The sequence below is a fragment of the Rattus rattus genome, chromosome 7 (genome assembly GCF_011064425.1).
Source record: "Rattus rattus isolate New Zealand chromosome 7, Rrattus_CSIRO_v1, whole genome shotgun sequence".
Taxonomy (NCBI): domain Eukaryota; kingdom Metazoa; phylum Chordata; class Mammalia; order Rodentia; family Muridae; genus Rattus; species Rattus rattus.
Window position 1 is genome coordinate 19,166,449 of NC_046160.1, and position 144,179 is coordinate 19,310,627.

Below are 144,179 nucleotides of genomic sequence, written 5' to 3' on the forward strand. Positions count from 1 at the left end.
GATGGGGGCAATTGTAGAAGACGCTTGAAGACAAAAATCCTTAGTGAGGTCCAAGCTCTAATGGCGGAAAAGGAGAGAGGTCACCGAGATCCAGAGTCTAAAGAGATTGAGAGGAATTGCGGAGCGGTAAGACATACTTTATTTGCTCTGGGCAAAGGCTGCTTCTTGTACAGTGGCCAGGCGGTGCCCAGCTACATGATGGCATATGCTGGCACATGCTGGCACACCCTGGTACACACGGGCTCCATACAGACACAGGCTTCATAGTAAAATGGAACACACAGGAGGCTAACAAAGATGAAGGCTCAGGCCTCTGACCTCAAGGCTGTATTTACACAGAGTCAAATAAAAGTGGCAGTCTGTCAGAAGTAGTTATATAATAGATTACAGCATTGCTTATCTTTTGGGCTCCCTGGACATCTGCTGTCAGCTATTTTGTACTGACTCATGGCCCTCCAGTGTTAGCCGCCTTATTCCATGCCAGATATCGATATCAGTTGAAATGTTTAACTTTTCTACAGTTAGTATAATGTTATCTATAGGTTTGAGAATATAGGTTGTGTAAGCATAGGTGGTTCCTTATGGCCTCTCACACTCATGGATTGGCAGGATTAATATTAGGTAAATAGCTTTATTATGAAAACCGAGATGTGTATGTAGGGGTGTGTGGTGGTTTGAATATGCTTGGTCCCTGGGAGGAGGCACTATTAGGAGGTGTGGCCTTGTTGGAGAAGGCGTGGCCTTGTTGAAGGAAGTGCATCTTTGTGGGGGTGGGCTTTGAGGTCCTGTGCTTAGGCTCCACTCATGGTGGAAGGGACCCTCCTCCTGGCTGCCTCTGGGCTCCTTCAGCACCATGTCTGCCTAGATGCTGCCCGCTTCCCAACATGGTGATTGTAGACTGAACCTCTCTACTGAGCAGCAGGCCAAGAAGTTACCTGGCTGCTGAATCCCCAGGGCTGCCCGCCAACTCAGCACCCCCGAGGCCACGGGCACAGGTGAGTACATTGCCTCAACAGAGAGACCCGATGGGACACGGCACAAGTAGCGGAGGGTCAAAGAAGGATACGTGCCCCAAGAATCCCAGTCTATGAAAACAAGTATGTGAAGTTTTTCAAGAGTAAACCAGAACTTTCCTCAGGGCTGAGCCCTGAGGCCACCACACAGGTCGCCTCATCCAGACCTGACAGTGGTGAAGCAGGCTTCTCCAAGACAGCCAAATGCAACCTGAAGTGGAAGGAGAAGAGGAGGCAGCAGCAGGAGAAAGATGCAGAGGCCTTGAGCAGGACTCTTGATAAGGTGTCTCTGGGAGACTCAGCCCAGACGCCCAGTGCTCTCCATGGCCCCCAAGTCAATCCTCTAGCTGTTTCTGATTCATCCGACTCTGCTGCCACCACAGAGAAGCCAAGAAGATCAAGAATCTAAGGAAGAAGCTGCGACAGGTGGAGCAGCTGCAGCAGCGCATCCGGGCCCGGGAGGTCAGCCAGCCCAGCAGAGAGCAGCTGGAGAAGCTGGCACAGCGGAGGGTGCTGGAGGACTTGGAGTTGGGCCTGTGAGGCCTCAGGCGTAGGGGAGTGGACTGCAGAACAAACCATGGGGTGCTCTGGGGTCCAGGGAGCGTGGGCCGCAGCAGTCAGGAGGGGCACCCCCATACTGGCTCACTTCCACCCCCCGTGGCCTGACTCCGTCCTCCAGAGCCGAGGCTCTCTCTCCTTCATCCCTTCCCCTTCTTCTCAGCTCCCGTTTTTTGAACTTTCCCCTTCCATCCCAGTGTTCACAGTCTGGGTGCGGACCCGAGGTACCTCTGCTGCTGATCTGGGTGTCTTGTTGAAAAGAAAACCGGGGAGGGTGGGAGTCTGTCAGAGATCTGAGACGAGGGTACAAGGAGTACCCACGTTTTGGAGTCTTGGTTCCTGTTCACAGTGTTTATGAATTACTTCCCTGGCCATCCCAAGCCCCCTCCCCCCTTTTTTTTAAAAGTAAGAATAAATTCAAGTAGATGACAAAAAAAATAGATTGAACCTCTGAAATTGTAAGCCAGCTCTAATTAAATGTTTTCCTTTGTAAGAATGGCTTTGGTCATGTGTTCTTCATAGTAATGAAACCCTAACTAAGAGAGAGTAGTCTCAGGGAAGACATAAAACTCTTCTTACGTTAATGTCAAGAAACTTCTAGAAACAGGGCAAATTCTTGGTTCTCATGGAATTGGACCTTGCCCGGGAAACCAGGGCAGAGACTGGAGAGGATGCTGATAGGCATGCAATGTCAATGCTGTTTCATGGTCCTACTGCTTAAAAGTGGGTTCCTTGCAGTCTCCCGATGAGGATGGGGTTAGAATCAGAGCTCTGAATGAAACGGAACAGTGTTCAGGTGGGGAAGGCATGATGCTGGGATCAGTGGCGGTTACTACCGAAGTCGGGGAAGGTTCTGTAGTCACCTGACTGGGTTGCTGTGAGCTATACAAGATCTTCAAGGAGGTCATGTGGGAGGGACACTGGGTAGGCTCTGTCAGGGGACATGTGTACTTCATGACAACTGCCAGCCTGAAGTTTGTATTTTGTGGGGCAGGACAGGCATGCAGACATTTTTCAGAGTGGCGAGTGTCCTAGCCTTGCAGCAGCTCTGTGACCAGAGGAGCATAAAGGTGCCATGTTGCAGATGTTGAGAATCCCTGGGAATGACACTACAGGGCAATGTGGTCATCCGATATTGATGGCTCTCTTTAGAACTCTGAATTTCTTTTCAAACCTACCTTCAACCTAAGCTGTTACAAACAGGAAAACTGCCATGTTCAGACTTGTCCTGGGCTTGACATGAACTCTAAGCTGAACTTTAAGTGGCCAAAAGTCTCTTAAGTAGGGGAAGGAATAGTCAGGCTTCTCATAATGCAGGTGCAATAAGGACAGTCCTCCAACATACAGGGCTGCCCGAGGAGTAATACAATTGATGGAGGGACAAATTCCAGGTAGCACATGGATGTCTGGGCAGGTGCTTCCCGCAGCTGCAGGAAGTGGGTGGTTGGGGGAGGGAGGCTGGAAGTTCTGGAGAGCAAAGTTTCCTTTGCTTATGTGCTTCTGTTGGGCAATTGCTAGGGGGCCAGAAGGATGCCCTACGCATTCAGATTGACAAGTCTCTTCCTAGATTTGCCCTTTGTGATTTTTCAGATAATGGCTGTGGTGGTTTGAATGAGAAATGGCACCCTGAGGCTCCCGTGTTCGAATATTTTGGTCCCCAGATGCCGAAACTGTTTGATTAGGAGGCGTGGCCTTGTTGGAAGAGATGTGACACTGGGCTTTGAGGTTTAAAGTAAGCTCTCTGCCTCCTGCTTGGGGATCAGGATGTGACTTCTTAGTGGCTGCTCCAGCCACCTGTCACCATGCCTTAGCTCTGCCACCATAGATTTGAATCTTCTGGAATCATAAGCCCAATTAAACTTGTTATTTTAGAAGTTGCCTTGGTCATGGTGTCTTATCACAGTAATAGAAACTCAACTAAGACATGGCTCTCGGGTGTGGGCATGTGTTTAAAAACTTCTTTCTTCTTTATATGTATCAGTGTTTCTCTTGCATGTATTTCTGTGCACCATATGAGACTGACCTGCTTGTGGAAGCCGGAAGACGGCTTGAGATCCCCTGGAACTGGAATTACAAAGGCTGTGAACCACCGAGGATGTTCTGGTGATTGAACTCAGGTCCCCTGGATGAGTTCTTAACCACTGAGCCACCTCTCCAGCTCCCTCGGGTATTTTTAACTAGGATGTTTAGGATCCTTTGGTACAGTGAAAGTCTTAGCCCCTTAACCTAGTCAATATGGGCTTTCTACTAAGTTTTTTTTTTTCTCTGATTTGCTGGTGATTTCCCTCCTTCCTATAACCTCATTTCTTGTGATATCACACAGAGAAATTATTTTGATGGAAACAAGATGTTGGAACTCAAGGGATCCTTTCAAAGGCCAGACAGGAGCTATCACGTGCCCATTAATTTCTAAATACTCCACTGAGTGTCTGTAGACGCATTGTCCCATTGATCGCTCAGGAGGAGAATGGGGCTTTTGGTGCTTTGAATATGCTTGGCCCAGGGAATATCACTACTGGGAGGTGTGGTCTTATTGGAGGAAGTGTGTCACTGAAGGGGCGGGCTTTGAGACCCCCCCTACTAGCTGCCTGTGAGGTAGTCTTTCTTCTTCTGTTTGCCTTTGGAACAAGATGTAAAACTCCAGCTCTTCTTCCAGCACTGTGTCTGCCTGCATGCTGCCATGCTTCCTGCTGTGATGATAATGGACTGAACCTCTGGACCTGTAGGCCAGCCCCAGTTAAATTTGTCCCTTATAAGCATTGCCTTGGTCACGGTGTCTCTCTGCAGCAATGGAAACCCTAACTTAGACAGGGCTCAAACACGGGTTAAGTAACTTGTCCCAAATCGTGTGCTAAAAGGGAGCATAGTTCAGATTTAATGGACCATATTTTGGTTGACACTGAAGTATCGAATTTTGTATTGGCTTTGAGACCAGTGAAGCATTTTATTTGGGGGGAAGGAGGAGATGGAGGCCCAGAGGCAGGAAGTGACTTTCAGGAAGTTATAGAGAGAGTTGTGGTGGATCACAGATTGAAACCAAGGATGGGATTCCATGTCATCTCCTGGTGCTTCAAGTTATGCTGGCAGTCTCCTGGAGGGGGAGGTTCTGATTCTAAGGTCCTGTTCTCCAATTGGTTCTTGATTGATCAATAAAGATGCTAGCAGCCAATGGGCTAGGTGGACTAGGCAGGACTTCCAGTTTTCCCACAGGCAGGCTAGAAGATGTGGAAGAGGAGAAAGGGCTTTTGTTATGCTTTGGAGGGGACCAGCCAGGTGAGATCACAGGCAGAGCAGCCATCGGCTGCTTCTCCAGGTGGGAGGTTAGAAATACAACCAAGCTGAGGGCAGATTTATGGTGTTGAGCTGAGACTAAAGATAACTGAGCAACTGAAGCTGAGGGCAGATTAAGAGGTGCTGAGCTAAGAGTATTGGGAAGGGCATGCTGGTTCAGGAGATAAGAAGGGCCCCACAATTAAGCCAATAGGGCAGGTTGAAAATAAGTTAACGTGTGTGTGTGTGTGTGTGTGTGTGTGTGTGTGTGTGTGTGTTATCCATGGATCTGAAGGAACCTGGGCAGGGCTGTGCCTGTGTGGTCTGCCTGGAGCTTAAAGCGGAGTAGCAAAAACTACATGCTACGGTAACCTGACTGGGGTTAGAAACCACAGTTCATCAAGCTGCATGCATGAGTCCAGCACAGAGCTCCTCCTGCTGGGAAGCTTCTAGAGGCTGTAGGCTGACCTAGCAATGTGCTCCTTGGTCCACATCACCTGCACAGCTATAGCCTGCGTGTCCTGCCAAGATCTCAGACTTTGGCATTCGCCTCTTGTCTCTGGCTTAGCTTTTCTTGTGTACGAGAGTGACTAAGAAAACAGCATCGAAGCAAATGTTCGTGAGTCAGAGGAACTTGTAGAGGAGTTGGGTTTTGTTTTTCCTTTTCTAGTTGCCCTTTAGATTGTTTTAATACCTTTCTGTGAAGAACTGACCTTGTACCCATTGATACACTAGGCAGAGGCGATAGGAATGTGGTCAGGTAATATCATATGATAAATGACTCAGCTTCAGCCTTGAAGAGTGTCTGAAACTAAATGAAGGCATTGACCCGAAAAGACCTAGATGAGAAACGACAGAGAAATTATTATGGGATAGGTGTAGTACACAGAGGAGAGTCATAAGGAGTCTGTTAAAACAAGATACAGTCCTAGTAAGAGCACCAGCGGAAGGGGAAGCCCTGGGTCTTGCTAAGACTGAACCCCAGTGAACTAGATTGTTGGGGGAGGCGGCAATGGGGGAGGGTTGGGAGGGGAACACCCATAAAGAAGGGGGGGGAGGATTAGGGGAGATGTTTGCCCGGAAACCGGAAAGGAATAACACTCGAAATGTAAATAAGAAATACTCAAGTTAATAAAAAAAAAAAAAAAAAAAAAAAAAAAAAAAAAATAAGATACAGGTTAAATCCAAGGAACCAAGTGACTGAATTTAAAAATTCAAAAAACAAGGCAAGAGGTAAATTGAAGTAAAATGACTCTAGTTGAGATGAATGTGGTTTCTTGCCTTCCCTTGATTTTTTAAACTATTTTTATATTTATTTATTTATATTTCATATGTATAAGTGCTTGCCTGTAGGTGTACCATGGCTTGCCTGTTGCTCGAGAAGGCCAGAAGAGGACACCAGATTCCCTGGAACTGGAGTTACAGACATTTGTGAACCACCACATGGAAGTTGGGAATCGAACCCTGGTTCTCTTGAAGATCATCTTTTAACCACTAAACCATCTCTCCAGGCCCCTCCCAGACTTTTTTTTTTTTTTTTTTTTTTTTTTTTTTTGTAGCAGGCTCTGCAAATGAGTTCGGATTGCTAGTTCCATTAGCAGGTTAAGTTGCTATGCCTTTCCTGCTGGGATAGGTTTTAGTGTGGGACCCTACTGTGCAAGAATTCTCCAGTCTGAGACCTCTAACCTGTAGTGTCTGGCAAAGCCATTTTTTTCCCATGTGGGGCTCTTTGTGAGAGGTTCCTGACAAGGTGTGGAAGCCCTGTCCATGCTTAAGGTCACCTTTGTGGCTAGGTAGCCTCTTCATGGTTGGATTTTGTCTCTGTTACTGCTGATATCACCTAGTTCTTGAGAGAGAATACTCACTCACTCACTGGTAAGACTGGGCCAAGTTCGGTCTGCTCCTCAGTGGCCAATCCAGACGCCTTTTGGGGAGTTTCAGCTTCACAGTCCCAGCCACAGTCTGCTACAGGTTCCACAACCCTGATCTGGCTGTCCCCCCCCACCCCCACGGTGTATCTACTCCCTGGCCACCTGTGTTCCGGTCAGCCTCACTCTCCCCTGCTTAATCATCTTAGGCTGCTTGAATCCAGGAGGAGACAGCGTCCTCCTGTAGCTACTGATGACCCCGTCTTGGAGCAAGTAGCACGGAACACCATGTGCAAGTCAGTGGCTCTCCCGGCTGCTTCTGTACAGAGCGTTTTTTGCACCTCCCTCCGTCTCTGCCCTCCCCCTCCCCTGTTCCTCTATGTGGCCTTGGCTGTCCCGGACTCTTGGTAGCCTATGCGCACCACTACGTCCAGTGCATGTTGCACATCTTAGCTGGACTTTTCCTCAGCTCTTTCTGTAATATAAATATAAGCTGCTCCTCTGTGTCCCATCTCCGACTCACGCAGAGGCAGCCTCCAGCCTTCCACCTTGCTTCGAACTCCACACACGTGTTTTTAAAGTCCCAAACTCCCGTGCAGAGCAAGCATCCAGTGTTATCATCCTCTCAGCGCCACGCGCTCCCTCATTTCTCACACCACTGGATTAAATTCACCGTTACCATGTCTGGGATGTGTTTGCATCTGTATTCTTGAGAGATTGTTGTACAGCCTGCTTCGGGTATATTCAGGAACAGGTATGTTGAAGTTTCTCTTCATAACTTTGGATATGTTTCTTTTCCTTTGTAATTCTGTCCATTTTTATTTCATTGATTTTCAGCTATGTTATTGGCACGTACATATTTGAGATCATGGTATCTTCCTGGAAAGTCATCCTGCTTACCACCACGAACTGTTTCTCTTATGTTCCACCAGTGCTGTCTATTGTGCAGCACATTAGTGTTGGGGATGGATGCTTAAACGGTGCGTCCTTCCCCCTTTGTTCATGTCTGTCTTTCTGCGAGCCTGTAGTTAAGTAGGAGATACACACACACACACACACACACACACACACACACACACACACACACACACATTTAATCCAGTTTGCCTTCCTCTGTTGTCCTCAGTTGAAGACATGCATGGCGTATAGCTACTACTTTCTCATTTGTTTGTCATCTGTGATGCTTGTTTTGTTTTCTTCCAGTACTGATTTGGGTTTTGGCTTTATTTTGGGTTAATACATTGAAAAAAATTATTTTCATGCACTTGTTTGTTAATTATGTACTCTTGCATTATTTTTTGGAAAATAATTGCTAGAGATTTATGACCATACAATAAGGTTCTTTAAAGAAGAGATGAGAGAAAAAGGAACAGGTAGGGAGAGGAGGAGGAGAAGAAGAAGAGAGAGGAGGGGGAGGAGGGGAAAGGAGGAGGGGGAGGAGCGGGAGGAGGGGGGATGGAGAGCAGTGGTATTTTCAGGAGTCACTGTGATGTTAGCGAGGCTGTTCTGGCAGGCTAGAAAACAAGAAAGAGAGCAGCCCCAGTCTGAAGTCAGTCTGGCAGAGTTCTTTCTTCCCTCGGGGAGGTCAGTCTTTGTTCTGTGAGACATCTGACTGATTGAAGGAAGCTCACATTATGTCGGGTAATCTTCTCTACTCAAAGTTCACCAATTTCTTACCCACACACCTACACAGAAACATTCAGATTAATGTTTGACCAAATATCTGGGTACTGTGGACTGGCCGAGTTGGTCCATAAAATCCACTGCTCTGGTATGCCACTTTGACTTGTAAATTATCACTTTTGCTGTTTTTCTAGGCCAAGCTAGAATGCTGGAGTTCTAAATTCTGCTAATCCCTTCTTGCAGGTGTCTTGTTGTCCACTTGCGCCTTATTTGTTGTCCACTGCGCTTCAAGCCTCACAAGTTTAAAACTTGGTAAGGAAGTAGACACCAAAATGTGTCTCCGCCCAGTTCCACCTGAGTTGTACTGGCAGAATCTTGGGCTCCTGTACTCAGACCCTTCTGCTACCCGTGGGTCTGTCTCATGCAAAGATACCACCGTTGTGACTTTCTTTTCTTTTTTTTTTTTTTTTTCTTTCTTTTTTTTTTCGGGGCTGGGGAATCGAACCCAGGACCTTGTGCTTCCTAGGCAAGCGCTCTACCACTGAGCCAAATCCCCAACCCCACGTTGTGACTTTCTAAGACTAAACACGAGATGTGGGTTTCTCAAGGGATAAAGTACAAGAGATTCAGGGAGAAGCTGAAATCACATAGAGAGCAAGAGATTTCAATCAAGGGAGGCAGATGTGATCGGAAGCACACGGGACATGTAGTAGCTAACGACTGGGACTCAACAGGAAGATCTGTGACAGCTTAGGACCTCTTGCCCCATCCTCCACAGCCCATGTCCACTTATGAATCCATGGGTTTTTTTTCTTCCCGTGGTCATAGTGTAGACTTTTTATCTTTTATTGCTCACTTTGGGCACTGTAGGTTTGAATGAGAACGGCCCCCACAGGGTCATTATGTTTAGTCCCAGGCCAATGAGCTGTTTGGAAGGATTAGGAGGTGTGGCCTCATCGGAATAGGCGTGTCCTTGTAGGAGGAGGTGGGCCTTGAAGTTTCACTGCCCAGTGTCTTCCTCTCTTCCTGCTGCCTGAGGATCAGGATGTGGAACTCTCAGTTCCTTCTCCATCATCGTGCCCACTTAAAGGCTGCCGTGCTCCCTGCCATGATGGGAATGGCCCAAGCCTCTGAAGGGGTAAACAAGTCCCTAGTTCAGTGCTTTCTTTGGTAAGAGTCGTCATGGTCATGGTGTCTTTTCCGAGCAACAGAACACTTACTAAGACGGATTTCTTTTTGTCTTGTTGAATTTTTGCTGGTATATTATGTTTTCGGATTTTGTGTTTTTGTGGTGTTTTGTGTGTGTCTTGTTTGTTTGTTTCTTTTAAAGATTAAGAAAGAAAGGATGTGGAGTTGGGTGGGTAGGGAGGTGGGCAGGAATTGAAAGTAGCTGGGGAAAAACGTTTTCCAATAAAATAATAAAATAAATAACACCTATTCAAAACCTTGGTCAATCTAAAAATAAAATGATACAAAGGTCATTATTTGTCCACAGTGCCAAAATAAAAAAAAATTTAAGGGCCTATCTTCCAAGAAATTAAAAAATAAAACTGAAACCTACAGAAAAACTTGGGGCCAATGAGTTTTACAACTCACAATGCTATACATTATATCGTTATTATTTTTAAATGAACAGCACTGAAAATGGTTTAAATGGTTATGAAGAGAGGCTAACTAAATAAACTATAGAATACCCTCATTATGGAGTATGACGTAGCCATGAATAAGACAAAAACTATTCTTAGTTACTGATGAAAGCTGATAGTCTGGTGCATTGTTTTAAAAGGTATATATAGTATGCTTTTTTCTATATAAGGAGGCTGGGAGAATAGCTCAATTGGTAAGGATATTTGCTGTGCAAGCGTGAGAACCTGAGTTCAAATCCTGAGCATCTAGGTAAAACATAAGGTGTGGCTATTCTTCCCTGTAACTCAAGCATTAGTGGCTAGAGAGAGGAGAATCCCAGGCTCAATAGCCAGTCAGACTATCTGAACTGATGAGCTTCTGGTCCAGCGGGAGATTGTGTCTTTAAGATAGTGATTCTCGACCTTCCTAATGCTGCAATCTTTTAATGCTGTTCCTCATGTTGTAGGGCTTCCCAAGCATGCAATTATTTTTGTTGTTACTTGATAACTGTAACTTTGCTACTGTTATGTATCGTAACATAAGTATCCGAGTTTTCCAATGGTCTTAGATGACCACTGTGAAAGGGTCATTTGACCCCCCTCCCAAAGAGTTCACGATCTTCAGGTTGAGAACCACTGTACTAAGGAATAAGACAAACATCACACAAACACACACGTGCACAATGGAGAGGAACCACACACACAAATGTACATATGTTTTATAAGTATGTTGGATGAATAGGTCATAAGTAAGTAGAAATGGTTACCGGTGGGAGTCAAGTGTAGGAGTGTGGGTGTAGTCAAAGGGCAAGGTGAACCTAAGAGTTCTCGTAATATACTTTTTACCTGTAACCTGACATTCGGAACTCTGCAAACATTTTAAGCATTCAAATAAATAAAAATAAAACAAAAGCTCTTCCTCTTAGAAAGAAGAGCTGAAACATAAAATTAAGGAGAATAGTAACAGTTTTGTAATGTTGAATTGGAACCATCTTTCCAACCGCACCCTTTCTGCAAGTGTTTCCTCATTGTATCCATTGAGAGAGTCTTAAAGGAATGCAAACCTATGTGTGGAGAATACGAGGAAACAGATATGGGTTTATAAATCCCATTCTGTAAAGGAGGAGAAGGGCACCTCGGGAGAGGGCCTATGATAAGTCTGAAGGATGTAGCATGCAAAGATAAATGGATCATGGCGACAGACACAGGAGCCAGCCTGAAAGGGCTTCCACTGAGAAATGGTGGGGTAGCTGAGGATCAACAGGGTAAGTAATGGTGATTAACATTCGTTGATCACCCCCTGAGAATGTCCCAAAGCAATCCTAGCTCATTATCATCAGGGTGACTGCTAAAGTGGCATCTCCCTCAGGGTCTCAGTCACTAAAAGGAAATCATCAAAGCCAACAGCTGCCCTTCCTGTCTCTATTAGGAGAAAACTTGCGCTGCTAAAAATGAGAGGAAGGGAACTTGATTCTTTCAATACATCACACAGACCCGGGGCTGGACCCGGGGCAGAATAGTAATTTATAGTGGTGGAATTCCTCAGTCACCACTGCACACTGGCCCTCCTGCAATGCTCCCACCACGGGATCACCAGACAGCATTAAGTGTAGACACATCCTGCACCATCTGTTGCCTGAGTCTTTATCCAGAATCTCATTACATCTTCAGGCTGAGCTTCAGTTTACAGAAAATGCAGAGGATACCAGGGGAAATAAAAAGCAAACTGAGAGGAAACAAACGAATCTGTTATTGGAAACTATTGGTTTGTCTTCTTCAGCAAGAGACAAAAAAGGGACTTTGGGCATATTCATCAGCTATAACGTGGAGTGCCTGATTGGATGGTAGCTTGAATGAGCCAATCAAAAAGCACATTTGGGAGGGATAGACAATGAATTTACATATTGACTGGGTGGGTAGTGACACTAGGAAGTTAGGGAACATTTGATTAGCGATCAATGAATAGTAACAATGCTATTTTGGTTACTAGGAGCAGGCTCTTGTTTTTCAGAGATCACAATGGAATCAACAGGCATGGGATTATAATGTTTGCTATTCACTGGAAAATACACAAGAACATCAAAACCAAAATAAATAAGCACAGCAAAATACTAAGAATTTCAGAATCTAAACGATAGTCACATAAGTGCACACACCATTTCTCTGCCTCCTTTATATGTCTGAGGTTTCAAAGGTTGATCGTAGTGACAATTTTGAAAGTTTGGTTTCTTTAAAAACCATAGAAATATTATAAGAATGTGTTTCCATTTTTAAACCCAGGTGTGGGGTACGGAGTTGCGTCAGATGCTTCACAGCAGCTGGCTCTGAATTTGTCTCAGGTAGGGTGATGATTTTGCAAGCGGCAGGTAGTTTCTATGACTGTGACATTTGGAATTCTGGGGATTTTTCAGAGGGTGTACAACAAATGGTTGTTCGTTGTTGTTTGTTTGATATTGGTTGAGTTTTGTTAAGTAGTCATGTACAAAGAAGAAAGAGGAGGAGGAGGATGAAGAAGAGGAAGAGGAGAAGGAGAAGGAGAAGAGTAAGAAGGAGGAGGAGAGGAGAAGGAGAAGGAGAGGAGGAGGAGGAGGAGGAGGAGGAAGAAGAAGAAGAAGAAGAAGAAGAAGAAGAAGAAGAAGAAGAAGAAGAAGAAGAAGAAGAAGAAGAAGAAGAAGAAGAAATAATTAAATGTGCTGATCAAGCTTGCTCCCATGAACTCGATGCCCTAAATCAGCAGGAAGTAAACTAATGATAACATTGCCCCCTTTTCCCCCTCTATCCATTTTTCTCTCCTATCTAGTGTTAGGGGGTTGAAAGGGTGAAACAAGGGTGGAGAAGGGTGGCAGAGAGAAGAATCTTCAACAGCCACAGTTTATACTTTTAAAAGTATTTTTTTCTGTAAAGATTGACAGCTCAGATGTCTGGCTTATCCAGCATGCTCTCTGCTTCCTCTGGATCGGGAAGAGGGTGCCTGTAGGTCTCACTTGAGTGTTCTGGGTCTCTATCAACAGGCTGGAAAGTGGTCGCTAGGGTAACTGGCCAGACCCAAGTCACAGTATCTCAGTGTGACCAAGGACTTCTTCCTCAGCTCCCTTTGCTTTGAGTTCTTATGGGGGTCAGACTGTCCTGGGCAGAGGTGCAGTGGGGCATCTATTCAAAGGTCTTCAATGGCTGTGGCCTCTCCCAAGCCCTGATGAAGCATGTCATTACCTCTGTCCTTCAGTGTTGCCCAGCCTCAAACACCTGTGTCTCTGAGGTGCTAGAAACATAGCTAAGAAGGAAACATTACAGCTCCTCTTACAGAACTTAACTGATATTTCCCCATGAAGCTACTTATTACATAACAACAGAGACTTTGCTATTTAAATTCTAGTTGAATCATAAGAACAACAATGTCAACCAACCAGAGCTTCCAGGGACTAAGCCACTACCCAAAGACTATACATGGACTGACCCTGGGCTCCAACTGCATAGGTAGCAATGGAAGGAGAAGTCCTTGGACCTGCCAAGGTTGGACCCCCCAGTGTAGGGAATGTCAGGGGGCAGGAAGGGAGGGGTGGATGGGGGAGGGGAACACCCTTATGAGGGAGGGGAAGGGGATAGGGGGGCTTTTCTGGGAAACCAGGAAAGGGAATAACATTTGAAATGTAAATAAGAAAAATATCCAATTAAAACAAAAACAAAAACAAACAAACAAAATTCTAGTTGACACTCTAGTGGGTTTTTTAAAAATTTTTTTGTTTGTTTTTTCTTTTTTTTTCTGGAGCTGGGGACCGAACCCAGGGCCTTGTGCTTGCTAGGCAAGCGCTCTACCACAGAGCTAAATCCCCAACCCCTAAAATTTTATTTATTTATTTATTTATTCTCATCTCATCTCTCTCTCTCTCTCTCTCTCTCTCTCTCTCTCTCTCTCTCTCTCTCTCTCTCTCTGTGTGTGTGTGTGTGTGTGTGTGTATGCCTGTGCATGTGCAGAGGTCAGAAGGGAAATTGTGAATGTTGATTCTGGGCATTGAACTTAGGCTATCATCTCTGGCAGTGAGCATCTCTATTCGCTGAATCATCTTGTGGGCCCCAGATATTCTTATTTTATACCTTGGTGGATCATACATGCAATCACTTAGACCTTCTAGGCGAGCTTCCCTCCCTCCTTGTACATGAAGAGCCCTTTGTGTGGAGGGAGTGGAGTGTTTGTCTAAGGCCCTCTAGTTGGTCAGTGACCAGGATGCAGCTGCCCTGCACCCTGAGCCCACATTCCTCTCAACCTCTTACTCATTTGCCCCAAGTTCTATTTCGGTGCTATGAGACATTTTCTAGATATTTTAGTTCTGTTCTTGCGTACTTTGTAACACACTTGAGTAACACTTAACTCAATATGCTCTTAATAATACCTTGGAAAAATAAGAATTCCACAGATACATACGTGTTTTGATTAGATCTACCTTCCATTCCCTCCCCTCCAGTTCTTCCCTTACCCCTTCCATTGCTTTTCTCTCTCATTTCTTGTGCTCTTAGAAAAACCCCCACTGAGTCCACTTAATGCTCTCTTGAGTAACATGGGGTAGGGCCATCTACAGGAGCCTGGGTAGCTCACCGGGTGACGTGTCTCAGAAGAAGACTGATACCCTTCCCTTCCAGAGGCCATCCACTGCCCATGCTCCTCAGCTAGGGGTGGGAGTTCATGATCCCCTCTTCTACCATGCTGGGATCTTTGTCTGCTGTGGTCTGGGCAGCTCTCGTGCTGTAATCACAGCTGCTGTGAGTTCTTATGAGCAATGGCTCCCTGATGTCCAGCAAATACCATTTCCCCGCAGATGGCCACCACCTCTGGGTCTTACAGTTTTTCTGCCTCCTCTGCCATGATTATCCCTGAACCTCTGGGAGGAGGCATCGTGATACAGATGTGTCGTGCAGTTGGGGACTCCATAGTCTCTTATTGTCTGCATGTTGTCCAGCCGTGAGGCTCCGTCTGCTACCGTCTTCTGCAGAGAGAGGTTTCTTGGATGCAGGTTGAGAAAAAAACGCACTGGTCTGTGCACAGGCTGCAGAATCAGGGTTGCTGTAGGAACACGGAGCTGTGTGGACAGATGGCTTGAGTAGGGTTGAGGTCTTCGGAAGAGAAATGGAGCCAGGCTGGGAAGTGTTCTGGTAGCTTCCCATAGCCTTCCCAAACCCTGGTTAGTTATGTGGGGTGGGGGTGGGGATGGGGAAACTTCTCATTCTGTTATACGTTTCTGGCCTCAATCAGTATAAAGAAATTCTTACTCTTTATGAGCAATAGAAGAGCTATTCTCTCTCTCTCTCTCTCTCTCTCTCTCTCTCTCTCTCTCTCTCTCTCTCTCTCTCTGTGTGTGTGTGTGTGTGTGTGATTTCTTTTTAAAGAAGACTGTCGCCTGCCTGTCCAGAGGCCCAAATATTTTTGTCTGTGTTCAGGACATTCTTCCCCTATGGGACAAGGAGTTGAAACCATCACCAATTTTGCCGGATGCACTGTGAATCAGAGCAGAGGACACCGAGTGGATTCAGACTAGGTTACCTCAGCGAGACCAGGCCCAGTGAGCTACTCTCAGCCCAGCTTCTTCACTGTGCCTACTTTGGCAGACAGAGGTGGGCTTTTTCCTGCCAAACTTGCTCTTTGGTTTCTTTTGTTCATATGCATTAACATCTCCCCACCCTCAAGTTTATTTATTAATAGCTTGATTTGACTCTTAGGTTATTTTTCCTGTTTTGATCAAGCAATGGTTATGAGGGGTGTGTGTGTGTGTGTGTGTGTGTGTGTGTGTGTGTGTGTGTGTATGTGTATGGTGTTTATGTGTTTGTGTGTGTGTGTGTGTGTGTGTGTAATCACTCCTATATGTGTTTGTTCTTGTGTGTTTGTATGTGTGGATGTGTATATGAGTGTAGATACCAGAGAACAACTTTGGTGTTGTTCCTCTAGAGTACTCTAGTGCTCTCCTTCCCTCCAAATCCCTCTGTCCCTCCCTCCCTCTGTCCTCCTTCTCTCTCTCTCTCTCTCTCTCTCTCTCTCTCTCTCTCTCTCCTTTTCTTTTTCCTTTCCCTCCCTCCCTCCTTCTTTCTTTCCTTCCTTCCTCTCTCTCTCTTTCCTTTTTGAGACATGGTCTCCACCAGCCTTGAACTTTTTGAGAAGGCTAAGCTGGCTGGCCACCCAGAACCAAGCATCTGCCTATCCCTGCTTACCTAGAACCAGGATTACAATTGTACACCACTACACATGGCTTCTTCTAAAAACAAAACAAAGAAGCAAACAAAAAACCATGCATTCTAGGACTTGAACTCAGATCCTTATACTTGCAAAGCACACTTTTTACCAGCTGAGCTCTCTCTCTAAGCCACCATACATCTTTAAAAATTACCTTTATTTATTTTTTATTGTGTGGTTGGAGAGAGAGGGCACATGAGGAGGAGGTCATGAGCAGAAACTGCAGAGAGCCAGATTTCTCTTTTCACCTCTGTGTGTGGGGCTTAGGGACAGGGAATTCAGCAGACAGGTTTACCCACTGAGCCTCCTACTAGCCCTTCCTATAACTCTATATGGATTCCATCCATTCTATCAAACGTTCAATGCTTGGTAATTCATGTCAAAGCCATTGTAAATAGTTCCTTGCCAGGCACCGAGCAAATGGAGAAGGCTGTAGGCTAATGTTCTGCAGACAGACAAGCAAGGGCTAGCATAGCAAGAGTGTTCTACTTGGTCAGAAGTTGTTTAGGAAGCTTGGCTTGAAGACAAAGTGGCTGTCATCCGTTTCTCCACAGCAGAGGTCATGCACTGCCTTGGTAGGGTCATCTTTGCTCCACACGACGAAAACTGCCAAAGAGAGTTTAAGAGAGAGTCTCTAACACAATGGACTTTGTGGCTCTTCCTCCCACTTTCACAGCAAGCCAGGGGCACAGGGACAAGCAGGGACCAAAATAGCACAAAGCCATAGCGCTCAATCTCACGTCACCCCTTGATGACATTAGACCTCAGAGGACATGATGGTGTGTTTCCAGTTTCAAATAAGTTCCCAGAGGCTGAATCTGGTCAGGGGATTTCTCATGGCTCATTTGTCTGGGAGGAAAACAAAGGTAGGGTGCCAGCGGACCCAAGTGACAGCCATTAAACAGAGCTCCAGAGAAGTATTTCCTGCAGTCCCACAAATCCCAGTCTCTACACACCCAGAGCCCATCGTGGGTCTCTGGACTCTCAGGGCTGTATGCTAAGAAAGCCTGGCTGTTCTAGAAAAGAGGAAATGCCACTAGTGAGAAAATCACCTCACCTGTGGCTCTCTAGGTACCCTCTAACATATACTCATTACCAAGTCGGAGAGTGCGAGAAATACTGAGATTGTGTCCCTCTATGAGGCAACTTCTGCCTTGAGTTTGTAATGCTCTTCTCCCTGGACCTGAGGCAGGGTCCACCTCAGGGGAGGGGGAGAGCAGTGTGGATTGCTTCCCAGAGAAGACCCACTTGAGTTCTTCTCTGTGTTGGGCGGCTCCCCAGGGTCATGCTCCTTCTGGTCACGTATATTCAGATGAACATCAATGGCCCTTTACTCTGAAGAAGCCATGGAGACCTGGTCTGCTGATTAAGCGGTTCAGTCTCCGATGGGACGTTATGGCCCCGCGCCCTGAGCCCAGCATTTGAACTTGTTCCTAGAGCAGAGGTTCGAGATGTCCACCTCTGAGGCCACGTCCTTTTTGTGGGCCATCGACTATTGGCACCAGACTACCAATTGTTCCTTCTAGAATGGAAAGACTCTTCCTTATTTTCTATTTTGTTTTTCTACTTAAAAAATGTCAAAATATCATTTACTCTATGGAGACATTATAATGGCAAACAATTTTGTTTAAAAATAATATTTGTATCCAACTAGCAAAGCAAAAGTTGGTATCTTTTGGGTCCTCATCATGAAAAAAAATAAATTTAGTTGTGAAATTAAAAAAGTCTATTAACCACTGTTTTTGGTATTGTAGGGGAAAATTATATTTAAATCATGAATAGCTCATGGAGTAGATTTTAATTCGGTAACATGATTTGAAATGTCTGTGTAACCCTCAAATAGTCTTTTTAGAGATATCTGCTACCGGGCTGGAGAGATGGCTCAGCGGTTAAGAGCACTGACTGCTCTGCCAGAGGTCCTGAGTTCAATTCCCAACAACCACATGGTGGCTCACAACCATCTGTAATGAGATCTGATGCCCTCTTCTGGTGTGTCTGAAGACAGCTACAGTGTACTTATATATAATAAATAAATAAATCTTTAAAAAAAAAATCTGCTACCGTGTCCTAAATCCTAACTCATTTTCCAATGCTTCTTCAGAAAATTGGCTTAGGTTAATAGAACCATGTAGCTTTACGGCCATGAAAGAAATTATTTGATTGTCTTCTTATTTCATATAACACATCTTAGGGCCCTGGAGGAATGGGACTGGGCAGGTATATTTTGATGCTGGAGTAGCCATTCTAATATTGAATAAAATCGATTTTCAACCAAAGTCATCAAAAAAGATAAGGAAGGACACCTCATGTTCATCAAAGGAAAACTTCACCAAGATGAGTTCTCAACCCTAAATATCTATGCTCCAAATAACAGGGCACCTACATATATAAAAGAAACCTTATTAAAGTTCAAGGAAAACATTGCACCTCACACAATAATAGTAGGAGATTTCAACACCCACTCTCATTAATGGATAGATCATGGAAACAGAAATTAAACAGAGACATAGACAGATTACAGAAGTTATGAACCAAATGGACTTAACAGATATTTATAGAACATTCTATCATAAAACAAAAGGATATACCTTCTTCTCACCACCTCATTGTACTTTCTCCAAAATTAACCATATAATCGGGCATAAAACAGGCCTCAACATATAAAGAAAAATAGAAATAATTCCATACGTCCTATCAGACCACCATGGGCTAAAGCTGGTCTTCAATAACAATACAGAAGAACGCCCACATATATATGGAAGTTGAACAATGCTCTACTCAATGATAACCAGGTCAAGGAAGAAATAAAGAAAGAAATTAAAGACTTCTTAGAATTTAATGAAAATGAAGGCACAACATACCCAACCTTATGGAAGTAGTCCTAAGAGGAAAACTCATAGCACTGAGTGCCTCCAAAGAGAAACAGGAGAGAGCATATACTTGCAGCTTGACAGCACACCTAAAAGCTCTAAAACAAAAAGAAACAAATACACCCAGGAGGAGTAGAAGGCAGGAAATAATCAAACGCAGAGCTGAAATCAACCAAGTAGAAACAAAAAGGACTATACAAAGAATCAACAGAACCAAAAGCTGGTTCTTTGAGAAAATCAACAAGATAGATAAACCCTTAGCCAGACTAACCAAAGGACACAGAGAGTGCGTCCAAATTAACAAAATCAGAAATGAGATGGGAGACATAAGAGATTCAGAGGAAATTCAAAAAAATCATCAGATCCTACTACAAAAACCTATATTCAACAAAACTTGAAAATCTGCAGGAAATGGACAATTTCCTAGACAGATACCAGGTACCGAAGTTAAATCAGGAACAGACAAACCAGTTAAACAACCCCATAACTCCTAAGGAAATAGAAGCAGTCATTAAAGGTCTCCCAACCAAAAAGAGCCCAGGTCCAGACGGGTTTAGTGCAGAATTCTATCAGACCTTCGTAGAAGACCTCATACCAATATTATCCAAACTATTCCACAAAATTGAAACAGATGGATCACTACCGAATTCCTTCTATGAAGCCACAATTACTCTTATACCTAAACCACACAAAGACCCAACAAAGAAAGAGAACTTCAGACCAATTTCCCTTATGAACATCGACGCAAAAATACTCAACAAAATTCTGGCAAACCGAATCCAAGAGCACATCAAAACAATCATCCACCATGATCAAGTAGGCTTCATCCCAGGCATGCAGGGATGGTTTAATATACGGAAAACCATCAACGTGATCCATTATATAAACAAACTGAAAGAACAAAACCACATGATCATTTCATTAGATGCTGAGAAAGCATTTGACAAAATTAAACACCCCTTCATGATAAAAGTCCTGGAAAGAATAGGAATCCAAGGCCCATACCTAAACATAGTAAAAGCCATATACAGCAAACCAGTGGCTAACATTAAAATAAATGGAGAGAAACTTGAAGCAATCCCACTAAAATCAGGGACTAGACAAGGCTGCCACTCTCTCCCTACTTATTCAATATAGTTCTTGAAGTTCTAGCCAGAGCAATTGGACAACAAAAGGAGATCAAAGGGATACAGATTGGAAAGGAAGAAGTCAAAATATCACTATTTGCACATGATATGATAGCATATTCAAGTGATCCCAAAAGTTCCATCAGTGAACCACTAAAACTGATAAACACCTTCAGCAAAGTGGCTGGGTATAAAATTAACTCACATAAATCAGTAGCCTTCCTCTACACAAAAGAGAAAGAAGCCGAGAAAGAAATTGGGGAAATGACACCCTTCATAATAGTCCCAAATAATATAAAATACCTCGGTGTGACTTTAACGAAGCCAGTGAAAAATCTGTATGGTAAGAACTTCAAGCCTCTGAAGCAAGAAATTGAAGAAGATCTCAGAAGATGGAAAGATCTCCCATGCTCATGGATCGGCAGGATTGATATAGTCAAAATGGCCATTTTAACAAAAGTGATCTACAGATTCAATGCAATCCCCATCAAAATTCCAATCCAATTCTTCATAGAGTTAAACAGAACAATTTGCAAATTCATCTGGAATAACAAAAAACCCAGAATATCTAAAACTATCCTCAACAATAAAAGGACTTCAGGGGGAATCACTATCCCTGAACTCAAGCAGTATTACAGAGCAATAGTGATAAAAACTGCATGGTATTGGAACAGAGACAGACAGATAGACCAATGGAATAGAATTGAAGGCCCAGAAATGAACCCACACACCTATGGTCACTTGATTTTCGACAAAGGAGCCAAAATCATCCAATGGAAAAAGATAGCATTTTCAGCAAATGGTGCTGGTTCAACTGGAGGTCAACACGTAGAAGAATGCAGATCGATCCATTCTTATCATCCTGTGCAAAGCTTAAGTCCAAGTAGATTAAGGACCTCCACATCAAACCAGATACACTCAAACTAACAGAAGAAAAAGTGGGGAAGAATCTCAAACACATGGGCACTAGAGAAAATTTCCTGAACAAAACATCAAGGACTTATGCTCTAAGATCAAGAATTGACAAATGGGATCTCATAAAACTACAAAGCTTCTGTAAGGCTAACTGTTGTTAGGACAAAATAGCAACCAACAAATTGTGCAAAGATCTTTACCAATCCTACAACTGATAGAGGGCTTATATCCAAAATATACAAAAACGTCACAAAGTTAGACTGCAGGGAGACAAATAACCCTATTAAAAATGGGGTTCAGGACTAAACAAAGAATTCACAGCTGAGGAATGCTTAATGGCTGAGAAGCACCTAAAGAAATGTTCAACATCTTTAGTCATAAAGGAAATGCAGATCAAAACAACCCTGAAATTCCACCTCACACCAGTCAGAATGGCTAATATCAAAAACTCTGGCGACAGCAGATGCTGGTGAGGATGTGGAGAAAGAGGAACACTCCTCCATTGTTGGTGGGATTGCAGACTGGTACAACCATTCTGGAAATCAGTCTGGAGGTTCCTCAGGAAATTGGACCTGAGGACCCAGCTATACCTCTCTTGGGCACATACCCAAAAGATGCCCCAACATATAACAAAGACATGTGCTCCACTATGTTCATAGCAGCCTTATTTATAATAGCCAGAAGCTGGAAAGAACCCAGATGCCCTTCAACAGAGGAATGGATACAGAAAATGTGGTACATCTACACAATGGAATATTACTCAGCTATCAAAAACAATGACTTTATGAAATTCATAGGCAAATGGATGGAACTGGAAAATATCATCCTGAGTGAGGTAACCCAATCACAGAAAAACACACATGGTATGCACTCATTGATAAGTGGATATTAGTCCAAATGCTCAAATTACCCTAGATGCACAGAACACATGAAACTCAAGACGGATGACCAAAATGTGAATTCTTTACTCCTTCTTTAAAAGGGGAACAAGAATACCCTTGGGAGGGAATAGGGAGGCAAAGTTTAGAACAGAGGCAGAAGGAACACCCATTCAGAGCCTGCCCACATGTGGCCTATACATATGCAGCCACCAAACTAGATAAGATGGATGAAGCAAAAGTGCAGGCTGACAGGAACGGATGTAGATCTCTACTGTGAGACACAGCCAGAATATGGCAAATACATAGGTGAATGCCAGCAGCAAACCACTGAACTGAGAACAGGACCCCCGTTGAAGGAATCAGAGAAAGGACTGGAAGAGCTTGAAGGGGCTCGAGACCCCATATGAACAACAATGCCAGCCAACCAGAGCTTCCAGGGACTAAGCCACTACCTAAAGACTATATATACATGAACTGACCCTGGGCTCCAACCTCATAGATAGCAATGAATAGCCTAGTAAGAGCACCAGTGGAAGGGGAAGCCCTTGGTCCTGCCAAGGCTGTACCCCCAGTGAAGGGGATTCTTGGCGGGAGGGCGGTAATGGGGGGAGGATGGGGAAGGGAATACCCATATAGAAGGGGAGGTGGAGGGGTTAGGGGAATGTTGGCTTGGAAACCAGGAAATGGAATGACACTCGAAATGTAAATAAGAAATATTCAAGTTAATAATAATAATAATAATAAAAGAAAGTCTTCTAATGGACACTTCTGCAAGGCTAATCAACTGACTTGAAGTTCAGTGACCATGAAGAGTTTGTCATGTTGTAGGTCCAGGGTCTAATTACAGTTTATCTTGGGTTATCTTTAGCTCTCTAAGTAGCCATTCCCTCCCCATATTTGTGTGGACCTAACATTCTGTGCCTAACAGATCAAAGTCTTTGGAATGTAGTAAATCCGTCGTTTCCACCAACTGAGAGGCTGAGTGTTATCAGGTAGTGTCTGAGCCCTGCAGTCAATATTTCCGTGCTTCGCTGTAATCACCTCCTGAGCGTTCTCACTAATGTGCTTGAAAAGTGCTTTGATCTTTTTATTTTCTTTGTTCTGTTACCATAAACTGATGCCATGTTTGAACATGGAATTTGACACCACACCTGTGTTCCCAGGCTCACTCATATTTGGCTCCGGAATAAATTGAACCGAGATGGGTGCTTCGGCGTCGACATTACATTTTGTGGTGATAACCATGACTCAAGGTGCTTCACAGAAGAAGGGTTTATGTTGGCTGGGTGAATCACAACGGTGGGGAGACATGGCAAGGGAGCTGGAGAAAGAAGCTGAGAGATCCCATCTTCAACCACATGCAGAAAGCAGAGAGCAAGGCCTGGAAGTGGGAGCAGGCTATAAACCCCCAAAGCCCACCTGCGGTTCTCCACATGGGTTCCCATCCATTATCTTACCAGATAGTGCTGGCAGCTGGGCACCGGTGTTGAAGTCCATGAGTCAGTGTGGGACATTTCTCATTCAAACCACCACACCATATAAATTTGAGAGACACCAACATTAAATCTATAGCCTAAGGGTTTAAGATGAAGAATATTGCCGAGGATCGTGGCTCGTGCCTGCTATCTTAGCCCTTAGGAAGCAGAGGATCACTGCACATTTGAGATCGCTTGTGTTAACTAGTAAATCCAGGTCAGCTGGATCCACAGACCCTGCCTCAAAAAAGTGTGTGTGTGTCTGTGTGTGTGTGTGTTGTAATTAGACAAATGCATTCTCATGTGTTAGATTTTTCGAAGGCCACATTTTCATTAGACATCCATCATTTAGCCAGAAAAAAAAATTCCTTACTACTTATTTTAATGTAATCAATAATTCTCTTAGAACTTTTTATTGAAAAATATATCGTCTCATTTATTGAGTAATATTTTTATTGAATATAGGAAGAATGACGGGGTGATATTTATTTGATCATTGTAACACTCATTTTTAAAACTTTAAGTGTATTATGTGTACCTTCCCTCATGAGCTCTTGTGAACCGTACTGTGTAAGGGGGCGGCAGAGGGCAGAAGACAGCCTCAGAGCCCTTGGAAGTGGAGTCACAGGCAATTATGGACCACTTAGTGTAGGTGCTGGGAACCAACCCCGGGTCCTCTGCAAAAGTAGCCAGAATTCTAAACACTGAGTCATTTCTCCAGCTTCTCCTTGGGCTTTTTTGAAAGTGTTCTGTTCTTTTTTATGCTGTATATTTTTTGCTGAGAATTTAGTTGTGAATCACACTGTGGATTTCCAAAGAAGATATGTTGCTGTTATGGCTTTTAAATTTGCTGGTTGTTCCCAGGCTCCATAAATTATATATATTTTGTGGGATGACTTGGGTTTTTGTCATTGTTGTTCGTTTGTTTGTTTTCTGCTATCTGATCATTAAGAAGCTTGAATTTATAAAGATGGGTCCTTTGTCAATCTGGTGGATATTTCAGTTATTGCTTTGCTTACTTTTAATGTTTTACCTCTGTTAATACTAATTTTTTTTCTTTTTTCTTCTTTTCTTTTTTCTCTTTTTCGGAGCTGGGGACTGAACCCAGGGCCTTGGGCTTGCTAGGCAAGCGCTCTACCACTGAGCTAAATCCCCAACCCCAATACTAATTTTATATACATTTGATTGTTTGATTTCATCTAGAGCAGTGGCTCTCAACCTTCCTAATGCTGTGACCCTTTAGTATAGTTCCTCATGTTGTGGTGACCCCAACCCTAAAATTATTGTCATTGCTGCTTCATAACTGTAATTTTGCTACTGTTATGAGTCATAATATAAATATTTTTTGGAGATAGATATTGCTAACGCAGTTGCGACTCTTAGGTTGAGAACCTATAATCTAGAAGTTAATTGATGCTAGTTTGTCTTCCACCATTATTATTTTTTTTTTTTGATGGCAGAAACCTATCTTTGGGCTTCAGAGACGGCTTAATGGTTAAGAGGACTGGCTGCCCTTCCAGTGGACCTGGGTTCAAGTCCCAGCATCCACATGGCAGCTCCCACGTCTGCAACTCAAATTCCAGTGGATCCAACTCCCTCACATAGACATTTAGGCCAAGCACCAATGTGTGTAAAAATAGAAGAATAACTTCAAAGAATTAAAAAAAACACATCTATCATTAAGTTAATTTTGCTTTCCTTTAAAAAATGTCTTTTATTGATTCTTTGACAACTTTATAAATATATACAATGTATCTTGATCTTAACCGGCAACTACCTCCACATACACCCAACATATCCCTCTCCCACATCCACGTCTTCTCTCTTTTAAAATATTTTTTATAACCTGCTGAATCCAGCTAGTGCTGCCTGCAGGAACATTGACTGGCCTTGTTGGCTTGTTCCTGTGCAGGAAGCCATGTCTACAGTGAGTTCTTGAGTTTGCAAAATGTCCCTGTCCAGACTACAGCATGTCACAGACAAAAGCCCTCCCATCTTGCAGCTCTTACATTCATTCCCCCCTCCCCCATCTTCTAGGCTGTTCCCTTAATCTTGAGAGGGTTAATACAGATGTTCCATTTAGGACTGAGCCATGGCTAGCCTGGAACTCATTATGTATATCAGGTTGGCTTTGAACTCACAATCATCTGCCTGTCTCTGCCTCCCTAGTATTGTGATTAAAGATATATTGTCATGCTTTTCCAAATTTTAATTATTAATTGAACGTTGTGTTCCATTTTTAGTCTTTTGATTTTTGAATGGTGAGACTGTGATTTTCAGTCGTTTTTAAAACAGAAATGTATTTGTGTTCTGATGTTGCCATGAACCTTATAGGGCGAGGTATGGAAAATTATGATTTGGAGAGGTTTGTGTCAAGTTGAGAAAGGGAAAACTTGTGATTACTTTTCATTGTTAAGGTGATTGGATTTGGAAGCATCTAGGTGACACACTCCTGGGCAAACCTAAGAGGATATTTCAGAGAGATTTACTTGAGGAGGGAAGACCACCCTGGATGTAGTCAGCACCATGGTATGTATGGTTTGGATCCTGGACAAGAAGACAGGAGACTGAAAGTTAAGTACAAGTATTCATTTGTGTTTCCTAACTGCCTTGAAGTGTAACTAGCCAACTCTTGCCACAATGCCTTCCCTTCCCCAGTGGGCTGCACCTCAGACTGGGACTGTGAGTTTAAATAAAGTTTGTTTTATGTTACCTTTTTGTCAGTTGGAAAAAATACTCTCTCTTAACTGAATGTTACACTTTGAGAACTAGCAAATCAGAACTATTTGCAACAATGTACATCACACACACACACACACACACACACACACACACACACACACACAGACACACACCCTACTAACCATATCCTGCTCACAAGGCAGGAATTACCTTTCCCAGAGTAATTCCTGAGAAATTTTAAATGACTCTTGTATACCTTTCTTAAGCAAGCCAAACCATCTTGCATTGTATTTTCAAGTTCTGGCAACTATATGCCAATTTTAACTATCCCAGGGTCAAAAGATAGATAGCCAGAGTCAGCCTCTGTATCACTGAGCCTCGGAATATAAAGTATTCTTTCCTTATTCTGCCTCGCCTGTTTAGTTTTGATGCTTCCTGGTGGGCCCTGCTGTTTCTTGGGTAGTCTTGTGTGGCTTGCCCTGTCTTCAGTTTCTAAGGATCTAAGAATATCAGTGTTTCCCCTCATGGCCATTACTTCTGTGTCTGTGTGTCTGACAGTCACTGAGTAAAACAAATTCCAAGTACCATCAAAACACACACAAAAGCAAATACTGTCTGATCCCATTTAAATGAAGTTCAGAAGCAGGCAAAGATAATTTATGGCACTTGAAGTTAGGGTAGTGGTTCTTCTGTGAGAAGGTGGGAGGGAGGGGAGCCGCCAGAATGTTTAGAGTTTGTCTCTTGACCTAGGTGCAGGTTATGAGAACATATTCTCTTTATGAGAACCAATCAAACTTGACATTTGCAATTTGATCCTCTCTTTTGTGTATCTAATGCATACAGTTACCTTTTTGAATTCAATTCTCTTTTTATATCTCTTTGCCCTTTGCTGTGTAACTTTGCAATAAGTCTTCTCCTACAGGGGGAATGAATCAGTCACGTGATTTTATTTGGCCAATTGAATGACTAGGAAGCAAGAGTGGGCCAAGTCTTGTCATGTTTCTTGTGTTTTTCTAAAAGTTATCATTTCTATCAACACTACATAGAATGGTGGGTCTAGCCCACTCATCCCAGGATGAGAGCCTGGGCTAAGGATCCGGAAGAATCCGAGTCCTGCCTAAAGCTGTGCTCTGAGGTGCTTCACAGAGCAGTGTATCAACAAAGCCAAGATCAGCTAAGTTTGCCTGGACCAGCTAGTGTTGGCCAACCCACGGACACACAGGCTAGAGACGCATGTTTTCGTCATACAGCCCACTTTAAGGGTGGGTTGTTAATTGGCAAGAAGTTGCTATAGGAGTGGGGAATAAAAAGGAAAGTGAACATTCTTATTTGACAGAGCTATACAAAAGGAGAGAGAGGAAGGAATTGAGGTGGACATTTCATTCTTTCAAAGTTATTTCGTTGAGTTGGTTTGGAATGCTACTCCAATGTTCTGATTATGATACCATGACATCCATTGATCTCTGACCCAGCAAGCCAGCCAGCTAAGAAGACTATGGTTGCTGAAGGCAGAGAAGAGGTACCAACCAAAACCCAGAGAGAGAATTTGGATATCGTGTAGGAGAAGATAAATGAGTTAAATTTGAAGGCTTTGGAAGGCGGCTAAGTGGTGTTTGCGAGCAGGGAGAGCGCCACAATTCTGAGACTCAGGTTTTCTGCTGGCAACCTAGATATGAGCATCTTTAAGGAGCAGGTAGGAACTTAGAGGTTAAGGCTGGCCATATAGAAAGCAAGTGTTTAAACGGCAGGGAGCTGCTGAGACATCAACACCTGGCTATTTCCTGGAAAGTGCTCCAGTCAGTCTGGGTGCTTCCTGCAGGATGATCAGTTTCAAACAAATATGGTTGTTATTTTATTTTTAATACAGCAGGGTGATGATTATTACTTCTTCGCTAGCAAAAGGAGGGAGCCCTGGATAGAAAATGAATTCCCATCTGTCAAGTATCCCAGTGCAGAGGACACTTCCCTAATCTGGAGCAGATTGGGGCTGTGCATTCTTTTAATTGGTCCCAGGACTGGTTGGAGTGGATGGGGAAGTGAGAGCGATTGTATCCTACAATCGGTGAGTTGGAATTAAAGGTCAAGAAAGCCCCGAATATGGGGGCAAAGAGGTGGGGAAAGAAAGTGTGGGCTGTGCCCCAAACAGGGACCGGAGGGTAAAACAGGTCCTAAGTAATCAAAGGTGAGACAAGAAGATGGGAGACTGAAGTGAACAGCCGGGTGGGAAGAGATGTGGGGTAAGAAGGTCAGGCCAGAAGGGAGACGGGGAGGAAGGGAACGGGGAGGGGGGAGAAGAAAAAGCAGCTAAGAAGAGCTGGTGCAGAGGCACAGTAGAGATAGGGGGATGGAGGGTTGGGGATTTAGCTCAGTGGTAGAGCGCTTGCCTAGGAAGCGCAAAGCCCTGGGTTCCGTCCCCAGCTCCCGGGGAAAAAAAAAAAAAAGAAAAAAGAAAAAGAGATACGGGGATGGAAGTGGGGTGAGGTGTCTGGAGGTTGAGGGAAGAGTGGGAAAAACATAAGCGGAAAAGAACCTGGTCCGGTGTGGAATGCTGTGTGCCGGACGGTTCAGAGAGCATCAACACCATTCTGTGGAACCCAGCTCAAGCGCTTCAGGACTGGGAAAATGTGTCTCTCTAGAGAATACTGAAACTTTAGGCAGAGTATGAGCCGGCTTCAGAGGAGCCTGGGGATAGGGCGGGATGTGGTACGCAGGATCACTGCCACCGGGCTAACCTGAGCATCTGAGGGACAAACTTTTCTCCAAGGCTGGTGGTCGAGGAATTCTGGCGTTTACCCTCAAAGCTGGCACCTGCCCGAGAGATGGAGGGAGGGTCGTGGTGTGGCGGAACTAGCAGGGATGCAGAGTGACAGAGGAGAGGAGGTCCCACCACAGAGAGAATGGCGGTGTTTCAAAGTACCAGAATGCCAAGCCCAGGGTGGAAGGAAGGATTAGGGTTTGGATAGAAACTGAGGGGAGTGGAGAAGCATGGGCAACTGGGGCAGGTGGGAAGTTCTGCCAGGGCGATCCATGGTGGGCACTGCCTGGCGACAGCGCTGTGGGTGTGCGTAAGGGACGGAGAAGCGTCGGTGCTTTGGTTATGGCTGTTGCTTGGTCCTGGATGTTACAACACTGGAAGTTGGTGAGCGAGGAGCAAGGCATCCTAGGGCCACCTAGGTGGGGGGGGGGGCAAGAGCTGAAATCGATGCAGGCGGCGGGCACAGGTGGAGAAGGAGGACCCTGAACACTTTTTGGCACCGCAGAAGCTTCGGTTCTCTGTCCCAGCTGCAGCCCAAAGAACCAGACGGGCGAAATGGGCATTGCTGCTAGGCAGAGCCAGGGCGGGCTGCGCCAAGGTGGGAGGCACACGGGCTGGGGTGGAGAGAGTGGGGAGGGAACCCTGGTCCGAGGGGCGGACACGGGGTGGCGTCTGGTGCTCCATAAAGAGGCCCGCACTCTCCGCTACGCGGGCGGCAGCTACCAACTGTGACCACAGGCGAGATGCAGATTGTCTGCCATCAGGTCCCGGTGCTGGCAGGTAGCGCCACATTGGCCACTATGGGGACCCTGATCCTGTGCTCAGGGAAACCTGCCAGTTACGGGAAACACACAGAGAGTGTGTCGTCGGGAGTTCCCTTCCTGCCCGCACGCATTGCCTGGTTCCTGCAGGAGTTGCCTTCCTTTGTGGTGTCGGTAGGGATGCTCGCTTGGCAGCCGCGCTCCCTCTTCGGACCGCCGGGGAATGTCCTGCTGGCTCTCTTCTCTGCACATTACTTCCACAGGTTAGCCTTTTCTCCGCAGAGCACAGCTCCCTGTTCCGCTCCAGCTCGTGGACTAACGTCGAGGGGCTGCGCAAAGAGTGGGGAGGAGGGCGGAGTGAGGCGTGTTTGGAGCTCCAGGCGGGGACTTTAGGCTAGAATCCCCAGGGCTGGGAATCACCAGCGGGGCAGGAGACGCCTTCAGGGTCCCTTGGGCGCCCCTCAGATATCCAGGTGGCTGCAAGGGTGGGTGGGTGATGCTGGGGAACTCAGTTCGGGTAGGAGTTATTGGCCAGGGTCCTTCCCTCTCCAACTGTGTACCTTGCAAGTGCCTGCTCTGTCCCTAGATCTCACCTTTCTGGTATAATGCCAGGAGCGGTTGGTTCAGGGACTTGGGGAGGTGATACGCTCTGGAACTTTGAGAAGTTCTTCTGAACAGTTTGGCCTTTGTGTGACTGAGGAAGGAAGTGGTCAGAGTCCACCTCTCATCCATAGATGAGAACAGGATAAGATGGGGATTCTGCTTAGAAACGACCCTAAAGAAGCTGAGCTCACCGACAATTACCCTTTCCAACTCCTTCAGGACTTTGAGTCAGGCAAAGCTGAGCAAACGCTCAAGCGCTCTAGAGGAAAAAAAAATTCTGAGTTCAGAATTTTGCCTTTCTGGTGTGGGAGGAAAAGACAGGAAGGTGATCAAAGACAGTCTGAGGACTGCACAGTCTCCAGGAGACCCCAGGGGAAGTAGGCAGACTCCGCTGAAGCACCTCTCTGATTGGTTAGTCGCTGCCCTCTTGTTTGGCTTCACTGAAAGAGAGATCTGCCCACTGGACAGTCAAAGAAACCAAGGTTGAGAAAGGTTATGTAGTTGAAGGAAAGGTGACACTCCTGGGGCCAGTAGGATTACCAGCCTGTTCCCAAAGGATACCACTGGTTCCAGGCTCCCAGCTCTAGACAGATTCTCTACACAGGTAACTAACAGGGAGCACGGGCAGGGCAGGGCTGCCAGAGGCTTGCTGTGCTATCTGGAGCAGAGATTCCTCAGGTCAGAAGATCAGGTCAATTTAGATAAGAACTTAGATTTAAAAGAAAAAAAGGCCTACGGGGACCCAAGGCAGAATTTTCACATCATTTCTAGGAAAGGAGGGGCCAGAAATACAAATTTTAACATGCCTTTCTTAGCCCTCATCCAGAGGATCTTTACTGGTCAATATTTAGTAATCATGCAGTGTTAATATGAATTTCTCATTTGTTGAAAACGTTAAGTATTGGCAAGTGGTAATACATTTATGCTTATCTAATAAATATTTACAAAAAAGCCTCTTGTGTAAAGTCCCAGGGTAGTTATCATTTTATCTGATACAGCTGCACAGAAGGAAGGATCCTGAGTGCAGGAGATACAAGACAAAGCATTTGACTTTGCTTGTTTGGAAATAGATATTTGACAAGAAAATGTGATTGTGTGGACATCTGTTCTTGTTTCCAAATGTCCTGCTGTCAGCTTTACAGATGTTTTCGTTTTTAGGCAGGGTTTCACTATGTAGCCCTTACTGGCCTGGGATTGACAGAGAAGACACGTCTGTCTCTGCCTCTAGAACTCTGGTATTAAAGGCATATGCTACCACAGCCTGGCTATAAAGTCCTTTTGTAATGAGGCCGTTTCATATAGAAAAAACGATGCATGTTTTCTGAAAATCCTATTAATATAATTTTTAGATTAATAAAACACAAAAGGCAATTCATGCAACAAAAATATGACCAGTGCCCTTTAAAACAAACAAGGAAGCAGATGTCTGTAAAATAAATATGTACGTGCTGTCCTTCATCTTCACAGGAGCTTTAAATGTATTAGTAAAGGGTTTGGGGAATGGTTCTGTCTGAGACACGTTTGCTCCCTGACTTACTTGTCTCCTACTCACCAGGATGTGACATTCGTGGACTTTTCTACCCGAATTTCAGCTCTTCTTCTGAGGCCCCTGAGCACTTCCTAGATGCTGTGGTTCTGAGCACTTCCCAGATGTTAGATTCTGCAGCAAACATTCCAAGTGATGTCAGGGTTAATCCTCATGCCAACCGGTTAGGTAGGGACTGCAGTCACCTCCATTCTGCAGATGGGACTTTGGAACAAGTGACAGGCTATGTCCAAAACTTTTCCCCGCCACATAGTGGTTTGGAGACCCAGAGTTGGCACTTTGGCTCTCATCACGGTGCTAGAAATGTACTTTAATGTGTAAGTATGTTATTCATGTATTGAAACATGCCCACCTTTCTTTATGGGTGTCAACCCTATTTCACACGAGCTTCTTCTGTTGAAATATATAGTTTGCTTGGGACATTTTGGGACTTTCAAAATCAACGGTGTATGTGTTTCTTGTAAGGCACCCCAGGCTGGCTGGGCCAGGAACTTGTAAGCAATTCTGTCCTTACCTTATCTTAAGGCAGGGTTCTGCATTACAGAGACCACTGCATTGGCTTTTTAGGTGGGTTCATAAGATCCAAACTCAGGGTATCATCTTATTCTGCAAGCATTTTTACCTACTGACCCATCTCCAGGGACTTGCTAACATTTATTATATGTATCTTTCTACATTATTACACATCATAGAGCCTATTTCCTAGGACTGTTTTGTATTTAACTTCAGTTTTAAAACCATGATTTACCCTACTCACTGACAGCTATACAACTAACCTGACTCTTTGTAGATAAACTCTTTGCAGATGTAAAGGCCCTGGGTTTTGCACTGAAATTCATTTCAGACGCTAACGTAGTCACTGAGCTCCTGCTTAGAATTAAGTTCTGAATCAAATAAAAGCACTGAAGGGAAAAGAATGACAAAAAAAAAAAAAAAAAAAAAAAAAAAATTCCTGAAGTTAGAACTCTGAAGATTCTGTAGGCTCGTGGTACAAACATTCCCGGAGGATTCGGGATTCAATGGCGTGGAAACAAGAACAAGCTCTTAGGGGGATGAAAGGCTCAGGTTTGGTTCAAATTCCTTTGCAAAGTGTCCCTCCGGGACTGGTCCGTACCACAAGCGATTCTATGGTGTGGATGTTGAAGTTCAGTCCACTTCCCTTGTTATAAGGGCGTCGCATTAGAATGAATCCCACAAGGGCAAGCTCTTATCTTTCTTTTGTATCATTTCTTTGCACGCTGTGCTCCTGGAGCAAAGTGTTGGTACACAGCAGATACTGAGCGGATGAATGAACTCCACTGACTGGCAACAACACGCGGCATTGTGGGAGTGCTGGCAACCGCTTAGGAATCATTATCGCTGAGGTTGCGTGACCAGGTCAGCTGGCACCCCGTTTTTTTCAGTCTATTGTGGTGGGTGTTTAGCCACCTGGAAATGACTGCTGCCTAAGCATTCGGCCTAACCCAACTGATGCAGGCAGAGTTGTCTCACCTCCTGCTGACCTCCATGCCGACCCTGGAATGCCTCTTTGTCTAAATTCCTTTCGGTATTCTCTTTCCCAAGAATATGTGGTCTCCTACACTGTAGCCAGTATATACTATACTTGAGTACCTGTCATGGTTGGCGTCCTTTTGAAGATTTGCAGGTGAGCTCAATAAGAATAAAGCGTCTTAAAAAAAGAGAAAAGATTTCTCTCTCAGAAGGTTAGAAGGAGCTGGGTATGGTTCACGCCTTTAATCTTAGCATTTGGGAGACAGAAGCAGAGACAGGAAGATCTCTTTGTGTTTAAGGCCATTCTGATCCGGTTGAGGGCAGCCAGGGCTTCGGAGTTAGACCTCGTTTCAAAACAAAAAACCAGAACGAAACAACAACAGTAGCAAAGGTTTGAAGCTGCTGGGCTGTGAAATGCACACATTAGTCTTTGGAATTCCAAGTGATACGGAACTAATTCCCAATCAGATGGCAGCTTTAATAAAACCCTTGTTTCTCTCTCCATCGATTATCCAGCAGCACAAATCCGCTCTATTATTTGAGACTCAGGCTGTGCTTTATTTCTTCCGAGAAGCACTGCTTGCCTGTGACCCTACTCTGACTCTTCCAGAAGTCTCTTTGCACATGGATTCAAATCTATCCTAAGAAGACTTAGTCCTCATCTCTCCAACTCCCATACTCCCCGCCTGTCCTTTCTAACGTCTACACCTTACAGCAGCCATGCACCAGGGGTTGAGCTGGTGAGCAGCAAAGTGAGATTCTGACCCAGGTCCTCCTGGCCGTGTCAGTGGGTCACTTATCGCCTGTGAGGTGCAGATGGTTTAGATATTCAAACACAGGCAGCCTAAGGAGGCCATTCACTGCCTGAGAATCAGGGAAGCTCAATGCCTATATCGAAGGTAACAGATACACCTTTGCTCTTCCAGATTGAAGAGATCTAGCATGAGACAAGCATGTGAGACAAGCATGTGTGTGGTTGTGTGCGGAGGACACTCATAACATGTAATATTTCCCAATTAATATTCTTTGAAAGAATGTATAGAATGAGAATCAGCAGACTTATTTTATTTTTATTTTTGTTTAGATAGAATCTTAAGGTGGCTCATACTCCTGCCTCATCCTCTTTTTTTTTTTTTTTAAGATTTATTTATTTACTATATATAAGTACACTGTAGCTGTCTTCAGCCGCACCAGAAAGGGCATCAGATCCCATTACAGATGGTTGTGAACCACCATGTGGTTGCTGGGATTTGAAATCAGGAAATCTGGAAGAGCAGTAAATGCTCTTAACCACTGAGCTACCTCTCCAGCCCCTGCCTCGTCCTCTTGAGTGCTGTGGTAATTGCCATTCCTGACCACAGCAAACTTGAAAGCCAGATCATAGTTGTTTTAGGTTTTGCAACTGTCTGGTTCCTCGGCTGCGACAGATGGCCCCGTTTGGGATGTGTCAAAAAGCAGCCAAGGTAGATATTTTGTGAACAAACGAGTGTGTGTGCTTGGTGTTCCAAAAAAACTTTGCAAAACCAGGTAGTGGTCCAGATTTGGCCCTTGGACAACACTTTAGCAATCCTTAAGTAAACAATGGGTAGTATACAGGTTTACATTCACTCTATAGTAAAGTTTGGTTGAATTCTATATCCAAATGTTGGGTGAATTTAAGAAAGTGCCTGCTACATTTATTTAGAGACTTGGTAGTAAATGTCATTTTCTGAGAATTATTGGGCTCTGGGTTCTTTATGGGAATGCCTGCAGGAGAGAGCATGGCTTCCTGGACTCTTCCTTTTAAAAGGGATGACATCATAACTACATCCGAAGAAATGTACAGCTATGTTTACCAAAATGTAAACAGAGTTCTTGATTCACTTGTACACATGACAGTGAGGACCAGCTCCTTGCTCCTCTTAAATCTAACTTAGGTCACAGAAAAAGAACAAGCAAGGATGGGAAACAGGGACCCAGATGCATGGAGGCGATGGGTACCAAGTTATATGACAAGGGAGGGAAGAATGGGGCTTGAACTCTTGTCCTTAGCAGAGCCTCGAATGTCCCCACGCATGCTATGTCTTAGGATAGTCAGAAAGAACCACAGTGCTGGGTGCTTGCCTCCTGGAGAAAAACAGGTAAGGGATCTCAGTGTGGGTGGAAACTTGGGTGGTAGCCACATCAATATGAAATCAGCATCAGTATGAAAGGGTTTGAGGGGGGGACCTGTCTGTGTTTGAGTAGATTGTGGGTGGTGTTTGAGGGGGTTCCAAACAGCTCCACTCTTCCCTATCAGACAGAATTGGGGGTTGAGCAGTAAGAGACAGTTCCCCATACTTCTTACTGACAAAGCAGGGTTAGGGGAAAGTGAGAAAGTAGGAATCAGGTGCGTTTTCTAACTGTATCTTCAGACTACCAGCATCAACCAGGGCTGGACAACTAGGGCTCTCCTCCAAGTCATATTTTCTCTGTAAAGATGGACTGTGCTTTGAGAGATCCTGATGTTACACTGGCCAATTGAATAATTCACCTGCCCGTCTCTGTGGAGTTACAGGCAAGGACAGTTGGATAGGGGAGCATACACACATTTTGTGTCTTAGGAGTTTTGCCAGGATGTGGCAACTTGCTTCTGTAGATTAAAGGGGGCGGGGTAGGAGGGTGGAGATTCAAGTCCAGACTCAAGATGTTTCAAACATTTCTGTCCTCAACCCAGGAGCCTCTAACGATACTCAGCCCAACACAGGAGCTCTAAAATTTAAAAACTTCTGAATTAGAGCCAACAGTGCAATTTGCCTTCCATTTGGTTATGGGAGCAGGGAGGGGGGCACGGAGAAGCCACTATTTATTGGGCTCTGGGTGTTCCAGGCATTATGTTAATGATTTACACAGGCCATCTCATTTTGTTCTTGCTAATGCTACTCCTCAGGACATGCAGAGCAGTGGACTAGCGGAGGAGCCCTGAGAAGGCAATGCTTGACTTGCTCTCCAGAGGATGTTCTCTGTCCAGATCCGTGGGTGGAATTGTGATATTCTGTCACGAAAGGGCCCCATCTGGTGACCCTGGCTTAGAACCATCCTGCACGCTATACACCCAGTCTTTTCACTTTTTAATTCTAATTTTAACACTGGTACCTATGACCTACTAGCCGGTTCAAGTCTCATGTCAGGCTCTAGGCCATTTAAAAACTCTTCCATTTTCAAAATCGTTCCATTGTATATGATCCACACTGCCCAGGCTGACCCTTTGCTGCAAAACAGGGAACTTTGAAAATGCAGGGTAGCTGGATTTTAGGCAGGAACCACCCACACCTTTTAAACAACAGGTAACTGGGTTTCTATGCTTCCAAACTTGCCTATTCTGTGTGCCCTTCTCTCAGGGAACACCCAAAGTTGCATCTTTAATAAACAAATCTAAATAGTAATACATTCATTTGTTTTCTTGTTAAAGCTTTAAGGTTATTTATATATCCTGAACACAAACATCTTGCCAGGTAGGCACTTAGCAAGTATTTTTTTTTCTCCCAGTTTGTGATTTTCTTTTCTAACTCTTAGGCTATTTTCTGAAAAGCAGGGACATTTCATTTAGCTGCTTGAGTTTTCCCATCTGTCCATGAGCGTTAGCTGTTGTTTCTAAGTTTCAGTAGCAAGGTTCTCTCTTGTACTTCCTCCTAGACGGTGTACGGTTTTGGGTTTGCATGTAGGCCTTTTACTCATTTTGAGTGACCGATTTCCCTAGTGTTGGAAGTATGAGTCAGAATTCCTTCTGCAAAATTACATCTGCAGCAGCCAGATGTTCTAGTGCTGCTTGCTGAAAACACAGTTCCTCCCTAATAATTGACTTCACACCTTACATTTTAGAAAAAGATTTGTTTATTTATTGTATATGAGTACACTGTAGCTGTCTTCAGACCCCAGATGAGGGCATCAGATTCCCATTACAGATGGGATTTGTGGTTGCTGAGATTTGAACTCAGGACCTCTGGAAGAGTAGTCAGTGCTCTTAGCTGCTGAGCCATCTCCCCAGCCCCACCCCTTACATTTTTAAGATGGGAAAATTACACAGATACATATTTTACCCAAGAAAATAGCTGAATGCCAAATAAGAACGCAAAGAAATTCTCACCGTGAAATAGCTAGAAAAATGCAAATTGAATCCTGCCATCATTAGGAACCTACTGAATGGGCTAAAAGAGCAGGTGGTCGTACAACTCACACACTGCTGATTGAAACGTGAAATGACAGGTACGTCTGATGATATTCAGACAGTAAATGCTGAAAAAGCTTACTTCAAAAAGTAAGTGCTTACATGCTCTTGGGTCCATGATATTTCATTTCTAGACATCCTCTGTCCCCAGTAAAAGTACGTACTCATAGAAAGACCTGTGTGGAAATATCTGTGCAGTGTCTCCTTTGGGGGAAGCTCTAATAATTCAAATGTTGGTCAGTAAATGAAAGTAATAAACTGTGGTATAAATGTATAATGAAGCATTACTCAAGAAATAAAATGAATGGAATATTGGCACATGTTACAGTCTGGGAAGGGGGCAAAATAATTCTAGGTGAAAGGAACCAAGCCCAAAGAATGCTTTCTTTATTATCCTATTTTTATAAAGTCCAAATAGCACATGGTGACATGAGAGACACCCAGTAGTTTCCCGAAGATACAGAGAAATGAAGGATCTCTCTGTAGTGATGGGTGTATTGTTGTGATATGATATCATGAATATGTGCACACATAAAACATCGGATTGTGCAGTTTAAGTGAATTCATATTAAATATACCTAAATTGTTACTTAAAAACACTTGAAACCCATGTCACTGAAAGTTATTCAAGTTATCTATGAAAATAATCTGCTTATGTTTGAGAGAGAGAGAGAGAGAGAGAGAGAGAGAGAGAGAGAGAGAGAGAGAGAAAAGAGCCTGAAAACTGAAATGTTAATGGGAGACACCCCCAAAGGTAAAAAAATGTTATGTAGATACAGGACTTAAAAAAAATCATAAAAAAAACTGGTCACTTAACTGCTCTATAATCAAAACCAATTATAATTGTGTTGGTTACTACTACTACTACTACTACTACTACTACTACTACTACTACTACTGTCAATTTGATACCAGCTAGAGTTGCCTGGGAAGAAGCAGCCTCCACTGAGGCATTGTCTCCATCACATTGGTCTGTGGGGCCTTTTCTTGATGCCCACTTAGGGCAGTGCCATCCCTAGGCAGGATGGGCCTGGAGTATAAAAGTAGCTGAGTAAACCAGAGCAAGCAGGCCAGCAAGCACATCCTTTTATGGTTTTCAGTTTCAGGCCCCTGGCTTGGCTTCCCTTGATGGACTGTAATGTATAAGCCAAGTAGACCGTTCCTTCCCAGCTATAGTTTTCATCCATAGAAGTTTGAACTTAAAAAGAAAAGTAACTTTCATGTCCTGGTTTAATTTTAAAAACACAAGGAATGTAGTCGCAATCGTCATTTTCATTTCATTGTCCGCTATTCTAATATTGACATTGTTTATTTTTGAGTTTTCTTTCTTTTTTCCCTTTTTCTGTATGCATATGTGTGTGAAGGTCTGAAGACGGCTTGTGGAGTTGTTTCTTTCCTCCACCATATGGATCCCGGGGATGGGACTCAGGACTCAGGCCATCTGACTTGCTAGCAAGTGTCTTACCTCCCTGAACCACTTACTGACTCTTCCATGTACTATCTGTGTCACTTTTGATTGATTATTATTCCAGTCATGGGCAATGTTTACCTACATTTTTGCATGCATTAGACGCTCAGAAATTGTAGCTCTTTAAAGCCAGATGTAGCTTGCTTTAAAGCTCTTTAAAGTAAGTCACCATCATCCTACCACTTGGGATACTGAGGCAAGAGGATTACGGGTTTAAGTGAACCTTATCTACATAGGAAGATCCAGATCAGGGTGGACAAACCAGCTTCTAAAAAACAAGAGCAAAACAAAACAAAACAAAGCAAAACAAAAAACCCAGTAAAACAACAAGAGAGGAAATTATAGTGTTGAATGTTAGGAATCTTTACATTTCTATAAATATTATTGTTCTTCATTCTAGGTGCAGCTGAGTTATCTGAAAGCAATTCAATCCTTTCAGGCATTTCCAGAGAGAACTGGTCTACCTAGGTTGATTAATCTTCTCTAAAATAAGTCTTTTAGAGCATTCTAGCAGTGTCTCATGGATTATGAGTTTTCTATCAGGCTGGTGAAAATGGACTTTATTCCTGATCAAATATAAGTACTAGGTACTGTTCTTAAATTTGGGGGTGATTCTTTTCTTACACAAATTCACTAATTAGCTGACTACCTGAAAAAGACCCTCTTCAGTACTCTGTGTCTCCCTCTTAAGTACTCTATAATGAGAGTTGTACAATCTTGACCTCCTGACTCAAGAATCTTGTAGTTTTAGTTTAGAATTCCCTTGCTTGTGCTTCAGCCTAGAAATCCTCTCAAAACAGCAATCTGGGTTAGTTATAAAGTTCACATAATGTGTTCTTTGTTTCTCAGAGATCCCTGTATGTGATGGTTAGTATTTACTGTCAGCTAAGAAAAATGTAAAATCGCCTGGGAGGTGGGCCTATGATCATGTCAGTGGGGGGTTATCTTGATTATCTTAACTGAGATGAAAAGACCTGCCCCCTATTGGTGGTACTGTTCCCTAGGCAGTGGACTCTGGACTGTATAAGTCAATGGAGAAAATAATCTGAGCACTAGTATGTGTACATTTATTGCTATCTGTCCCTGTGACTTCCTTGCTCTGGTGCACTATGACCTGGAACCAAGAACTCAACAACTCTGCTCTCCATTAAGGTGCTTTTGAGAGACTACATTATCACAGTACTGGGAAAATAATTGAAGACACTGTCTTTCATTGTCTGATACTTTTTGTTTCAGATAATTTGTCTTGCTTATTTACAGTCTAGAAAATAAATCTAGTTCTCATTACTCCAAATTTACTGGAAGAAGAAGCATCTCCAGTGGGGTTTATAATTCATCTTTGCTAATTTGACCATCTTCACTACTGGCTGATTGGCAGGTTTAAGTGGTTTTTGCTTATACTCCTGTTACTGCTAAGCCCACTGCTTGTATTTCTGAACTGAGCATCAGTTTTCTCGTGGTATCTACTATTTTTCCCTGTATTTCTTCCTTTTATTTCCTTAAAAATTGTTTACTCTGTGTGTGTGTGTGTGTGTGTGTGTGTGTGTGTGTGTGTGTGTATGCATGCACACACTCTCACATGCCCGCGTGCATGCACCAAATGTGTGCAGGCACTCACAGGAGCCAAAAAGGTAGCAAGTCTCCTGGAGCTGGATTATAGGTTGTCATAAGCCACCTGCTGTGAATTCAGGGAACCCATACTGAGTCCTTTGGAAGAGCAGAAATGCTCTGAGAAATCTCTCCAGTTCCTTAATTCTATTTCTGCATCCATTCTCATGCTTGATGTGCAAGGACCTTTGGGTTCCATCTCGTATGCCTCCTTGCTTGTGGAAGTCTACAGGTGATGAAAGACTGATTTCCTTTATGTGAATCCTATTCCTCATGTAGCTGTGGGTGGCAAGGTGACTACAGGGCCATAGAGTAGAGGCTATTGATTAGGGGATACCAGTGATGACTGATGGGTCTGAACTTTCACTCAACAAAGTCTGTCAATAAATTTCAATATGCCTTATTTTATTCTTTTTTAAATTATTATTCAAGTAAACAGTGGAATGGGGATTAGATGTATAAAGGTGTGACGCTGAGGCAGAGGCATCTTTGAAGGCTGTGCCCTTTGATAAGGACAACCGCACCCTACAATAGTATATTTCTCTTCGTAATTTCTATTGGTGTGTTCAAAGTGCTGGCAAGCTTCATAAAGACCCTTCATTTAATTGTACCATATACTTCGGCTGTGTGCCATGCCACGCTTCCTTTTCTCTCCCTTACCGCCTCCTGCTAGTTCTCTTTCTTCCCCACAAAGTCTTTCTACCCTCATATCATACATACATGTGTGTATGTATATGAATTGTATGTATCTCTGTAAAATCTAGGACCCACACAGGAGAGAAAACATATCATAATTCATCATGCTGAGTCTTGTTTCTTCTATTTAATATGATCATCTCCAATTGCATTCATTTTCCTGCAAGTGACATAATTCCATTTTTTCTTCACGTGGGAATAAAACTCCATCGTATATATAATGTACGTACATATAATTAAATCTTCACATTTTTAAGATTATTTCATCATTGAGGGACACCAGAGCTGGTTCCACAATGATTATTGGGAACAATGCTACAATATCTTTGGGTTACAGTGTGTATGGTTCTGTTCCTAAGACTGCACTCCCAAGAGTGGTGTAACGGATCATGTGATAGTTCTATTTTTACTATTTTTTAAGGACCTTCCATGCTCATTCCCAGAGTGGCTTCCCCTCTTTGCACTCCCACCAGCAGTGAATGAGATTTCTTTTTTCTCTGTGACGTTGTTAGCATTTGTTGTTATTTGCTTTGTTTATTTTTAATTTTTATTTTATATGCATGAGGGTTTTGCCTACACGTACACCTGTATGCCACTTGCATGTGCTGTGTCTGCATAGGCCAGAAGAAAGAAGCTGATCCCTGAGAACTGGACTTACAGATGGTTGTGGAAGTCAGGACAGGAACAGAACCAGGGCAGGAACCTGGAAGCAGGAGCTAAAGAAGAGGCCATGGTTGGATGCTGCTCAGTGGCTTGCTCCCCATTGGCTAGCTCGGCCTGCTTTCTTATAGAACTCATGTCCAGCCCAGGCACACTACTACCCCCATTGGGCTGGGCCCGCTCCCATCAATCACTACCTAAGAAAACGCACTGCAGGCTTGCATACAGCCTGATCTTGTGAAGATTTTTTTTAACTGAGGGTCCCTCCTCTCAGGTGAGTAGCGTGTGTCAGGATTTTGTGTCAATATCTCCTCACATGGATCTAGCTAAGGTGATGGGAGTGTCACCCCATTCCCGCCCTGGGTGGGCAGCAGTCCAGGTTCTCTTAATGCCAAGGCTCCTTGTTGCTGTTGCAGGGGGTGGGAGTTCTGGATCCATACTTGGCCTCCACAGACAACTGCCTGGCTGGCAACGTTGTGTTCTCCTTCTCCTCCCAGGTGTTTCTCCCACCTCATAGGAGTGAGCAGCCGCAGGACGGCTGGGAGTTGGGGAATATTTCCACTCTCCACTCAGTCCCCTCAAATACCACCCAGACCAGGAAGAGGATTAGGGTCAGGATGTACGGACTCCCCACAAGATCTCACCATGTACTGAGAGAATATGGAAAAACTTAAAGTTCTGGCTCCCTCTTAGCCATCTCTGACAACTCCACAGGGCTTAAAGTGGTGGGGTAGGGGAACTTTCTCTGAATTTTGTCGTTGGGTAGGAGTGAGGTTACTTTTTTTTCCTTTTTTCTGGTCTCTGGGTGAGAAAGGGGGAGAATGGAGAGGGAGAGGAAGAGGGAGGGGGAAAGGAAGAGGAAGATGGAGAGAGAGAGGGAGGGAGGAGAAGGGAGTGGGGAGAAGGGAGGGAGATTTTGTGTGTGTGTGTCTGAGAGAGAGAGAGAGAGAGTGAGAGAGAGAGAGAGAGAGAGAGAGAGAGACTGGAATTGGGAGAATAAAGTAGCAATTTCCTGGGATGAGAAGGCCCTGAAGATGCACAGGTTTGGAGAGAGGGGGGGGATCAGGAGTCCTATTTAGGGCGCGTTAAGACTGAAATCTTCATGACATGAGACACGTAGCAGGGAGCTGCCTATGAGTGGTCTATGAGTGAATGAGCCATCAGACAGATGCCTGCCTTAGTTTGCTCACGCATCTAGGACAGCAGTGGGTACTTTGTAAGGAGTGTGAATTTAGCCCTCACAGTTCCTGAGGCTGGGGGATTCAGCATCAAGGTGGTGGCATTTGGTGAGGACCTTCTTGTAGAATCTCCACAAGATTAGAAAGGCAAGAACAAGCAGCCACTCCTGTAAACCCTTCAGCAGAGGAGTCCATCTGCTTACTAGGGTGAAACACTCACAGCATAAACACATTCCTAAAGACTTCTGCAGTGCTGTGCATGTTCAAGGATGGACCACAATCAGACCACAGTGACACTGCCTTGCCGCCACCACCACCACCACCACCACCACCACCACCACCACCCACCACCACCACCACCACCACCACCACCACCACCACTACTTAATACTATTTTTGAAGGGATGTCATCACAATGATAGTGGTTAACAAAGTAGGAAATGTCTGAGATCTGGGACATCAATATTTGGAGGACCAGGTGTTGAGAAGAAACCCACAAAGGAAAACCAGGACAGATGAGTGAAGCAGAAGAACCAAGGGAGTGTGGTGTCCTTCTGGCACTGTCTCCAGGAGAAGACGGTGATGGTTCTGCCCAGCCTGAAGAGGCCTGAAACTCGGATCTTGGTCTGGAAATATGGCACCAGGTGACCTTACCAGGGCTTGTTTTTATGGGGACAGAGGCAATAGAGGAGAAAATGTCAGAGAGGTGACAAGTGTGGGCTGCTCTGAAGAGAAATTTTGTTGTAAAAGAAATCAGGGAAATGGGACAGTGAATGACAGAGGCATAAGGTCACCATATAGAACAGCTAAGTGCAACACTGGGAAGCTTTCTACATATTTGCAGAACTTGAATTTATTTTGGTTGACAATCAAGTCTCACATTTCATATAGTGAAGAGTCTTCAAATGGCTTGTTAATCTTAGCAAAAGCACTTATATTTGAAGAAGATTTAGTTAAATATGAGTTGGTAGACACAAGATGTGTTATTTCTAATTTTTTCCCTTCTGGGTTTAATTTGGAACTGCAATTTCAGTTAACCCTTTCCAAAGAGAGTGTCATCTCCTCCCTCCACCTTCTAGTGAACATTTACTTAGCCGTTACAGAAAGCTGCACATTTACAGAATACTTACCACTTCTATCCGAATGAGCATAAGATAATTAAAATTGACATCAGCAGCATAGGAAGAAATTAGAGAAACAAGACCATGGAAACGTCACAAAGGGTGGGTAGGGCAGAGGATGCTATCGTAGTTTCTTTTCCTGTTGCTGCGATAAAATGACTCAGGGTAAGAGATGGCTCAGTGACTAAGAGCAGTGACTGTCCTTCAGAGGACCTGGGTTCAATTCCCAGCACCCACATGTCAGCTCACAACCCTGTAAAACGCTATTTCCAAGGAATTCGATGCCCTCTTCTGGCCTCTGTTTACCATGCAGATAGTGCATGTTTATACATACACATACTGTGATGGTTTGTATGTGCTTGGCTCAGCGAGTGGCACTGTTAGGAGGTGTGCCCTTGTTGGAGTAGGTGTGGCCATGTGGGTGTGGGCTCTCAGACTCGCATCCTAGCTGCCTGGAAGTTAATATTCTGCTAGCAGCCTTCAGATGAAGATGTAGAACTCTCAGCTCCTCCTGCACCATGCCTGCCTGAATGTTGCTATGTTCCTACCTTGATGATAATGGACTGAACCTCTGAACCTGTAAGCCAGCCCCAAATAAATGTTGTCCTTATAAGAGTTGCCTTGGTCATGGTGTCTGTTCACAGCAGTAAAACCCTAACTAAGACACCTACCCACATACATAAGATAATAATAAAAGTTTGAGATAAAATACTCTGGGAGGGAATAGGGAGGCAAAGTTTAGAACAGAGGCTGAAGGAACACCATTCAGAGCCTGCCCCACATGTGGCCCATACATATACAGCCACCAAACTAGATAAGATGGATGAAACAAAGAAGTGCAGGCTGACAGGAACCGGATGAAGATCTCTCCTGAGAGACACAGCCAGAATACAGTAAATACATAGGTGAATGCCATCATTAAACCACTGAACTGAGAATGGGACCCCTGTTGTAGGAATCTTAGAAAGGACTGAAAAGAGCTTGAAGGGCTTGAGACCCCATATGAACAACAATGCCAACCAACCAGAGCTTCCACGGACTAAGCCACTACCTAAAGACTATACATGGACTGACCCTGGACTCTGACCTCATAGGTAGCAATGAATATCCTAGTAAGAGCACCAGTGGAAGGGGAAGCCCTTGGGTCCTGCAAGACTGAACCCCCAGTGAACACAATTGTTGCAGGGAGGACGGTAATGGGGGGAGGATGGGGAGGGGAACACCCATAGAGAAGGGGAGGGGGAGAGGTTAGGGGGATGTTGGCCCGGAAACCCGGAAAGGGAATAACAATCGAAATATAAATAAGAAATACCCAAGTTAATAAAGATGAAAAAAAATACTCTGACAAAGTAATTTAAGGGAGAAGGCTTTGATTTATTCTGGCTCCTTGTTCTGGGGTACAGTCGACCACAGTGAGGTGGTGAAGGCAGCGGGAGCCTGAAGTGTCTGGTCACATCACACCCACAGTCAGGCAGCACAGAATAATAAATGCATCTGTGCTAACTCCCAGTGGCTTTCTCTATGTAGTCTGGGGTTCCCAGCTCAGGGAATGGTCCTGACCACAATCAAGGTGAACCTTCCCTCATCAATTAATGTGGCCAAGACAGTTTCTCACGGGCATGACAAAGACCCATCTTCCAGCGGAGTCTAGATTCTCGTCAGGTTGATAAACAGCACCAACCATACAGAGCTGAAGGGGAAATAGTGTCCAACTCCCTGGTGTTCGTTTGCAGTCTCATGAACCAACTTCCAATTCTCTTTCCCCTCTCTTCGCCATTTTTTTTTCTACATGGAGACATATACTGTTTTGAATTGCTTCCAGTTTCCCAAAGCAAAGCCATTTATGTCCTGAGAGCCATATTTGTTCCCCAGGGCTTCTGGCTTCCCAACATTCTTGATGTTTATGGATTTATTTTTCCTTTTCCCACTGAGAAGACTGGTAGGTCGCATTTTCCATTTTCCCTATGGCTGTGTGGAGACGAAGGGACAAGGGTGGGAGTAACATATAATGCTCTATTCCAAAGGCCCATCCTCAATAAAACCTACAGATTCATTCGCATTCGCTTGCTTTTGCTCTCCGAAGACTCCCTGGAAGAGCCTGGGACCTGAGTGGCCGCATCAATCGTTGCTGCACGCCAGCCGTGCTGTGCATGAACAGCTAAGGAGCTCCTAGCATCCACGGCCTCTGGTGCTTTGTTAGCGTGGATGGCTTACTCTGATACATCCCTTTGGTTAAGAAGCAAGGATTATTGATTTAGGAGGCCATAAGCGTGGGTTAGATCCATGGTTTACTTTGGAAGTGTCGTAAGCTGAGGATTTGGACTCATTTGCTCTCATTCAGGGGACAAGACCTCACTGCTAAGAGGCAGTTATTTTTCTAAATGAGTTTTTGCTGACTCTCTAGACTTTTTCCCCTCTGAGAATCTAACCTAGCTTCAGGCCCCTGAAGCTCTCAAGAATGGGAATCTGGGGAGAAATGAGTGATCATGTTAATCCCAAAGTTATGACTAGCCTCAGCTTACACACAAAGATGCTTGCCCAAGATCTGTCAGGAAGACAGAATTCATCAAGCCAGAACTTCATCTTCTGGAAGTGCTTGTTTCCCTTTTTGATTTTCACTCTCCCTAGGAAAGAGCCCTGTGCACAGAGGACCTGTAGACATGCTGGGTCAGGGTCCCACTCTCCTCTTCCTTCTTCAGCAGTTTGGAGGACGTGAGAGGCAGAGGCAGTGATCTACTTATGTATTTTGTGTATGCGGGTACCTCTGTCTGCATGTACATCTGCACACCAGAAGACGGCATCAGGCAGTTGTGAGTTGCCACGTGGGTGCTGGGAATTGAACTCAGGACCTCTGGAAGAGCAGTGAACGCTCTTAACCCCTGAGCCATCTCTCTGGCCCTGAGGTGGTGATTTTATTCATGGAAATGAGTGTGGTCACTGTTGTGCTTGGATGTAGAGAGAGGGGCTCTGTAGGGGATTTAGGGGTCAGAGTCTGAATGCTTGGACCAGGGAGCAGGGAGGCAGTCTATAGTTTCCAGAGAAGTGACACAGGAAGCAGATGTTTATTTCTTCAGCCACTCTGAACACAGAGCATTCAAGGTCCCCTGTGATCCAGCACCTGGTCAGGAGATGAGTCCCAAGGTGTGAAGGTTCAGCAGCGCAGGGCTGTCTCTGTGTTCCCTAGGGTTGATGGTGTTTGCCAAGAGAGTGAAAATACAAGGAGTGGGTGCCTGTGCGACTACCTGGCTGTTTAAGTCTAAAAGTTGGATTTGTAGATGAGGCAATACATGCACACATTCCTTCCTCAATCGTGCTACAGCTTGACTCTATCTCTAGATGGAGTTCAGTGCCCTGAGCATGCTAGGCAAGTGCTTCACCACTGCACTACACGCCTAGATCTTGGGAGGTCACAGGGAAGGAATGAAGCCCTGTTTTTAGGTAGGACAAAAACTGGTCCACAATTTCTGACCTCAAACCCAATGCTTTTGTTAGGCTTGCCGATGAGCTCCAAGAGCAGAGTTCAAGGCTTTGAAGCTAGAATTCCTTATCTAAAGCGTAACTGTGATTTCTGTCATAGTTTCCAGACTTTGACTTTCTTTATTGTCTGCAATAGAGATGAGTGTGTGTGTGTGTGTGTGTGTGTGTGTGTGTGTGTGTGTGTGTGTGTGTGTGTGTGTAAGTGAATAAGAAATTTACAAAGTTAAGTGTCAGTTGTCTTCGTTCATCCTCTGTTGCTATAACAAAATACCCGAGACCTGGTCATGTATAAAATATAGAGGTTTCTTTAGACTGCAGTGCTAAGGCCTGGGAAGTTCAAAGATGTGGTACTGGCACCTGTACCAAGTGTTGGAAACCGCATCCCTCAGGTTCCTATGTTGGTGGTGTTTTGGAGAAGGGATGTGGTGAGGGCCTCCTTTCCGCATTATAATGTGTCTGAGAGGCATCACAGAGAGGCAAGACAGGACACGTGTACCAGAAAGTGCTGCTTTTACAATAAAGTCACCCCTTCAGTACCCTGCTGATCCACGAGCAGATGGATTACATCCATTACTTGGGTGCCATCTCTAAATCGCCATCAACATATGAGCCTAAGGGATGCAGTGTCCAACACATGAGGTTTTAAGACAAATTTCTGGCTCTTTGATGGATGTGACTCACAGAAATGTCTTTTTAAGAGAGTCACCATAAGCTGAAGCACCTGGCCTCTTGAAGAAGTACACATGTAGTTAGGTCTTTGATGCAATAAATCTCAGACTAACTTAACCACAGTAACGACCGTGCCAATCACATGTGACAGTAATATGTATATGTGAATATAATTAATATAATATAATAAATAATTTTTAAAAAATATTAGTTCTGGAGTAACCAGCAAGTTTAATGTAGGTAAATGAATTTAGCAAAAGACCTACATTTGTTTAATTTAATTTATTTTGTGTATATGGTGTGTGTGTGCACACTCATATGTGCGTATGCACATAGAGGCCAAGGTCCAGTGTCTTCCTCCATTTTTATCACATTATTTTTTCATAATTTCAATTTTATTTTATTTTATGAGTGTGAATGTTCTGCTTGCAAGCCTGTGTGTAGTGTCCATGGAGATCAGAAGAGATCACTGAATCCCCTGGAACTGGAGTTATGGATGGCTGAAGGTGCTGGGAATTGAACTCAGGGCTTCTTTAAGAACAACAAGTGCTCCTAACCACTCAGCAATCTCCCCAGCCCCTTACCTATTTTAAGTCATGGTCTCTCACTGAACCTGGAGTTCATAAATTTGACTAGAAACCCTGCCAGTGATCTCCGGGGATCCTCCTGTCTCCAAGACCACAGCAGTGAGGCTTCAGATGTGAGCTCTTGTCCCTGGATCTCCTTTGGTGCCAGAGAACCAAACTCAGGCTTTCACACTTGTGGGGCAACCACTTAGGACTGAGCCAAAGACCCAGAGAAATCTAGATTTTGCTGTTATTCCATTGTGGGACCTACCATTGGGGCATATTATTTAACTTCTTGGGGCTCTAGCTTTTCCATGTGTAAAATTGCAGGGACTTGATCTGAATAACTTGCCTCTTAGAAACATCCATCATTTTGTTCTTTGGCCTTAAACCCAATATGCATCATAGATATCACTGAATATGTGGTGTATCCCTAACTATAACCAAGACTCACCTGCTCATCTTTCCAAATGAATGCATTGAATAACATTGTTATCTCTTCTGCTACACTTCTGGGACCTAAACATTTTTCCCAACTAGGGAAAAAAATTAAAATGTAACTGATGGGTTAGAGCAGTGGTTCCCAACCTGTGAGTCATGACTCCTCTGGGGATGGGATGACCCTTTCACAGGGTCACATCAGATACCCGGCATACCAGATATTTACAATTTATAACAGTAGCAAATTTGCAGTCACGAAGTAGCAACACAAATAATTTTATAGTTGCAGTCACCACACCATGAGGAAGTGTATTAAAGGGTCACAGCATCAGGAAGGTTGAGAACCACTGCTCTGGGCTTTCTCCACTCAAAGTCTCTCGATGACCTTGGTATTTTCAGGCCTGAGCTTGCCCTAGGGGAAGGGAGGTGACCTTCCAAGGGCACACAGGAACTTAAGAGAACTATTGCTCAAACTCAAGGCTTCTTCTTTAAGACCAGTATTCTTTCCAAGTAGAACACTCAGGAACAAGAAGGAACCTTCTGTTGCTTCCTTCTGCTTGGATAAATAATCCCAGGCATGGTGTAAGCAAATGTTGGGAACCATGTAACTTCCTTCAGTGCTTTATCAGGGTAGGGCAGGGTAGGTCCATGTGATTTAGGTCACTGTCAAATACTTCCTTGCATCGGGAAGGTTGTTGACCACTGGGCTGGAGAGATGCATTTGAAGACCCTCCAGAGTCGGAAGACCTGATTGATCTTAGAAGCCAGGAAAAGTGGAAGAAGAAAAATTGATTCCCCAAATCGTCTTCTAACCTCCATGTGTTGTGCCTTGTGCCTACATCATTCATAGACAGACAGACGGCAGGCAGGCAGGCAGACAGGCAGACAGCTCTACAGAATGTTTAAAAAGCCCTAGCAGATGTGGTCCATTCCTCCCTGCATAATATCTTAAGTCATTCCTTCTTGAACTTCCAGTTCAAAACCGTCTGTGTATTGTAATTATTGCCCTCTAACTGAGTGGTTTTCTTGGCTTCTATTGTCTTGCAGGCCCCTTTCCTTGGCATTTCCTGCCTCGAGGAAAACATTTCCTTGAGCATCCTTTGGGGGTTTATTTACCAGACATATTTGTACTGTTCATTATTTACTCAAGATTTTTGTGTATTCCACACTGGACCAGCTATTTCTTGGGTGATTGCCTCCATGAAGTGTCTCTTGTTGCCTTGTCTCAGAGTCATTTCTCCTGAGAAGTGTGTCCTGTGAGTAGGCCTGGGTCAGTGTCCTCCTGCAAATTTAAGAGACAGGAGAATTGAGACTCCAGGCAAGAGCCACTAGCATTACAAACCCTGTCCCCACTGCCATTGTCAGTCATCCAGGCATCAGGTGCTGGGTGCTCTGGGGAAAGGAGACTCAATGGAGCTGTGGCTGGCTGGGAGAATGGATATCCCATTAGGGTGTGTCTGTTTTCATCACTGCCATCATATATACATGCCATTCATATGTATATGAATCAATATGAAGTCACAGAACTTTATCCAACATTCACAAGCATCTCCAGCCATCATTCTTTTCTACGCCCTGTTTACCACAAGTTTGGCTAGTGGAGCAGTTGGGCAACTTCCTGTCTCCCTTTCTCTTCAATTGTTCCCTTACTTTCCCACACAATGAAACACCTGCTGTCATCCTTGCATCCTCCCCTGTCTCTGTTGTCTCATTAGCTGCTACTTCATGATGCCCTGGCTTCCTGAGGGGAGTGGTGTTGATGGACAGAGGCCTGGTCGTGTGTCACTGCTGGTGGACTGTTACCCCTAGACCTCAGAGAGTGCTGTTTTTCTGGGCACCCTCATCCATAATGATATTCCAAATACCACTTTCCCCTGGAATGCATCTGAGTGTTGCTAAATTCATAAGAGCATCGCATCCCCTAGCTTTTCCTTGTAAACTTTCATAGGGTTCATCTTTACCCCTTTGGTAACCACCCTGGGTTACCAAGCTATCGGAATACTAAAAGGCGCTGCTCTCTAAATCGTTCAGCATGTGTGAGGTGGAATACAGACAAACCTATGGAGCAGAGCAGGGCTTTGCAGGGAGGCTTCTCTTAGGGAGTGTGAAAGAGCCACACCCCTTCTGACTCTCAGCCACACCCCTTCTGACTCTCAGCCACACCCCTTCTGACTCTCAGCCACACCCCTTCTGACTCAGCCACACTTGGAACATGAACTGTTTTAAGGCCGCAGAGAGCATGAACGTCGTAAATGGGTCTAGCTAGGGAGAGTTGATGTCCCGGGGTTCGTTGTGTTCCATGCATTTCAATCTTCCCTTTATCAGAGTGCTGCAGGTTGCTGCCGCGTTTTAGTTAACATCCAAATTTCTGAAAAAAAGAATTGATCCTGACATTTTTGCCGAGCCAGTTTCTTCCCTTGATTTTTACGGGGTGATAATTCTTCTAGTCTTCCCTCTGCAGTCAGCTGCTGAACAGGGACGCTGTCTAACTTTCGTAAATAAAACAAGGCACCACATGCTAGTTTCTATGCACTTTTAACATTATAAGGCAAACAGACAAATAAAAATCCAAGACAACAACAAAACAAAACAAAACGCGAGCAAACACCACGTACCAGACAGTGACCTCCATCCAACGCATGTCTTTGTGTCGCTTGTGTTGGGTCAAGGGGTGCCACCATGGCAGACCTAAAAAAAAAAAAAAAAAAAAGAATTGCAAGTCAAACACTTTACTGACTGGGCGAAAATTAAGGGGAAAGTGTTCGTAACAATAAGTTTAGTGGGGTTGTCTGAACTATTTTGTGGTTTGACCTCTTCTCCACTCCCTGCTTCACTTCGATCCTGGCCCCTCCCCTTCCCTTCTTTCCCCCTTCAATAATGACTCTTAATCACTTTCTTTTTCCTAGGACATTTATTTACTCGTTGCTCACAAGAGGGAGGCCTTTCCCAGCGGTGCTGTTTTTGAGAGCCACTGCCTTCTGCATAGGGAACGGACTCCTTCAAGCCTACTACCTGGTTTACTGCGCAGAATACCCCGAGGAGTGGTACACAGATGTGCGGTTTAGCTTTGGTGAGTGACTGACATCTCCTGTCCGTCCCTTCCCAGGTAACACCAGTTCCACAGTGTCAGTCACTATTGTCTCTTCTCATCCTGCTACTGCGGTCTCCTCACAAACTCCCTTCCTACTCACACCGGCCTTTCCCTGTAAGGCAGCTGGAGAGACTGTTCAAACACTTGCCTTGCCGGTTCATCTTGCCATTTCCCGTCTCGAAATGACCCAATAGATTTTTACCGCGCCTAAGAAACAAACGGGTTCCCCTGTCTATAAAAACCAAATGTTCCCAGTCTTTTCAATTTAGCAGTTTTTCTTGAGCCCCCCCCCCACACTTTGCTTTCTGTGCTACTTCCAGAAGCCTTGCTGCAGGGATTCAAACTGTCAAGCCTGTTCTGTCTTAGCCCTTCTGTCCATGATGCTCCGTGCTCCTAGAATGTTCTGCCTCGCTGAGCTTTGAGACCTGCCCCTTTATCTTGCTTTGTTCATCTCTCTACCAATTTACGCCTCCTAAAAGAGGCTTTTCCTAAACACCTGACCTGAAATAATTGAAGAACTTGATCGTTTAAAATTTCCCCTATTTTCCACGAAAAAGGAGGTGGGAGGAGGGTACGAGCCAGAGGGGATGGAGGCACTAAGAAAACAAGGTCCTCCAAATCAGCATGCGCAAAGCTCATACGAACTCACAGAGACTGAAGCAGCATGCGCAGGCCCAATATGGGTCTGCGCCAGGTCCGCTGTGTGTATTTTATGGCTTCCATGGATTCCCGAGTGTGCAAACGAGTGTGCCTCTGATTCTTGTGCCTTCTCTTGGGCTCTTTACCTTCTGTGGCTTGGCTTGTCCAACTTCCATGTGATGGGTTTGTTTTATCTTATATTTTTATTTTATATTTTATATCTTATGTAGTGAATGAATGAATGAATGAATGAATGAATGAATGAATGAAAACCTAGCCACTAGGGTAAAGGTTAACAACCGAACTGTCGTTTATACCTGCTGGGGAGGGAAAAATCAGTTTTTTCCAATGGAGGCATATCAACCACGCAGGACAGGTTTCATGTTCAGGAGAGGCTGACCAACAAACATAACAGATACAACAGATTCCACAGGTTTTTTTGTTTGTTTGTTTGTTTTTGGGGTGTGTGTGTGTGTGTGTGTGTGTGTGTGTGTGTGTGCGCGCGCGCGTGCGCGTGCGCGTGTGCACTTTCATTTGGTTACAGTTTGGTGTGTTTTTTTGGGGGGGGTGTTGTTTTCTTGATTTTGGGGACGGTTGTTGTAGGTTTTTGTTTTTTGAGAAAGAACTTAAAGTTGAGTGGGTAGAGATGGGGAGAGAGTCTGGAAGAACTTGGAGGAGGGAAGGGATTTAATTAAAATATACCTAAGTTAAAAAGTTATCTTACATAATAAAAGACACAATATAAAATCTCCCCCCATTTTATATGGGCGTATGTGCGTGTTTCTGTGTGTCTGTATGCAGGTGCACATGGAGGCCAGAGATAAATTGTGGGAGCTGTTCCTCAGGACAGCTACCTGCAACATTTTCTGAGATAAAGCCTCTCACAGAAATTGGAGTTGTTTATATGTATAGACCTATATGTTTATATATGAAATATATGTTGTGATATACATTATACTACATATTATATATATTTATATGTATATATATGTTATCTAGGGCAGAGAGTGCCAGGGATCTGCTTCTCCCTACGTCCCCTTTTCTGGGTTTACAAGCGTGTAAACCATTTTCACCACGCAGGCTTTTGTAGAACGTGGGTTGTGGGAGGAATCTCAGGTGCTCGTGCTTGCAAGCTAAGAACTGTAGGGACAGAGCCATTTCCCTGGCTCCCTCCCCTCACGTTTGTAAGAAGAATCAAGGTCCCGGGCATCCCAGTTCTTTGTTTAGAATCTTGGCTACTATGTAGACCACAGTAGGTTTGATGCTTCTTAACATCCCGAGTCCCATTCTGCCTATCGGCACTACTCCTGGCTGTGCTCAGAACCAGTTCCCGCTGGACTCTCTTTTCCCTAGCTACTTTAGCGTGGCCTGCACTAAGCTGTGGTTACGTGTAGGCTGGATGTCTGCAGTCAGTAACCCCTGCACTGAGTGAGACCCCTGCTCCATTGGGCTGTTCTTCATCTGCTCACAAAACAAAGAAATGAAACAAACAGCAAAGACCCAAGTTCAGTTCCCAGCATCCCTGTTGGGTGACGCACAACTGCCTTTGACTCTAGCTTCAGGAGCTCTGGGCCCTTTTCTGACCTTCTGGCTTCTGCAGACACCTGCACACACATACACATACATACATTAAAACCAAGTCTTGCAAAATTAAAAACACAAAACAAACAGATGTGAACACTTATAGGGTATGATATTTCTTAGGTAAAAATGAGATATAGAGCCCCGCCCCGCCGGCCGCCCCGCCCCCGCGCCGCCGCGTGTCTCCCTCCCTCTCCCGCGTCCGCTCCTTCCCGCCGCGCGTCTCAGGGCTAGGGGTACCCAGCGCCCCCGCCCTGCTTTGTCCCGGGTGCAGCGCCCCCTGCCGGACACCGTGCTGCGTCTTTTGGGGCCCGCAGCGCCCTGGCAAAGAGGCTGTGAGCTGAACACCCCTGTTCTGCTAAGTGCTCCCACCATGATGTCCTGTGCTGCTGCAGGCCCAAAGCAACGAGGCCAGATGAGACTGTGAGCCAGGACAAGCCCTTCCTCCTAACACATTTACCCCTGGTGTGGAAGGCTAGCTCTGGGGCTGCCACTCCCTTGGAAACATGGTGGCGTGGCTGTGGAAGGTGCTGGTGGGCGTTGGTCTCTCCGCCCTCGCCCATGCTGCCTTTTCGGCTGCACAGCATCGTTCTCACACGAGGCTGGCAGAAATGAAGTATGAGCCGCTGCCGGCTGATATAGTTCTCCAGACACTTTTGGCCTTCGCCCTTACCTGTTATGGCGTAGTTCATACTGCAGGGGACTTTAGAGACCGGGATGCCACTTCAGAACTAAAGAATGTGACATTTGACACCTTAAGGAATCGCCCGTCTTTTTATGTGTTTCAACATTCTGGTTCCAGTCTTCTCCAGCCTTCGGATACAACTCGTTCTTCAAACCTCAGCGTGCCATCTTCCGACGACATACGGTTGAAGTTTTGAAATCGCAAATCATTACTGCACCGTTCAGCTTTTTCTTTGCAAATTAAGTAGCAGAATTAAGTACTGGGATTTGGGCTGTAAAACACCCCCTACACATCAGTATTTGTACTGATATTTCAGACTTAATTTTAAAAAATCTATAATTAAAAAACAAAAGAAAAGGTATTTATGTCAGGGACCCTCCTGCAGTTGTAGAAAGCTCATTAACTGTGGGTTTGTTTCTGGGTGAGGCAAACATTGGAATCTCAGCCCAAGTAAAACAGACACTGCAGGTGGACCCCACCCCTCTGTCTGTCAAGGGGCCGAATGGAACGTGAAAGCCTCAGTAAGGAAGACGTGCACTTTTGCATGCTTGAACTGAGACATCGATCTCTCCCTGGCTCTGTCCCCTAAACCCAAACGTGAGCTCCTCGTGCATTCTGAGCCTTTGAAACTGAGCTTGCATGTGGGCTCTCCTGGGCTCTGCTCACTGACTACGTCCTGAAGGAACTTGAAGGTTTTCACAATGTGTGACTTGATTCTTCATTAAGAGGAATGTCTCTCACCAGAGGTTCCTTCTGGGCTCTCAGACTGATGATCTGGAGGCTGCTGTGAGCTATAAGCTCAAAGGTGGTGATGATTTTCCATGCTGGGTGAAGGGCAAGGCTAGCATTCCCAGAACAGTGCACATGAGAGGTCGAGGGAGCCTTGCCCCTGCCAATCTAACTACCCCTGTGGCCAGTTCCACATGTCGCTTGCTATGGCAGATTATATGCCCACTTCTCTTGCTGTGGTTCCATACGAGATTCTGGCATTTACAAAGGTATTAAGTTTGTCAGAGGACAAGAACCAAGGAGGGGGATGTGTTTATGTAAAACGGTCCCCTGGTATCTACAGAGGATTGACTCTATAACCATGCACAGAAACCAAAATCCTCGGATGCTCAAGTAGCTTTTAGAAAATGACATGGTATTTCCATAGAAACTATGCCCACCCTCCATATACTTCCCGTCATCTCTAGATTACGCATGACACCTAGTACCATGTAAATCCTGTGTAAAGAGATGCTGTACTGCATTGTTTGGGGAGTAATGATAAGAAGATGCTTGCATATGTTTGCTACAGATGGAATTTCCCCCAGATATCTTTGGTTAGCAGTTGGCTGAGTCTGTCTGGTTTGTTTACTTGTCCTTATGGTCTACTTTGACAAGAATGTCGTCTCCCTGAGGGGCAAAAAAAAAAAATGAGATATAGAAAGAAAATGTATATAAGTGAGAAAAGAATATTGGATTTATGAAACTTCCCTAGTGTGCCTCAAAGTAAAGAGCTGGGGGCTGGCAGGCTGAGATTTTCTCTCAGGTGATGACATTTTGTTGCAATACATTGTAGCCTAGAGAGATGGATTAGTAATTAAGAGCACTTACCCTTCTTTCAGAGGACTTGGATTTGGTTCCCAGCACCCACATGGCATCTCACAGTCACCTGTAACCCCATATACTCACACAGGTATAACATATGTGTGTGCACCCCCCATATGAGTCAATAAAAAGGAGGAAAATGCATTGAAGAAAATGTAATATCTCTCCTAAATTGAGAGCAGACACACCAACTCCTTATGTAGGGAACCGGTAATGTAACCACACTGGAAACATCTTAAACCAGTTCACACGAAGTACAGCAGAGAGAACCATGAGCAAATCATCCAGTTACATCTGGCAAAGGGAACAATCAATGACCATTTATTTTTCTCAAGGCAGTCTTCTGAATTAAAAAAAAAAGTCTGGGCCAGATTTCAAAGGCTCTAACGGACACAGCGAGCAGAAGCCGGCTGCGGCTGTATCTGACCTTGGTTTATACAAACCACCTATAAGAGGCATCTGGGGGACATCTGAGGGACTAGAATATGGCCTGCAAGCTACATGGCGAAGTGTTAGATCAGATGAAAACCGAAGGACGGACAGGAAGGTGTTTAATGTGATGATCTGGGTGACAGCAATGGGCAATTTGCTTCTGGTAACACCAATTAATGCCTAGTATTCTAAACATGTGTGTACTGTATTTACGATAGTATTAAACAGAAATGAGATCCCACTTCTCTCAAGCTTACACCTACGGATGACTTCGAGAAGACTTGTAGTTCCTCTACCTGCCAACAGCATTCATTTTATTAAACCACTGCCTTGAGCATAATATTTATATGTGACTACAAAGAATACAGTCACATTTTTTATTAATAAAATTTATCTTGAGGCAATTTCATATATGTATATGGTTGCCTTTCAACTTTCACAGTAGGGCATGACAAAGAAGAAGAGAGTAGATCCGGCTATTGAATGAGCCAGCCAATCGGTCGGTTGTGAATGAGCCAAGGGCTTGCTGTTACTCACTGATTTATCACAATGGCTTGTCTAGACACACACAGTGCTGCTACCTCTACTCGACTCCCTCCTCCCATCTCTGTCCATCACGATTCTTTGTGAGAGCAGTTGTTTCACCCTGGGAAATAGTACAACCTCTCTTCCCTGAAGGCTTCAGATCCTATCCCAGTACCATATTAGATTTAGCAATTAAATTTAAGCAATTTATTTCAAGGAAAAAGCCAGGTAGTGGTGGCATAAGCCTTTAATCCCAGCACTTGGGAGGCAGAGGCAAGTGGATCTCTATGAGTTTGAGGTCAGCCTGGCCTATAGAATAAGGTCCAGGATAGCCAGGGTTACATAGAGAAACCCTCTCTAGAAACAAACAAACAAACCCAAACCCACCAACCAAACAAAAAACAACAAACACCCAACAGCCTATCTCGTGTGATAAATACTGAGTCGAAGCAAATCTTTTGACCCGCCTCTTTTCTTCTTTGCCAAGGGGTCTTCCTGTTTATTCTGGGAATGGGAATCAACATCCACAGTGACTACACCCTACGCCAGCTCAGGAAGCCTGGAGAAGTCATCTATAGGATTCCACGAGGTAACGCCTCCCCTGATGCAGGATTCCCATTCTTCTCTGGAGCCTGCCCCAGTGATTAACAAAGGGGAGGGGGGCTGTGACATCACCGCTATGCACTAGATACACCTTGGCTGCCTTCTGTCCTCCCCTGCATACTCTGTCCCTCCAAGAGTGCTGAGGCCGTAACTCAGTTGGTAGAGTGCTTGCCTAGCATGCTTAAAGCCCGGACTCCATCTCCATCACACTTAACTACAGGCATGGTGTGCATATCTATGACCCCAACACTTAGGAGGGGGAGGTAGGAAGATCAGGGATTCAAGTCATTCTTAGTATGCAGTGAGTTCAACGTTGGCCTTGTTACACACACACACACACACACTCACACACACACTCACACACACACAGACACACACAGATACATACACACTCACACACACTCCACACACACACACACACACGCACAGACACACACACACCACACACACACAAACACACACACACACACACACACACACACACACACACACACACACACACACACACACACAGACACGCACACAGACACACACACACACACAGACACACACACACTCACACACACAGACACACACACACTCACATACACACTCACACATACACACACATACATGTGGGTGGGGGAGGGGGGATGGGGGAGGGAGAGGGAGAGAGAGAGAACTGTAAGAGACTTCCCTCCCACCCAAGGGAGGAAGATCATAGTGCCCTCATGGTGACAGAGGACACCAGGCTTGGATATAAGCAATGAGGAATAGGTTACACCCTAGGATTTAAGCTGGTCCATTGACCCAGGGTTGAACCTTCCTGTGTTATCGATAAAGCTGAGCATTTCATTGTTATGTGAGCATCATTGTCTTCTTACCCAAACCTGGAAGGGCAGCCTACTGCATACCTAGGTTATAGAGTACAGCCTATTCTGAAAATTTGAATAAATAAAAAAAAGAAGATTTGCTAAAATCTAAAAGAAAAGCAGACCTCAGCCTTGGCTTACATGTGATTATGATCTTCAATGTCGTGTATTTTACAAAACCTTCATGCCTATTGGAAGTTTCCCAGAGCAGCATGCATGGCTTCCTCACTCCCAGATACAGTGTGGGATTGTCTTATGGCTAACTTTTTTCTAAGCAGAAGAATTATGTTCTAACAACGACTGGCATAATAACCACATGAACCATAACATAGACTCTTAATATAATTATATAATTATTAAACATTAAATACTGTGTGTAATCATATGTTCTCCCTAAAAATTATTTTTTAAGTTATAAATTTTGTCTTGCATGTCCAAGCACATGTGCGGGTGCTTGTGCGTATCCGCACGAAGGCGAGTTTGAGGTCAGGTGTCTCCTTCAGTTGCACTTTTACCTTATTTCGCTGATGTAGTCTCTCACTGAGCCTGGCACTCGTTGATTCAGCCAGGCTGGCCACAGCGCTTTCTCAGCACCATGAGTATAAGCATGCACCACTGTGCCTGGCTTTAGTGTGGGTACTGGGGCTTGAACTCATGTCCTTAGGCACAGTAATGACGGGCCCTGGGCTTTCATATGTTGGCACCGTGCCGTGCTGACACTGTGATGGCTGTGGTGTTACTCGGGTGGCTAACATTCGAGGTCTGTTACAGTCTAAATGGCTCACCATCATGTGAACAGTCTGCTATTGACAGATACGCCATGTGCAGCACGTGACTGTGCCGCTTTGGAGATCGGGATACAGAGGGGTTGGGGATTTAGCTCAGTGGTAGAGCGCTTGCCTAGCAAGCGCAAGGCCCTGGGTCCCCAGCTCAAAAAAAAAAAAGAAAAAGAAAAAGGAGATCGGGATACAGAAAACTTGCAACTGTAACTGGCCCCAAAAACGTAGGAGCGTGAGTCTGATCCATAAACATTTGGCAAGGAATCAGACCAGGTGATCACCTCAGCAAGTGGATGGTGGTTCTCACCCTTCCGCATGTAAACAGAGACCTTGCCTGCAGTAAACATATTCTGGATCATTTGATGCTGCCATAGACTGACAACTACTGATTAATAATGACAAAGACTTTTGTGATTAGTAATACATATATGTGGCTGATTACCATCATCTCCTTGGTATCTAAAGAACTAAGATCATTCGTGATGCTTATGGATAACCAGACCCTTTCAGTACACAGGGGTCCCTCACAAAGTCAGAGGCATCACAGGCAGAAAGGTAGGGAAACAGTGTCATCCTTAAGAAAGGCAACAGAAAGAAGCTTGCCCCTTCTGCCAGCTCTCCAGCCGGTGGGACACAATACTGGACAGAGTGATGCCTCAGTGTCAAGGTGGGGAAAGTTGGGCTAGGCAGCCTTATCGTACTAGGAGAACTCTTGTCATTGGTGGCAGGAACATGGGGCGACTTGCTTACATCTCCATAGCAGCTAGAAAGTGGAGAACTGGCACAGGAACCAGGCTCCTGATAGCCTTGCACCTGCCAGCAAGGACCCACGGCCAAAAGGTTCTCTACCCTTCTGAATCCGGTACCACCAGCTGGGGACAAAGTGTTCACACACGAATCTGTGGGCAGCGCTCACATTCCCACCATACCAACACTTTAAAACGCCGGCTTAATAATTAAGTACAGACGAGCAGAGACAGTACTTAAAAACCAGATTGCCAAGGTCAGTTTCCAACCGAGTTATGAGACGGAGAGAGAATGACTTAAGAGCACATCGCAATGTAATTATAGAAGGGTAAAGCTGTTTTGGTCACAACTTTCCTAGTTTAATACGGCTCATAAAGTTTGAGTGTGGGTACATCGAATGTCGTTAGAAGTATCTTGATTTCTAGATAGTTCTGAGAGAGGAAATGTTTGTGGGCTGTCTCAGCAGCAGCAGAGTTCTCCAACGCCAGCGGACACATAGTCTCTGCTTTCAGATTGAGCCGCGTACAGTGCAGATCAAAGGGCCAGAGAAGAATCACATCACCTCTCACACATATTAAGTTTCTGTTTCAATGCCATGTGTTATCTCACTTGGTGTGACTGGCGGCCACCATAACGGTTGACCTTTGGACTTGCCAGTGTAAGGCTTAGGAAGGCAAAGAGCTGCCTGAAGATGTTCTTTAATGGAACAAGACAAAAAGCCCGTCATCTGCACTTCTTGCTTGTCCTGCTCGAAGCTGGTGGTCCAACAATTGTCAGGAAACCTGTACCGAAGCCCATCAGCAGATGGGGCTGCTCCTCAGAATTCCAGAACATTCTACAGTGAAGGGTTCTTGTTGCCCCTCACCCCATCTCTGAAAAGCTTCCTCTGAACTCTGGCTAGAGAGGGGGCCTCCCAACTTACATTTGTTTACCTGTCCTGCGTGCTTTGCAATGAGATACAGTGTCACAATAACGCTGTTCTGAGTGTTGTCCTTCTGATTCTTCTGTCCACAGGCGGCCTGTTTACCTACGTCTCTGGAGCCAATTTCCTGGGCGAGATTATTGAATGGATTGGCTACGCCTTGGCCACGTGGTCCGTCCCAGCCTTCGCTTTCGCCTTTTTCACACTTTGTTTCCTGGGGATGCAAGCCTTTTACCACCACAGGTAAAATTTCAACAGAGGCCTGTCTTATTTTTGTTTCCCCGTCACTCTGATAAAAACACCCCATAAAAACAACGTCAGGAGGAAAGGGCTCATTCGGCTCGCTCTTCCGTGCCATGCGTGTCAGAGTGGCAGGAACTTGAAGCAGCCAGGCACGTTGCCTTCGTAGTCAAAGCAGAAAGCAAACGAATCAGTGCATGCATTGCTGTGCTCAGCCTGTCCCTCTCCATTTAGACCGTCCCGGGCCCCTCATCAGGGAATGATCTTGCCAGAATTAAGATGGGTCTTCTTCCCACACCAATGAACTTAATCAGGACAACCCTTCGCAGGCATTCCTCTGAGGCTATCCTTAATATAAACAGTTCCACACAGGTATGACCGGAGGCCTGCCTCCTAAGGGTCAAGTTGACAGTTCATAGTGTCATAAGGTGTCGCATTCACATAGTATTCTTCTCCAAATAAGACTTATCACCGCTTGTCTGGAAACTTTAGATAATGGGCTAAGAGGTGAAAGAAACGTCACGCTTCAGTTCAGTTCTCGTTCATTGTATTTCTTGATGTGTCCTCCAGGGATGAGACCATTGCCAGCCAGTCACAAAATAAGGAAAGCAGGTGAGCCCCGAGTGCGCCACCTGCTGGTAAATGTTGGAACTGCAGGCACTTAAGGCTCCCCAACCCAACCCCCTTGGAGAGTTGGTCTAACACTTCATTAATCCATTAACCAGGGGTAGAGTAGGGCTAGGGACCATCGAAACCCTGTCCCTCTCAAGATAGGAGGTGATAGGATGTCACCTTCTTACCTTCAAGTAGTTTTTGTAGAAAAGAGAATGCCTAGAGACCAAGAAGGAACACATGGAGTAAAGAACGGGGTTGAGCGCATCTTAATCTTTCGTCTCAGTGTTTCTGCCTCCTCTCGGTGTCTTTGCCTGACTAATGATTATTCTAATAGTTTTTAATATTAAATGAGGTATAAGCTCCTTTCTTCGGAATAGAAACTGAGACCAGTTTGGAAATAGGCAAAGTTCACAGCTGTTTCTCCTGTGAACTAGTCCTATCACTTCCTGTCTCGAAACAGACGGGGGTTCAAGGTTCACAGCCTTGGAGAGACATCGCAACAGCCCTCCCACTTCAGGAGAAGTGAAAGAGTGGCAGAGGTCGGGGCGGGGCATTGCCTGGTGCTTGGAGGGTCTCTGAAAAGCTCAGAGAAGTTCTCCGTCAATAATTCCGCCAGAAGTTTCCAGCTGGTGCAATATCAAAATCAAATTGAGGCCATCTGGTTATATTCCTCCCAGAGGGAGAGCCAGGGGTGTCTCTTTTACTAGGACCAAGAGGGCTTTGTGAAGGTGCTCATGAAGCAAGGGCAGGCGTTGGCGGGGAAGGCCGAGCACACAGGGGCTTTTCAAGCCAAAGCAGGGGAGACCAGGCTCTTCTGGCACACGCGGTCGCTTTTGTGTTCCAGTTCAAACCCAAAGCACTTTAGCAGAGTGCATTTTGTCTTTATTATGCCTGGAGGGCCATTCGTTTCACCCAGTTAAGAGGACAACTTGATCACCCAGGGTAAAGGCTTCTCGTAAGAGGCGTTGCTCCTCTCAGGCTGACATAGGAAAAGACCCCCAGCTGCATGGCTTAGAGCAAGGAAAAATCTATCTTTGCAGAATTCTGCAGACCAGAGGTTTGGCCTTAAGGTAGAGCAGGGCTGTGCTCTCTGGAATGGCTTAGAGAAGAAACCTTCCTTGCTTATTTCTGTTCAGTTCTGGTGGAGACTCACCCTGGTTCTTGGTTCTTGGTTCTCCATGGCTGGGGTAGACGCCTCACTCCAGTCTCTGCCAGTCTTTCTGTTACCTTCTCATCCCGTGTGTCTCCTCCACGTCTCTTTACAGATCTATGGGATTAAGGGTCCACCCTGCATCAGTATTTTAATTATTAATCACATCTGCGATGGCTGTAGTTCCAAAATAAGACTGCATCTTCAGGCGTTGGGACTTAGGATCGCAACCTACCTTTTAGGGGGCAAAATGAGACCCATAGAAATAGTTGCACCCTAAACTTCAGGAAAGGATATTTTTCAAAAATTGCTGCTGATTCTCCGAAGTTAACTTTGTCCAGGCTTCTTGTAAATTTTATTTGTTGTTAGCAGGTGTTTTTTGGACACAATAGTGAACCTCGTAGCATTTTCCTACGTACATCATGTATTTTATTATATGCATCTTTTATTTCTCTGTTGTTTCCCTCTTGTTCTTACATGTTTTTATATTATTTTCAAAGGTGTACTTTTATTTACATGTGTGTGTGTATGTGTGTGTATGTGTGTGTATGTGTGTATGTGTCTATGTGTGTGTGTGTGTGTGTGTGTGTGTGTATGTGCACACTCAGAAGAGGGCATCAGATACTGGAACTGAGTTATAGGCGAGGATTTGTGAGTCGCTGGACGTGCATGCTGGGAACCAAACTCAGGATCTCTAGAAGGGCAACACGTGCTTTTAACTGCTGAGCCCTCCCGTCAGCCGCATTAACTTACCTCTCATGGCAGAGTGAGCCTCATTAGAGTTGGTTACAGGGTCCTTGGTAAGGAATTATTTACAAGAGCACGGTGTCCTTACTGGCAGCTACACCATTAAAGGAAGAGAACATCTCTCCCAGCAGCTATTAACTATCTACAGATCCTCAGGGAGGTGTTGGTCCTGTGAACTCCTTCCTACTTGCTATGATTTCCTGCCTGTAGGTCCTAGGGGGAGGGTCATGGCAGGATATGGACAGGCTCAATCTTGTTTAGGTTTTATGTGGGTGATGTCAACCGCTGTAGAATCAGAAGTGTGGTGGTGAGACTATATTCTGTAGACAGCGGTCTACTTCGCTCCATTCTGTCTCCCAGCTCTTACATCCCTCCTGCCCTGTCTCCTGTGATGCTCCTGAGCCTTGGAGAGGTGATCCATTCTTGGCTGGGCACTTAGCAGTTCCTGGTTCTCAGCACTGTGACTCATTACGAGTCTTTGCAGTTATTACTGTCCACCACAAAAATGGAGCTTCTCTGAGCAAAGCTGCCGGTAGCACTGATTTGTGGGGATAAACAGAATCAGTAGACAGCGCTTTGACAGGCACAGCTTCTCCATTTAGCAAACAGTTGCAGTAACTTCCCCAGCCTATGACCTCTCCAGCTATGGGCTTCTGCACCGGTGTTTAGTGTCCCAGATATAGATTTCCTCCTTTGGAGCAGGCCTTAGGTCCAACCAGACAGTAGTTGGTTATCTTCATTATTGACTTGCCACTATAACACAGGCTGCCCAAAGTTTTTGGGAGGCTTTGGCTTCCTGTAGTTTTCAGCAAAGTGAGCTCAAATGAGTACTTCCTTTTTGCCTATTAATAAAAAAATCTGGTGAAATACACGTATCATAAAATCTATCACTTTAACAGTTTTTAAATGGAAAGTTGAGTGATAGGGGGTATGTTTGTAAGATTGTAAAACTATCACCATTACCTTCCGGATGTTACTTTGTATTTATCTGCACACAAATCACCAACATTTATAAGGGGCAGACTGTAGGAAGGGGGTGGATGATGGGCACATGGTCCCCAGGAATGGTCAGGTGCTAAATAACTGGGTTGACCTGTGTTGGTTGGGACTGTTGGCCACTATTCTGCTGTATTTATAATTATTCCTTTCTTTCTTGTCTTCTTAGGTTCTACCTTAAGATGTTTAAGGATTACCCCAAATCTAGGAAAGCTCTTATTCCATTCATCTTTTAAAGAGCCCCAATTTTAAAGAGCAAAGTTTCTGTGGAGGAACTGCTCGGCTGCTGAAACTATAAACTGTAAACTATAACAGTGTCTTGCTCACATGTATATACGGTGATGTATGTGTTAAAAGGTCTCTTGTTATTCCAGTTGCTTGAGGCATGCAGGGTCATGCCTGCTTAGCCTATACTCCTTTCTGCCCAGGGAGCTCTAACCCAATTTCCTTTTGGAGCTTCACAGAGGCCATTTTATTCTTAGCTATACCATCTAGAAGCTTCTTGTTTCCCACGGTATGATCTGAAGAGGTAATTGTTTTCTTATTCTGTGTCACTTTGGGGAAGTTCTGCAGTCAAAACCCTTTGGACTGACATAATGAAAAATGAAATTATAGCAATTGCAGGAAAGTGGGTAGAACTGGAAATTATTATATTAAGCAACCTAATCCTGACTCAGAAAGACAAATACTGCATGTTTGTTTCATGTGCAGGTTCTAGCTTTTAATATATATGTAACTGTTCATATGTGTGTGTTGGGGGTCATATAGTTCATTGATTTGGAAAGGAGATCATGAGAAGAGAAAAGGGGTCTTGCTGGGAGGAAAAAAAGAGGGAAATAAAATTTGTGTGTCAGAGAGAGGCTACTGCAGGAGGAAGGGGAGCATCAGGAGAAATGTAGGAGAGAAGGGGAGGAGGATTGGCAAAAATAAAGCATGTATGAAAATGTCCATAATGAAACCAATTACTTTGTATGTTGGTTTTAAAAAACCAACCAGCCAGCCATCCAGTCAATAAACCATCCAGCCAGCCAGTCAATCAACCAGCTGGCCAGCCAGCCTACCAACCAATCAACCAACCAACCAACCAATCAACCAACCAACCAACCAACCAACCAACCAACCAACCAACCAACCAACCAGCCACCAATCAACCAACCAACCAACCAACCACCACCAATCAACCAACCAACCAACCAGCCACCAATCAACCAACCAACCAACCAGCTAACCAACCAATCAATCAACCAACCAACCAACCAACCAACCAACCAATAACCAATCAACCACCAACCAACCAACCAATCAACCAGCCACCAACCAACCAACCAATCAACCAGCCACCAACCAACCAATCAACCAACCAATAAGCCAAGCAAGCAAGCAACCAACCAACCAAAATGAATGTCAAGGCTGAGGGCAGTGCTCAAAAAAGTAATTAAAAGCATCCTTTTGTATGCCCATGGAGTAGTAAAGATTTACATTTAAGTGCCATAGACCTAGAGCATGCATACATGAAAGCCTGGTCTCAGCTTTCTCTGCCTTAGTTAATTAGGAAGACATAAAAAAGGAGATTTTAATAATGAAATTCCCCTTTTTTGACCCAAGTCCAAATGTATACAGTGTCTTAGTCAGTGAATACCAGATCTTCCAGTCTCACAATTAGAACTATCATAGTCATCCACAACACTGCTATGGACTTCCTTGATTGTCAGGTTTTACTGAACACAAAGAAAAAGATATAGCCATGAGTGGCTCCTAAGAGAATAAATAATTGTGTTGCAACAGACAGTGTAAACTCATATCAGGAACACTTCTAAGTATGAGAAATTCATATGTAAGACAGTAGACTGTGCAACTTGAAGAGATGTTTATGATGATGTAAACGTACAGAAGCCCTGAGAAAGTTTCTTCTGGAATTTCTTCCTTATGACCCTTGAGATGTATCTTAGATGATCTGTCCCAGTAGTAGCTTGAGCATCAGGCCTCAGGTCCCAATGGCACAAGTGGAGATCTGCAACATCTGCCCAGATGCTCATGGGAGCAGAAAGCGCCTTTCATTCCATTCAGACAGGGTTTCACACTTAGTTTTATTTTATTTTATCTTGAATTCCAAGCCTCAAATTGTAAAAATTAGGTTTTGGTTCTACATAAACCAAAACCCTGGCATTCTGCAGGGATGGAAGTGATTCTCCATCTTCCTGACACTGCGTTCCTCATGTTGTGGTGACTCCAAACCGTAAAAACGACTTTTGTTGATACTTCATAATTGTAAATTTTTTTACTGTTATGAGTCATAGAGTAAATCTCTGTGTTTTCCCATGGTATTAGGTAGTCCCTGGGAAAGTGTCATTTGACCCACAAAGGTGTCGTGACCCACAGGTTGAGAAGCCATGCTTTAAAAGGTTGGAAGGAGAGACCTAAGAGATAGAAGATAATGGGAGGGTGAATATAATCAACTTACTATATACAAATAAGAAAATTTAGTGAGATGATGAATATAAGTCAGTGCTTCTTAACCTTCCTAATGCTGCGTCCCTTTAATCCAGTTCCTCATGTTACAGTGACCCTTCTACCCCAACAATAAAATTATTTTGTTGCCTCTTCATAGCTGTAATTTGCTACTGCTATGAATTGTAATGTAAATATCTGATATGCAGGATATATGATATGTGACCACCAAAAGGGTCGAGAGCCACAGGCTGAGAACTGCTGATATATGCTGACCTCAGCATCCCCAGCCTGGTTCCTGTGTGAGAACTTGGGACTGGGTAGCACATGAACACTTAAGGGTACAGTCTCTGGTGAAGGGATAGCTCCCGTAAAGAGGCTGGAATGTGGGTTCTGTAAGGAAGGAATTGAGCACTATGAATCAGAATTGTTGAATTCTTATCTCCTCAGCCCTAGGTAGGTAGGTTCAACACCACTGGAAATATGCTTGAGAAACTGTGGTCCGTTTTTATCATCTGGTACAGAAATGGAGTGTTAGTTAACACCAGGATCATGAGAGATTTGAAGTAGGCTATGTAATGAAGATATGGACTGTAGTGTTACAAGCAGGTGCTCCTTCTTGTTCATCAAATGCCTCTTAGGTCATGACTGCCATGAATAAAATAAAAAAAATTCAGATCTTCTGTAGCATCACAGTGTATCTATTGAGTGGTGTTCCCACCCCCTTCCCTCCCTCTATCTTAGCTTTTGGTCTTGCTGTTTTCTTTCTTGTTACCTTCCTTCATTTTGCCAATCTGAAATCAGGGGCTATGAATAGGAAATAAAGGATGACCAGCAGATTCTAAATTATAGTTGAGTTCCAGGAAGTACAAGAAAGGTGTGGGACAATGTGCCAAGGCCAGTTGTGTCCTGATTTCAGTGATACCTAGGAGGAAAAATACAGTGTCAAGAAGTTCTTACTAAAACAACTGTGACAAATCATCTTATAAAGACAAAAGGTTTAATTTGGCTCATAGCCCAGGAATGTTTGGTCCAATAGCTTTGGGCCTGTAGCAGGCAGCACATTGTGGTGGGAGCATATAGTGGAACATAGGTGTTTACCTCCTGGCCAAGAGAGAGGGAGGCAGAGGGGAGGAGAGACAGCCAGAGGCGCCAGAGTTCTACAGTCCCCCTTTGAGGGCATGCCTCCCCTCCTCAGTGACCCAAAGACATCCCATTAGGCCTCAGCCTATAGAGTTCTTCCACCTCCCAGTGGTGCCAAACTGGGAACTCACCCTAAGGTGTAGGCCTTTGGGGAACTCCGAAGATGCAGACTAGGTAAGCTTTCACAAGAGTGGTGAATTCTCCTGAAAGCAGAGATTTCTGGGGCTCTCTGTGATTGAAAACCACTTTCCTCCTATCTTTTATTTCAGAGCTGAAGATGAAGCTCAGTAGAGTGCTCGCCTAGTATATGTGAGACCCTGAATTCTGCATGCAGCACAAGGTGTGCTTGCCCCAGCACTTGAGGGGTCCCAGAAGCGCAATGTCAACTTCTGCTACCCAGGGAGGGATTTAGAGCCCAGACTGAGATACATAAGACTTTTTATTAAAATGTTTTAAAACTAGATTTTTATTTTACTTAATGAAGATGGTCTAGGCAATCCTTTACATGTGAAAAATGCTCGATAAATGGCTTGGGCTGACAAAACTGCCTTTTAGCAATTGCATATTTTTGCCACAAGAGGGCACTATCTAGAATTTTATTCAGGTGACTTCTGATTTAGTCAATTTACCAATGTGTTTTATTTTAATCCCACAAAATCTTATTTGTACTTCAAATTAATTCAATTAACCACAAACTTTCATTTAAAGCTTTAAACTTTATTATTATTGGGTGTGTGAGTGCATCACAGACATTTTTAATTTAAATAAGTTATTTGCCTATAATACGAATCTTCCCTTGACATTTGAGGGATTCTCAGTTATCTAAAGCCATTGTTTTAAACCTCAGTGTTCTTGTTGAAGGCAGATATATAAATATATACATAATATACAAACTATATTATATATCATATCACATATCATTTATAACATATTCCATAAACATAATATTTTATAATATACAATGTTTATATGATTTATATTATAATATATTAGAGTAAATATATTATAATATATAATTATTATATACTACTTATATATCATATGTAATTATGTATAATATATGTTATATATGATATGTGATAGATGTTATTACATATCTATAACATATAATGCATATAATAAAAATATAACTACAATATACCATATATTATGTTAAATATATTATATAATATATTTAAAAATATATATGTGCATTTGCTAACATAATGTATAAAATATACATATATAAATATAAGCATGCAATAAAATAAAATTCTGAGTGTGTCCTCATTCCACAGACATGTTTCCTATTTATTTCGATTTTTCCTCAAAACAGAGTGCAAGAAAATCAAGTGACTGGAGTGGAGACTTCCTCTGAGTGGTTCTTATTGAAACATCTTGCTGGTGGTTGACTGCCAAGATGCATTTTCTTGCTTTTGCCCAAGAAACCTTCACAGAGGGAATGTTCCCTGCTGACCTGGAACAAGTGTGCTTGATTTGAGTTTGAGAATCTAGGTTTAAAATGTGTAAGCTGATATTGGACATAGGCTTGTCACTTAACTTCATAGTATAGATGGAAACCTATGGCAGTAAAATGCTTCCCCAAGATGCCTAGCGAATCTGAGTATCATTTTGTCCCATTGAGGACAGCAGTTTTTCACAGCAGGCTTCCACAGGAAGACCCAGCAGAACCTCATGGGTCTGACCCCACCCACACAGGAGTAACTTATTAAATATTTACTCATCACACAAAAAATTAGTATTGGGTTCTGGAGATTGAAGCCAGGCTCCACCGAGCATGCTAAATGCACGTCAGTACCACCGAGCTATTCCCACAGCCCTGAGGATATTGTTGGGTTAGCCATGACCCTTGCCGTTAGGAGCCGCCCTGTGGGTTTATGAAGAATTCGCAAAGGAGAAAACTATCCGGACCCAGGTTCTGGGCCTGATTCACACACATATGCTCCTTTCGCGTGTCTGTGAGTCATCTGCTTTGCTCACTCCAGGAGAAGCAGAGGTACATTTGTCACGAATCTGTTTAACACTAAAGGGCCTTTCCTGCCTTAGTATAGCAGACATGGCCTCTACATTTGATGGGGAGAAACTTTCCGTTCAGGAATTCCCATCTCAGGGTTTACCTTCACAAAGAGTGGCCCACTGTCGAAAAGACAGATTGAGTTCCGAAGAGAAACTTGCAACCAAACGTTGATGGAGGCATCTTATACCCTTCCAAGCACAGATAAGTAAGCCTATGATTTTACAAGTGCCTGGACTTCCTGTGGTTACCTTATGGCAGTCATCCTGACAAGCAAGCGAGCGGCTCTTGGCACAGCCATGAACCTGAGGAGTCATTTCTTCTCCGGCCTGACCTTTTGGTTCTCCAACAGCCCGTGGCCAGGGGCGCAGGCCGGCTAATGAACAGGGTGGGAACGGACGTGAAGTCAATCCTTCTATAGCAGGCTGCCCAGCTGAGTTTATAGCAGGGGCACTATCTCGTGAAGAAACAAGAGAGGTGTGCAGCCAAGGGGTAGTATGGTGCTTGGATGATTTAGTGGCCCATCGCGGGGAGAGATTCTGAGGAAAATGTGTTTATTCTGCAAATAACAGAACAGTGATCTTATATGGTCCTATGTTATTTATATGATCTCTCGTCCCCCCCCCCCTCACAAACTTAGTTTGGGGTAGGGGTAGTTGAAATAAATGACTGGGGAAGGTGACAATGTGCATCCAGCTGTGCTGGCTCTTTTGTCCTGTGTACCATCTGAGCCTAGATGGAGGATAGCCACCCTTTCTCATTTGGCTGGGAGCTCGAGGAGGGTGGAAGTGGAAAAAAAAAAAGGAAGCACGTGGGGAATTCTAGGAGAGGTTGTGGAGGAAGGCTGATGGGGAAACAAAGCTAAGGGCCCCGGGGAAGGAAGGCTCCCCTGGTTCCTCCCCTCTCTCTCAGATCACAAAGGTCTGACGCCTTCCAGATGCTCCCGGGAAAGAAATCCTCCGGAGGGGTTGAACGAGCCGTTCTTGCAGCTCCATTTTCATAAGAGGAGAAGGCACGTTTGCTTAAACACAAACCATATGGATGTACCTCACAAGAAATAATGCAGATATGTTTCTGTCAGCTCACCTCATAAAGGTGGTGTTTGATCTGAACCTGTGGGAGGGGGATGAGACAGCATGTGGTTTCAGTCACTCAATGCCATGAGGTAGGCAGGCAGAGGGTAACCTCCAGTTTATCTGTGGATTTTACTTTCTTCTGTTAGACCAGACCAAACCAAACCAAACCAAACCAAACCAAACCAAACCAAACCAAACCAAACAAACCAAACAAAACCAAATCAAACTGCTGACCTTTTATAGAGATGTAGGTATCTCCCCCCCCCGTATTGAATACATAGCGAATATCAATTCATTGCATTAATCTGTTAATTAATGCTTTTTTTTCATAATGAGCTGGGTTTTAGATACTATCTCATTAAAATGTTTTCTGTGATAGTCTTAGTTACTGTTCATCCCTCCCCCATTTTTCTTTTACTGAAAATTTTTTTCCCACAGTTATGGCTTCCACTCCCCCATCTACTCCAAGACCCTCCTACCCCCATCTGAGCCCCGCCTTTCTGTCTCTCCGTAGGACACAGGCTTCTAAAGAATAACAGTGAACTAAGATAAAACAAACAAACCAGAATAGGACGGAAATAACAGAGAAAAAGAGCCAATGAGAACCCCCCAAAACCACATAGAGACACAGAGACAAATGTCTGTATACACAGCAGTTCCATAAAAACACAGAGCCAGAAGCCATAATATATACACAAAAGATCTGTAAGGTCAAAAATAATACCTTGAGAAAACATGTTGAGACAAGATCCTTCCAACATGCTGTTGAGGCCAGGCATGGGTCCTGCACTTAAAAACAGTTTGGTCACTAGTGAGACTGTTAAGGAAAACTAATTTTTCATTTGTGGGTGGTTGTCAATGGGAGATAACTTCAGTTAGGGGTAAGGGTTTGTGTCCCATTCTTCTTTCATTGCCAGAACCCCATCTGGTGCAGACCTGTATATGCTGCCACAGCCTGTGAATCCGTGTGTGCACTGGTCTGCTGTGTTGAGGGGGATTTGTTTCCTTGGTGCCTTCTATCACCTCTCATTCTTCCACTCTTTCTGCCTCCCCTTCCACAGGGTTTCCCTGAGCTCTGAATGGATGGATTTGATGGAGACATTCCAGTTAGGACTGAATGTTCCAGGGGTTTTCACTCTCTGCACATTGTTTGACTGTGGATCTCTGCTCTGTCTGGTTCCGTCTACTGGAGGAGGAAGCTTCTCTGATGCTGGCTAAGGAAGTGACTGATCTCTGAGTATAGCAGGATGTTGTGAGGGCCAATTTATTTATCTTTTATTCTCTTAGCAGAATGGTTTGGTTTTCCTCCAGATCTCCAACTTATCTGGTCTCAGGTTCTTGGTCATTTAAGCAGTGATGTGGATGAGGTCCAGCTCATGAAGTGGGCCACAAGTCCAACCAGATATTGGTTGGTGACTTCTACAAGCTTTGTGACACAGTGGCACTGGCACATCTTGCAGGCAGGTTATCATGGTAGATTGAAGAGTTTATAGCTGGATTGGTGTTTGCCTTTCTCCTTTGGTAGGGTTCACAGTACCTTCCAGTCCCATGAATGCTAGTCTGTAGGGGTAAAGGCTCTAGTAGGCTCCAGCTTGACTTCTTCCTGTACAATGATTTGTGTGATGTTGTCTTCAGAAATAGGGCCTGTCTTAGGGTTACTTTTCCTGTGATGAAACAGTGTAACCAAAGCAACCTGGGGAGGAAAGGGTTTATTTGGCTTAGATATCATCTCACTGTCAATCATCAAAGAAAGTCAGGACAGGAACTCAAACAGGGCAGGAACCTGGAGGCAGGAGCTGATGCAGAGGCCATGGGGGGATGCTGCTTATTTGCTTGCTCCTCATGGTTTGCTCAGCCTCTTTTCTTATAGAACTCAGGTGTGAATGGCTTCTTAGTAAGTGTGTGACAGTTTTCCTCTTACCTACCTAGCTCCTAAATAGTTGAGACTGGACTAATTTATTTATTTAACAAGCTTCGAGTGCACAACAACTGAGCAGTTATTACTATGTTTTAATCCCCTAAGTAATCTGGCTTCTTCCCAGCCCAAATCCCCAAGACACTTGCATTTAATGTCTTTCTCTGCTTGAGCTGTTTTTCATGGTCTCTCCTGGACTCTCCCATGGCTGAATTTTCTACTTCCTCTCCCTCTTACCCACTCCCCTGGCTGGCAGGAAGTCCCACCCTATTCTCTCCCCTGCTTAGTGATTGACTGTTAAACTCTCGTTATTGACGTATCAGGGCACAATTGGGGAGCTGGTATTTACACAAGATTGAGACTGAAAATTCTAGAAATAAGGATTGTAACCAGATATAGGGGAGACAGAAATCGGCATTAAAATCTTCACACAGTGCACTGTAACTTTATGTCTACACCCAAGACCACCATCCTAGGGACACCACCACCCATGAAGGGCCCTATGGCTTTTCTCCAGCCTTACACCCACCTGCCTTGTGGCAAGGCTAGGCCAGGTTCCAGCTTCCTGCCTTGGGTTGAGGCTAGGCCAAGTTCCATTCTCCACCCACAGGAACTTTCTTGAGTAGAAAATTCTTAAAATATATTGACTGATGCTTGCTAGCTAAGAGATTTCAAGGTTAATATGCTTAGCCAATAAGTTTGAATTGTAACATTGCTGATGTAACCTGTTCCCCTAGAAGGTATAAAAACTGTTATAGCCACTTGGGGTCACCTTCTAGTCACTCATCCCAACGCTCCGGAAAATAAACCTCTTATGTTTGCATAGAACTCGGTTCTCGTGTTTCACTTTTTGGGGGTGGTGGTGATGGTGGTGGTGGTTCTGCCAGTAGTTAAGACTCACTTCTGGTCTTACACCGGCAATGGGCTTGGCCATCTTCCATCAGTCCCTAATTAAGAAGAAAATGCCCTACAGACCAGCCTACAACCCAATCTTAAGGGGCCTAATTGAGATCTTCTCCTTTCAGATGATTATAGCTTGCATCAAGTTTGTGGGAAACAGGGACTGGGGAGTTGAGGGTAAGTGGAGATGAAGTCCATGATGGTGCCTGGGATTCAGACTCTGGAGACCAGCATCAGAATGTAGATCTAACTTTATTGTTTATTACATGAGCTTCTTTATAGCTTTTTAGACCATTAGGGTATGTTTGTATATTCAAGGGCAAATCTGGGTGCAACAGATGTTGTTTAGTAGAATCTGACTCTCCTGTCCATGAGCCTGCAGGGGAGGGTCCAATCTCCTGTGGAGACAAGGGAAGCAGCCACCACCCTGGCCTTGGGTCCTTTGTATTGTCTCACCGGTATGCCATGAGCCATGTCAGATCATACACTGTACAGTGGACCAAGACTTTTCAAGGAGTCACAGTAGATTGTGGTGCCTTGCTCTCCATCCCACTTCTTTCTCCACATCTCCCACACAAGCTGACATATCTAGCACAGGGCCTTGCTCTTAGTTTGTGGAGAACAACCAATAGCCTTAGCAATATAACTTGGGTTGCTTGGGGATTCCCAAGGGATCCCTTTGGCCAACAGCCTTGACTAGATGTAACTTTTTTCCAGTATGGGAAACTTCCTTTGGTGAGAAAAGATGTCCAGTTGGTATTCTGTCCCCCCTGTTATTTGGCAATTTAATTTAGATCACCTTCATACATGAATATATCTCAGGAAGTTTCTATAACATTAAGTTTCCTCAACTAGCCCTTAGCTTTTAGTTATTCCTCCCCATATTCCCTCTGTTACCTCCTCCTTTCCTCCCCATCCTTTTCCCATTGCAGACTCTTCACCTCATCCATCCATAGCCACCTCATTTCCTCTTCCTATGGAGATCCATCTCTCCCAACTAGTCCCTTACTGTGTACCTAAGCTCTGTGGTGATACAGATTGTAGCTTGCTAATTGAAAACTTAACAGTGAACACCTACATATTAGCGAATACATACCATATTTGTCTTTCCAGCTCTGGGTTACCTCACTCAGGATGATACCCTCCTCCTTAGCTCTATCTATTTATCTGCAAATTTCATGATTTTTATTCTTTTTTTAAAATGACTGAGTAATATTCCATTATGTAAATGTACCACATTTTCTTTACTCATTCATCTGGTGATGGACATCTAGGCTGTTTTAAATTTCTGACTATTATGAAAGGAGCAGCAATAAATATGGTTCATCGCATGTCTCTGTAGTATGATGAGGCATCCTTTTGGTGTATGTCCAAGAGTGGTGTAGATGGATCTTGAGGTAGATTGATTTCTATCTGCCCGAGGAGGTGCCACACTAGTTTCTATAGTGGCTTACAAGTTTGTATTCTCACCAGCAACAAATGCTTACACATCTTTGCCAACATGAGCTGTCATTCATTATACTGATCTTGGCTATTCTGACTTATGTAAAATGGAATCTCAGAGTACTTTGACTTATATTTACCTGATGACTAAGGACGCTGAGCATTTTTCTTTTCTTTTTTTACAGTTCAGTCATTGCTCCCCTCCTCGTCTACGCTTCCACAGTTCCTTATCCCATTCTTCCTTCCTCCTATCTCCAAGAGGATGTCCCCACCCCCCAGTCCCCTGGCCAGGCCTACCACTTTTTGGGGCCTCAGGTCTCTCAAAGGTTTAGGTGTTTCTTCTCTCACTGAGAGCCAGACCAGGCAGTCCTCTGCTGTCTATGTGTAGGGGCAGAACAGCTTACATAGGCTGCCTGGTTGGTGGCTCAATGTCTGAGAGATCTCGGGGGTCTGGGTTAGTTGGGACTGCTGGTCTTCCCATTGGGTCCCCCTCCTCTTCAGCTTCTTCCAGCCTTTCCCTAATTCAACCACAGAGGTCCTTGACTTTAGTCCAAAGGTTGGGTGTACGTATCTGTCTCTGTCTGAGTCAGTTGCTTTTTGGACCTCTCAGAGGACAGCCATGCTAGGCTCCCGTCTGTAAGCACATCATTGGAGCCTCCCCTTGAGATGGATCCCAAGTTGGGCCTGTCACTGGACTGCCTTTCCCTCAATCTTTTCTCAATTTTGTCCCTGCAGTTCTTTTAGACAGGAACAATTCTGGGTCAGAATTTTTGACTATGGTATGGCAACCCGATTCTTCCACTTGATGTCCTGTCTTTCTACTGGAGGTGGACTCTATGAGTTCCCTCTCCACACTGTTGGGCATTTCATCTAAGGTCATTCCCTTTGAGTCCTGGGAGTCTCTCACCCCCAGGTCTCAAAGGTACATTCTAGAGCCCCACCCCCACCACCACCACCACCACCTCCTATCTCCTGAGGTTGCATATTTCCATTCATTCTGCTGGCCCCCAGGGCTTCTCTTCTGTTTCTCCCCATACCTGATCATGATCATGTTCCTCTTTTCTTTTCCCCATCCCCTCTCCCACCCAGGTCCCTCTCTCCCTTTGCCTGCTCTAATTGTTTTCTTCTCCCTTCCAAACGGGATCGAGGCATCCTCACTTGGGCCCTTGTGCTTGTTAACTTTCTTGAGTACTGTGGACTGTATCCTAGGTATTCTGTTCATTTTTGGCTTATATCCACATATTAGTGGGTACGTATCATGCATGTCCTTTTGGCTCTGAGTTACCTCACCTAGGATGATATTTCCTAGTTCCATCCATTTGCCTGCAAAACTCATGATGTCCTTGTTCTTCATAGCTGAATAGTATTCCATTGTGTAAATGAACCACATTTTCTGTATTCATTCGTCCATTGTAAGACATCTGGGTTGTTTCCAGCTTCTGTCTATCATAGATAAGGCTGCTATTAACATAATGGAGCATGTATCCCTGTGGTGTGGTGAGGCATCTTTTGGGTATATGCCCAAGAGTGGTATAGCTGGGTCTTCAGTTAGATCTCTTGCCAATTTTCTGAGGAACCTCCAGATTGATCTCTAGAGTGGTTGTACTAGTTTGCAATCCCAACAGCAATGGAGAAGTGTTCTTCTTTCTCCACATCTTTGACATCAGGTGCTGTCACCTGAGTTTTTGATCTTATCCATCGTGGTTGGTGTAGGGTAGAATCTCTGAGTCGTTTTGATTTGCATTTCCCTGATCACTAAAGACTTTGAACATTTCTTTAAGTGCTTCTCTGCCATTCCAGATCCCTCTGTTGTAAATTTTGTTTATCTCTGTATCACTTTTAAAGCAATTTAAAATGTAATCTTTGAGAATTGCATACATGTATACAATGTATTTTGACCAAGTCCCTTTTCACTTCTCCCTCCATTTCCCCTCTGGGTCCTTCCCAAGCATCCCTTTTCCAACATCATGTCTTTTTTTTTCTTCTTTTCATTTTTAAAAATAACCTCCTGAATCTGGTTAACACTGTGTGTGTGTGTGTGTGTGTGTGTGTGTGTGTGTGTGTGTGTGTGTGTCCGTGTGTTCCTGTGTGTTTGGGGTATCCACTAGAGTATGATAACCAACCAACTTTGTGAGCCCCTCACACATGTATGCAGGAATTTTGACTGGCTCAGTCTGCAAGATGCACAGTTGCTATGAGCTCATGAATATAATGACGATGTCATGTCCAGAGGACACCATGTCACATATCTCTTCCCATTCTTCAGCCCTTACATTATTTCTGCCTTCTCTTCCACAAAGTTCCCTGAGTTGTGTGTGTGTGTGTGTGTGCTGATGTGTGTATGTGTGTTGATATAGATGTGAGTGTGTTGATATTGATGTGTGTGTATTTGTGTATGTGTGTGTTGATATAGGTGTGTATTGATATAGATGAGTGTGTATATAGTGTGTGTGTTGATTTAGACGTGTGTGTTGATACAGATGTCCCACTTAGGGCTGAATACATCACAGTCACTTATTTTTGACACTTTGACAAGGTCCAAACTTCTCCACTAATTGTTGCCTTTGCAGAAAGAAGCTTCTTTGACTATGGTTGAGAGAAGTACAGACTTATGGGTATAAACATACACATTTAGAAAGCAGTTGACAACATGTCCATTTATCAAAACAATAATAGTCAGTCCCTTACTATGGCACATGACTTTGCTAGCCATGGGTTTTTGGCCAGGTGGAAAAGGTCTCAAATTCAATCAAAGAGTAGTTTGGTACACCCATAACAGTCATGGTACACCCATAACAGTCATGGTACACCCATAACAGTCATGGTACACCCATAACATTCATATCACTTTTGCACCACTGAGCACTTTTTGTCTGGTAGGTTGATATTGTAAATATAAGGTCTAGTGCTAGTTAAAGCCAACGATGTCTTTTCTTCCCCGAGTAGTTTGTCTAGTTCCTTCTGGGACTGTGAAAATTGACTAAGAGAAAGGAAGTTTCTAGTCAGTTACAGACTGATTTCTCTATGTCCTGAAATCAAAATGTATGATGTCCTCAGCAATATTGTCTTACCAGGTAGTTAGGCTGGACAATCAAGAGGAATGGCAATAGTCTGTGTTGTATTCTGGAGCCCCTCAAAACCAGTAGCTCCCAGGGAAGTATCACAATGTATATATCACAATCATCCTGCTTCTACCTCCTAAGTGGTGATACTATAGGCATACACCACACTCCTGTCTTATGTGGAGCTGTGGAAGCAAACCTAGGGCTTTCTACATGCTAGGCAAGCACTCCACTAACTAAGGCACAACTCCAGATCTCAACTGTATTATTATTTTTCCAAATAACATTTTATTGATTATTTGGAAATTTCACATTATGCACCACAATGACACTCACTTCCCAGTCTTCACTGGTCTGCTCCCCTATCCTTATGACCCTCCAAAAGAAAGAAGAAGAAGAAGAAAAAGAAGGAGGAGGAGGAGGAAGAGGAGGAGAAGGAGGAGGAGGAGGAGGAGGAGGAGGAGGAGGAGGAAAGAGAAAGTTCAGTTGTGTTTCCCATAAACCCCTGGAGTATGGTCAAACTCCCAGTGGCCAGCCTCTTAAATAAAATGAGACCTTTGCCACCCTCACTCCTACCAGGAGCCATTAATTGTGGATGGCCATGCTTCAGCATCCTTGTCACAGTTTTAAAGACCAACTGTATTATTAATGGCTTATTTAAAAAATACATTGGGAACAAAAGTGGAAAATTCTCAGACGTGTTGAAGCTGTCTAGAGCATACAGAGACAGAGCTTGTGTGGTTTTCTTCACAGTATTTTCTGACTTAAAGGTGACTCACGATGAAAGATAAGTGAGGAGATGATTTGTGAGACCGTGTTTCAAAAGAGTGTACTGTGAACTGGGTGCGTGCACAGAATCCCAGCAGTTGAGAGGAGGAGGAGGCAGGAGGACTTGTCCTGTCCTGATTTCCTTCAGTGATGGACACACAATGCAGAAGTGTAAGTCAAACGAACCCTTTCCTCTCCAGCTGGCTTTTTGACCTGGTGCTTCATCACAGCTGTAGTAACCCTGACTAAGAGGGACCATAGAAATACTCTCTGAATTGAATAACAGAGTCATCACATTTGCAGAGTGATTTTGGTTCTTTTGCTCCAACTCATTTATTTCAGCTGGCTTGTTGCAAAATACAACTTCCCAGGTCACCAGTTATTTTCTATTTTTAAAAACTACTTATTTATTGGTGGGGATGAAGCCATGGTAGGTGTGGGAGTTCGTTCTCTCCTTCTGCGTTGTGGACCCTTGAAACCGAACTCAGGTCATTAGATGTGGCAGCAAATGACCAGCATTACTTACTGCGTCATCTTGTCAGCCCTTGTCACCTGTTTTGGTGTGTCAACTTTTCTGCATCATGAACTCATTCCAATGGGGACAAAAGCCTCCTCTTCTTCCCTTGGGCTGTGCCTCCAGGTGGGAAGCGCTGCTTTTCGGCTGAGTGTCCTCAGACCCACAGAACACACAGCCACATAACCAGAGTCCAAAGACCGTTTCCTTATGAGCAAAACAGAAACTCAGAGTTTTGGAAAACCTCAGACAAAGGATGTATTCTGTCCTTCTGTTAGGAGGATAAAGTGTGTAGAAGACCAGCAATGAATCTAACAATAGTAAATGGCAGAAGGTTGTTTGATCTGCTTCATTTCCCTGATAACATTTGCCCATGTAGTCGTCAGGGCCCGTTCTGATAGAAATGCCATTCATGCCAGCCACCCTCTCAGCCTGTAATTTGCTGGCTGTTATTTATGACCATATTTTTCCACATAAAGAGATTTCTTGGAACCTAACAGCTTAGAGGTCTTTATTCCCCTACAAAGGTTTGCTTTCCATTCCCCATGTCCCTATCGTAAAATGGGGAGGTGTAATATAAGAGTAGGTTTCCTTAGGAGGTCTGCGTACAGCATTCCCTTCACTCCCACTAATCTAAGCTGTGTTACATAAATAAAGAAACGGCATGAGCCAAATACTCTTGTATTTCATCAAAATAGTTTCTCAGTGGGCACTGAGATTTAAGTATCCTATCAAATGAAACCAGTTCCACATGCAATTCTCCTCTCAGAGCCTCTATATTTCAGAGATCTCATTACTCTTGGGTACAGAAGAAATCGGCCATTCACACATAAATCTAGGCTGGAAAGGTAGAGAAGTAAAACCTGACCCTTTCTATTCAAGAGAAGCCCAAGAACCAAGTCAGTACCAATGACGCACTTTTCTGTTCTAAACTTGAGTGTCTTTGTTTATGACATCCAAAAGGGTGTTGGGGATGTTTAAGCCTCCTACTACTGCTTCACTTTCCCAGTTTATTTTGTCAAGCTGTCCATCAACTGACCCTGTACAAAGTTGACTTTTGATTCCAAAATAAAGAGACACTAAAGAAAGAAGAAGGGGATGGTGGACTGAGGAGATCCTGGGGAGACAGCATATGAAGAAACAAGGAGACATCTATTGAGGCCCTAGAATAATGAGGATTTCTGTATATTTTGCCTTATTTGAAGTCCTAAAACTCCATTAAGTAGGTCCATGCCCATATTGATGGTGAGAGGCTAGGATTGTGAGAGGTGACTGGGCAGGGTGCTATTCCAAGTCTGTCTATCTGCAAACCATTTTCTTTCCTCCATGTTAGATGGAGAGTAAGGGGACGATAGGAGAGCCAATTTAAAGGCATACAATACATTTTCCTACTTTGGGGATCTGGAGAAGTCTCCGTGAGGGAAGTGTGAGATTTCTGGAGCTAAGACAAGAGTGGTAAGTAGAGAGGTTTCTGCTGAAGGGACTGGAGAGACAGTTCAGTCAGTAAAATGTTCACTGAGCAAGGAGAAGACCTGAGCTCACATGAAAAAATCCACAGCAGCATCTTGCTGTGATCTCAGTGACAGGAAAGCAGAGGAAACAGGGTTTCTCGTGCTTGCTGGCTATCTACCCAGCTGAATCTGTGAGCACCAGGTTCAGTGAGAGACCCTGCCTCAAAAATAAGGGGGGTAAATATTAAGGAAGATATCCCATAATCAACTTCACCCCCCACATCCCCCATACCCCACATGCACATGCACATGAACTTTTTAAAGGGCTGAGAATAAAATGCAAGGTCACAAGGACATCTGCTAAACTTTGTGAACTCCAGGCTTGTGTTAACGGTTTTGATGAGCTTTGAAGGATTTTCTGGCTCCTTAATTGAATCTAATGCAAATGTTGAGTCATATGGAAGGCAATGTTCTCAAGAGAAGGGGGGGCAGGAAAATGCTAGACAAGATCTGCTCCATGTATCTGTGTGAAGATAGGTTATCAAGAATCAAATGAAGAACAAAGAAAAAGTTGGGAGTTGGGTTGTGATTGAAGGAGATAAGAAAGGGGTGATGGTGGTGGGAAGAGTAACAAATGGTTGGGTTTTATATGACATTTAAGACAAAGCTTTAAGATGTTGCTGCAGACTTGACACAATGTGCGAGAGAAAGTGAGAAAGCAAGGAATCTATCAAGACAATGGTGCTCCTGTCACCCAGAGCTCTTTGGACAACTCTTGGCTAACTGGAGAGAGGGGTGAGCAAAGGAGAAAAAAGGGAGAGAACCGATGTTCACTTGGGACCAAAGGATCTTGTTTTATTTAACTCTTCAAGTGAAAAATGGGGCGAACCAGGGCTGGATATTCAAGGTCAGGGTTCTAAACGTGATTTGTGTATCAGGACCAGAGGTAAGATAGAAACACATCATATCCATATTTCTGCGATTCAGTAAGGTCACTGAAGGACAAGATAAGGAAAGGTGGAGGGGCCAAGGGTCTGTTGTTTGTTTTCGTCAACTTGACACGAATCTAGGTATATGTAAAGAGGAACTCTTAATTGAGACAACGCCTTCATGAGATTGGCCTGTAGGCAGCTCTCTAGGTCTTTTTCTTGATTAATGAATAGTGCAGGAGGTCTGGTTCACTGTGGGTAGTGCCACCCTGGGCAGGCGGTCCTGTGTTGTATAACAAAGCAGACGGAGCAAGCCAGTAAGCAGCGCTCCTCCAAGCTTCTGCTTCAGTTTTTGCCTTCAGGTTCCTGCCCTGCTTCAGTTTCTGCCTGACTTCCTTCAGTGATGGATAATTACGTGGAAGTTTAAGAAGAAATAAACCCTTTCCTCCCCGTGTTACTTTTGGTCAGTGTTTTATTTCAGCAATAAAAGCTAACTAGACCAGAGGCCACTCTAACTTTTGTGCAAAGAATTGCCTGAGCTGTCTCAGAATCATCTCAATTTTTTATCTTATTGTACTCCACATCCAATTTATCAATAAGTCTCTTTTACAGTGATTTCTTTGATTCCTGCCACCACAATCCAACACTTGGATGATTTCAGGAGTTTATAACTGCTTCAACATTGACTCTCTATCTCTCCCATTCTCAGCACAAAAGCCAGTGTTTCTTCTAAAAAATGTTTTTATTGATTCTTTGTGAATTTCACATCCCCAGATCCTCTCATAGCTGCTCTTCAGTCTTGCAACCTCCCCCCAAAATAAACTCACACACACACACACACACACACACACACACACACACGCACACACACGCGCGCACATGCGCGTGCATGCACACAAGCATAGAATAATCTCATCGTGGAAGCTGTAGTATGTCGGTGTGTCCCACAGGATATCCCTGGGTCTATACATCTTCACTTGCAAATGTTCATTGCAGTGAGTTGTTGGTCTGCCTTGAGGTCTCTGGCTTCTGTAACATCATCAATATTGGATCCTCATCAGGACTTCTTCCTGTTATCCTGTTGTTGCCTTGTGTCATGGAGATCCTGGAGCTTTGGGACAGCAGGGCAGACTCTCTCATGCACTCCAACAGTTTACAGATTATGTATGTTCTGGAGTGGGTCAACTCAGAGCCCTGGATCTGGGCCTGGGTCCTAGATGAGCTGGTTAGTCCACCAGCTCTCCCTTATCCACACCACCAGGGGGATCTCTCCAACACTTCTCCAGCTAGGCCACCCAATGCCACCATTGGCAGGAGGCAGGGTCAACCCTCCTGCTCTCGAGCCCTTCAGGCCTGCTCACCTGCATCATTCACAGGCAGCTCCACTGTGCAGCTCAGTCAAATTCTAGGCTCACTCTCCCAAGGGCTGCAGCCTGTGACGGGCTGGGCCAGCTCTCCTGCTCTCATATCCTTGGGGCTGGCTCCACTGTGCTACCCAGGTGAGGTGCATGGCCCAGTCTTCTGAATGCTGCAACAGGTGAGAGGCAGGGACAGCTCATCTGCTCTCATGACTGCAAATGGTGAGAGGTCACAGTGGGAGGGCATCACCCCCTCACCTGTGTCACCTCACAGCGGAGGAATGGCCCTTAGGGCTGTCTCACTTGTGTTCCTGCCACTAGGGCTAGCTCTCCAGGCAAGGTACAGGGCCCAGTCTCCCAAATGCTTCAGCCTGCTAGGTCAGTTTTCCAGACTGGTGGTCCATTGGTCTCTGTCTGTTTTGCTCCTTCCTTGCTCTGCTGTGTGGTGGTAGGTGGGGCTTTCTGTGTCCCGTCTATGCCATGGGGCTGAGGCCAGGTCTGTGGGCATCATTCCCTGCCTACACAGTGTGGTATGGTAAAAGGCATGCCTCTGCCCATCTTTCTCCTCCCGTGCTGCACTGCCTGGAATTGATTTGATTTTCATATGTCCTAGGCATAAAACAGCCTTGGCCACCAAACCATGCATCAAACTAGGATGAACAAAGGACTGGCATCTGTCTGCTCTGCCTCTGGATGATACAAGAACAACACCAACAATAAGGTATCTCTTTGCCCATTGCCAGGGAATTGGGGGTGTGTGTTTCTTTTAATGGGTAAGATCATGTCACTATTGGTAAACCTTCCAGTGATTTCTTTTGTCATCGAGTGGGAAACAAACAAACAGAAAAGAAATTCTTCGCTTTTACACAGAGGTAGTATTTAGGTTAGTCTGAGATATTTCATTGCATGCTTATTGTTTGTTTATAATTATTAGTAGCATTACCTCACTCTTAAAGCATTCTGGATTATATGATAAATTATGTCACCTGTATTAGATTTGTGGTCTGTCCCCTCAGCTGTCTCTATATTTTCTTATTATGTCACTGTACTTTGTCCATTTCATTTCCGGATAGTTTTATGTCAACTTGGCCAAGTTATCTGAAAGGAGAGAAACTCAATTAAGAAAATACCTCCACCATACAGGACTATTGGTAAGCCTGCAGGGCATTTTATTAATTAATGATTGATGGAGGAGGCCTCATTCCACTGTAGGTAGTTATCTCTTTGCCAGTGATTCTGGATTCTATAAGAAAGCAGGCTGAGCAAGCCATGAGGAGCAAGCCAGTAAAAAGTACCCCTCCATGTCAGCTGCATCATCTCCCGCCTCCCAGTTCCCATCCTGCTTGAGTTCCTGTCCTGACTTCCTTTAATGATGGACTACTACAGTGGAAGTGTAAGTCAAATGAACTCTTTTCTCCCCACCTTGCTTTTGGTCATGATATTTTACATAGAATAGTAACCCTAACTAAGACAGGAGTCAAACTGGATTGTACTTCAGGACCTTGCAACTGATATTCTGCTCAGATAGTACTCGCTTTAGGATATCTGCACAGCTTGTCCCCACGTTCCTCCAAATATCTGCTCAAATGCAGTAATTGTTGGTTCTTTGGTCCATGTTTTAGGTTCTGGAAGTTTGAAGAGATGCAGCTGGGTTGTCCTAACAGAAACACTCACATAGGATGGCGTAAGAAGAAAGAGAGAGGCTATTCTCTTTCTGGTGATGATCTCATCTCCAGCAGAGCATGTTTGGTTCCAACATGCCACAGGTGGGGATGACATAGGGCTGTTAACTCTGGGTACCTTAAAGACTCCTATAGCTAGGGCGTGGTGGCAGGAAATAGAGGAGCAGGATAGAGGTGAATGTGGATTCTAGAAGCCTTTGCTGGCCAAGCAGATCTTGACATGGCAAAGGGCTACCTCAGGCCCTTGTAGGAGCAGGTGGGTTGTGAAACAGATCATCCCAGTGGGTAGCCTTCTTCATGGGATGTCCTCGATAGCGTGGATTGTCAACTTGGCACAGCCTAGAGCCAACTGAGTGGAAAGTCTCCATTGAGAAACCACCTATGTCAGATTGTTCTGTGGGAAAGTCTGTGGTATTGTTTTCATTGTTAACGGATGTGGGAGGGACCAGCACACTGAGGGCAGTGTCATTCCCTGGGCAGGTGTCCTGGACTGTAAAAGAAAGTTAGTTATGCATGAACCTGAGAGTGGGCCAGCAAGCAGCATTCCTCTGTGCTTTCTGCTTGGCTATAAGTTTTCTGTTTGGAGATGATTGTGCATGGAAGGAAAAGCAGTCTTGCCTTCAGGCTCCTGCCTTGAGTCTCTGTCCCAACTTCCCTCAGTGATGGACTGCCAACCTCAAAGTAAAAGATGAAATAATCTCTTTTTCCCCCAAGTTGCTTTTTTGTCAGATTTATTTTATCACAATAGAGAGAAAGCTACAACAGGGATTGTGGGCTGAATTACAGTTTTCCTCACATTTACATGCTCAAGTGATAACCCCTGGTACTTTGGAATGTGACTGTGTTTGGAGACTTTGGGGTTTCTAAAGGTAATTAGATTTGTCACTAGCTTAACATAACTGGTGTCTTTGGAGAAAATTCAGGTAAGACCAAGTGGAGAGAAGTCTGTGCAGACACAGGGAGAGAATTTTGTGTTGACTCCGTCACAGGGTGATCAGGTAGCTCATTAAATACTATTCTGGGTGTGTCTGTGAGTGAGGTTAGCATTCAAATCATCAGGATAAGGAAAGATCATGGCCATTCTGCATATGGGGGAGCCTCATTCAATCTACTAAGCAGAACAAAGGACGGGCTGAAGGAGAATCCACTCTCTGCCTATATTTTGCCTGGTTTATGAGTCGTGTACTTTTGGAGACAGACTCAGATTGGAATATACACAGATCATGATTCTCCAGTCTTCAAATACGGACTGGAACTCTAGTGTCAGTATTCCTGAGTCACTAGCTTGCTGACTGGATTTTAGGAATTCCTGTCCTATATAACCTCCTGAACCAACATTATAATATCAGTCAACCAACCAACCAACCAACCAACCAACCAACCAACCAACCAACCAACCAATAACCATCCATATTGGTTGGATAATAATCCAATCATATCGGTTCTGTTTTTCTGTAGAGTTAGAAGTTAGTAATACCATGACTATTTACCAGTCAAAGGGGAGAGCTTCAGGGAAAAAAAATCAGTCCTGCTGACCCCTGCTAGCTCTCTAGTACTATAAGAACGCACCCATGTCAGATTGACCTGTGGGAAAGCCTGTGCATATTGTTTTAATTGTTAACTGATGTGAGAGAGACCAGTCCACTGAGGGCAGTGTCATTCCCTGGGCATGGCTTTGTACCCTCAGTCTATGATACTTTGCTATATAGCCCTAGAGAACTCATTCAGGCAGAGAGGGCTTCTCACAGTGCCTGACCCTGGGTACCGTACCTCTCCTTCCTTCTTCACTTTGGGGCTGTTACCATCATAAAGCAGTAACTACTGTACTGCCATTTTTTTGTTTAAAATATCCAGGGTGGCTTACCTTTTCTGACTAAACCCTAAGTGATACAGAATTTGTTATTAAGAATGTCAGCACACAATGTTAGATAAATGCGGGCCAGATTCCAGAACTTTCAAAATAGATATCATCATGAGAAGCTAGCTCAATTACTCTCTGTTTGCTTGTCTAGTTAGCTGAAACCTGGACCTAATAGATATTCATTATTAATTCAGAGAGCTCAATGTTCTATAACTTCCCTGTTATCATGAAAAAGAAGAAATCCGAAGACTAAGAGAAAAGGTTGGATGGATTTTTTTCATCATGACTCTCCCTCATTCCTGTAGGAAGACAGGGTATTAAGAGACACACTGATGGGAGAAACACGGCCATCATCCCAAGGTCCACGGTGTCTGTCTCCTGCCAGCTGCAGGTGAAAGTGATGGCTGTCATCATTATGAAGTGCTTTGAGAGTGGCTAAACCATGTGGCAGCATTAAGTTCCTGGGACAACGTGAACTGGATCACTGAAAAGGTTGGCAGGGATAGAGTGGGAATCAGAACGCTGTACCCAGTTTGGCTATTTTATCAGGGCTGTTAGGACTGCCAGATGTGCAGCCAAGCGAACTAGAAATGTGATCACAAACACTGGGAGCTGAGCAAAGGACAATGATGCTGTCAGTTGCTAATGTGGTAGAGAATGGTATACTTTCACTGTGATCCCAGACACAAGCCAGTCAGAGACTGGATGCCTCTTAAGATGGAGTCTCCTTGAGGAGAGAGTCTGTTTGGGCATGGGGTTTCCTGTGCTCACAGATAATCACTGGGACAACCAGGAATGTTAAATCCAGGGCTGTCTTTTCAAAAAAAGAGATGCATGACCTGTGCTCCTATCAGAAGGCTGGGAGCAGATGTGATTAATCGTCTTGTGACCTTTGCACTATTTGTGTGGCCAAGATGGATGCTCCCTGAGACCCTTACTGTGAACTTGACCATTTATAGAACCTATCTTTGTGGAAGATGTCCCATGTGCTTTCCAAAGAATTTCGATGTAGTCATGTCTTAAGCTTTATTCTGCACGTGTGATTGAGTTGTTTATCATTGGGGAATTTTTTTTTATCAAATTGTGCTGTGTTTAAATATGGCCAAATCAAACTACTCAGGGTCACACTCCTGAAGTCGTTGAAGTGAACTACTGTCTTGTTTCCGTTGCATTGCTACTGTGTTGTCTGTGGTGGTTGCAGAGACCTCTGGACATACATGTTCATGTATGTAAGGGTTCAACTCTCTCTCTCTCTCTCTCTCTCTCTCTCTCTCTCTCTCTCTCTCTCTCTGTGTGTGTGTGTGTGTGTGTGTGTGTGTTGACAGACATCAGTTTTGGGTGTTATATCTCAGGAGCAGTCCACTCTGTGGTTTTGAGAGGTTCCCTGGGACCTGAGGTTTGCCACTTAGGCAGGCCTGTCTGGCCAGTGGATCCTGGGGAGATTTCATTTTTTGCTTCCCTGAAGCTAAGATTATATGTGTATCCTACGACACCTGCATACTCGTCTTTATGATTATGTAGCGAGCACTTCACCAACTGAGCCATTTCCTTAGCCCCAGTACAATAACACAGATGTACAAAGTAAATATCCCTCAAGACTCCCCCAGGGGATGTGCAACTACAGATCCGCACAACAGCAAGCGGAAGGAGAGATGACATTAACCTCGGGAACTCTACCGAGAGAATGAAATTAGTGCTAATTCCTGGGCACCTCAAATGCCTCTTTGTTCTCCCAGAGTTGGGGTGGAAGGGAGCTGGAGGAGAAGTGGAGTTTCAGTCTGGATCCATATCACAGAAAGCCTTTGTATTTGTTTCAGGGTTGGTTTCAGTGTTTCTGAACTCACGCCTGGAATAGGTCAACTAGTAACTGGGACTGGTCTCATCTTAGTATCCTGGTCTGTATCCTGAGAACTATTAGAATAGGAAATCTAACCAGAAAGCTTCACAGGAATTTTTTTCTACCAATAATAAATCACAGCAATGCCAAACATCTGAATGAACTATATTAGCACCACCATCAAAGTCTCGAAAGATGAAAGGGTAGTGATTCTTCACTCGATTCGCCTGCTGGCCTAGCCAGAAGGCATCTGGATCTTGAACAGTGCATTAAAAAATACTTTATCATTTGTGACTCCAAGAACAGCAACGGTAAAATGGGAATAGTGTTCAGGGAGACTGGAATCACCTGCCATCCAACTGGCTGTTTGGGACAATTTCTATTTTATTGTGCTATGCAGCTGTGTGTGTCCCAAGGCTGTCAGTATGTTTTAGATCTAGCAGAGGCTGTGAATGGAAGGTATGTCCAATTCTCATGGTCATGTACTCAGCCTCATTTAGGGCTCAGTAGTACATCAGGGGCTGTCTCAAGGAAGAATAGTTATTTGAAGAGGAGAACAGGGCTCTGCTTGGGGTCAGCATGTAGATCACTACTGTTTCCCAGATACGCCGTCAGTGTCATTATCTGACACAGACACATGGACATGACTGGATCTTCTAAATTACAAGGCCCAAGTGGTTGAGCAGCTTTCACTAAGTGGACTAATTGCAGTCTTGTCTTACTCCCAGTGTTTACATCTGACATCCTTCAGGGCTTCTGGGTCAATGAATCAGAATAAGACACTTACGTGTGGCATGGTATAGCATTGCCTTACAGCGTCATTTCTCCAAGTCAGTTCTGCAAGATACACTATCAACCAAGAAAGACCTTCTTTCATTCACTCATATATAATTCTTACTTCTGACTCTTTTGGAATAAAAGGCTTTAGTGCCTTTATGGGCATTGAACATGACACTCTCTTGGATAAAACCTGACTTTATATATCTTTATTGCTGGTCAAAAAACATTGGATGGAGCTTGAGGAGTCTTGTGGAAGAGTTGGAGGAAGGACTGAAAGACCAAAGGAGCCAATTAACCTGGACCCCTGGGGGCCCTCAAAGAGTGAGCATGGGCTGGATCTAGGACCCCTGCACATAAATAGCAGAAGTGTAGCTTGGTCTTCATTCGGATACCCCAACAACTGAAGTGGGGGCTGTTCCCGAATCTGTTGCCTGCTTGTAGATTTGTTCCCCTCCCTGGGCCAGCTGCCTTGTCTTACCTCAGTGGGAGAGGATGACCTAGTCCTGCACTGACTTGATGTGCTGGGGTGGGTGTGGGACATGGACACAGGGCCCAGGGGACTCACCCTCCACAGAGGAGAAGGGGAAAGGGAATGGGGGGATTTGTGTGAGGGGATCCTGGGAGGAGAAGGGGTTTATATTGGGAAGTAAAGAGAATAATTTACAAATATTGCTAGGCAAATAATACGTGTCCCATCTGACAATTTTATACATTGCACATATGCATAATGTCTATTTTCTTCCTTACCCTCTCATTTTTCTTTCCTATCCCTACCAAACCCTGTCACATCCCATTTCTTACCATTTCTTTTCCTAGATTCATGCCTTTGGCTAAGTCTGTGATCCATTTAGTTTAAGTAGGGTCATCCATGTGACCACTGGACTGAAACTATCCCTTGGGGAGCCCTGCAGACTAATCAGTAGCTTGTGGCCTTTTCTGAATGTGGCACTCATTTCTGATAGGCAATTTGGAAGATATCGAATCTCTGATGGCAAAGTCCAATCCTATCATCCCCCTGAGGTTGGTCCCATGTCCCATCAGGTGACTTCAAGGAAATTCTGAGAGCGTTCTTGGTTTCTGTTTCTAGTGGAAAGAAGTGTTGATGTATGAGGAATGTGGTGGTTAATGGCCAACTTGAGGACCCAGCTACCCTCTTCTTTCGTGGTTCTGCAATTGAGAGACTGGTGTTTACATTCCAAGTCTGGGGTCCGTGTTCCATGACTATCCCTACTTGCCATTCTCAACAGAGGTTTGCCAAAGCCCAGAGCACAGAAAATCTTGGTTGAGCAATTAAATTTAAAGGTCCATTTTATTAGTAGCTTTGTTAATGGCACAGTAGAAACCCACATTGTCCCAGCCCATTTAATTCCCAGTTTTCTCACAGACAAAACAAAGGCTGTAGATAGGGAGGGCAGGACAGAGAAGGAGAAGAAGGCTGGGAACTGACTCGGTGGGACTCTGAACACACGCTTAGCTGTTCAGATGCTCTTTCTGATAACAGACCATAATTGGATGCTTTCATGGGGTATATCAATGAAGGGGAGAAGTCCATCAGAGCTTGGTGCTGAGAATCCATTATTGTAAGGGAGTGAGTAAATAAGGGTGCAGCTACACTACATCAGTGAGGCCACATTGAAGCTTTCAGTAGCGTCTGCACCCTTCTCTTACCACAGAATCCATTGTTAACGTTTGATACTCTAGGCTGCGAATGTGGCTCAGTTGGTAGAGAATGACTAGATGACTCAGCCTTGTGCTGAGGGGATGCTGGACATTTGGCTTTTGTTGTTGTTGTTGTTGTTGTTGTGTTTTTTGTCTTTTTGTTTTGGTGAGCCACTCAGTTCCTTAAAGAGGGAGTGGGTTTTATTATTATTCCACGGAAACCATCCTCTGCCCCAGGAATCCTTTCCACATTCAACTAAATGCTGTAGGACAGACTCGCCATCTCCCAGTCTCATTTTCCTGTTGCCTGTAACTCTTAAAAGCACGCCCCGCCTTTGCCCAGGAGTGCGGAGTGAGCTCTGGTCCCTCCTGGCTTAGCTACTCCTGGCTTCTCTTTTGTTCCCACTCGCTTGGCTTCGCCAAGCTGCCATCGCGGCCCAGGCTTCTCTGTGGATGAAAAACACTCAGACAGCTTTACTACTTTAGAATTTGCCTGCTAGCACACTTGCTGGGCACAGAATCTCCTGCCCTAAACCTGTCAGCTAGCCTGTACCAGCTCGCCTCCGCCAATGGCTGAGGCCGCTGGTTTTAGCTTCCCTGAGACCTTACACGATAGAAGCCTGCTTCTGGTTCCAAAGCCTGGCCGGAAGGCCCCTTCTCTTTTCCTGTGTCTCCTTTGCCTCCTGGGACCAGGAAGTTCCACCTGTTCCTTCCGCCCAGCAATTGGCTCCCGGCCTCCTATTGACCAAATCACGAACCAATTAGGGAACCAGACTCTATTATCAGCACGTCCCCCCATATTTTCCCATCCCTGGCTTTCTTTACTATGTAGCATCCATGCTGGTTTCTTCACAATTCCTCAGATGTGAAGTTCCCTTCTACCTCTGAGTCTTCTGAATTCTCTCCCATTTCCTCTTTGCTAAAACAAGTCTCAGATAAAACGTCACTCTGGCTGGGATCCAACCCAGGGAGGTGCTTTGTGCTTCTATTGCTTTTTTTTAAACAATGCAGTTAAAGTTCTTATAAGGTGAGTTATTTAATCCATACCTTTCATAACATAGACTCCAGAAAAGCCTGGATCATTTCTGTCTTCTCCATGTTGCAAAGTCACTGCACATAGTGTTTGGGAAAAGGCACGCAAGTCTTAGAGGAATAAGTGGAGGGGTCGTGAGCCGTGGGAGCGCAGTGGCAACCAAAGCACTTGGTAGAGCTCAGTCAGTAGCCGTGAACTTGAGGGCTTTCTGAGTCCTGGGCGATTCTGAGCGCGCCAGTGGCTATTGAGCTGTTTGCCGTTTTCTCCAACTGCACTGATGTCTTCGTAGTTCAGTTCAGCCTCCTCCAATAGATTAGTGAGTCCAGGGAGGTTCTTGCCATAAGCGCTGAATAGGAGGTAGAGGGAGACCTTAGGTCTTTGACCCTACTGCTGATTGGATTGTGAATAAGGATAAGAGCATAGCCTCACCCCAGGGTCCCCCTCGAGGCCAAATGCCTTGGCGTAATAGCTCAGTTGGTAGAGTGCTTGCTTACATGTAGAAAGCCCTGGGTTTGGGTACCAGTACTGTATAAACAGGGCATACATGTCCCCATGCATAGTGGCAAACGCCTATAAAGCTAATACTTAGGAGATAGATGAAGGCAGAGAATCAAAAGTTGAAGTCTATCCTTGGCTACATGACAAACTTAAGGACAGCATGGAACATATTTAGACACGCTATCTAAAAACAAATAAACAAACAAACAAAAAACAAAATAAAAGAGTATAGGATTCAGTTTAGCTACATTGCAGAGCCCCACCACCAGAAGCTGTGCCCTCTCTTAGCAGCCTCTGTGTCTGGGGCTCCACCTATCTGTGTCCAGCAGCCTTTTCTCTCCTTGTCTACCCACAAGTCTCTATGCACCTTTCCAGTCTCTGAGCAACTGCTGACCCTTTGGTGACCGTTCCAGATTCCGCCTTCTTTCTCACTGAAATTGATGACTCAGTTCCTGTGTCTGCTCATATCTGAGTCCACCGTGAACTTCAGACATTGTTCCAAGCAGAACCAGTTGCAGATTTGCCTACACAGGACTTAGTTGCTTTTAGAAATGCTCTCCTGTGCAAAAACAGGTAAGACAAAGACAGCAGTGGTCTCTAGGGCAGGAGAGCACCCTCTTGGAGAGTGAATGAGAGCAAGGGAGGGAGCCCAATTCCTATTCTGGGGAGGGCTGGTGCTTTCCAGGTGTTTAATCAGTGCCCTAATACACCTTATAGGGGAAGAGGCAGGCAGGTCGCAGTAACACATCAGGCTAGGACTTCAGCAGCAGACCTTGGAGCTGGGCTACCTGGATTAGAATCTCGGTGCTTCTACTCGCTAATTCTGGAGCCACGGGCAAATTACTTGCTATGGTCTGGATGTGGTTCTAGTGCCTCCCAAGGGTCCCATGTCCATTTTGGTTCATAGCTGGGTTCCTAAGGAAAGTGGCGTGGAACCTTTAAGAGGTGGAGCCAAATAAGAGGCTCTTAGGTCAACTGGGGACACACTCTTCCAGAGGTTTGTGGGATACCGGATCTCTGATTCCCGCCAGAGAGTTAACTCCTTTTTCACCATGACGCTCTGCCATCCACTGGCCACATCAGAGGCCAACCAGTCAGATCATCCAGCTGAACCTGGAATATTCAAGCTCCAAAATCATAGATCTCTGTCTCTGTCTCTCTCTGTCTACCCGCCCCCACTCCCTGACCCCCACAGTCTGGGTCAGGTATTATGTTATAGTGACACAGAGATGATACATTGCTTCATCTCTCTGTGCCTCAGTTTACCCAAAATGGGGGATAAGAAGAGTACTGGATTTATAGAGCTACCATGAGGACTGATAGTCATGATAAGTCACGTAAGTAAAAGGCTGGTGTTTGTTTCTTATGATTGGTTGGAATAAGTAGTTAATTAAAGTTACCTTATTGCCTTTCCACAATTAATTCTCCAAGCACCGGAGACCCAGTGTTGAGCAAATCAAACGCCATCTTATTTTTACGGAGCGAACAGCCCCCAAGAAAAGCACCCAATCAAGCAATTACGGGCATAGGGCGTGTGGGGAACTGCTCTGTTTTGTTGTAGGCTGTTGTTTTTTTGTTATTTGAAACATCATGAATCTCCGTGGGCCTTGCAAGCTCAGACAACTTGGGTGCCTCTCTCAGGGACAAACCAGAAACAGTGCCTCCCTACTGTCCCACCACAAAATCCGTCAACCACTTGCGACAGTCTCTCTCCTGTCACAGTGTGAACATCCCTGCCTCTGCATAGGATCTCTCCTTTCAGAAATAGACCCAAGTCCCAAGTCAGTTCAAATTACTGTTCCACATTTCTGGCCACTTGGTCACAACACTCTTGGAAAGGCCTGTCCTGGAAAGGTCTGTTTTATTTCTCCATATTCTATTTCTGATTTTCTCCTCAGCTCCCTATAACCCATACCTCCACAGCAACCATGTTTGGGGAGGGCATCAATGACATCCATCGTGCTGGATAGTTTTCTGTCAACTTGACATGAACTACAGTCATTTAGGAAGAGGAACCTCAATTGAGAAAATGCTTCCATGAAACAGGGCTGTGGACGTTTTCTTAATTAGTGATTGATGGAGGAGGGCCCCGCCCATTGTGGGTAGCACCACCCCTGAGCTGGTGGGCCTGGGTTCTGTAAGAAAACAGCAGAGCAAGCCGTGAGGACCAAGGCAGTAAGCAGAGCTCTCTGTGGCCTCTGCATCAGCTCCTGCCTCCAGCATCCTGCCCTACTTGAGTTCCTGCCCTGACTTCCTTCAGTGAGGGACTGCAGTGTGGAAGTAGAAGCCAATAAACCCTTTCATCCCCAAGTTGCTTGTTACCACCAATGCGTATCCCTTGACAGTGGTTGCTCATAATGACTCTTATCTGAGTCAACGTTCAATAACACTCGCTTCTCAAAACCATGAATTGCTTTGGCGCTCAGATTCCACATTCCTTTTCCCCCCTGTTACCTTTTTGGTCAAGTCTTCAGTCTTCCTTATGGTTCTTAACCAACTTACATGATGAAATTTGGAGTTTCCTAGGACTTAGTGTCAAGACCTACTTTCTTCGTACTTCCCAAGAGATCTCAGATCTCTGAATGGCATGATTTAATTTGCCATTTTTCTTAATCCCTATATTCGTATCTCAAGTTTCCTCACGTCTTTTCTCCAAACTCGTAGGCATATTTGTTCACTCAATAAATGAGCTCGACAGTCTTTAATCATAACCGTAACAGGCCAAGGCAGAACTTGATTTTTCTGCCCTCTCAACTTCTTCACCTCTTGTTAAATGATATTTTGTGCCATGGGTCAAATGTTTGTAGACGTTTTAATTTCTTTCTTCACACATACACACACACACACACACACACACACACACAGAGTCACACAGTCACAACATCTAATATTACAAACTACCCCATCTTTCTTCATCTTTACATTATACTTTTCCTCTTCATTTCTAATCCCTTGAGAGTGGTTACTCATGATGACTCAGTGTAGTAGAAGAATAGTGCTGAGTTGCTGTATACAGTCTCCTGCTCTGGGACAAGCTGTTTGTCATGAAAATACACAGGCTTTCTTTTTGGACCAATCTGCATGGTAAGGAGTTGAGGTCTGCAGTGACAAGCCCAGTGACTGCCATATTCCATCAGTGGAAGCATCATTTCCAGCCATGCTTGTGATAGTGTCAGCCCCAGACAACACCTTGATGGTAACATCATGAAAAACCTGACCGAGGGTTAATGGGATGACAAGAGTAAAGACTTGAATTTCATCTGAGAAACCTGTGTAAAAGTGCTGGGTGTGGTGGTACACGCTTGTAATTCCAGTGCTGGAGAAGGGGAGGTGGGAGCATCCCTAGTGTGCTCCAGGCCAGTGAGAGAGACTGTTTCAAAGAGGTGGATGGTGTTCCTAAGGCTAACATCTGAGGTTTTCTTCTCACCCCCATGGACATATGCCCATACGTTCACCTACCCACACATGTACACACACGCACGCACGCACGCACGCACGCACGCATGCACGCACGCACGCACGCAAAGTTAAAAGTGAATGCAGTTCCTCTATCCTCCCCTCCTAAAAATGGTCGAGAAAACATGAAAATCCTACAGATGGTTGGGGTTCATCCATCTTCCCGGAGTGGAGAAAATTGATGTTTGATCTAACTTTGAATCTTTTTTTTTTTTTTTTTTTTATTAATTTGAGTAAAATCCTACAGATGTTATTCCTTTCCGTTAGGCAACATCCCTTCCTCCCCCCTTCCATGGGTGTTCCCTCCCCACCCTCCCTTCCGGGGAGTGGAGCAAAGGATTGGTGTTAGGATATTCATTGCTACCTCATGAGGTCAGAGTCCAGGGTCAGTCCTATAGTCTAACTTTGAATCTTAATTAGAGACTGGGTTGTCTGGTCTCTGGTTTTCTGGGTATGGGAGGCAGTTGACAGGGTGCCGGATTTGTGCTTCCGTGTCTACGGTTATGGTGTGGAGGAACGGTTCTCATAAAGGACCCATTTTCTTTCTCTAGGGAATTTTCAGGATGACCAATTTGGAACCTGATCCCTAAGTCCTTTCGATGAACTTCAAAAGACCTGATTCTCTGAATTAATTCCCTCCTGGCTTGAGGTTTTAAAGATGTTTCTATTTCCTTGGAATGAACAGTCGGACTTGGGGAACTGGAGGAGAGGAGTTGTCTGGGAAGACTAGCTGGCTCAGCACGAAGGAGGCTCAACGCCACGTGACATTTACCTTGGCGAGTGCGCCAGGCCTTCGATAGGACCTGCGTCAAGGCTGATGTGGCTGGAGAGCTGATTCACACTAACGAGCCTTTCAAGGAGAGAATTTACAAAACCAAAATGCTAGGTTAATAATTTATAGTGTGGAATGCACTGCCAAGGTGACTAAAATGCAGGTGCCAGCTCGACCAGCACTTTTCCAAGTGTGCTCCACTCACACGAGAACTCGTTTCAACCATATTCAGTGAGTGGGCTTCAGGAAACGAAGGAAGAGCTACATCAGGAAGGGACTAGTCCCAGGACCGGACTAATGAAGGGCTCTGGCTTCTCAACTTTCCTACACCGTGCTTGGATGGACTCTCTAAAATACTGTCTCTGACTTCCCAAGTTCTATGATTCTGAGCAAACCAGCTTCCTTTCTGATCCAAACGTGGAAGGGCAGGAGGCTAGGGGAGAAAGTGTCAGCTGCAGATCTCACTTCTGTAGGTGTCCTGCCAACGAGAGGCTCGTCTTGCAGGGTTTACGTTTTGCATAGGACTTTGCCCTGATTTGCAGCTGACTCTCACGGTCTTTAAAAAGGTGCGTAGCACTGGAGTGAAGGTTAGATCTGAGCAGGCTTGAGTTTGATGACTAAGACGATTTTCTGCCTCTTAGAGAAGGGGTGGTGGGGAGGCATCTTAACTACTATTTTGCTTTTTGACATTAAAAATGATCAGTGGAGAACTTGGGTTGGCTGGTGCATCAACTGAAGAAGGCACAGTGGAAACACAGCTTTGGGTGGTTCCAGGGGAGCAAGGGGACAGACCTCTCTATCCCCCTTTCTTCCTTCCATGACCAAATATATGTCAGGGAAAGGACCTAACAAGACCTATAGAGTGGAGAAGGGGAGGCGGCAAAATCCTTTGTATCCAGTTCTGGGGAGCTTGCAAGGGTTGTGACCTCCTTGTTAGCATTCTGGGATCTTTATAAAACCTACTCTTTATACCTGTTCGAGTGAGTGAGCAATGCTTTGCTTTGAGAGTTTAGGGGAAGATCCTGAGCTCCAGGTATGAACCAAAGCAAACTAAAGCAAGGAGGAGAAGAGAAAAAGGTGACAATGCTCCAAATATCAGAATTCTGTGAAAGGGCAGGTTTGATTTTGACCAGGAAAGAGAGGTTTTTTTTTTTTTTTAATATTTTATTTATTTATTATATTCAACTGTAGCTGTCTTCAGACACACCAGGATCTCAAAGATGGTTGTGAGGTTTCTTATTCTTCACCGGTGCTTACAACTGCCCCAAGAGGTTTCTTATCCTTCACCAGCTACAACTGAGGGATCAGGGGAGGGTACCGACTGCTTGTAAGGGGAAGGGTCCAGTGTGGTCTGCTTTTATTTAAATCCAGAAGGTTAGAGAAATGAGGTGGGGTGGCGAGGGTCTGGAGAACGATTCCCTGCAACCGGAAGTTGTAAGTTAGGTTAAGGGAGGAAGAGGAGTCTGCCTGGAGCTGGAGACTGTGATGTGAGTTCTACGTCCCGTACACAGAGCAAGGGTGTTAATGTCTTCATATTCAGTTTGTCCTCTGGGAAGGTGTCAATAAGGCCTTCTGGTGGTGGATGCTGGGGCTTTCTGCTGCTCTAGATCTAGACCTTCCCTCCCGCCTTGTGTGATGGGACCGGCCAGTGTGATTTCTCAATCCTAAGGGCATCTGCATACTTTCTTCTCACAAACGCAGCTTGAGGTCGTGCCAACTCATGCCTCTCTGTCTCTCCATGAAAGCGGGGCGCCTCACTTCGCTCATCACCCTTAGAGGATTCGTAATGAAGAGCAGTAAAATTTCATCCCAGTAAAGGCTTCAATCGCAATATTTTAAACACGCGATGAAAACCGCTTCCTTTTAAGAAGAGAGCATATTTTTTACCCAATTGGGATGAAAAAAAGACCCTTAAACTCTGTCACTGGGTTACCAGGGACACCCCCTGAGAGTGTGCATGGATATTTGAAGTTGGTTATAGACAAAGAAAGGCTGAGCGGGGAAGGAGGAACAGGTCTCTTCTCTCTAGAAGTTTCTATATGGCTGCCAGATGCCTGAGAGGGCGGAAGGCATAACTCGTGAGAACTTTGACAGCAGGTGGATAAGGCTTTTAAGTGCCTCATTCAGAGCCAGGAAGTTTTAATCGGTAGAAAGCATATTGTGCAGGGCAGGGAGAAAAAGAAAAAGGGAAAAGAAAGAGTTTTGGACTAATGTTTTTCTCAGTGTCACGAACAGCAAAATTTATAGTAAATAAAGCACAGAGAATATAGCAGCCCTTTTCACAGCAGTCAAGAAGTGGAAGGGGCCCAGGTGCCCATCAACAAATCAGCCCAATGTGACGTATAGAGCAAGACACAATTTACCATAGAAAACGAGGAGAATAATTGTATTGCTTGTTGCAATACAGGTGAACCGGGAGGGCATTGTGATAAGGGAAAAGAAACAGCCACAAAGGAAGACAAATGCTGTATGACGCCATTTAGTAGGTACCCGGAGCAGTCAGTTTCATAGAAGCAGAAAGTTGAATGATGGTTGCCAGGGGCTGGAAGGAGGGAGGAATGGGGACTTATTTTTTTATGGGTGTTCCCCTCCCCATCTTTCCCCCATTACCGCCCTCCCCAAGGGGACTGTTATTTAAATAAAGACTGGGGAGTTTCAATTTTTAAGGAGTAAAAGGTTCTAGAGAAGGATTACTATGTTTGCAGAGCAACACAAATGCATTTACTGGCATTGGACTATTATTATTATTATTATTATTATTATTATTATTATTATTATTATTTGCTTTTCACTTTACATCTCCCTCACTGCTCCCCTTCCAGCCACTCCCTCCCACAACCCTTTCCCCCTTTTCCGAGTGAGTTGGGGCCCAACTGATTATCCCTCACCATAGCACATCAACTCTCTGTAAGGCTAGGCGCAGCCTCTCCCACTAAGGCCAGACAAGGCAGCCCAGCTGAAAGAACATCTCCTACTCACAGGAAACAGCTTTTGGAATAGTCCCTGCTTCAGTTGTTTGGGACCCATATGAGACCATGCTACATGTCTGCTACATATGTATGGGGAGGCCTAGATTCAGCCCATGTATGTTCTTTGGTTGGTTCTTGGGACTCTGAGAGTGCCAAGGGTCCAGGTTTGCTGACTCTGTTGATCTTCCTATGGGGTTCCTATCCCCTTAGAGGCTGCAATCCTTCCTCCTAGTCTTCCATATGAGCCCAAGCTCCATCACCGTTTGGCTGTGGGGGTCTGCGTCTGTCTGAGTCAGCTGCTGGGTGGAGCCTCTCAGAGGACAGCCATGCTAGACTCCTGTCTGCAAGCCTAACAGAGCATCATTAACAGTGTCAGGGATTGGTGCTTGCCCATGGGATGGGTCTCAGGTTGGGCTGGTTATTGGTTGGCCATTCCCTCAGTCTCTCCTCCACCCCCTGGGCCTGCATTTCTTATGGACAGGATACATTTTGAGTGGAAAGTTTTGTGGTTGGGGTCTATCACTCCACTGGGGTTCAGCGGTCTCTTCAGTGAACTGTATTTTTGTATATTTATATTTTTTATTTTTGAGAATTTCATGTGTACTATATTTACATCATTTCCATGCTTCCTGTTCCCCCTGAATCCTTCCCAGCCCCTCTCAAGTTCACAGTCTCTCCCATAATTGCTAGTGTTGCACGCACATTCACATACATGTATACATAATCTATGGAGCCCATTTAGCGTTGCCCCTATGCACGTGCGTTTAGTGCTGACCACTTGCCATGGGTTAACTTGCCAGGGCACTAGTCCCTAGAGAAGACCATCTGATTTTTCCTCTCTCAGTTGCTACTGATTTTTTATAGCTCTTTATCTGGGTGGGACCTGGTGAAATATCACCTATGTATATTGGCATGTCAACTGTTGTGGTGCATTATACAGGTCAACTGTCCTCTTGTTGAGATTTCATGGATGTAGCATCCCTATTCTGTCTAGAAAACACTACCTAGCAGCCGCCGTCCTAGACCTCCGTCTCTTACAATCTTTTTATCCCTTCTTCAACAATGTTTACCAAGCCGTGGGTGTAGGGGTTGCAGTCTAGATGTACTAGTTGGGACAGGGCACCCTGTGGTCACTTATAACTGTGCATTTAAAAGCAGTTCAAATGACAGATATTATGTCATTTCTATCTTAAGAGATTTGAAAATCAGTGAGAAAGATAACTGTTATCTGCAGAGTTTATGCTTTGTGTGTGTTGTTCATGTGTGCTTGGATATGAGTGGGTGCACCTGCTCATGTGTGAACAAGCACAGGCCAGAGCAGGACATTGGATGTCTCCTTTTGTACCATCTTGCACCAAGACAGGGTCTCTCACTGAACTGGAAGCTCACCGTTTTGTCCAGGCTGACTGGCCAGGGAGCTCTCAGGTTCCATTGTCTCCATCCTTAAAAGCTGACGTTTCAGGCCCATGACATCCATACTTGGATGTTTACATTAGTGCTGTGGGATTGGACTTAGGTCCTCAGGTTCATAAATAAGGCACTCTTACTCACAGAGTCATCACTCCAGCCTGAAAAAGAACCCTATATTTCTTTAATTATAATTTTAACCTGTGTTCCACGAAAGAACATATGGGGAAGATACTCTACTGTTTGGATCAGCTAGAGAATCCTCAACACAGTACTTTAAAAAAAATTCACAATTCACAATTCATGTGTGATTGAGCTTAGGGCTATTTTTCCCCCTAGCAATCATGCAATACTCATTAGAATTGGACTTCTGTAAAATACGAGTGTAGACAGCACTGTTTCACGTGATTCTACCATCTATATAGGAGATATGTCTGCAAAGCAATGAATGTCTTTCTTTATGAGCCTCAGAAGCTCATTGCTTGTAGATATTCTTAGTGAACCTTGGATTAACCATGAAAAATCAATTTGTTATGCTTTGATACCGAGACCATAGATTAAAAATCTCTAAATGATCTGATCCGACAACTTGAAAACTAGTTGTGTGGGTTTTTCGGAAGATGAAAGAGGTACCAATCACTCATTGTCACCAGGCGATGCTACCTACACGTGACCTGGATGCCTGAACTCATGTGACTTGTTTAAAGAAAAGGCAACCTAGTGACAGCAATTGTAATCACACAATTGGTCTTTTCTTTTCCTTTCTTTTCTTTCTTCCTTCCTTTCTTCCTTTTCCTTCTTTCCTTCCTTCCTCCCTTCCCCCTCTCTTTCTTTGTTTTCCCTCCCTCCTTCCCCTTTCTTTCCTTCTTTCCTTCCTTTCTACGTGTGATCTGGTTTCCCGCCACCCCGTCTGAGGTAAGGGAACACATCAGTTCTGCTTAGGGCTTATGGAAGGAACCCTCAGAGCCATATTTCATGCTCATGTTTTCTTTCCGTCTCCATGTATGAGTAGCTGCAGAAAAAAGGTTCTTTCACAATGTGCTCCATACCCACAAATCAGTATTCAGGCAGATCATTTCTATTCTCTGGAAATAAGAAGCTTAGATTAGACCATAAAAATTTCTGCTAGCCAGACCTGGCAACATGGGTTGGATCTCTGAGACCTACATGATGGAAGGAGAGAATGGACATCCCAGTAAGTGCTATGGCATGCATACACTTGCATATAGTACACGCGCACACACACACACACTCTACACATATATACACACATATACACATAAACACACACATACACATACATATGCATACACATACATAAACACACAAATACAAACATACATGTATACACATATAAATATACACACATAAACATAAACACACAAATATACACATGCATACACACAAACACACACATGTATAGACACATGTACACAAACACATATACAAACACTCACAAATACACAGATACACACACAGACACACAGAAACATACACACATACACACATATCTATACACACATACACATATACACACACACTGTACTTTAAAAAATTTTTAAGAACTTTCTTCTAGCCTTAAAAAATAATTCTTTTTCAAGTAAAAGTAATTTTTCTTTTTTTTCTTGGCAGACCAAAATTTCTGTTTTCACCTCGTGAAAATTTGAAGTCTAGACATTTACTATTTTGTAAGCACTTGCCTTCACTTTATATCTCCTGCCCGAAAACATTTTGCTTTAGGCCAGCTTTCTTTTTCTTTTGTCACCATTGTTGCCAAGTAGCTGACAGTTTGTTCTTAGAAAAGATGAATGTTTTAAAATTCTGGCTATTTGAAAGAGAAAAGAACATTTAAAAATGAAAAAAAAAGCAAAGTTTCAAAAGAACCATTTGTAATTGGTAACTTTCAAAGACAGGTATTGAGAGAATTAGAATATCGTTAAAAAATGTCAAACACGATGAGAAAAAGAAACAGAATCAGAAAAACTAATGAATACTAATTATTCAGCTAAATATGAGAAAGAAAGGAAAATCATAGGAAAATGAAGCACAAAATAAAAGGATAGGAAACCCACAAATATTTTAACAAGAAATATGCACGGGGCGAACGTGCCAGTTAAAATAGGATGGTTTTGAAAATGGTACCATAAAATTCTGTCATAAATATATAAAATATTTGCCTAAAGTTTAAAGATTAAGAAGGTTAGATAGCAGCAAAAGGATAGAAAATCATGAAACACAGAAAGAAAGATGGCAGTGATAATAAACTCAGTCAAAAGTAAGAAGCACCAATAGTAGCAATGCTAATGTCACTACACAGCATTTAGGGAGTCAGGATCATTAGAAATAAGCTGCACACCGTTCTAAGGCCAGAAAGTGAAGATCAATACACTTCCTGGAATTGCTAGGATAAATGCTCAGCTGGTCGGTACCACGATGGACGTTTTAATGAAGCCATTTTTCAGTTGTTGAGATGTGAAGTGGACAAATATTAGGTTCCTGGTTAGCATTAATGAATCATTATGTTACTTTTAAGTTTGCTGAGTGCCTGTTTTATGGCAGAGCCATTCCGGACATCGGTTAGAGTACTGACATATGGCTATGTCCCAGGACCTGCCAACCACTCAGTCTGTCACTGAGAAGACCACGGAGACATCCTTGTTCAACACAGGATGAAATCTGGAGGCCTAGTATATTGATTAAGCTTACAGTCTGGACTTGTGACCCACAGGAGCAACACATGGCTTAGGTAAGTAATTTAACCTCGACCTGCCCACCAACAGAGTGTGATGCAAAGCCTAGCTCTAACTGTTGATAGGTAACATAACATCAATAGTTGAGGCCATTAGCACAAATACCCAATAAATGGTAGATAATATTGCTACCTATTATTTTGCAAAATCCTTTGAATTAATTGAGTATTATACTTTGTGTATGAGTATTGATGAATCTAATTTTTCCAAAAACCTTTATCATTTTATGTATGTAGGAATCATTATTGGTGACCTTGAGTCCTGTCATTATTTGTAATGGTTCTTTGTGCTAGAATTTCAGGCCTTGAATAATGTACCGTGTCTTATTTCACACCTAGTTCAAAGTGGCCGCTGCTGTGGTTTGAATGTGTGATGTCCTTCAGGGCTTATGTGTTTGAACACTTGCCCCCTAGCTGGTGGCACTGTTCTGGTAGGTTGTTGACCTTTGGGGTGTGGAGCATAGCTGGGGTACATAGGTCACTGGGGATGGGGGAAGAATGCATCTTGAAGATAACATTGATGGTCACAGCCCAAGCTCCCTGCTTTCTGATTCATCAATATAGTAAGCTATTCACACTAGCTTCTTCCACGATCACTCTTCAGTCTCCATGACTTCTCCACAGGGATGAACAGTGTCCTTCCCTTTCCTTCACTGCTCCTGTCAGGCCGTATCAAAGAGAGCTCTCTGGGTATGCCTTGGCAGTCTATCATAATGTTTATATAAAACTCAGTCTATGAAACTACTAATATTTTTAAAAGTATTTTTTCATCAGTGGCTGGCTGCCCGTTTATGAGTTGCCACTTCATTCTAAGAGCTGATATGTGGCCAGGAATCAAAATAGCAGCCCCAAGGCATTTCCACAATCTGTAGCTCACCTAATAAATACACCAGCAAGTATTTATCAAAGGTTTCTGAAATGTCAGACTTTTACTGTGATGACAAATATATCCGGGAGTAAGTTTTGATTCCTACTCCGAAGACTTTTACTGTTCAGGGGGAGAAATAAGAAAGGCATAAAACCTAAGTTTAAGGGCTCGGCAAGGTCATCGATTCAGCTGATAGAAAGCAAACTGACAAAGAGAAATGGAAATCATAAATATCATGCATAGATAACTAGGACTTATTATTCTAAGACAAAAGGTGAAAGAACACTGGCATTTACCAGTGTTAGGAGATTCAAGATTAGTATATAGAATTTGTATACTAGAATTAGTATGTGGAATATAAATGCTTCTTTACAGAGATAAAGAAGCACCGGGAAATGAAAATTTAAAGGTAGCGTCAACTATAAGTTCAAAACCACAAAATACTTAGATGTCAGTCCCTCTTACACTGTTCTAGAGACATGCACTCTCAGACAAAACCCCGCTAGACACTTGCGTTGACATTTATAAGCTGATTTTAAACAGGGAAACTATTACAGAAGACCCAGAATAGCTAAAACAGTTCTAGAAAGGTTGATATTAGAGGAATTTGCTTCCTAGCAACAGGCCTTACAAAACAAGAACGATTAAGACACTGGGGTATGGACACAGACTGTCAAATAGACAACAGAATCAGGAGTATTCAACCTGCATCCCATTGGAGCTGCACCCCAGGGCAGCTATGAATGCGGGCCAACACAACAATGCGAACTGATTTAAAACACTATGAGGTTTTACTACTGCTGATGTTTGGCTACTCAGTAACATGTTCTCATACATGAACTTTGTAGATGACTGTTCTAGTTAAGGGTGCCATTGCTGTGATGAAACACCATGACTAAAGAAATTCGAGGAGGGAAGGGTTTATTTAGCGTACTCTTCTACATCACTGTTCATTATTGAAGGAAGTCAAGACAGGAACTCAAGCAGGACAGGAATCTGGAGGCAGGAGCTGATGCAGTGTCCATGGAGGGATGCTGCTTACTGGCTTTGTCTTTGTGGCTTGCTCAGTCTGCTTTCTTATAGAACCTAGGACCACCTGCCCAGTGGTGGCACCACCCAGAGTGGGCTGGGCCTACCCACCTCAATCACTAATTAAGGAACTGTTCTACAGGCTCGACTACAGCTCTGTACAATAGAGGCATTTTCTCAGTTGAGGTTCCCCTCCTCTCAGATGACCAGCTTCTGTCAAGTTGACATGAAACTTGCCAGCACAATGAACTTGTCATGTCACAGAATCAAAAGGTTAGACTTGCTTGGGAGAATCCAGAAACAGATCCTCCGATGGAGAATCAGTTGACTTTTATACTAAGTCGCCAAAAGAAGCCAGTGTGATCCAAGTTGTGAACGTGAGTTTAAGGGAACCACTAGGTTACTGTATGGGAAAATGAGGATCTCACTCCTGCGTCGCACCATTCACTAAACCAATAGACAGGATCTCACCAGTTCAGTAAAGAAAAGAGAATAACTTCGATTTGAAATGGACACTGCATAAATCAAGACATGAAATTGAGAGGGAAGCACATGGAAATTACTCAAAAGCATCAGTAGCTCGGAGGTTAAAATGAAAGCACAAAACACCCCCAAAACATAGTATCTAAGTTATTAAAATCAACATGGCTGAAAATGCTAAGTGTTGGACGGGTTGTGGGGTAACTAAGATTTTTACAGCATCTATAGTTGGAGTGTAAAATGTGACACTCATCTCAGAGGACAACGTAGACATTTATTATGAGATTAAGCACACTTCTAATGTATAACATGCTATTCTATAGAGAAAGATAACAGAAGAGACAAATTGTGGTGTGTTTTCCCAGTGAAATACTGTTTAACATTTAAAACAAAAAGATCGAATGGCTAGATCCAGAAGAGCGTGGGTGCATTTCATTACCCCAAGGGAAGGAGTCAAGATCCAAAAGAAGATACTCTGTACAATTACAGTGACAGAAATCCTCAAATGACAGTAGTCTAATCTGTAACAGCAGCAATTGGAACAGGATCCCTACTACTGGGGAAAGGGAGTAGCGACTGACAACCATACAGAGCTTTCTAGAACAGTATACATTGCAGCAGTAAAATGAGTAAATACGTTTGTCCCAAATTATGAACAACACACCTGATTTATGCATCTAATAGTATAAGAATTAAAGCACTAAAAACTTTGTTTTTGCAGTGCCCACTCACCGTTGCCTCAAGTCCTAAACAGGAATTCCCTGATTCTGCTCTCAGATGGCGTTCTTGGTTCCGGAAACTGTGCTAATAACCACATGACTTTTCATTTTTGTATAAGCCAGCATTTTTTGACTTCCTTCTCTTTTATTGAGGTTAGAGTTTATGGGCCATTATTTTTTATTTAATACATTTGAGTTAAAATATAATTATATTATTTTTCCTCTTTTCTTCTCTCCAACCTATCATTCCCCTGTGTTATTATCTCTCCCTTGCAAACACCCCCAACCTTCTTTTCTTCTTACATTCTTCTGTTGCAGCACAGTCCCGTGTAAAGCAAGATACACAGGTGAGTATCTCAGTCTCCCAGCTGGATACATATGTGTGGCATTTCCTTTCCACTGTAACCATTCTTACTGTAGGCTCATGACTTTCAACATTAAGCAGGAGGTGGGCACTGCCAGTTGCCTTACTGCTGAGGTCAGCTCCTTAGTCATCCTCAAGGAATAGCCATGCATCTCCATTTTCCTGACTTCATTCATCCCAGCCCATATTCCTCTCAGATGCTTCCATTGTCCCATATTTATTGCAAACAAAACACAGCATCCCCTCCCAAACCCAGCATGGAATTTAAAACTCGGTCTTTCCCCAAATCTAAACACCTGGTGGCATCGTCACGCAGCTTTTTTCCTTCTCTCCCATGCTGGAAAGGGCTGCTCCTTCCTCTCCATGAAGCCGAGGTCCCCAGCGATGCTCTGGATCCCATCTCATTTTTTGCCTCACAGCTGTTTTGTGCCACAGTTGATCGCCATCTCTGCTTTCGCTAAGGGACCACTGAACCAACGTTCAGACAGTTGCCGACCACCCTTGCTATCCTAATCCTCGTCATCAGCTGTCCTTCCAGCTCTCTGCCTCCCTCAGGCACTCTTCAGGGCAATATCCAAGAATTTTGAGGGCTGAAGATTGCAGTTGAATTTAACCCATGGTCAAGTGATGGGCTCATTTCTTTGAAGTTGCAGGTGGCCATGTGACCGGCTTAAATGTGCATCTCATCTAGGGAGGTATATCCTGACCAAGTATCTCGGAGTATGGGAAGTAAGTACCACTGTGCAGATGCAGCCAACCAGTTAAGACCCAGGGACACAGTACTAAAAGGATTAGATATTTCTGAGTCAATGGAAAGAGTGTGATTACCCACCTCATCCTCTAAAGGGTCCTGAAGCCCTGTTGTTAGAGGTCACTTAGTTCAATCGTCTGCTTGGTTCCCAACAACTGAAACAAATAGCCACCATGAACTCACTTGAGCAGTGTGGCCCCAGATAGGGCTGGTGGGAGGAGCCCACACTCCTCCTTTCCTGGGTGGTCACTGGTGTCTCAGCGCAGATGCAGTGAGCTTTCTTCTGAGAAATGCCTAGTAAACATGATTGGCTTGTCACTAGATGCAAGTGAACAGGAAGTTCTTGGGAGAGTGATTTAGAACAATATAACAGCTGCAGAGTTTCACTTCTGCTCAGAAAAACAGCTCTTGTTCCTGGCAATTGACAAACATCATCTTACAATTCCAGCTAAGGAAAACATTCATTCTATAGATGGGGATGAGTTTAAAGAACATAAGGATCTCGCTCCAGGGTGCAGAATTCATAAGTGGAAACTTGAATTTGCAAATATCTGAGTTCTATGCTTGCTGCACCCCTCTCCCTGCCTTCTTATCCTACATGGCATGTAGTGATACGAATGCTCATGCCTCTCAGATCACATTATTCTCTTCTCTAACTCTCATTCTAGGACCCTTTTCTTGATAGCTCTTCCTATTGGCCTGCTAATAAGAGGACAGTCCCCACTCCAAGTCTCTAGTTTCTTTGTGACAAGAATTTGTTCTTACAAGTATGATGGGGACAAGCTGTGGGAATCATGGTAGCAAGCTACCTTTCCCAAGAGGGGAAACCCCACCTTTTGACTTCCGATCAACCATGAGAGACTCTAGCAGGACACACATGCCTGCAAGGGATGTGTATCATCCGAGGCACAAGCCCCACCCACAGGACCAAGCTAAGTAGTCTCCTCAGATACCCACAGTCATCACCTAATGTCCGTCTCAATTCTAGGGTGCTCTAGAAGAGGCAAAACCAGCTGTAAGACTCTTCTCCCCAGAGATCTTTCTAGAACCAATTGTGGCTTTCTCAAGTCAGCAAGAACATCATAATTAGAGAGCATGCCAAGACACCCACCGGCACCCACAGATCAGACAGTGCCACTCCCTGATCCAGCCTGCTATAACAGGATCTGTTCTCAAGCTAGCCCATCAACTTGTGGATGACTAATTCTAAGCCGGTGGCTGTACTGGGCCTTTCAGGACCTATGGCAGCTGTCTATGAGGAGCTCCTGAGAGGGACATGAATAGCCTTATCTGAGTTCTGTTTGTTCAGAGTAGTGTCTCCTCATCCTGTACACAATCCCCTTGTTACTCCCCTCCCCCCTTTATAATCCTTCCCACCCATGAATGTTAGCCAAAAGGACACAGAGCTTCAGGGCCTTAGTGAGAGAGAGGGAGAGGGTGCTGAGCATGTGAAAATGATGCTTTAAATTATAATATATTAATAAGCGTCTCGGCAGAGATACCTGATTTGATTGCCTTGTTCTTAGGCTCTGGGAAGCTGGACTTAGTGAGAGAAGTTGAGAAGGGATGTACCAACTCATTCTACTAATGTTCAAGGAAGCATCATGCTTCCCACACAGTGTGAAAGTCATTGGGAGATTTCATACACTCTGTCTGCAGGAGGGAACTTTTGTTTTCATAAAGGAACAATGGGGAGCAGAAGGGTCTTAGGAAAGGCAAGGGGTCACTCTACTGCAGGAACAGCAGATCCTCCAGGCAGGGAAGTGAGAAGCATTGTATTACTCCCTGGGGCTTTCAGTAGAGATGGGTAGACCAGCCCTTGGTTTCAACCATTCTCAAAACAACCATTTTTCCCCCACAGATGACTCACACACTCTGGGACAGACAAGTTGGATTCATGCAATGAGAGACCAGTAGGCCACAGAGGTAGGCAAGGTCCCACCTGTTGCCTTCCTCATCCTCTATCTGGACCAGTTTCTTCACGTGTCCACTTTTCATCCCCGTCCACATTATTCACCTGTTTGTACCCACTCCATTTCCTTCAGTGACTGCTGTTCCCAACCCCTTTTAGCAGTGTTCCACCAATCATCATTCAGATGGAGTCATGAACCCTGACCAACACCCACAGGGTCCACCCCTTTCTGGGAAGCTGTTTTTCTTAAACCATCCCTTCTGGTGAGTGAGTCTATTTTTAGTGGAACTCACTTCCTTGTCCCCAGATTCCTGCTGAGGGCAGTGGTTGCTTTGTTTTTGTAGCTCTGAGGGTTTCCTCATCAACAGTTCCCACTGGCTCAAATCCAGTGTTGGCTGGCTCTCTGCACTGGTTTGTTGCCAGTGTCTCTATGAGCTGCTCAGTTATAAACACGAAGTATAATAATATAATTGCTTGAAAATATCACAGTGAAACCCGTTTCTTTTGTGAGGAAGAAATGATGATGATGGTGATAAAGAAGAGGAGAGGAGGAAAGGAGGAGGAGGAGGAGGAAGGAGGAGGAGGGAGGAGGAGGAAGGAGGAGGAAGGAGGAGGAGGAGGAGGAGGAGGAGGAGGAGGAAAGCATCATGGAGACATTTTAAAGAAAAACTAGTGTTTTCAAACAAATAGGATTCTATCAATCCCAGGCCTGGTGTGTGGGAAATAATAGTTCTTGCTTCTCTTTTTAATTGCGAAGTAGACAATTTAAACTCACCATCACAACTCCATCCCTTGCCAACTTGATACACAAACACATTACTTTAAGCCATAGCCTTTATTTAATTCCTTGTTCATAAGGCTTTTATGTTTATCTCATTGCTAGAAGTGTAGTTCGACAGTAAATGTTCCCATAGTCTTTAACAAGTTTAACACTTTAAAAGTCCAAATCCTTTCCTTTGAAATCCTATCAGATAAAAATAATTTAAACACTTTCAACATATGATAGCACAGAATTAAGACTCTTATTCCAGAAGAGAAGAACGGGGCATAGCAGATGAACAATCACACCAAACCAATACCAAAATTTAGTGGGGAGAACAACAAATCTTGCGGCTTTGCTGGTCAGTATCTGGGGTTTACAATAAAATCTTCTGGGACCCAAAAGCCCTGGGCAACCCCACCCTTTCAACTCTGCTCCCTGTATTTGATGGAGTTTGTCTTTTAGGATTAAGTCAGCTCCACTCCATACCCGTAGGTCTCCTTATGGACATTTCACAGTCTTGGCATTTCCAGTGTTCCTCGGTCTTATTACAGCGTAGGCTTTACAGCCACAGTTTTATGCAATAGCCTCTGAGGTTCTTTTCTCAGGGATTCCAACCTTGTCAAACTCCTCAACTGCTCTTCAAGCAACGCCTCTGACTTTTGTATTCTCTGATTTACAGACCAGTAAGTACCAAGTGGATAACTCACATTGCTAAGTTCTGCTTTTAGCTTGAGGTGTAACCCAGCCTCCTTGGATCAGGGAGACATCACTGTCTGTGCACTGCCCCCGAGGAAACACTATCCTATCACCCTAGTGTAACACAAGGAGGCTTCTCTACCATGGGGCCGATTTTTTGTTTTTAAATTAGCTCTGCCTGTCTCTTTAGCACCAGTCCATCCTGAAATTTTCCCTACCAAAAATTGTTCAATCATCTTCAAATTTAGATTTACTTAAGAGGTTTCAGGACACAGATGGAATGAACTTAGACTCTTGGCCAAATTTTACACAAATGGCTCCCATATTGTTGGGCCCTACCCTGGTGTTTCTCTTCCCCCTCACTGAGCCTTTATCCTGCTATTGCAAGAAGTTGTTTACACCCTTGGCAGCTGCTCTTAGCCCCTGATTTGGGGCTGGGATTTTCCATGGCACCCTTCCTCCCCACCGAGCCTTCCTGCTTGTTGTTGTTTAAGAAGTTGTTTATGCCCCTGATTGGGCCGGAACTTTCACCACACAGACTTTTCCTGTTGTCCTGGTTGGGGATTTTCACCTGCCTTGTTGTTTTTCCATGGCTTTTGCCTCGGTTATATAAGGAGATCCCAGTAAAGCCTTGGTGGCACTTGCTGAAAACGGGTGACCCGTGTACATGTTTTTTTTCAATCCTGCAGACCTACACCAGATATTCACACACCAGCGGCGCAGGCGCCGACACCATACCAGTTCCCGATGGAGGCCTCACTGCCTTCCTGACCCTTCACATGCTGGAGGCCTCCACTATCTGCATTTCTATCAGCATTTTATCTTCCAAGCTCCCGCTAGAATGGGTCCATTAAGCTATAAACTTTTCAAGGCCCAAACTCCAAAGTCTTCTATTTCTTCCTCGCAACACAACATGGTTAGGTCTACTTCAGCAATAGCCTCATTCTTGGAACCTATTTCTGCCTTAGTTGAAATACTCTGACAAAAAGCAACTTAGGGAAGATAAGGTTTACCTTTTTGCTTATTATTCCAGGTTTTAATCCATCCCCATAGAAACGTCAAGGCAGGAACTGGAAGCAGCTAGTCATACTGTACCTACAGTCAAAAACGAAGAGAAGGAAGTGTATATGCACGTACTGCTCAGCTGCTTTCCTTAGCCTCGTATGGTCTAGATCCCAAAGCAAGTATTAATGTTGTGTATTTTGGAGTTAGATCTTCTCACATCAATTAAGGCCATTAAGACAACCCCCCTCAGACCTGCTGAAAGGCCAGACCTGATAATTTCTCCTTGAGACTCCTTTTTCCAGATGATTCTAGGTTGTGCCAAGTTGACAGTTAAACTCACTATCTTTTCCACACAGGTTTTCAGCCCTCTACACCCTTGCATTCAATAAACCCTAGATAAAAAAAAAAAAAAAGAAAAAATCCTTGTTGAACAAGTACAGCATTCTTTTGTCATCTTCTCTTTAGTAAGAAGTGTAACTCCTCACGTAGCACTTACATTATATTCAGAATTATAAATAGCATGAAAAAGAGTTTAAATGCAGGAGGGTGTGGGCAGGTTACAGGCCAGTGGTTCTGATACGAGACTCCCCTGGGAGTCACATATCAGATATCCTGCATATGGATCAGACATTATGACTAACACTGAAAAAAAAAGGGCACTGAAATTGGAAAAATTTTGAGAAACAACTGAATAGGTAAAAAGGCATGGGAAGGTGAGAAAGACTTTCATGGAAAGGGAAACACACACACACACACACACACACACACACACACACACACACACTTTTCCCTTGGAGTCTTAGATATGACCACTGGGCTATGTGATGCATTCACAAGGCAGCCAGCACACAGATTCTTATCACGTCAATTAATACCGTGGGATTCTCAGAATAGTGATGATAAAAAGATAGAGATGATGAATGGGGCATTTTGAGAGAGAGAGAGAGAGAGAGAGAGAGAGAGAGAGAGAGAGAGAGAGAGAGAGAAAATATTGATAGTAATCGGGTCTGGAAAATGATAGTTGGCAGACTATTAATAATCAGGTCTGGCAACCCAACAGGAGAGAGAAGACAGCCAAGAGTCCCAAGGATAAGAAATTTGATTAGGAGACTGTGAATTGTCTGTTCCTCTGTTTGTTTGTTTATTTATTTATATCCCAAACACTACTCCCCCCCCAAGTCCTTTCTTCACAGAGTCCCTCCTTCCATCTCCCCTTTTCCTTTGAGAGGGCACCCCCTGCCTTGGTGTCCCCAATCCTGGCACATCAAGTCTCTGCCAGGTTAGGCGCATCCTCTCCCCATGAGGCCAGACAAGGCAGCCATGGAGACTGAGCTGCATGTCTGCTACTTATGATCTAGGGGCCACATTCCAGCTTTTGTCTGTTCTTTGGTTGGTGGCTCAGTCTCTGAGAGCTCCCAGGGGTTCAGGTTAGTTGACTCTGTCTTCCTGTGGTGTTCCTACCCCCTTTAGGGCATTTAATCTTTCCCCCAAATCTTCCATAAATGTCCCCAACCTCTGTCCAATGTTTGGCTGTGGGTGTCTGCATGTTTCAGTTCACTGTTGGCACTGTAGAGCCTCTCAAAGGACAGTTATTCTAGGCTCCTGTCTGTAAGCCTACAGAGTATCATTATTAATGTCAGCGATTGGTGCTTGCCCAAATGGGATGGGTTTCGACTTGGGCTGGTTATTGGTTGACTTTTCCTTCAGTCTCTGCTCCATCCCTGCATATCTTTTAGAGAGGAAAAAATTTGGGTCACAAATTTTGTGGGTGACTTGTCCTTCTCTCTCCACTGGGGGTGTCCTCTCTCTCCATCTCCACAAGAGGTGGCTTCTTCCAGTTCCATGTTCCCACCGTTAGGCATCTTGGCTAAGGTCACCCACATTGACTCCTGGGAGCCTCTCCTATTCCAGGTCTCTGAGATTTCCTAGAGATTCTCCTCACCCGGCCCCCTCAAGAGCTGCAGACTTCCATTCATTCTCCTGACCCTCTGGATCTCTCTCCTATCTCTCCCATCTTGATCTAGCCTCCTTATCTGCCCAGATCCCTCCCTCCCTCTGTCTACTATGACCATTTTGTTTCCCCTTCTAAGTGGGATTCAAGCATCCTTGTTTTTGCTTCCTTCTTATTTAACTTCTTTGGGTCTGTGGGGTGTATCATGGGTATTTTGTACTTCATGGCTGATGACCAATTATCAGCGAACACATACCGTGCCTATCCTTTGGGTCTGGGTTACCTCACTCAGGATAATATTTTCTAGTTCCATCCATTTGCCTGCAAAACTCATGGTGTCCTTGTTTTTAATAGCTGAATTCCATTGTGTAAACAAATCACACTTTCTGTATCCATTCTTTGCTTCAGGGACTTCTGGGTTGTCTCCACTTTCTGGCTATTACAAATAAAGCTGCTATGAACATAGTGGTTCATGTGCCCCTGTGCCCTGGTGGGGCATCTTTTGGGTGTATGCCCAGGAGTGGTAGAGCTGGATCTTCAGGTAGAACTATTCCCAATATATTGTCTGAGGAACCACCACTTTGACTTCCGCAGTGGTTGTACCAGTTTGCATTCCCACATCCTCGCCAGTATGTGCTGTCACTTGAGTTTTTGATCTAAGCCATTCTAATTGGTGTAAGGTGGAATCGCAGGGTCATTTTATTTGTGTGTCCTTGATGACTAAGGATGTTGAACCTTTGTTTTCTTTTTCTTTGTTTTTATTGGCTATTTTCTTTACTTAAATTCCAAATGTTATCCCCTTTCCTGATTTTCCCTTTGGAATCCCCCTATCCCATCTCCCCTCCCCACACCTCTATAGGAGTGTTTCCCCACCCACTCCCTCCCATCTCCCTGTCCTGGCATTCCCCTACATGGGGGCATTGAGCCTTCACAGAGCCAAAGGCCCCTCCTCTCATTGATGCCCGATAAGACCATCCTCGGCTACCTACGTGGATGGAGCCATGGGTTCCTTCACGTGTACTCTTTGGTTGGTGCTTTAGTCTCTCAGAGCTCTGGGGGGGGGGTCTGGTTTGTTGACATTGTTGTTCTTCCTATGGGGTTGAAGACCCATCCAGCTCCTTCAGTCCTTTTTCTAACTCCTCCATTGGGGGCCCTGTTTTTTAATCCAATGGTTGATTGAGAGGATCTGACTCTGTATTTGTCAGGCTCTGGCAGAGCCTCTCAGGAGACAGCAATATCAGGCTCCTGTCAGCATGCACTTCTTAGCATCCACAATATTGTCTGGGTTTGGTGACAGTATATGGGATGGATCCCCAGGTGGGGCTGTCTCTGGATGACTTTTCCCTCAGTCTCTGCTCCACACTTTGTCTCTGGATCTCCTGTGAATATTTTTGTACTCCTTTCTAAGAAGGACTGAAACATCCACTCTTTGGTCTTCCTTCTTCTTGAGCTTCATGTGGTCTGTGGATTGTATCTTGGGTAATTCAAGCTTTGGGGCTAATATCCACTTATCAGTGAGTGCAAACCATGTGTGTTCTTTTGTGCTTGGGTTACCTCACTCAGGATGATATTTTCTAGTTCCATCCATTTGCCTATGAATTTCATGAAGTCATTGTTTTTAATAGCTGAATCGAACATTTCTTTAAGTGCTTCTCAGTCATTTGAGATTCCTTACCTTTGAGGTTACTATAGCTGCCCTTCTGTCCTCATCACTGCACAGAACCACTGATCTTCTGTTTTTCCTTCCTTTAGATGCTGTCTTTGTTCTTATCTGCCTAGTCTCAAGTCTATCGCATTCACTTTCCTCAGCCCCATGGGTATTGTACATGGAGGGGAGGGTGTAGCCACTGGTAGGTTTCCCATGGTCCAGTGGATGGTCCCACACCCATGCAGACATGGGCAGTACTAGCTGGACTTCACTGGCTATCTCAAAAATAAAGAACCCTGAAGTTGGGAGAGGGGTATATTAGGAGGGATACAGAGGAGAGGAAAATGGCATATATATATATATATATATATATATATATATTTCATTAGTGATATATTTCATAATTACATTTCATTGTCTACCAGTATAAAAGTCTCAATAAAAAAATATAAAAACCTTTCACACCCAAGTTCATCTTCTCTTTATGTTCCTGAAAATGTCTAAACCACTAGTAGAAACTACTTTCCAGAAACCTCCTTCCTTAAACCTTTGTTTAAGGAAGAATGAAGACCAAGTCTTAAGTGTTGTTCTTAAGTCATAAGAACATTTTTCTGTTCTTTTTGCATATTCTTGGCCTAGGGTCTTGGCGAAGTGAAAGCATTCACAAGTTCTGTTGCATCTGCTCCTCCTAGGAGAGTGAACATGTGATCATGGGCCTTCTTAGGGGTGTTCACTGTGAAGATAATTTGCCTTGACCTCAGACAAATCTCAGGGCTCGAGGCCTTAAGCTGCAATAGTTATAAGAGCTGTGGTGGTGCTGCTGCTTAGAGACGGTGGGAGCCCTTTCGCCGTGACTGCCTGACTGATTTCTGAACGGACTCAGGATGCCACAGTGTACGTGGGAGGTCTAAACGAGAAAATGAATGAAACAGTGTTGTGGGAGCTTTCTTCAGGGAGGGCTGGTGGTCAACACCCACATGCCAAAGGATAGAGTCACTTTGTTGAATTCTTGACTATGCTAACTATGCCATTCAGATTATGAACATGATCAAAGTCTGTGGGAAGCCAATATGGGTGAACAAGGCCTCGGCTCACAACAAAAACCTGGATTTAGAAGCCAACATTTCCATGGGAAACCTGGATCCAGAAATTAATGAAAAGCTGCCGTCAATACATTTACGATACTTCCAAGGCCTTTGGACCCATCTTAAAGACCCCCCCCCCCAAGATTATGCGGGACCCTGACACAGGCAACTCCAAGGTTATGCCTTCAGTAATTTTGCTTCATTTGATGCTTCGGATGCAGCAGTTGAAGCCATGAACCTGTGTAACCGCCCTGTCACTGTGTCTTATGCTTTCAAGAAGGACTCTAAGGGTGAACGCCATGATTCAGCAGCTGAACAACATCTGGCAGCCCAGAACCCACTGTCCCAGGCTGACCACCCTCATCAGCTGTTTGCTGATGCACCCCCTCCGCCCTCTGCCACCAATTCTGAGGTTTCATCCCTGGGTTCTGGGCTTCCTTCACCAGGCATGCCGTCTCCTGAGTCGTTCCCATCTCCAGTGCCACTTCTTGGGGCCCTCCCTCCTGGGAAACCTCCAACCATTCCCCTGCCACCTGTGCACGTGGAGCTAGCTGGAGGACATGGTCCCCCAGCAACAGGGGCTGAACATCCGGGTCAAGGACATTCATTTCCTCTACCATTCCCACCAGGTGGGATGCCCCATCCGGGGATGTCCCAGATGCAGCTGGACCACCATGGCCCCCATGACCTAGGACACCTCCATGCTTGACCTTCAGGCTCTAGGGGGCAGCCACTACCCTGGTCATCTTCTGGAATGCCTCATCCCGGACCTCCTCCGATGGGCATCCTCCCTCCCCCGAGGGCCTCCTTTTGGATCTCCCATGGGTCACTCAGTTCCCATGCCTCCACACGATATGCATGGGCCTCTTTCACTGATGCCTCTTCATGGATACACTGGTATTTTAAGTCCTCCTCCCTATGGCTACCAGCGGGGCCCCTCCCTCCACCCAGACCCACTCCATGACCCCCAGTTCCACCTTGTGGTCTGCTTCGGGGCCCAGTTCCTCAGTAAATTGCCATCCTTTGTCTCCGTTCATCTTCCCTGTATCTTCATTTCTTGGACCAATCAGAGATGCTGTAAGTCGTCAGGGCTAATGTTCCGACCCCCTCAGCAACTCTGTTCCCATTCCAGTGTCATGTTTTCCACAGGGGATTTTCATTTTTATTTCAAAACATTGGTCCTAATTTCTTTACACATACATAGAGAAAAATAAAACTATGCTTCTTGTCTAAAAAGAAAGCTGTATATGCTTTCTTTTAAAAAATATTATTTATTATATATATATGAGTACACTGTAGCAGTCTTCAGACACACCAGAAGAGGTCATCAGACCCCATTACAGATGTTTGTGAGTCACCATGTAGGTGCTGGGAATTGAACTCAGGACCTTGGACCTCTCTCTGGAAGAGCAGTCAGTGTTCTTAACCCCTGAGCCATCTCTCTAGCTCTGTACATGCCTTCTTAAAGGCTTTGAGTTTGGTTGGTAAATTGAGAAAGATACATGAATGTGTTACGGTCCGAAACCTTACCGAAACACGGTAAAACAAAGCTAGAAATCTGAGCTAGTCTCTTGGGACCCTCAGTGACAGTTTCTCATCGCTGAGATGTATAGCCATTCCTATAGCACATGAAAAAATGCACCAAAGACGGCAATAAACTTTCAGGATGGTTCATGAACAGCTAAAGTTTTAAGCTACAACTGTCAAGTGTCCACTGGTTTGTCTTTAAGGCTCTGGAGAGAGAGGCCAATAACTTTCAAATGGTGATACAGGACCCATGACAAGTCTGGTCCCCTGAGGACAGGATGAGCTAAGCATGAGTAACAGCATCATCGCGTGCCCTGCAAAGAATACAAGATGATGGGCAACCCTGCTCAAGTTCGGTTCCATCTCTTGAGTGCAGTGAAAATGGAATGTTCTCGAATTAATAGGTATGAGGTGGACAGTTTGCTCCGGGAATTTTTCTGCTCTGGGAACTATAAGCCTGAGGATATAAGCAGTGGGTCTCTTTCTTTTAAATATTCATTTTTTAAAAAAAAATCCAGCATATGTGTGTGCCTGTGTGTGAGTTTATGGATACTATATGGAGGCCAGAGGTTGTTGGATCTGCTAGACCTGGAGCAACAGGACATAGTGAGCCTGTTGTATGGGTGCTGAAAACCAAACTCTGATCCTCTGCAAGGGCAGCGGATGCTGTGAACCACTCTACTTATCCCTTGTGGACCTCTTTTTGTAGGGCAGAAGGAGGTCTACCTTTTAAAAGGAAAGACAAGGCAAAAAAAAAAAAAAAGCCATCACAACAGAGCATCCCCTTGGAGAGTTCTAGAACTAAGGCATTCAGAATGGGAATGGCAGGAGATCTTCTGGTGCCTTTAGAACCCTCAGAAGCTGCCATTTAAAATACGCTAATCTGTAAATCTGCATTTGGTATCCTTGCCAGGAGAGCGGTGACATTTGGAAGGCAGGTAACAAAGTTCAATGGCCACCTACAGTGGTGCCACAGAGCATCATGGGTACAGTAATATATAATAAGGTACAAGAGCAACACTTGTAACCCCCTTGTGGCTCTAAATTTAATGAGTACTTGGCACGGTGCCCAAGAAAGGACCAAGTCTCAGTAGAGTTGATAAATAAGTAGGTGTGCAAGGTGCACAGAGCCCATCTTTGAAAATAAAGTATGGGGATGAGATACCCAAGTCCCAGAGCCCAAGGACGTGACCAAAGCTCTTCTACATAGGAGCTCACACTCACTGGTGACAGCATTTATTTATGCAGCTTTGCATGTTAGCAAGCCAGACTTCCTACGCATGGTTCTGCTATGACTGTCATTGTGTTCTTTTCATTCATGGTTATCAGACATTTCCTGAATAAATACAACAGCATTATACTAATCTTTCGGGTATATAAGGACATAGGCCAGGATGCTTGAAACCACGGTTGTTAGCACATCCTGTATTTATTATGTGTGTTCCTAGCTTATAAACGCTTTCATTTTAAAAAGGCATGTTCTAGCTTCTCTGTGGCATATTTTGAATTCCGGCACCACTAGGCTTGTGCTTTGGGCGACGTTAAGACATAGCTTATCTGAACATAAACAACGTTAGGCTGGTGCACACAGTGCAGATGACTCGTACTGTGGTGGAACAGAGCAGGGTACTCGAGATGTTGCTGCATGACTCCAAACAGCAGGCGACTCCAAACCTACAAATGGTTTATTTCTGGAATTTTCCACTGGTGTTTTCAGATCATGGCTGGTCACAAAAAACTGAAATTGTGAAATTTGTGGATGAGAGAGAGAGACTACTCTGTTATATCTACTATATCCAGGTTAGATGGTTCATGTTAATTATCTTTATCCTTTTACATTAAATTAAAATTTTACACATTTATGTGCAAATAGGGGAGAGAGGCATTTAGCTTGAGGTATCGTTTAAGGAATGATATGGCGCTGTCCGATTAACTAAAGATGTTCAGATGCTAAGCTCCCACTTATAAAAACTTATCCGTCACATTTTAAAAGACTGTCTTTATCAGGAGGGGTGCTGATTCAAATGTATTGGCATATAAGTTTTATTAATAAAACTCTAGCAATTTGTTAAAAAGAAAACAACAACAAAAAAAAAGGAATGAGATGGCTCAAAGCAGTGCTGTCCTTAGTATGTGGCTTCTAAGGTCATTCTGGACATTGATATTGATGTCTGCATTTAGGGAAAAAAAAAAAAAAAAAAAAAAAGGACAGGACATTGCACACCCAACAGGCACCCATTTGCCTTCCTCATGGCTTCATCCATGTATAAGACATCCAGAAAATGAAGTTTCTCACTGTGTATTCAGTGGCTTTTCCACAGAGAGTCTTCAGTGGCAAAAGAGACCATAAATATTTGATGGGCAGGTAGATCAACCCTCGTGCTTGGATTCCCTCGGGTGCAGAGAGGCAGAGACAACACGCATGCGTGTGCAATCATTGTGTAGCATTTTAGCTGATAACAAGGCAAATAAACCAAGCGAGGGGAGTGAAAGGCCCCTTAATGTTCCCCGTTGGTCCTTCAAGTCAGTGAAGAATTTAAGGTGGATTCTGAAGGATGTGCGAGTCACTCAGATTAGAGAGCCTTTCCAGGTATTTGACTAGTAACAAACACCACCCTGTCATCACTACAAATGGCTACATGACAGAATGGTTTACTTAGTACAAAGGACATTATCGAAACAGAAGAGGATTATGCAATAATTCAAGGGTAATAGTAATTTAATTTTAAATTTAAAGCTGTCGTGGTTTTGAATTTGCTTCCGAGGCTTTTTGAAGCCTTGAATCTCTGTGTGTTGTAGTATAAAATCATGCCACAATAAAAATATTTGGGTTTTGACTCTGTATCTATTTTTATATGACATGTTAAAGAATAAAGAGAAGTGGAATATCATTGGAGAATACACTAAGGAAGACTAGTGGATTACTTAAATGATTAGGTAGTCAAAAGTTGGTGAGGAAAGTTAACTGATGCTAAGAATATATTAAATGGGGAGTGTGGGAAGTCCTATACTTAGAGAAAGGCAGAGGCTCAAACCTTGTGGGAACTTAGTTCATTCCTTGCAGGGTGGATTCAATTCAGCAAGGATTTGTTGAGACTTCTTGTATCCATGGCCCTATCTTAGCCCCAGGCAGAGAGTGGTAAACAGTCTGGTCCCAGGGGAGTACCATTCAGGCAAAGGTAATGGGACATGGAGAAGGACACGCCCAGCAGAAGGCAGACTGGTTTATTACTGAGATCCCATCAAACAGATGACTTCTTTATTGGGAAGTTGGTGACAGATGTAGAAACTGGCATTCTCCATCGCCATATTTGGCAACTCTACATTGTCCATATTCATTTGCTTTGTCTAGAAAGGGGATATAATAATAACTTCTTTGTTCACATCACAGGGCTATTAGAAGGATCAAATAAAATCAAGGGAGGAGAAAAATCCTATCCAGGTGTCAAGGACTATTATTAAAACCCGTTTAATAACATACATGTCTGGCAGGGCCAAGAAGGAACTGAACCTTGGGTAGTGATGTTCTGAGAACCCAGCAAGATATTTTATCCAGAGTGGGGCATATATGAGGGTGTAATCGGTTTAGGACATTCAGAACAATGGAGCTGATTGGAAGAAAAGTTTTCTTTTCCTTGCAAGTAAAGTTTGTAGCAAACGAAGAAATGAACACGGCGTTACAGGCAAGACTGAACATCAAGATACACACAGGGAGTGTACAGGCCACAACAAAGGCTCACACTGCAGCTTGTACAGGAGCTGGTGACACAGCAGGAGGTGGCAGGTGAGACGCAGACTCAACAGCAGGAGACTTTCATTGTTGGTTCAAAGCTGGCCTTTGGGACAAGCTCTAAAGCCTTGTCTGAATTCACTTTCCTTCAGGGAGTGGTTGGCCTCAAGGGAAATCCTGCTTTCAGCAGCAACCACATGCTTTTGGCAGCATTTTACAATTCTGATCTCTTTCGATTTCCTGGAAATGATGTTCCAATGGCGAAGGAGCCTGTTTCAGGGAGGAGTCTTGTTTATCTGTGTTTCCTGTGCACTTTGGGACTCTTTGTGCTAATGTGGTATGCAGTATGAGCCAAGATGTCTCTTCAGAAAGTGGGGGTGAATTAATACAATCCAATGGGAGTTATAGCTGGCCTATTTGCAGACCATAAATTTCTATGAACACACCTCAAATGTCAGGATTCATTATAACATTGAAAGCATTATGTAGACCTTTCAGTTTGAAAAAAAAGTCCTCATTTTAGGTTGTTTGCCTCTAATTTTGGTAGCCTGAGAAGTCTCAGAGGGAGGGATTGATATTAACATGATGACAGCATAGAACCCTCTGGTATTTCTACTCTGGCAAAAAAACATCGGTTTGAACAAAAAGTCGGGCCCTTGAAAAACTTCATGAGCTGAAAACCTAGTATGGGTTTACAGTAGCTGGGCATACACAGAATGAAGAGAAACACTGGAAAGAACTGGAAGGTGGGTTTATATTATCTGTGTCCACTCTTCCAACACCTTGCTCTTGGTGTGGAGAGAGACTTTCCAGTTGGGGGAAGAAGAGGGAAGTGAGCACTGGAGTTTCTCTTGAATTGCACACTGGATCTGATCCAGTAAATCTATTTCCAAGAGAAGCTTTTACAGCCCCGAGGCTTGGAGATTGAGCCTTCTGCCCAGTCACAAACCATGGGGAACCGAGAGTACCAGGCTGCGTCCTAGTACTTGTCCATCCCTGTGAACTAAGGTGACAGACTACACACTGGTGTGCGATCTCAGTCTCTGTGGACTCAAGCTTCAGGCTGGTAATTGTAGGAAATAGGCCCCAGCCCGCACTCACAGATTCAGGTTTCAAGCAACTAATTCTCACCCAAATACCTTGCTATCCCATAACCTGGGTGCCAGGCCACCTGTCTTCTGGCCAGGATTATCAAGCTAGTTGATTCAGACGGCAGCAAGCTAGCTCTCACAGCAAGCATGGATAGGTTACCTCAAAATCTCTTGGTGAACTGCATTTAACATCCCATTAAAGGGATCATGTTCTAGCATGGCATGAACTGGGCCTCCTGCTTTGCAATAGTGGTAAGCATTATTTACCCCCAAGCTAACTCCTAGCTCCAATCAATAGCATACAAATCCTTTTTAAAGGGAGGTCATAAGGAGTTGATGAGCAAAACATGGGATTTGGGCATGGAAACAAGTTGATGCATTATGGCCTTTAATAACATAGATGAACCGGTGGAAATGGCACAGGCCTTTTGATCCCATCCTTAGGAGGCAGAGAGAGAACTCTGAGTTTGATGTCAGAGTCAGTTCCAGGACAGTCAGGGGTACACAAAGAAACTGTCAGGAAACACACACACACACACACACACACACACACACACACACACACATGCGCACACACACACACACAACTTCATAGCATTTGATATAGTTCAATTGGTGTCTAAAGGGCTAAAGGGACAACACTCTTTGACAAAAATAATAATATTAGTTAATCCAGAAATCAAACACAGACTATATGAATGTGAAGTTAAAAACACATCTTTTAAAGTGAATATTAACCGCTACTTTTAGGATATACAAGGTTTTGAAGATCTAAAGTCTCCTATGCTTAAAAATATTTTAAGGAGTTTCATTTCTCAGCTGAGGGGAACACCCAGTAAATGTCAGCAGTTCAGCTGGACAGCTGGACAGCTGGGACAACTGGACAGTGCAAGCAGTTTCACCAGCAGCCACATGGGAAGCTGCTCTCCTGAGTGGCAGCCCTGTTTTGTCGGAGCAATCAGCTGAGGATGAATACAAAATGGCATTTGTCTTAAGGGCACACCATGAAAGAGGGGGTACAAAAGGCATTGAGGAGGAGACTTGTGAATGTCCTCAGACTTCACATGGCTGTGTTCTATATGAACTCACAGCAACCAGAATTATCTGCATAGCCTGCTGGGGAAATCAAATGTTAGAAAAGCCCAGCATTGAGGGGCAGGCTTCCTGCTGAAGAGCTATTGAGAATTGATGGCTGCTAGTGGTGGGTCCCCTTTTGGCTTGGTAAAAAGGTGGTACTGACAGGTTGTCCACATGCCTGTGGATGATTCTAGAACCCTGTATAATGGGCGGCAATAAGTAGGTTATAATCAATCAATCAATCAATCAATCAATCTATCAAAAAGGCTGAAATGAGATACATTAGCATAGGGTTGGGCAGATTATGATATAGGATATATATATATATATATATATATATATAAATAAACAAAAAAGTAGAGTAGAGAAGAAAATATCTTTACCTGAAAGCCAAAGAAATTGAGTCATGTTATTTAGATACATTTTATTAATTTAATTAATTAATTAATTTATATGTATCTGGGTCTGAGTATGTATGTCTGTGTTGTGTATGCAGATATACGGAATCCACAGAGGCCAGAAAGCTATCAGGATCCCCTGGAGCTGGAGGATGGGTGCTCAGGAGTTGCCTTGTGGAAACAAACTGACTCTCTGGTTTTGTGGGAAGAGCTCGCCGAACCTCTGAGCTATCTCTCTAGTTCTCCAGTTTTAAATTACTTTAAAATTAATATATAATCACAAGTAATCCAAATCCAAGAAATAAAAAGAAAACCAAAATGCAAAATGAAACTATATACTTAAATTCAGAATAGATTGCTTGTTAACCAGACTGTATACATACAAAAATAATCAACAAAACCAACTATCTAAACTGTCTAGCTCTGTAGAATAGAGCCATTCACACATATATTAAGAAAAATTCCTACATTTTTTGTAGAGTGGGTGGCAAAGATTCTGAGACCATACAATGAAGAAATGGCAGAGTTTTAGATAGATGGGATTGGAGAAAACTGGGTATCCAGATTTTAAATGAAATTTTTCTATACTCATCTTTTATAAAAATCAACTGAAAAGGCCTGAAAGGCTTTCAAAAACACAAGACCACTTGAGTGCAACACAGAGCAAACTGTGAGGCTGCATAGACTTGTCTTAGAGATGTGAGTCCACAAGCACAGGTTAAAAAGACAAAAAAGCTATGACAGAAAACCAAGATTGTGTTAGAAGAGCGTCTGTGTGTCAGAATTCATGGCTGCTTCAGAAGGCTACTAAATGAAATGACACATAAGGGAGGTACATTTTTATTTATAACTTTTGGTTTCACTTATGCAGGTAAAGACAGTTGGTCTCTTATAGATGCAAGTAGAAACCATCATTACATGAGGCTAGGACAGGAGAGGGAGAAGAATGGTTGCAAAAGAGTATACATTTTTAGTTAGGTCGGGATAAAGACATTCACTGGCTGTGGCTGTATTTAATAAAGTACCTTCATTTGAAACCATGTTGTTCAAACCATAAAAATGTTAGCAATGAGTTATTACATATATTTAAAAGCTCAAGTGAGCCATTCCAAAATATACCCTATTTCAAAAATTATTATATATATATATATATATATATATATATATATGCCAATTAAAACATTCAGAGTCAGAGAAAAGTAGATGCAGATGTTTGCCAAATATGAACTAATCACATTTGTCAAAGCACTCTGTCAAATTTTAGTATTGGAACTTTCGACTGGTGGTTCTGAAATAAAACCTCAAATGATAACATATAGTTAAAATGTTCTTTTTCTTTCACACTTTCAATGTTTGGCAGACAGAGATACAGGAGTTTTATTTCCATCCTAGAGAAAAGTTGTCTATGTTGAACGTGCTAAATAATCTATTTGTTCACGTTCATTTTACTTTCACTTATTGGTTTATTTAAGCTTTCAAAGGTGTTACCAGATGAGGTTTTCTTATATGTACTTCATTTTGATCAAGTTCCACCTGTCCCTAATCCTCCCTGGTAGCCCTTCCTGTCCCTAGTGTTCCTTCCACCCCAAGGATGCCCCTTCTTTTTTAATTCCTCTTTGTGCTCTGTCTTCCCCCATGCTTTTTTCCTCTGTCTCATTGCTTTTGTTTGGGTATTGTGGAGTTCTTGAGAGAAGGGCTCCCAGTTAGTGGGAACTGTTTGGAAGGAGCGGAGGGATGGTTTTTGTTGGAGGAAGTGTAGGTTCAGCTCCCATCCCATCCCTCCACCCTTGCCTACTAATGGGGATTAGGATGTAAATTCTGCTCCAGCACCATGTGGTTTGACACACCATGATCCCCTCAAGGGATGATCATGACTAACCTCTGGAACTGCAAAAAGCCCCCAATTAAGGGTTCATCACAGTTTTCAGCACATAATGCAAATCAGTTAATAGGACAACACCTTTTGTCCTCCCTGGATAATAATATATTTAATTGTAGCCTAGATCTGACTACAGGATACGTGGTACTTGCTTTTTTTGGTACCCAGCTTGATATGTCACTCATTTTCCTGAATTCTCACATTCTAATTTTTTCTTTTTATGGCTGAACAAAATTCAGTGGTATCTATGTAACAGATTAATTATTTATCCAACAGGATATCTAGGCCAATTCATTTCTAGAGCTGCAGCAAACAGATGTACATGTGCCTTGTGGCAGGAGTTAGCCAATCGCTTGGACAATTGTTCAGGAGCAGGATAGCCGGGTATGGTAGAGCTATTTTTAGTTGTTGGAAGTTCTGTACCGATTTGGCTGTTGTACCAGCTTACATTCCTACCAATAGTGGACAAAGAATCTTTCTTCCCACGTTTCTACAACAGAATTGGCCAGTGGACAGTAGCCAATAAAATGACAACCTCCTGGGTGACTGCTTACAGAATGCAGTGGATGTGCCTGCTATCACGGAGCATAGTGCCTTGAGCAGTATTGCCGAGAAGCTTTCAACACCCCAGGCTTCTGAACCTTCAAGTTTAGCCACGATAAAGCTCGTTTTGCTTTTGATATGTGCGATATCCCTCGCGTTGGCCAAGTTCTCCGGGAACATGAATCCAGTTTGGCTTTGAGCTTACTCTGGAGAGATTAGTTTCTATTGGCTATCCTCAGAGCTGCCTGCTTGCATTACGAATCTCACATTCCTTTACCAGAGAGACTTGTTCGATGACATTACTCATGGAACTTCTCTTGGAAGTCGATGCTGCCTGCGGAAACCTCCTGGTTTGTGCATTGTGGCTTTTACTTCACAAGAGGACCAGAAATCAGAGGCTGTATCCAAATTTAATCCAATTACGGCACGATACTGAATGGTTTGCGGAAGGCAGTTTGAGAAGCATTGGTGTTAGGTCGCCCTTGGAGAAAGTCTGGCAGAATCCGCAACAAGGGATCTAGCTTTGAGACTTCTTTGCGAATTTTGCTTATCTTTTGCTTGTCAGCTTTGTTCAGTTTATTACACTCTTCTGGCTTTTAATTTTGCAGGCTATATGAGTTCAGACATTTATCCGCTTTTATAGATTTTCTATTTTTATAGGATTATAAAATTTCAAAGCAGTCCTTAATGATATGCCTTTACTTTAATAATCTATTGCAACAATGTTTTTTCTGCTTTATTAATTTTTAAGTTAGTCTGACTAGAGTTCATTAATTTTATTAATTTATTGTTTTATATATAAAGTTCACAAACCTATTTCTGCCTGGGCTGTATTTGGGAGTAGGCAGGAGTTACTCATTGGGTTATTTAATCCTTCTGTATTTTTATTTATTTGTTTTATATATATAAATTTACTGTTAGCCAGCTACAGATGGTTGTGAGCCACCATGTGGTTGCTGGGAATTGAACTCAGGACCTTTGGAAGAGCAGTCAGGCTCTTAACTGGGGCTGGAGCCATCTTTCCAGCCCTCAAACTCATTTGTTTCTAAACTTTACTCCCAGTTTCCTCCCCTCACTATGTCAGTTTCTTGAGACCACAGAATTTTGATTTTTAATCCACCCTATTTGTCTGTGTCTTTTAATTACTGTTTTAAGGCCACAATATTCAAGGCTATAATTATGAAGGGCTTGCCATTGTTTATGATTTTTGTTGCCTATTGCTCTTGTTGTGGGATTTTTGCGTTCCTTTTTCCTGTTCCTGGCAGTGTTGGAAGTTTGCGTGTTGATGTGATTGATTCTTTCCTAGGTCTCCTAAGTTTGTTCTATTCCTTTCATAGAATCTAGTCCTTTCCTATGTCCATGTGTGTGAAACTGTCTTTTTCTCTGTATAACAATCCTAAAGATTGTTCTAGTGGTGCCTAGTTATTATTATAGAAATATATTATTATTTATTTAGTGTATGTATGTGCTTGTGTTGTTTTGAGATATCCTTATTCTTTATCTGTTTTCAGAGTATAGCACCTAACAATAATTTCTTTTGAGGATTCAGTGTATCATTCTATGTTGGTACAGTTGCTGGCATCAGACCTGATATTACTCTCTTATGTTCATGTCAGGGTGAGCATTTCTTTTACTTGTTTTGCTATGTATTTGACATTTTGAGTGGATACATTTTGGAGAGATTCTTCTTCTGGTCCTGTCTGCTTGGGGTTCTGAACGCTTCCTCTATTTGGATGTCTGCCCTTCGAGATTCAGGCAGTGTCCTGACTAAAGTTTGACTAGGTTGTTGAGATATTTGATTGTTTGTCATTCCTTCCATCCCATGCAGTCTTGACTTTGTCTTTGGGTCTTGGGTATGTACATGCGTGGTGGAGTCCATTGGTGTCAAATCAGACCCAGAACGTAAAGTCAGTATTAGCCATGGATAACCTTCTGAAGAGTTTCTGCTTCTGCCATCCTCTGTTGGAGTTACAGTTGAATGCCCATTTGTCAATTTCCTTAGGGCCCTGGGGACCTGTAAAGTCTATATCACACAAGCATTCTAGGGCTTTGAGAAATTCCCTGGCCCATTTTTCCATATGTGCATCATGTCTCAACCTTGGCATCCACTTTTGAGACATCCTTCTGCTTGGGTATGCTTTGTTGATGTTGCTCGCTGTGTCAAGTCCCTGTTATGATTGATGCTTCCTATTTTAGAATCTTCTTTGTTCCTTGTATGGAAAACTGCATTTCTTTGGGATTTTTTTTTTTCTTCCATATTTAAATTTTTTCCGTTACTGATGCTTATAGCCATGCCAACTAGTATTCTTTCCTGTTTTCTTGTGTGAAACTTCCTTTCTTCTTTCTCTGTGTGTAATAATCCTTAATTGCCTCTTAGTGCTGGCCTCTAGTTACTATGAATTATATGATTGTTTATTAGTACACATATGCTTGTATTCTTGAGATACTCTTATTCCTTCATGTTTTCAGAGTACAGCAATTTTGGCTAACAATTATTATTTTTTAAGGATCCAGATGTATCATTCTATGCATTTATGGTACTGATATCAGATCTGGCGTTACTTTCTCTATGTCTTGAAGCAATTTCAATAACTTAAGCTAAGCTCCTATTCATTTATTTGCATCCTTGTTTGGCCTTTTGAAAAAAAAATTGATTTCTATTATTAAGAAAATGTCAGCCTGGCTGTCATAATGGAATCTTTCCTGTGCCCTTTTGTGGCTTCTTTTGTTATGCTTTGTGCGCCTCTTTGGGAGCAACCTGTCTTCTGGTTTGCAGTTTTCCTCCCCATGGTTTCTATCTTGGCTTATGTTCATCCTCGTTTATTTTTTGGTGCTGTCTTGTTTCACTTAGATTTATTATCACCAAAGCTGGCTGCAATGACAGCTATTATGACTCAACATAAGCCCCCATTACTTTTTGAATATCACCATGTTTCTTTTCCCTTGTGTTTCCTAGAAAGAAAAGACAGAAGAATTAGGGTCCTCATTAGAAGAATGCTGTATTTAAGTGGTAAAAGGAAGGTTGTGGATGATGGGATAGGGATTTGATGGGGTAAGAATTAAATCAAGTACATGGGTTAGATATACAAAGTTAAAAAAGAAAGAAAATGTTACATTAGAATTAGAGAAAAGGAAGACATGAGAGCTTTCCCAAGATACTTCACATCACCTGAACTTAAAATACAAAAGTATACCTACTAAAGAGAAAAATTTAAAGAATTAAAAAAAAACCTAAATAAGATATATAGAAATAAAAAAAATAGATAGATAAATAAAAACATGAACGTAAATGATAATGAACAAAATAATATGTTCTCAGTCAAAAGTGTTTATTAGTTAGGAGAAAGCCCAACCCCAGATTCTACAGGTCTATCAGTGCATTGCAACAAGTTCCACCACAAGCTTCCTGTCAATCCATACGTAGCTTTTTCAGTTGTGGTCAGGGTGGGGAGGTTGAGAACCTCCCAAGCCTGGCCTTTACCACATTTCAAAGCTATGTATGCCAGTCTGTGTGTCTTTAGGTCTACTACTCCTAGCTAGTGCTGCAAACCTGTTTACTCCCAGGGTTCCAAGGGTCTCAGCAGCAGCCATGGGTCCTGCATGATGCGGGGTGAACGTCCCAACTCCAGAGTCCTGCTCCCCTCTCTCTGGAGCTCTGTTGTCTTGGGCTTTCCTCTCAGGCGACTTCAAGGCTGAGTTCCAACCCCAGCCAACCTCCTCATCCCTCCCTCTTGGAGTTTCATCTGATCCTGCATCATTTTCAGTCAGGTGGCTTTGTGCCGACAGACTATGGCAGGGAGGGCACGCGCATGTATATAAACCCCTCAGGTTTCACATTCCTACATCCTTCATCCAGCACTTGCCCAACATCTGCTGCTAGACAGTTTGCCCTTCTTACTTTTGGCAGAACTGATTTTGCAGAGTAGTTATAGTAAGCTGTGTCTGTGAATGTGGCCACGGACCCAAGACAGTGACTTTTAAAGATGGTGAGCTAACACTCAAGTCCCAGCCTTCATAGCTTCTTGACTGTAGAGGAATAGCCAAGGTGAAAGGGCAAAGCTCAGGAAAGGGTCAGAGAACAGAAGAGCCAATCAATCATAGGAGCGTGAGGAACAGGGGCAAAACACACCTTAGGTTCTTTTAGTCCCTCCCCACCTTTTTTTCCTTTCAGACCATGATCTCTGTTTTGCTTGACTGACATTTTAGGTTGGACAAGCTTTGCCGAGAAGGATTGACCTGGGCTTCGACAAGCTTTTGGTCTCAGTTCAAATACTCACTTCATCATTGCCGCTCAGCCAATGCCACCACGCAACAACAACAACAATAACTGCTCTACCAGTCATGTCACTAGCACCCCATTTTGTAGGGCATTTGACTCTAGCAACAGCTGTACTACGCATGACCAGAATTTCCACTTTGCCTTGGACGTGCACAAGCCTCAGCAGTCTGGGCGCATCGGGATATTGACTCACTGGGCACATAAGTTCATTCTTTTGTCTCCCACTTCCTGCCAGCACCAGCAGAGGTGCGCTGTGTTGATGATGGATCGTCCCAGTCCTGTTTCAAGATGAAAGATGCAGTATCAGGCACACTCGACCTATGTCCTTCTCTCCTTTTCTGTGGTCTTCCAGGGCTGTGAGAAGCATCCCTGTAGGCTGGCTGTGCGACTGAGCGAGCGTGGGCTGGGGACCAACAGAGTGCCTGCTGATGGAAGGGTGGTGGAATGGAGTGATGGGAGGGGCCAGCCAGGAGAGCCATGGTATTGGCTCAGGAGTGGACACCACAGGCATTTCATACCCAGACGTTGGAGGAGGACGGCTGCCCTCAGTTCACAATGACTGTGATGATGTTGTATTAGCTTGATTTACCTGGTGTTTAAAACATGGTTTGGTGTGAGTACCTCTGATAATTTGGCAGGTTTGTGAAAGTCTGAACAGGATTTATCGGGATTGTTCCAGTGATTGTTCAAGAATGATAAATATTTCCATTCTCTGTAAGTTTATGAGGCACACCCGAGAGGCCGTTTGTTTTTTAGCTTTGTGCTTTTGGTATTTTTGATGTCCCTTTCCGGATGAAACGGCTGAGTTCTGCAGGCAGGCGACAGGCTGTAGTCTGTCAGGGTTTCGAGTCTGACGAGGATCCGTGTTCAGACCTTCTACATTCCGTCAGGCCTGAGAGAATGAGCGTTGAGCACGCCAGTGGCGAGTCCGCACAGGGTGAGCCAGATGGGAAAAATGCGTGTACAGGAGGAGAGAGTGAATCAGCTCTGCTGGCTGACAACGGCTCCTTCCCCCTCTTCCTGGTATGGTAAGTGGGAGGAGGATGAAGCAGGTTCCATAAGGGCAGGTGCCCTGAATTCATACAGTCATCTGGTGCCAAGACGTCGGGCTTCCCTAATCTAAGCCTGTGCCTTTGGACTAGGAGGGCAGAGTAGATTTGCCGTGTGGCTGTCCTGTCCTTCCTGGATTGTGCAACCTGTGACTCTTGCTAAGAATGTCCATGCCTGAGCCGGTTGTTTTCATTGCAACTTTGTCAGCCTTTTGCTGGGAGGACGTATCTTGCAAGTGCAGGGCAGTGATATCTCACAACCACTTTCGGGAAGTCATCAGTGACCTCGAGCAGCGTGGATGACCAGCGACGAGTTGGTCCTCTTTTCAGAATGGCAAAAGGTAAGCAGGGTCTGCTGCCCATGGCAGTGGACGGCCATCTCTCTCACGTGGACCTCTGCTCGCTCTGCTCTCATCTTACTAGCAGGTGTTGCGTTGTAGTTTGCATTCTTTTATGAGCAAGAAAAACACAGGCAAAGATACCTGCGAGAAAGCAGGAGGAGGAGGGAGAGGGAGAGAGGGACACTACGAAGTGCTAATGGGACACACTCAGCTCAGAGAGACGCAAAAGGAACAGAGTCTAGGTGAGATGAGGAATCACCAGCACTTCTCTATTTCTCTAGGCTCATGCTCAGCTCATAGTATTTTGATGGCTCTCTGCTACATGAACAGCAGCAGGCATTAGTGCTAATGCCTTAGCGGTGCACGCACATAGCCAGGATTCTGGAGACGATGATCCCGTGCCACAGATTTAACAGACAGAAACTGGACTCGCGGGTGGCGACACACACTCTGACGCCTTGTGGCAAGCCAATACGGTTGTCACTATTCTTTCTTATAAAGCCCCCTCCCCCGCCACACTCTCCTCTCTAGTTCTATATGTATGTACATTGCAACGCCACTTGAAATGTGTAGGAAAAGTGGTTATAGTCCATAAGTCCCTCGATAGCCCAGGGACCTGGTGCAAACTTCAACTCAGTGCAGGGAGAGAATGGAGCAAGTTACTGTCTCTGCTGCTGCTTGACTTCTTCAAGGCGTACTCCGGGCCCTTCCAGCCCTCCCTCCCCCACTTGAGATCCGTGAGAGGAGCCATTATTTCCCCACTGTAACTCGAAGCATGTGGGCACAATATATATCACGTAGTTGGACCAAAGGATGCAAATGACTCTCTTGTCTCGTTATGCTGATACTTTGTGATGATTTGGAGCCTGAGCATGTCTGAGGAAAATTTGCAGATAAAGGGCATGGGCTTCTGAGAATTTAAGGATCATGACTTAGACAGTGATCTGTTTAAAGTAACTCAGCACGAAACTTTAGGAGCTCATCTCCAACACCAGCACTGCAAAAGCCTGTGGATCTGGTTTAGAGGGATTCCATCCCTCGATTCCTGATCTCTCTGATATATGGTGGCCTTTGAGTTGGGGGGCTTGGCACCATGACACGAGCTAGGGTGGAATGCTTGTTGGTGGTAGTGACTTTTTGCACTGGATATTTAAATGTCTTTGTGCTCAGCTAAGTTTATGTGACAGAGGTGAGAAATAAATTGTTATGTGGACTTTCTGGAAAATTTATGTACACACAGACGTCAAGCCATTGCCCTTTCATAAATGAATTTTTTTCAGGGAGCTGGTGGCAGGTTCAAAGTGCCCTTGAAGGTCATGTTCACCTTAAGGTATATCAAGTTGTTGATTTGTGTGTGCCCCATGTTCTTCTGAGGGACAGCTTGCTCTTAGCCCTGTGTCTAGAAAAGGAGTGTTTGAGGTGGTTTGGTTTGGTCAAATTGTTTCCTTGTGCTTTTATTAGCACTGTAGAGAAGCAATTTTTAGATGTTTAGAGAGAAAGATCATACCAATCCCTTTCTATCCCTGGGAGCTTCTTGATCCTGTCATACTTTCTTGATGAATAGCCAGCCGTTTGTCATTTGTAAGGGTGAGCTCTCTCGAAGCTACCAGAGGATGAAGAGAGAAGTGACAGATTAGAGTAGTAATAAGTTATGGAGTAAGGAAGGATCTAAGAGCAAAGGAAGATTGAGTGTTCAGATTCATTTCTTTCAAGATGTTCTAGGTATTAAATATAGATGTTCAAAAAAGAAATTACCAAAAGCTGTGGAAAGATGGCATCTCCTTTCCTCGGGGAGCCTTCTTCCCTTTTTTGTTTACAGTATCATGCAGGGTTCTGTTCCAATGAGTGGTCTTAGAGAGGGCTCATAGGTATGAGATACTGAAGTGCCTGGGAATCTTGGCAGTGAGAGGGACTTGGTGACCTGTCATCTTTGTGGAGGGAGAGTTGTCTAGTATTTCCAAATGGCCATTGTGGTGATGTCTTCTTCTAGGTCTGGGGTTTTAGTCCTACTTGAGAGGGATGCGGGAGAACCTTACAGGAAGATTTATATAGCTGGAGGTGCTAAGTTTTGTTATTTATTCACTGATTAATTATAATCTTCAAAGTTATAGATTTAATTGTATATAGTGTGTTATCGTCTCCCCAGACCTTCTTCCAATTTTCCTTTCTTCCTTTCCTTTTTTCTTTTTGATAGGGTCTTACTTTATGAGACCAGGCTGACCTTGACTCTTAGAGATTGGCTCTACCTCTGAGCCTTGAGTGTTGGGATTAACAGTTGTACACCACTACAGCAATAACACCCAGCCATCGCACGCTATTAAGTCCAAATTCAGAGATAATCTTATTCACTCATTTTGGTTCTTTAAGTTCTATAGAGCGAGTCTTTCTTTTCTTCTTTCTTCTTTCTCTCTCTCTCTCTCTCTCTGTGTGTGTGTGTGTGTGTGTGTGTGAGAGAGAGAGAGAGAGAGAGAGAGAGAGAGAGAGAGAGAGAGAGAGAGAAAGAATTGAACTCATCTCAGGTTACCAAGCCTGATAGCAGGCACTTCTATCTACTTTCAAGCCACGCCAGCCCATCAACCATCAACACAAGTATTTATAACCCTACCCCCACAGTGCAAGTTCCTTTGTATCCCCAGCACCACAATACCTGGAAGAATCAATAGAAGGAAGGATTTGTTTCTGCCTCATGGTTTTATTGATTTAGCCCATAAGTAGCCTCATACACCTGAGCAGATGATCATCATCATGAATAAAGGTGGAGGGGCTATTAGATGATGAGGAGACAGAGAGAAGGAAGCATCAGAGGTGGGTATACAGCCCAAAGCCTCCCCTCAAACCTAAGGACCTTTTTCACTAGGCCCCTGCCCTAAAGTGATTTAGAACCACCCCATCAACTGGTATCCAGTGCCCAAACATGGAGGGGAATATTTCAGATGCAAACCGTGACACCTGCCAAAGTGTTTTCCTCTCAGTTTTCTGTTGAGACTGTTCTATGAGGTAAGCCTGAGGCACAGGGCCCATGTAGTATGGCTGTTCTTGTAGATATTCTCGAATAGGGAGCATTTGAAGTTTCTAACAAGTCAAGATGTTTAAAAGAGAGAGAGAGATGCTCCAGACACAGACCTGGGAGATACATGATGGATTTTAACTTCAGTCAGATGAACTTGTTGGGAAGAGAAGGAGAAAGGTCCTCGAGACACTGAGGAACTTATCTTGAATTTGTATGGTCCCAGCAGGCTGTGTGTGTGTGTGTGTGTGTGTGTGTGTGTGTGTGGAGAGAGAGAGAGAGAGAGAGAGAGAGAGAGAGAGAGAGAGAGAGAGAGAGAGAGGAGAGACTAATGTGATGTACTGAAAGGAGTGAAGGAGAAAACATGGGGAGAAATTACCACATAGGTCAATTGATGCCTTTGGGGAGGGTGACAATGGTCATTTTTTTAATTTTACCATTCATAACACTTCAGAAAAGAAGTTTTATTTTAATAACCTAGACATTGAGCAATCTAGAAGCCCGGGGTATTATCATAAAATAAATTAAAGAAAACAATTTTAAATTTAAATTAAAAATTATACAAGCAATGTTGTATGTTGGATCATATGACTCATATATACTCCACTTTTCCTCTCCCTCCTGTTAGTTCCTTTCTCCCCAAGTAGTTTCAACGGTAACTGTCATGTCATATAAAATACATGTCTACATGGTAAAATTTATATAGAAGCCAAATGAGAGAAAGCACATAGTATTTGTCTAAGGATTAGATTACATTTTGCATCTCACACTTTTCCTTTAAAACATGATTGAAGGGGAAATTCTGCACGTTTCAGGAGTGTGTTATTTGGAGTTGATAAGAAAAATACCATTATTGGGGGCTAGGAGATGGCACAGTAGTAAGAATACTGGCCTGCAGGAATGAGATCCTGAGTCCGAATCCTGGCTTCCATACAAAAAGCCAGGAATGGCATGCCAGCATTGGTGGGTGGAGACAGGCAAGTCCGAAGAGCCTATGACCCAGCCAACAGCTTCTATAAGCAGTGAGCTTTCCACAGGAGAGAGCCTCTGCTTTAAGATAGTAAGATTGTGAGGTTTTCAGAGTAAAGACAATTGATGTCCGGTTGCTTTCTCTGTCTGTCTGTCTGTCTGGTTCCGTCTGTCTGCCCATCTATCTATTCATTCATTCATCACTCATCTTATCTATCTATCTATTCACCACGTATGTATTTGCAAAAGGTACCACACACTCAGCAAGAGCTATATGCACATACAATTCCACACTACACATACAAATACACACATGCACACACACTTTTATTTTATTCTTTCTAGCAAAGTTTCCCTCAAACAGTCTTTGAACGATTATGAGACAACAAGAAGGATCTCACTTAACTGACTCAGATTTGAAGCTGCTGCTCAACCATTCAGAGCTAATTTTTGATGCTTTTGCATCTCTTCATGGGCTAAAGAAGGAGCGCCTGTTCGCTTATCCCATGGCATGAGTGATACCTCTATGCTCTCTGCTTTCTCTCAGCCCAGCACAGGTATTCACGTGTTAATCACTTCTGTTGACTGTCTCTAGAGCCTACTTCCTCTAGGTAATCTTGCTGAGACTGACTTGAATAATGCTCGTCACAACCCCACTCTACATCATATGGATAGCTCCAGTATGCCCACTGCCAACAAAAATTTTTGGACCTATTAAACTCAAGACAATGTGAAAACTTAATATGGTATCTTTGTCCATTTGCTAAAGTAAGAGTTTAAACATTATTGATTTATAGTTAGCAAACATGATGCTAGATTCCGACTTTTAGCTGTGGAAGGGCACACCACTATCTGTCTCTTTGCTGTCCAGAAACTTTCAGGATATGGGTTCTAAATGGTGATACTTGCTAAGAGGAGAACCGTTAAGAAGGAGAGAAAACAAGAAACAAGCACAAAGAAGAAGGAAACCAAGAGGCTTCCACAAGCTGATGACTTAAAAGAAGGCAGAAATTATTAAGGAAGCACAGTGTCATGCCTTTATTTTGCAGAGGAAAATGGGTCAAATAAGAGACCAAGTCATAGCAATCTTGGCAAAGAGAACCCGCAGGGTCTCTGTACACACAGCTGCCTCAGTAATCCCACAGCCACAGCCCAGGGGGAAGAGCCTGGTCCCCAGAAACTGTCTCCTTGACTCCATCTGAGGGAGTTGCAGGCTCCAGCTACAGACTGGCCTTGCCAAGTCCCCTCCTGGACAAGGACATAATATGAAAGTTCATGTTGTTCCCTCATTGAGCCTCTGAGAAAAGTCTTGTGTTGGCCTGGCTCCTGGCACTACCAAGAAGGAAATGATGAATTCTATGGAAGCAGAATAGCCCTTCTTTAATTTGATGAGTAGACGTTTCTTCCTTCCACTAAAGAAAAACTTGTGGAACTAGATATAGCACTTCTTAAGGACTCTACATCACACATTCTCGGCTCTTGGCATGCTGGGGAGTAGGAAGGAAAGCCTCAGGGACCGCCTTGAAGGTTGCTGATATCTGGGGAGAGACATCTCAGGTTGTCTGTTTCTTACTTACTGAGTATGTGGATTTTTTTTCTTTAGGATTACTCTCAGTTGGTGCCTCATGACATATCACAGCTCATTGCATGCAAACACTTTGCTATGATGGACTACGCATCCAGCCTCTCCTCCTTTTCTCTCATCAAGTTAATACAAAGTCTGAGGAAGCAAAGAATTCACGGTGCTGATGCTCCAAACCTTGAAATGTGGTTGGGAAAGACAGGAGAATGAGGTGATATTGGCTGACTTCTAGGCATACAGAACCCAAGCTTCTCAGCAGTGTCCAGTGAATTCTAGGACCTGAGGGCATGAACATGTTTCAGCAGGCTCATGTTCAAACTTTTATGGATTGTAAGAAAAAATGCCTCTAGATTGTCACAATCCATCTACTCTGTGCCCATTAGCTCTACAGATTTGGGGTAAGATGAAAGGGAGGAAATCAACTGTGAAAGAATGGAAGGATGATTCTTTGACGTATTTTCTGGTAGGTGTGAGAAAAATGCGGACTCTGCGAAAACAACACTCTGTCCACCTGCTAAGAAAGTGTGTATCCTGACCTTCTGCAGGAAACAGGATGAGGGACTATGGGGCTGTTCTCTGAAGCTTATACCAAGTGACATAGCTTTTATACCTCTAGCTGGGAGACTTGCAATCCTACCCTAGATTGTGGAACTCACAGTCCCTGTATGAGAGGTTGTTCATGGCGTTCTTTCTGGATTTCTTTCCAAAGAGTTTATAATTCCAGGATTCTGGTTCTTAAGCTCATGAAAACTCTTCTCAGCCCCCAGGTTAAACTTCCATGCCCATTTGCCTTGGGCCTGGCTTTAGTTGTTGATTTTATTAAATACACAGGATCACGAGGAACTTGGACTCACTAGGGCTCCAAGACCAGAGAAGGGTTTCTATTGTTTCTTCAAAATTGTTGGTATTGACAGGGCCTCCATACACTCTAGGTACATTCCTACATAGTTATCATGACATTCAGACAAAGCTCTATCGCTGGATGATCGGGTGGGCATTTGCGAAGGGCATCAAGGTCAGTGGCAGGCTTTGAGACATCAAGGACAGGACACACTGAGAGTGGTGGATTAACCTGAGTGTCACAACCTCGGGAGGGTCACATGCCCTTTCATATGGTTGCTTATCGATGCATACTTTCAGATAATCATGCTTTACCATATTGAAATACAAAATTATAAAAGTAGCAATAAAATAATGGGGTCGCCAAACACGAGGTACCTCCGTGGCTGAAGGCCTGGCATTAGGAAGGCTGAGAATCACTGTTGTAGAGTGTCCTGACAAGGCTTCTATCCGCTAGGAGGAAGGTCAGGACCCTACACCTTTCCTCTTATTGCTATGTTCTTAAAGTATTCAGACCCCACCAAAAAATGTCATTAAAGTCATAAAAGGACATTTAATGAACACTTGTCGGTACAGGCAAGTTCAAATCTAGTTTAGAGAGTTGATGTCACATAATTCCTCAAGGAGATTCTCAGAAGTATAATTATCCTCTTGAGAGTAAAGGCGGACAATACTGGTTAAGTGACCTGCTTTCACTATATATATTTAAAGGCAAGATCTGCAGACCCTTGACGGAAGCTACAGCCATGCACTTTCCCATCCACAGGCTGGCAACATCTGTCTATGGTGTTGTCAGCTCTCATCCATAGGTGGATGACCCATTTGCTCAGTACTCAAAAGTGGTCGTGAATCAGCCCCTTAATCGGTTCTCTCCTACTAGAGACAGTGTAGAGGGTGACTTGGTATGGGTATATCTGAAAGCTTGGGAATTCAAGGCCAGGGTACTTCTGGTTCAGGAGTAGGAAAAGGGAATGCTGTAACCAGCCTCCAACCCACCAGAGGTTGCTGAGATGAATTTGTTCTTAAAAACAAAGCTCATTTTAGTTTTTGACACCAGCTGCTTCAGTTTAAGAGTCCCCAGAAACACCTTATCTCAGTGTGGAGAAGTTTAGTAGATCAAAGCTCAATGAAACTTAAAACTGAAAGTTGCCACAGAGAGTATAAAGTCCCTTCCTTTTGCAGCCTAGTTAATTGGGCCGCTGCTGGACCCGGTAGAGTTAGGGAGAATCTGCTCCTAGCCCAGGTGTTCTATAGATATTACAAAGGCTAGGGGACAAGAGTAGACTGATATCCATCTCCCTGTCCATGCACTTCTAGGTGTATCGCTGCACATAGCTGTATATACATCGCTAATGAGAGAACAAAGAAGCAAAACAAAAAACAATTTAAAGTTCTTGCATTTCTTTGGTGACAGGAGAGGAGTGCCTGCCTGGAGTCAGGAGACTTCTGAGTCAGAGGATTACACACAATAAAATGATACCCTTGGTGAGCTCAAGGCTACGGCTTAGAAGTCCTCAGCTTGTTTTTTGCTTTGCATTTGACCTGCAGAGAAATTGAAGTTCTACAAATTATGAAAATCAAGAGTTTAAATGCGGAATGCCATCATTTATCTCTTGTTAATTTTGTTTTGAAATGGAGGATGCGCCACTACAATAATTCCATGTTCTGTCCTAGAAGAGATGGGGGCTTAGGGACTACAGAAACTCAACCAAGAGGCCCAAGGGATCAAGAAAGGTGGCCAGCATGACTGCTGCTGAGTTTATTTCCGTGGGTAAAAAGTCCAAGCCTTGAAGGTCCTTGAATATTTCACTGCCCACCCCAACAATTCTGCACATGCTGTCTTGAGATGTGAGGTCTTCTTTACTCAGAGTCAGTTCAATATCACACAAAAGTGTCTGACTCATCTGGTAGTGAGCTATCATCTGCCTATATTCATGAGACAGAAATTATGGATTGGTGGAGCTATAGTCTGCCGTCTCCGGGTCAAGGGTTGGGCTTCAGCTGTGTGAGTTGGGCCTGCAGGCTCTGCCTCAGCATTCCCAGCCGCTTGTTGAACTTTTCTCTGGATCTGTGTCCAACAAGTGGTTGTTCAGTAATATGTGTAATCTGCTTGGCTGTGTGGAGAAGTGGCCAGGAGTGACAAAACGCGACGATTCCAAGTATGACTGTCTTCAGAACAAGATCGTATCCTTGCCTGGTGGCTCCAAGTGAGGTAGGATGTGCAATCATCTTTGTGAGGAATGTAAAGATGGCAGTTTCTTGAGAAGACTCCAATCATGAACAAAGAGTATAGAATCATGTCCTATATAGGGTGTCTTCCCACTGATGAAATGGACCAAGCTCGGACCACGGATCAAATCACCATCTCACTGAGGAGGGTTAACATGGCATCCTGTAAAAATCCCTCTGAAGAACACTCCAGTATGTCCCGAGGCTTCCCCAGCCTTTGGCACATCAAGGGCCTCAAGCTGAACACTATAAAGAAACTCATGTTTCCAGGCCTACTTACAATCTTGATTCTTCCATATACTATTTCCTGTCCTATATTTCTCATCCCAGGAATCAGCCTGGAAGATTAAGCCCAAATACACTCCCCTCTAAGAAGCTACTGAATCCTTGCTGTGAATTAGGTCCCTCCTTGGTTCATTCACAGAATCTTGGCTGCCCCTATACAGCCCCTCCTGAATCATTCACCCTTGAGTTTTACATCACATCTCTGGCACCCCACTTCTAGTTTCCCCAGTGCTGACTACAAGGCTTTTCCGGGTAGGGACCCACGTTATTTAGCCTTATTTCAAATGCAGCAGAGCTGCATACGTAAGAAACTGATGTCTATTTTCATGAAAGAGTGCACTATGGGAGGGATAATGGCAGCTAGAGTTCAATCTTGGCTTTTACCCCAGGAGAAATGGCGAACAGAGGTTCTGAAAAATGTTAATGTGTGTTTCTAATGCTGAGTACTGGAGGAAGGCCCCTGCAGAGAGAGTGAGAGAGTTTCTAAGCACAGGTTCACTGAAAGTGCCTCTAGAGTTGGGCCAAGAGGTTGCTCAAAGCACCCTTGGCTTTTTCCTTTGTTTGAGGCTGGCGTGATTTGTAGGTGGTCACTGAGTCTCCCCAAGGAGGCCTGCTCCACCTTGATAGAGCCTCCTTGTTCCTGACTCCAGGGTCTTGGATGAGAGGAGGGTGCAAGGGCAGGCATACAAACATAGCTCAGAGCAAAGAGACATGCAGAAAGTCCCCAAGTCCCATGAGGTAGTCCCTGCATTGCCCTCTGATGACCCCAGAAAAGGCAATAGAAACAACCTTAACTCAGGTTCTAGTCATTT

At 44.0% G+C, this 144,179-nt stretch overlaps 3 protein-coding genes, 1 non-coding gene and 2 pseudogenes across 4 annotated transcripts in view; 5 read left to right on the forward strand and 1 right to left on the reverse strand.

The window, feature by feature from the left end:
* LOC116905623 overlaps positions 1 to 1,553 on the forward strand; it is a 12,177-nt pseudogene extending 10,624 nt beyond the window's left edge.
* A 28,042-nt stretch (positions 1,554 to 29,595) lies between these two features.
* Srd5a2 (steroid 5 alpha-reductase 2) lies at positions 29,596 to 66,739 on the forward strand. Its single transcript, XM_032908934.1, has 5 exons — positions 29,596 to 29,903; positions 52,257 to 52,420; positions 58,384 to 58,485; positions 61,891 to 62,041; positions 65,716 to 66,739. The coding sequence occupies exons 1-5, from the start codon at positions 29,623 to 29,625 to the stop codon at positions 65,780 to 65,782; spliced, it is 765 nt and encodes a 254-aa protein (XP_032764825.1). The 5' UTR covers positions 29,596 to 29,622; the 3' UTR covers positions 65,783 to 66,739.
* On the forward strand, positions 54,827 to 56,748 carry LOC116905942 (membrane magnesium transporter 2). The gene has a single exon (XM_032908936.1). It carries the CDS (start codon positions 55,168 to 55,170, stop codon positions 55,540 to 55,542), a length of 375 nt encoding a protein of 124 aa, XP_032764827.1. The 5' UTR covers positions 54,827 to 55,167; the 3' UTR covers positions 55,543 to 56,748.
* An 8,323-nt stretch (positions 66,740 to 75,062) lies between the features above and the next one.
* On the forward strand, positions 75,063 to 119,553 carry LOC116905624 (annotated as a pseudogene).
* Positions 85,168 to 85,315, reverse strand: LOC116906431. Its single transcript, XR_004388692.1, has one exon. It is a non-coding gene; the product is annotated as a small nucleolar RNA SNORA48 (small nucleolar RNA).
* A 14,304-nt stretch (positions 119,554 to 133,857) lies between the features above and the next one.
* Xdh (xanthine dehydrogenase) overlaps positions 133,858 to 144,179 on the forward strand; it is a 63,224-nt gene continuing 52,902 nt past the window's right edge. The window contains exons 1-3 of the mRNA XM_032908607.1: positions 133,858 to 134,093; positions 140,481 to 140,535; positions 141,663 to 141,755. Coding sequence (XP_032764498.1) covers positions 133,858 to 134,093; positions 140,481 to 140,535; positions 141,663 to 141,755 — 384 coding nt within the window. The remainder of the gene's footprint in view (positions 134,094 to 140,480; positions 140,536 to 141,662; positions 141,756 to 144,179) is intronic.

What these genes read in the sequence shown, in the direction of transcription:
- Srd5a2 (XM_032908934.1), top strand. Translation starts at nt 29,623, where the DNA reads ATGCAGATTGTCTGCCATCAGGTCCCGGTGCTGGCAGGTAGCGCCACA. An exon ending in TCTGCACATTACTTCCACAG is followed by an intron (nt 29,904 to 52,256) that starts GTTAGCCTTTTC and finishes TCTTTTTCCTAG; the next exon opens with GACATTTATTTACTCGTTGC. An exon ending in CAAGCCTTTTACCACCACAG is followed by an intron (nt 62,042 to 65,715) that starts GTAAAATTTCAA and finishes TTGTCTTCTTAG; the next exon opens with GTTCTACCTTAAGATGTTTA.
- LOC116905942 (XM_032908936.1), top strand. Translation starts at nt 55,168, where the DNA reads ATGGTGGCGTGGCTGTGGAAGGTGCTGGTGGGCGTTGGTCTCTCCGCC.